Genomic DNA, 144,179 nt, shown 5'->3' on the forward strand with positions numbered 1-144,179 from the left:
TGAGGTGCTAGCTGCTATATGTTAGCATTGGCATTGGCAAATCTTTCTTGCACAATTTGCACACAACAAGCTTTTGTCCAATTATTATTATTTTTTAACTGACATTAAGGTGCACGAAGCACAATGACTCCTCCTCAGGTTTTACCGTTGTTGCCAGTGCATCAGTATTATGGTATACCGGGAACTCGTGCAATGAGAAATGTTCTACAGTATGTTGTATCATGTTTGATTAGCTTAGCACATAGCGACCAGTCCCACATGTTTTGTTTGCTTAACACAAAGCGACTAATCCAACATTTTTGGGTTAGCTTAGTACGTAGCAACGCTAACTGAGCAGCTTCAAAGGGTAAAGGGGCGGGGCTACATTCAAACTATCTTCTTTGCTTGATAAAAAAAATGAAAAGAATGCCATCAATAACTTATCAAACCAATAATAATTATTTTATATTCCTAATCATTAACCAATATACACACCCTATGTGCACACTTATACAGGAGAAACTGACCTTATTTAATGATTTCAACAAGAGAAGAACGCAAAAACCATTTGACATATTTCCTTATTTGGTTAGCAGCTGTGTTTACAGATTGAGACGTCCCTCAGCGCCTCACATTGCTGTGGGTGAGCCCAACGATGGTATGCACACACACACATGCACGCGCACACACACACACACACACACACACACACACACACACACACACACACACACACACACACACACACACACACACACACATAAACACCCACGTTGCCCCATCAGTACAGGTACTGTGTCGGATTGATAACTTGACTGCAATCCTCATGATTTTCAAACCACGCACAGACATAATCAGTCCAAAACACACAAAAATACAAAAAAACATGCAAATACACACTGCCTCATAAGACAGAGCAACTAAAAAAATCACAAAATTACATATAAAATACATAAATTGACTCATAACTCACAAAACAATGACAAAAATACAAAGAATGGCAAAAATATATATAAAATGACCCAAAATAATGTTCAAAATGACTTCAAAAACCACACAAAATTGCAGAAAACTATACAAAACAATGACAAAATACATATAATGACAAAAAGATGTACAAAATGACAACAAAATACACAAATTATGCCAACAATAATTGGTTTGATTAGTGATTTTCCACAAAAAAAATCGTAATTTAAAGAAGCAAAGTTTACCGCTGACATTTAAGTGACATCACAGTCTATCATTTTGACGTTTTGCTGAGGATGAGGTCACACCTTAGTTCTCACACGACTAAATAGTCAGTATGAGGTCATGTGACGTGCAAAGGTCAAAGGTCAGCGCTGTTGGATGCAGTTGATTGGGAGCCGCAGACACCTTAACTGACCCTGAAGGCCTCGTTCAAACGTGTTCATTACACACACTCCCTTTAAATGACTTCATTATATGCAAAACGAAATTACACAAAACAACAGAAATATTCACGGAATGACTCATGAAAACACAAAATACAGAAAAAATACATATAATATAAAAGAAATACACACAAAATGACTCAACGCAACAACAAAATAATACCAAAATGACTCTAAAAACACACAAAACTACATATAAAATACATAAAATGACTTTTAATGCACAAAACAATGAGGAAAATACAATCAATGACAGAAAATACACAAAATGACCAAAACAACTCCAAAAATCACACAACATTGCAGAAAACTATACAAAACAATGACAAAATACACATAATGACAGAGAGATGTAGAAAATGACAGCAAAAATACATAAATGACTAAAAAATACATAAAAAGTAAGAAAAAAATATAAAATTACAACAAAATACACAAATAAAATTAAAAAAAAATAAACAAAACAAAATCTTGGTTGAATTAGTGATTTTCCACAAAAAAAAATGTTAATTTGAAAGAACAAAGTTTACCGCTGATCTTTAAGGTGACATCACAGCCTATTGTTTCGACCTTATAGTCAGATTAAATAGTCAGTATGAGGTCATGTGACGTGCAAAGGTCAAAGGTCAGCGCTGTTGGATGTAGTTGATCGGGAGCTGCAGACACCTTAACTGACCCTGAAGGCCTCGTTCAAACGTGTTCATCACACAAACTCCCTTTAAATTACACTTAGGTTGACTAGAGACACACACACACACACACACACACACACACACACACACAGCCTATTATCCTCTGAGGGTCTCAGTAAACAGTGTTTTCCACTCGACTTGTGAAGAAGTTTACGCTTCTGTCGCATGTTCCTTTAAGCTCCTCACTTTCAATGCTTATTTATCTAAAGACTCTTACACACACACACACACACACACACACGCACACACACACACACACACGCACACACACACTTGAGCAGCCTTGAAGTGACTGAGCACCGCTCCGACACCCTGTAACTCTCCCATTGGGACCTTTTCTCGTTCTCGGGGCTTTTTAAGTAAACTAATCTGTGAGTAAATACCACAGCCTGTTTCTGATGTTTTAACATAATGGAGAGTCTTAATGCGTCTGAATGAGAGCAAACACACTCCACCAGAGCTTCACTGGAAGTTTGGGATCAAAGCTGCGGGGCACAAAGGCAGAGATTTAGCTTGTTCCAGCGATCGTCACTCTTTCACAGCCGACCATTGTCTCCGTGTTTCTCTCCTCCACTTCTCTGGATTCCTGCTCGCTGTAAAACGCTTATTGTTATCCTCCAGGTTTTACCGCCGCGAACCGTGTCGCCGAACATCTTTCGTCTGCCTTTCAGGCTGTCATCTTTTGAAGGGGAGATTAAAAAGGAGAAAAGCCAGGGAGACATCAAACGCTGTCGTGGGTTCATGTGTTGCCGTTGTGTTATTGTGGCACAGTTGACCGATGTACGTGTAGCGATTCCAAACAGCTCGTCTGTGGCCGTGTTTTAAGTGGTCGTTGGTTGTACGTCTCCAGGTGTATTTGTATGACTTTCTGTGGACACTCTCACCCTTACAACGCCTTTGATTTGACGAGTAAAAACCTTGTGGTCCCTCAGTACGTGTTTAGTTTCCCAGGCAGGAACCTGCTCCCACGTTCTCACCGAAACCCATTTCACAGATGTATGACGGACTTTAGAAATGAACATCCTACTGTTACCTTGATTGATCTGAGGTGTGATTTAAAACATGTTTTAGATCTAGAACGTGTTTTAGATCCAAAACATGTTTTAGATCTAGAACATGTTTTAGGTCAATGTTTTTCAACCTTTTTGAGCCAAGGTACATCTTTTCATTGAAAAAAATCCCATTGCACACCACCAACCGACAATATTAGAAAATGAAACTTCTGTGGCCTATTTTAACAATATACAGTCATTCATATCTAAGAGTTCTGAATAACAATCAAACAAACACAAATAAAAAAGTTTTTAAGAGCAGATCGTGTATAGCTAAGTTGTGAAAAAAAACTATGACCGCAGGGGGCGACAGATATAACTCTGTGGGTTGGTAGTAGACAATGAAGCAGAGAAGAAGAGCTCAGTGCACTGACGCGCTCTGGTGGTTAAAGTTGAAGGACCCAAAAATACTTCTATCCTCAGGGTTTGTGTGTCTTCAATAGTCTGCGATTTGCTCTCTAACTTCAGCTACCAGCAGGCATGGACTGGCATACCGGACGATACCCGATGGGCCGTCGACCTGAGGAGGGCCGGTCCAGTGCGCTATGATTTTTTTAACAACTATTTTGACATGACCCATAAGACCAAACCTGTCAAGTATCCCATTTTGGCCGCTAAAACCTACATATTTTATCCCTCTTTCTCACTATCGTCCCGTATTACTACTTTCCTGCTAATATGATTAGTTCATATCTCTCTTCCACTCCGTGAACCAAAGTGTGTTATTGTTGAGCTGTTGCTTCAAAACTACAGTCAAAATAAAGGTGAAAACAGTTCTCATGTGTGGTGTTCTGTGTTACAGCCGACAATAAAAGGTTTGTTGTGTGTTTCTCCCGATAGACGTGATACGTCATGTTCACCCCCTGTCCAATCAGAGCCTTCCCAACCCCCAGACCTAAAGCGTTATTAACTAAAGCCAAATAAACCGGTTTTCCATGTAAACCTCAGTTCGGGAATTACTATTTCCATGTAAACACGAAGCAGAACACTTTATTTCCAAATGATTTAATTCAGAATAACTAATTCCAAATAAAAAATCAAAATGTAACCATGGCCAGTGTCAACTACTAAACCGCAGAGTTGGAACTGTCGCCCCTTGCGGTCATAGATTATTTTTCGGGTCACAACTGTTTTTTTCCCCGACATCTTTAACATTTCCTTATCATTTAGATCAACCAAAAGCAACACAAGTTCACAGTTTGACCAAAAAAACTACTAAATGATCTAAAAATCAGGCTGAATGTTTCATTCCAATAGAAAACAATGGGATGTTTACAGGCAGTGGGGCCGTGTGACATCATCAATCATGTGATTTCAAGATGGAGGAACACAGGCTCTAAAACTGTAAAGTACTCCTATTTTTAAAAGTTAATAAAACAATTATTGTGCAAAATATTAATACATAAATCTACTAATAAGGACATTTCGAAGATTTTAGGCCACATTTGTAAAAACAGTGAAGGATCCTTTAAGAGCAAGCGTGAGATCATTTAAAACCTCACTTCCTTTCCTGTGAAACCAAGGTGCTTGTTTATGTTTGTTTATGTTTTAATTGACTGTAATTGCTGGCGCTTGTTTTCGAACTTTATTTCCTGGGTTGCTTTAAATGGGCTTGTTGCCCTTTGTTTGCACCAGAGTTACATCAGACACACTCGGTCACAGCACGCTCTGTATGTGAGTGTGTGTGTGTACGTGTGTGTGTGCGTGTTTGTGCGTATGTGTATGTAAACAGGTGAGCCAGCGGGTGATTATGCTGTCAACTGCTGCTGAGTCACTCACATCTACACTGACTTAATTAGAGGTGGCAGCGCATACCTGAGCTTTCACACACGCACGGACACGCACGTACGCAGCCATGTACGACAACAACAAAAGAAGAAGAAGAAGAAGAGACGGAGACGGTGTATAAATAAACTTGCGTGCCATTGTGAGGTGTGGCGGCCGCATGCCAGCGTGTCACCGAGTTTGAGGGAAGACCGCGACCTCTCGGAACGCATTTCTGATCAACGCATCGTTAGCAGACCAAGGAGAATGACAACAAGATAGATCTGTTAGACACGTTGTCCAATCAGAAGATCATTCAAACCCTCCGCAGTTGACACTTACCTCGGAAACACTTGGAATTCAATGCATTTTTTTTACTTTTAAAGGAATCCTCCACTTTTTTTACAAATGTGGCCTAAAATCTTTGAAATGTACTTATTAGTAGATCGATGTCTAACCAAATACATTATTCTGCACCATATTTGTTTTTATTAACTTTTAAAAATAGGACTACTTTACAGTTTTAGAGCCTGTGTTCCTCCACCTTGAAATCACATGATTGATGATGTCACACGGCCCCACTGCCTGTAAACATCCCATTGTTTTCTATTGGAGTGAAACATTCAGCCTGATTTTTAGATTATTTAGTAGCTTTTTTTGTCAAAATGACAACTTGTGCTGCTTTTGGTCGTTCTAAATTAAGGGTGTCAAACTCATTTTAGTTCAAGGGCCAAATACAGAGCAGTTTGATCTCAATTGGGTTACAGATTATAGGTTGGGGACGGGGGAAAGAAGACTTTTTACATCATTGCCCTTGTTTTCAATATCAGTTCAATTCACTTAAAAAAAATGTTGATTTTGTCACCAATTTTTGTGTAATTTAGAGTAATTTTGTGCCACTGTTTGTGAGAAACGACAAGATTTATGGAAGAAAATTGAGTTCTTTCCACAATTTGAAATAAAAATGACTGCATTCATGTGGTATAAACAAATCAAACATTCAAGCCCGAAAATGTTTTTACAAATGTGGCCTAAAATCTTCAAAATGTCCTTATTAGTAGATCTATGTCTAATAAAACACATTATTATGCACCATATTTGTTTTATTAACTTTTAGAAATGGGACTATTTTACAGTTATAGAGCCTGTGTTCCTCCATCTTGAAATCATGTGATTGATGATGTCACACGGCCCCACTGCCGGTAAACATCCCATTGTTTTCTATTGGAGTGAAACATTCATTATAGATCATTTAGTAGCGTTTTAGATCATGGGTGAGGCTTCACCATCACTGACATGAAAAGAAACATCTCTATTAACAGAGAACATCTGATTCTCTTTGTCCTTGTTCCTCTGACAGTGATTGGATGACAGGGTTTCTAGTTTCCACAGGAGATCAGGCTCCACTTTAGAACGTCAAACTGTTGCGTAATCATCTCTGTGAGAAGAAGCAACAGCCCCTGGACTTTCAGTCACAGACACCCAGTCACACCCACCACAATGGACATGGAGTGAAATAACCTCAGTTTGCTCAGGGTGATCACTTTCTAAAAATAAATAAAGACGTGCACGCAGCAATTATGCAAGGTAAGAAGAAGGAATAAACAGAGAAATAAAAGCAGGTGAAAGGTTTGTATGTTTGGGATCATGATACCTGATGTAAACTCATGAAAAAGACTGAGAGGGTTGTGTTTATTTAACATAGATAGATCTGATTCAAGGGTCACATGATCAACGTTAATGTCAGCATTTAGAATCATAACTCATCTGAGCATTAATGTTGTCGCTTTGTTTGTTGTGTATTTATGTTGTCGTTTTGTGTTTTTTTGGACTAATGATATTTATGTATGTTTGTATGTACGTATGTACGTATGTATGTATGTATGTATGTATGTATGTATGTGTCTTCTTGGAGTCATTTTTGAATTTTTTGCTGTTTTGTGAGTTATTTGGAGTCATTTTGAAGAATTTTTGATGTCGTTTTGAGCGTTTTTTTTTGTATTTTGCTGTTATTTTATACCTATTTTATGTATTTTTGTTGTTGTTGAGTTTATTTTGTGTTTTTATTATGTTTGGTGTGTTTTTGGAATCATTGTTTTGTATTTTGTTGTAATTTTGGAGTAATTTTATGTATTTCTGTTCTTGTTTTGCATGCTTTTAAAATTATTTTGTGTACCGGGATTTACGTTGTTGTTTTGTGTGTTTTTGGACACATTTTCTGTATCTATGTATGGTTTGTGTTTTCTTAGGGTCATTTTTTTAAATGATTTGTGACTTATTTTATATAATTATTTATACATCATTTGTGTTCTTAGAGTCATTTTAATGTATTTTTGATGACGTTTTGAGTGTTTTCTGGGTAGTTTTTTGTATATTGCTGGCATTTTTGATTGATTTTATGTATTTCTGATGTCGTTGATGAAAACTTGGTGCTTCTTCTCACTAGTCCGCTCACAAAATGTTTTTTCTCACTTGTTGACCTTTGCTCAGTGGGTGTGGAAGGAGAGATGGAGAATGTAAACAGCAGTCTCTCATTTCAAGGCCTTAATTTTAATGTAAACCAAAGCCAGCGTTTCCCCTGGTCCTGTTCAAACCACCAGACTTGATGGTTTCTTGGTGTTCTTCGCCTCGGGTGGAACAGACAGCGCTGAGAGTCCACAGAGGAGAGAGAACATATGAAGAAGAACAGAGTAGCTGCTCATGGTGCTTTTATTTTGAAAAGCACAAACCGAATATCAATAAAATCCTCAGAAAATTTGTGGGAAGGCAGATTTTACTGATTAGTTGTGGTTCAAATCCATCCTGTATTCTTTATTACAGACGTATAGATAATAGATCTGTTCTTGTCATTTGTCACACATATCTCTACCTAAATGTACAAACATGAACAAAATCTTCCATGAAGACATATTAACGTGCAGCGGTTTATCTGGAAAAATGGAAGGATTTTCATGTAATGTGTGTTATTTGTTATTTGTTTTTTTTGTGTTTTAAGGTTTTGTGACTATCTTGTGTTATTTCATTTTTGCTTCTGCAGTTATTTGTCAATTTTTGTTGTTGTTTTGTGTCTTATGGAGTTTAATGTTGTTGTTTTGTCTCCTTTTGGATTCTTTTCTTGTTTGTGTTTGATGTCTTTTGGGTGCTTTTAGTCTGTTTTGTGTATATTTTGTTGTTAATTTTGAGTCATGCTTTGTATTTTTGGGGGTTTCACATCTATGGCATCTTTTCAGCTGGGATTTTTTTATTTATTTATTTGTTATTTTGCTTTTTTTTTTTGAGAATTTTTTTAGTCGTTTATGATTTTTGGCATGGGGGGGTATTTTGTGCATTTCTATTTTTGTGTGTGTGTTGTGTGTCATGTTTGTGGAGCATAATTTTGTGTATTTTTTGGAGTGTAATGTTGATGACAGTTTATGTGTTTTCGTAGTTGTATTTGAATATTTATTGTCCAAGCTTACATTTATGAAAAGCTCATCTCAAGTGGTGTATTTTATGTAATTATACCAAAGCTGTACGACCTACCAGTAAAACAATCGGTAGAGGTCAAAGTTCATGACGTCACAAAAATAATAATAATAAAAATGTTTTCCCTATAACTTGGCCACACATTGAGATCCAGTGCTCAGACTGGTACCATTGAACAACATTTCCTTTCAATGTGTGACCTTGACCTTTGCTCAAGGTCATATTTAAGGTCAAGGTCAGTCTTCTGTTTTTCCTGCATGATATAACTTGTCAACAAATCCAGATACAGGTTGCATTTTTGTCAAATATGTATTTGCGTCGTGAGTACAGGTTTTGCCTAGTTTTATTTGTGTTGTTTTGTTGTCTATTTGTGTTTTCCTTTGTTGTTTCATCTCCTTTTGGATTCATTTAGGGTTTTTTCTTTTGTTGTTTTGTGTCTTGTTGGTATTTGATGATTTTTTGGGTGCTTTTAGTCATTTTTGTGTAATTTTGTTGTTGCTTTGTGTATTTTCTGAGCCAAGCTTTTGATTTTTTGGGGTTTCAAATTCATGGCATCTTTTCAGATTTTTTTATTTAATTTTTTGTTAATTTGCTTGGTGTTTTTTTTTTTCTTTCTATATTGCATCTGTAGTTATTTTTGGCTTCTTAGTGTCTTTTATTTTGTTGTTTTGTGTGTTTCTCTTCTTTTTTCTGTGCTGCTGTGTCATGTTTGTTTAATTTTTATTGTCATTTTGTGTATTTTTATGCTGTCATGGTTAGTAAGTCGTCTTTCATTTCTACTTTTAAACAGAAACCGGGCGTAATAAATGGTGCAATCTAATCTCAGTGTGTTTAATCTCAATTTTCTCGACCTATCTGTAAGGTAAAGGCCAGGATATAAAGGATTACATAAACGTTCCCATTGAAAGGCTCAAACATGCTGATCTCAGGGCAAACTTAATGTGAGAATTTATCAGTTGTGCAGCCTTAGCCTGTATTTGCACAACGATCAATAGTGAAGGAGAATACATACTGTAATATAATATAATATAATATATGTGCACATTAGATAAACACTGCAGTGACTTTAAGGCTTGTTTAAACACTGAATCATAAAGTAAATCAGCCTCAGATAACACAGCCTGTGTTTATCAGCTATTGAGCAATGCTCGTGCGTGTGTTGCCACTGTGCAAGACACACACACACACACACACACACACACACACACACACACACACACACACACACACACACACACACACACAGCTGGTGTGTGGGAGGGTTTTGATGTGAATAAAGTGTCAATTTGCACTAAAATCTCTTCCAGTCGTTCTCATTTTAAATCAAAATACAACAATATGTAGATCAGACATAAGCTACTGGCGGCCCGGGGGCCACATTCGGCCCTCGATCAAATTCTGTGTGGCCCCCAAGGCAAATACACCAAAAGTTCAAGAAAATTGTAATATGAGCCACATTATGACACACAAAAAAACTCAGAAAACACCCAAAACGACGGGAAAATTTACAGAATGTCAACAACAAAGACTCGTTAAACACACAAAAAAACATCAGACACACAAAATAACCACCTAAACATACACAAAACTACTACACATATACTAAATGACTCCATAGACCAGGGGTGTCAAACTCATTTTAGTTCAGGGGCCAAATATGGACCAGTTTGATCACTTTGGGCCACAGGTTTTAGGTGTGAAAAAGAATAATTTAAAATTCAATCGTCCATAATTTTTAATATCAGTCCCAGCCCGATCTTCACTTAAAAAGATGTTGATTTTGTAACTAATATTTTGTGTAATTAATACGATTTTTTTTTTTTTGAGAAATTGCAAGATTTGTGGAAAAATTGTGGTCTTTCCACAATTTGCAATGAAAAATGACTGCTTTCAAACTGCAAACCCATAAAAATATTGTAGAGATTGGAGATATCTACAACTGATTAGGTAATACAGGCTAAGATAAGACGTGCTAAGCTAAGCTCAACTAAACTAAACTAAGACACACTACTTTTGCTTTGGTAATATAATAATTTAACCTCTTAAATATGCACAAATTTTACTCAAACCTGTATCGTTATTAATACATTTTAGTTAGTTATAAAAGGTACAGTACACATTCATGAATCATTCATTAACTCATTTACGAGATTTTCAAAATTTCGATTCGTCTTTTCAACTTTAATCTCGACATTTGGACTTTTTTTTTGATTTGCCAAAAAGTATTTTCTCCAATCAAAATTGGCCCTAATTCTCTTCCGTACATACTGTAGACTGTAGTTTATGTAATTTTAATCTCTAGTCCAATTGCAGATTAATGTAAATATTACTACAGAGTCCTATAAATACTTATACATGTATAGATCTTATAGAATAAAAAAAAATAGCTATCACACAGTGTTTAATTCATGTTAGTGCTGATAATGCTCATTATTACACGTGACCAATGTTGCACACTGTCCTAAATTATATTTATGATAATAGTTACAATTTGACCCTTTCAGCAACTATTTCCTCAGATCATTAGTGAAAGTGAATGATGATAGTGTTTCTAGATCCCCCATGTTTGACTTACTCTACAAGACAGGCGTTCTCAACCTTTGGGTCAGGACCCCATTTGGGGTCGTGAGACACTGGGAAGGGGTCACCAGATGCCTTTAACAAACTAAGAATATGTTTCGTACAATTTGAGCCCATTTTGCTTATTTTTGATCCTTTTTCTGCAACTCCAACAAACTTATATTTTAACCACATTTCCATCATTTTCCATATTTTTGCTCCTTTTAATGCATTTTTGTTACATTACTCCCGATTCTGACACTTTTCCATCAAATTTCAATGTCTTTCCTGTATAATTTTCATCATTTTTAAACTCATTCCACCACTTTTTCCACCTAATGTCACATATGTTGACCCATTATTTTAACCTCTTTCCACCATATTTCATACTTAATTTTGCCAATTTAACCACAATCACCATTTATCATGTTCATTATTTGCCAGTTTAAACTAATTGTTCCAACCACCTGCCATTTTTTAACCAATATTAACACTTTAAGTCCTTTTTTTTTACCACTTTTTCTGGCTCTAATTTGCAACTTTTAACCAGTTTCTGTGGTTTTAAAATCCCATTTCAACACCATTTTTGGTCACTTTGAACCCATTTTATTTCTGAATAAAACCAGGATTTCCATCTTTAAGATGACAATAATAATAATAAACATTCCTGGATAACAGTGGATATTATTCCGATGAATAAATAAATTTCAATTCATAGAACAATGGACCATCATTTTACTGACTATATGGATGGACCCCAAAAATCTCACCCCTTTATTCCCCCTTATAGATGGTCCTGTTTCTACAACATGAAGGGAATGACAGTTGCCCAAATACAGTCTCCAGAATAAGTTTATTTTCCTTATTTATTTTCCTTCTTGTTTTATCGTCTTTTTATTGTTTTTTTCTAAATTGGTGTACATTATATTTAAAAGTCATGTTGGTTTGTGAAAATTGTCTTTGTCCCATAAAACCATTTTTTTTTTAAATCAATCCTAACAATAGTTAATTCCTATCTAAAAATGTGACTTGTGGGTGAAGACGATCAGTGGATTCTAAACGTATTAAATGTTTGTAGTAAAATCTGTGTTGCGGTTGTGACAGGTGACAGCGTTATCAATTGGAAGTGATTAATGGCTTTAATGGCTCTCTGTTAATAGATTAGTATTGGGTCACACATGACAAAGGTCAACAACTTTATCAAAATACATAACGAGCCTTTATGGCTGCAGAACTGCACGCCTCACAGAGCAAACATACTGTTAGCCTCAAAAGTTAGCGCTGCATTGTGCGCTGTTTTATTCATTATTACATCAAGGAAATGTGACGGTTTGATTTGATCTGGACACAGATCTGCTTTAATTACATTAACAAGCCTTTATGTAATTTATCAGTAATTCCAGGTCGTGTAATCCTAACACAGAGGTGGAAGTAACTGATTACAAATACTCACGTTACTGTAATTGAGTTGCTTTTATGGGTGCTTGCAGTTTTTTCCAATGAATTTCTAAATCAGTCATTTTACTTGTACTTAAGTACATTTTAAAAGAAGTGATGTACAGTATTTCTTTACATTTCTACACACAACCGTTACTGAGTTTAAATATATTTAATATTTGTTACTGTATATTTTGTTTTAAAATGATCAACGGACATTGTGAAACTACAGAAAATGAAATGATCAGACAACAATCAAATGCATAGCCGACCAATCAGATTATAGGTTATACAGAAAAATAAAATAGAATAAAATAGAATAAATGCATAAAAATAAATAAGCATAATGCACAGCGCCAAAACAGACACAAAACTATTTGAGTTCACAGACTTTTCTGATATATATATATATATGTCCTAAACGGTTTGCCATATTAATATATATACTGTATATAACGCTCATCACTCTAGCCTGTCCACATCTGGCTGTTTGGCTTGTGGAAAGTGTTGTTGAGTCACATGTTATTAACGGCTCTATCTGTGCAGGAATGTGGTGACCTTAGTTGCGTCACTATGACGACGTCATCTCCTCAAGCTCCAGGATCTGAAGTGATCCTCCGAAAAACCACAAAAATGTCAACAATCAGCATGAGCCACGTTACAAAAGTGTTTATTCATAGCACGCGCTGCGTTGCCTCATATTAGCAACAACAGAGACAAACAATGTGAAATAGGATTAGCAGCTGTTTATTCTGATGTGGCGAAAGAATCCAAATCTAATGATAGCGTTCAGTCCGTCTTTAACCGTCACATTATTATGGTGGAGGGCTCTGAGTGACCCTGATCTAGGGTGACCAGATTTTTATAACTCAAAACCATATATGCTTTTATTTATAATGAAAAATAATGTCACATAAATTACATTTCTTTTTTCTTCCTTTTAGATGAAATTAATTATTGCAACGGCTGAACCAAATATAAAGTGGCCATCAGTCAAAAAAAAAGCAACATTTTAAATTAACATAAAATTATTTTGAATAATTAAAAAATACTTTGGAGAAATGAGAACGCATGAGAGGAAGTGAATGAGTAATATTGTCAATGCTATCGACCAATCAGCATCGAGTTGCAAACGTATGGAAGACGTTTTTAATTGGTTCATATTGCAAGTGCTACTATGGCAATGGTTGTGGTTGACAGCTCACAGTCCACAGAGATCACGTTTTTCAGCAAAATGCACTTCAGGGTCTTTTCTGTCAGACGTCCATTTCTTTATAATCAGGGCTGAACTTGTGAAAAACCAGGACAAATCAATGGTTTGGGGAAAATCGACCGGGACACAGAACATAACTCTGAAAACCGGGACTGTCACAGGTAAATCGGGACGTCTGGTCACCTTGTCCTAATCCCAAAAGCTTTTCCTCCCCTCGTAGGGTCAACCATGACAAACTGGTCCTAGGTTTAAGGCCAGACCAAAAAATGGAGATTAGGTGGATATGAAACCTTCTAGCAAGGGTGCACACGCAAGTTTCCTGATGCTAAATGTTTGAACTCTTAAACAGTGCCATGCCAAATGTGTCATATGGATAACAACATAATAGGTAGAAACACCAACCTGAACCAAAGACAGTGATGTTGATTTGAAATGGCACGTCTGAGAATATATGGATTATGTTTTATGTGAGACCATGAAATGGAAATAATCACAAAAACTAATCATTTACTCAGTCACGGTTGGGTGTAGAAATGTAATGAACTATTTTACTTCTTTTAAAACTTTCACCTCTGGTCCAAGGTATGTGGCCAGACCAAAAAAATGGAGATTAGCTGGATAACCTTCCAGCAAAAATGCACATGCATGACTCTTGATGCTACACAGGGCTACTTCCAAGAATCGGACACACCAACTCTGAATTGCCAGGGTTTAAAAAAAACCCTCAGGGTGCGTTCACACCAACGGATCCTAGAGCAGTTAAAATAGTCTAGGATTTGTTTGCTTTGATAGTCTTCCTTGTTTGGTCGGTGTGAATGCAACCAACGTCTAGAGCAGACTAAACAGGAGAATTCTAGAGCAATTGTTTTTGTCGGCCTCAGAGCGTTTCCAATCAAAGTCTAGAGCGATTAGGAACGATGTGAACACAACTGCTCTCAGAGTGGATCAAATACAGGAAGTATCGGCGATGTGGTTAGAGCGCACGGTATTGTGGGTGATCAGGAGAACCGGTGATGTCTCAAACCAGGGCTTTAAAACCACCAAAAACACAAGAACTTGTTGTTGCTTCATTGTTGAATGTTGGTGAAGAACAAACGGAGAAGGAAGAAGTTTGTGAGAACTCTACAGAGCTGGCTTTGACCCATAGATGAGAGACTCTTCTTCAGGTTTCTGTTCCTCTGCCTAGAGACGTCTCTACTGTAGTAACTGGTTACAGTAACTCGTTACAGTAACTGGTTAGGATGAGAAGTTGTTCTCAGAACGCAAACTGAGCCAAACCAAGGAGATTAAATTATCACCTGTCCTCCATTCTGAGCGAGTTCGGGACTGAACCGGTGTGAAAGCACCCTGAGGTGTAGGTGAACAAGGGCCACCCAATGGCAAATGGGCAACTGCAACAATTTCTATGTGAATATGTGCATCGTTTTGTTCCGATGCCCTTTTTTTGGTCCTGATGCCAATACCGATACCCAGTTGCATACTATCAGTCGATACCGATATACGCTGAGACCGCTGCCGGAGGGAGGCCCTTGACTCCTCGGTGAGGAGGAGAGGATTCTTCTTCGTTGGTGTTTGGTGGACTATCGATAGTAGTTTGAAGAAGAGTTTGATGCTGTAAATGGTATCGGCGTGTTGATAGTATTTTCTGATATCGATGCCAGCCTTTTAATGCCGTATCGGGACTCCTACCGATACTAGAATCGGTATCGGCTCAACATTAGAATAAAGGCAGAAAGTTGAACTGTGAGACAGGATGACAAACAGAAACCAGACCTGAGGGATTTTTGTTTTCTTCAAAATACAACGTCATGTCGTGTGTCACGACCCGAGGCCGTTGAGGCTGATGACTTTTATTTTGAAGCCTGAGGTTGTTTCATTTGACGACGTTTGGTTTGCTGAATGAGTCTATTTGGTCTGATATTTGACAGAGGTTTTCCTGATACCTGATCACTCACTCTGACCTGATGATGTCCTAAACTGTACACAGTACGTGTCGTCTGTCTTTGAACCCATGATGATAAAGAAGCAGTGCATGGATTTATGCAGGTGGAAGAAACAGTTTATATGCACATAACTTGTGCATCCGTGCAGGAAAGAATGTTTTGGTTTCTTCAAAGGATATTGATTTAGATAAAAGTGACGAGCGCTGAGACATGAGGTCAGGTATCAACAAACAGTTGCTCTCGTTGTTCTCCATCATTGTAAAGGAGGATCAAATTTAAATGGAGTGAGTTTTAAATATGAAAAGATGTTTTCCCAGTTTATGAAGGTGTCGTAACCGACAAAAGAGCAAAGTTTGTGTTCATTGTCATTGTAATTTATGTCGTACACATTCCTCCTTTCCTTCACCCGTCTAACCTCTCACAAAGCACAGTGTCGTTCTCTATGTTAATGTCTCTGCCTTTGTGAGCCACAGCTCCCAGTTTTAATCCACACCACGGAACGTTCCATGTGAGGAGGGATTATCCAGGAGGGTCGCTGTAATCTGCACTACTTCTCTTCTTCACAAAAAAAGGTGCTCGACATCAGCGCTGTGCACGCGTACGGCGTTATCACCTCTCACAACGAGACGAGACAACGGCTTTTCACAGGCACCCTATGATGGTGAAGCCCCGCCCCCTCAGTGACACGCAGAGCAGAGGCAGACTGCAGCACAACTCCTGCCTTTGAGTATTGACTAGTTGGACAAAAGTTATTCACAGAGTAACGTGTTATCTCTCATTTTCATCAATCTTAGAGTTGGTGTCATTTCGTCTTGTCTAATCTTGTTTTTGCAATTTGTTTTCTCTAATCTCGTCTCATCTCATCTAATCCAATCTAGTACCATCTAATCTAATCTAATCTAATCTCATCTAATCTAATCTACATTGTGTTTTTAATTGTCTAGGCAAGTTATCAAACTAGAATGCTGTTTTTCTTACTTGTCTCTCCTAATCTCATTTAATCTCATCCCTACATAGTCACGTTACCTTGGGTCTAATTTATCTCAGTTTGTCTCAACTGCCTCATTAGGTCTAATTTTTATTTTTCTTAATCAGAAATCAAACAATAAAGACGTTCCTCTCATTTGGTCTCATGTCTTACATTTTATATCATTCAGTCTTCTTAAATTGTATCTGATCTAATCTTAACGTCACACTGACATAACGCAACAAAAAAATGACCACAAAAACACATAAGAACATAAGAAAATACACATAAAACCCCTTGTAAGACACAAAACAACAGAAATGCACAAAATGACTTCAAAAAACATAAAAATTTAAAGAAAATTATACAAAATAACCTTAAAAACACACAGGACAACTACAAAGTTACACATGAACTTCAAAATGACATACATACACATAAAACGACACATAAAACGACTCATAGCACACAAAAACACACAAAATGACTGTAAAAAACGTAAAACAACAAACAGAATGCACAAAATAACTCCATAATGTCTCAATATTTAAAGAAAGATTTACAAAATGGCCCCAAAAACATGACGGGACAACTACAGAGTTACACCACAACTTCAAAATGCCAAGAAACACACAAAAATGACTACAAAAACACAGAATAATTTCACACAAAATGACTCATAATGTACAAAACAACAAAAATACACAAAATGACTCTAAAAACAACCTCAAAATTCAGAGAGAGATATACAAAATGACCCTAAAAACACACAAGACATTTACAAAATTGCACAAAAACTTCAAAATGACAAAAACACACAAAAACTACTACTAAAACACAGAATAACAAATGAAAATACACAACTCGTAAGATACAAAAATACACAAAATGACTCCAAAAAACATGAAACAACAAACAAACAACAACTCCACAAAGCATCAAAATGTAAAGAAATATATACAAAATGACCCCAAAAAGAAAACATCTCAAACACACACTAATTAATGTAACTGAGAGTGAGGACTGGTGAGAAACCTGTTATATGTTTAGGTTCTTTTCTCTAATTCCATAAAGAGAAATAAACCCTAAAAGTCTCTGAAACAGAGAGTTATTACATTGTGCGTAGAGATATAAAAGCAGCAGGAAGTGGCAGGAATTGCTCATTTAGGATGTGATTAAGGAGTTAATGGGAATCTAATGACTGTTCTCGGCCTCTTCCTCTGAACACAGACAATAAATGAACAGAGAAAGTCAGAGAAAGAGTTTGTTGTGTTTAGAAATGATTAGACAGGTGCACCTGGAAGATTAAAATACATTTTTTATAGTTTGTGTAACACAAAGACGTGATTCCTGCACAAAGACACACCCGTTCACACACACACACACACACACACACACATCCACGTCTATTTTAGTTTTTATAAAAACAACAGACACGAATATATGAAAGGCCTCAGGTATGTGACAGTTACACAATACACGGACACACAAAGACAGTTACACAATCCCAGCAGCGAGTGACGACTATGAGGTGTCCCTTACACCTGCTATTATACACATGGTTATATAAATTATGTACATTATGAAACTAAACACATGATCGCTAACTTACATAAATGAGTGAATGCAGGAGCGTCTCCAGGGAGCCCGTGAGGTGTGATATCATTAAAAACATCCTCAGGTTTCACTTTTGTTCACTAGAGTGAAAGATCACGCCTAAATATCTGAGGTCGGGATTATAAATAAATATACCTAAATCTACAATTAATTACTTAATATGATCCCTATTTTTGTATTTCATCTAATTCTATATAATGTAAAGGTTAATGTGGCCAAAATAGCAATAAATAACTACACAACATCAGATAATAGTCTTAATTCCGCTTTACGGAGGAAATAAGTGAGAAAAATAATAAAACATGAAACTTACTGTTGTGTGTCATAATTAAGGTGAAACTTGGTGAAATCAGGTAATTATTAAAAGGGTTTATGAAACCCAGTTTTTGGGGTATTTTAATTGACCACAAACTTCGCTGGAAACCATACATCTGTGTTTAAAAAATGTAAGAATTATTAATAAAACTAAAAACAAACCAATAAAAAGCTTTACATACGCTTTAGTGCTCATTGGTCCTGTCAGACCAAATCATCTCCAAAAATTGTTCAAAATAAGAGACAATGGTGACAATTTAAGGGGAGAAAGTCCACCTCATGCACTTCTGTTTGTGCTCTACAATTATGGAACAAACTTGATTATAATTTAAAGTCTGGTAAAAACTCTGATATTTAAAAAAAAAAAAAACTCAAAACAAACACATCCTAATTGTTTCATATGAGGGAGTAAAGAGATCATTATCCTATTATTCTGTGTGTATGTTACAATAATGTTCACTGTATGTGTTAAAATGCACTTTGTTTTTCTTTGTATAGTGATTAGAATCTTCTGTTTTTATTGTTTTGATGTTGATTCTGTTTGAAAGAATAAATAAATAAAGGATGAAATCCTTGCGTTTCACGTATTGCAGATGGTTAACGTGCAGTTAGCCTCCCGCATGTTTTGGTTAGCCTAGCATGTAGCGGCGCTGGCTAACCAGGGTTAAAGGTTAAAGGGGTGGGGCCTTGTCCCTATGTTGTTTATTTGTGTTTTTGTTGTTTTGTGTTCTTTTGGTGTCACGTTGGAACGTATTGGTGACGATAAATGTGTCGACTCCATACCATAGACCAACCCCGTTTGGTTAGCTTAGCACATAGCGACCAGTCCCACATGTTTGGAGTTGTTAGCTTAGCACGTAGCCATTTGTTTTGCTGATTAAACATTAGGAGAAAAGCGAGTGTGTTCCATTGCTTGTGTAGAAGCTGTGCTAATAAAGTTTGACCTTAAAATCCCAACACGAACCCAGACGAACATTGTGTTGTTGTTTTTTTTGTTCCAGAGGCTCAAAATATCGTCTCTGCGAAGGCTTCGACCATCGATAATTACCACTGTCTCCTTCTGGCTTTGGTCCTTCAGCTTCACAAAAGCTAGTCATACATTCCTGGAGATGCGCGTGTCACGCCAGCGCTGACAGCGTGACATCGCCAATCACCAAGTCAGCTAAAGCTGTAGCTTCTGTTTTCTATACAATGACATACAATATTTGATTTAATTCAAGGGTATTTCATTTACACCCTAAGAAATTAACTGAACGAACATATACAACTGTAATGGTCAATATCTATATTAAAATAGAAATATCAGAGCTCAGTCTCAATTATGCAATGCAATACATTTGATCATTTATTTGTTGCAACCAAAAAAAAAAAAACCTGCATAGTTGTTGCAAGAAGATTGCAAAAAATTATTAAATTAAATTTAAAATTTGTAGGTCAATCATATTGTTTAATGGTATCAAACACAGAAGGAGGAAGATTACTACTATATCAACATTTTGTCCCGTACTTAATAAATATGCAATACATGATCATATACCAGTCATTATGATGGTATTTGATCATTATGATCAATAACTTATCTTTATTTTCATTATAGCTCAGAGTTGGTGAAACTTTTGTATCATCCAATCCTTTATTATCAACATTCATGACAGCATTTAGAATAATTAATAATATGAGCATTAATGCTCACAATGTCTGTATTTCTGTTCTTTTTGTTTATTTTTGTAGTAGTTTTGTAGTTGTTTTGTGTATTTTTATTTTTTATCTTTTATGTATTTATTTTGGCCGTCTTTTTGTATATGCTTGTAGCTGTTTTGTGTATTTTGTTATCATTTTGTAAATTTTGACCTAATTTTGTATGGTTTAAACTGTTTTTTGTGTATTTTAGTGATCAATTTGTGAGTTTATTTTTATTTATTTATTTATTTTTTTGTAGCCGTTTGGGTTTTTTTTACTGTTAAGTTTGGGGCCACACAACACTAGACCAAGGGTTACATGTGGCCCCCGGGCCGCCAGTTGCACACGCCAGTTATAACTGTAAACTTTAAATGATCAACAAAACACACTTCAGATGCTGTGTTTATTCTAATGAGCTGTCCTTTTATCTGTCACTAGATAACATGTTTACCAGTCACATTATAACACCATGAACACCAGTGTACAGTATTTACCATGTCCTTAAGCAGATATAGGCAACAGGCGGTCCAGGGGCCACATGGGGCCCTCGATCTAATTTTGTGCGGCCCCCAAAGTTACACAACCATAAAAGTACACAAAATGATTAAAAAACACACAATATGGAAACATAAACAGATGGAATGTCAAAAAAATACACAAAATGACACAAAAATTACACTAAATGACAAAAAACATTTAAAGTTATTCCTAAAACCAACAAATTGCAACAAAAACACAAAAACTATAATCAAAATGACTCCTAACATATATATATGTTACAGAAAAAACAAAAACAAGATAGAAAAACAAAAAGAAAATGATAACCAAAATACACATAACAGATACAAAAATATACGAAAAGAAAGCAAAAATAATTACGATTTAAGGAAAAAAAAATAACAAAAGAAAAAACACAAAAACACAATTAAAATAAACAAAAACAACAAAAAAATCTACAAAATTACTTTAGAAACACATAAAACATTAAATACAGACAGACCCTTTGTTCTTTACTATATTAATGCTGTGAATGTTGATAATGTGGCCCTCAGATGACACAATCACATTTTTGAGGCCCCCCACATATAAAAGTTGCCCATCTCTGTCCTAAAATGACAGGATGAACAGTGTGTGTGTGTGTGTGTGTGTGTGTGTGTGTGTGTGTGTGTGTGTGTGTGTGTGTGTGTGTGTGTGTGTGTGCGTGTGTGTGGTGTGTGTGTGTGTGTGTGTGTGTGTGTGTGTGTGTGTGTGTGTGTGTGTGTGTGTGTGTGTGTGTGTGTGTGTGTGTGTGTGTGTGTGTGTGTGTGTGTGTGTGTGTGTGTGTGTGTGTGTGTGTGTGTGTGTGTGTGTGCTTGTATGAGCCACTGTGGAGGAATGCTGGCGGAGCTGGAGCAGCTCTCAGCTTTAACTTATGTAAACAAACTAATGGCAGCAGAGTGGGAGACCACACAACCTCACACACACACACACACACACACACACACACACACTGCATTGAGACACTTGCTGATCTAAAACACTCTTCTTTCACTAACCAATGGCTCATAAATCAAAACCAAACTGCATTTAAAGGGATTTTAGGAATATTTAAATGTTCATCAACACGTTTCTTCATTTCTCGCCTCATTAATGAAGTTTTCAGGCTTTAAAATAAAATAAATAGTCACTGCTGGAGTCCATTGATTTTTAGACTGTAGATTGTTTTCATTGGATGAAAGTGCGTCTGAAACGTTAGATATGAAGGAAAGAAGAAAATAAAGATTTACAAAAACTCTACGTTGGTATGTGTAAACTGACCTAACTACGAGTGAATATATGTGAGTCATCTTCTTATATACAAGTAAAAAGGTTTTGTAAATTAAAAATGTTAAATTGGTTAGTAGAAGAAGAAGAATATAAAGAATTTGAAGAAGAAGAAGTCATTATACGACTAACGCTATCCCTACTGTTAAATTTCTAATGTTTTTTTTTTGGGTTTTTTTAATCGTTTTATTTATTTTTGCTGTTTTTTTGTATTTTTTTGTAGCTCCTTTGTATATTTTGTTATCATTTTGTGTATGTTTATGTAATTTGTATGGTTTAAATAAGTTTTTGTGTATTTTAGTGATCAATTTGTGTATTTTTCTGTTTTGTTTATTTTTTTGTCATGTTGGATGTTGTGTTTTGGGAGTAATTTTACTGGATTTGTGATTATTTGGTTTGTTTTTGTTCTTTTTTTGCAGATTGTTTGCAGAGTTCTCCCGTTCCTGTCCCTCCATGTTATATGTGATTATCTTTTCATGTTATTTGGTTGAAATGTAGCTGAAACTGAATTTAGTAAAGAATAATCAATCAATAATAGAGTATATTTTATAATCTTTTAGCTTTCATTTGTTTTGATACAATCTGACTTTCTTTTTCTATTTTTAAATGTTTTTCTGTTATCTTTCTTATCTCTGGTCTATATTTCTGACTGATCACATTACTCTATAATATATAATCCTATTTGTGATCTCTTTTTCATATTTTTCACGCCTTCTTTTATCTTTGATGATGTCTGGTTTATCTTTGAAGTCCATCTGAAGCTTTGTTTTCCACCTTTCTCAGCTTCCTCTCATTATTTCAACTTCCCTGATTGCTCTTGATCTTTAGCATCTTTTTTCTCCCTGTGATGAATTCCCTGGAACTGTCTGATCTCTCGTCTCTTTCCACCTTTTCCACATTTACAAACTGCGACACTGTGACATGAACAAACAAATGCGGAGGCTGCAGGCGTCCACGGCTAAGCTCGTGCACTGTCAAACACAGGAAAGTGCTGCTCCATTAAATCCCCTTTGTTCTCTGCTGTGTATTGTATGTGAACTGGGCTCTCCATCCTGTGGTTCCTGCAGCGCGTGGTGGTCCTGGTGTTGTTCTTACAGGCTCAACATGGACTTTGATCTATCTCAGAAGGAAAACTCTACTTACATAATTACTCTTTACCCTTTATTTTCCTCTTTATATGTAATGATGTTCAATGGACTAAAGTTTGCTTTGATAGTTCATTAAGTCCTGATCATGGAGGGCTGCAGTCAGGGTTGGGGTCAATTACAATTTTTCAATTACATTTACATCTTCAATTATCCATGTTCAATTACAATTACATTGACCAGCATTTTTTTCCAATTACAATTCAAATTCAAATGATTATTTTTCCCACAACTAGAATATTAGCATTTCCCGAAGAAAATGCAAGTCACACTGCATTAGCTTAGCATAGCGCTAGCATTAACATAGGATGAGCATTAGCCTAGTAGTAGCATTAAATTAAGATTAGCCTAGCAGCCTAGCATTAGCGTTAATCTGCACTAACCTACAATTAACATTAGCCTAACAATGGCATAACCTATAGCGTTAACATTAACCTAGTATTAGCATTAGCCTAGTGTTAGCATTTGCCTAGCAATAGCATAAACCAAGCATTAACATGAACCTATCATTAGCTAAGTAGCTGAACAATAGCAATAGGGTTGAAATGGTTTTAAAAATGTTGGAAAAAGTTAAAAAAAAAGTTTGAAAAAATGGAGATTGGTTCTAATTATAAAAGTACACACATAAATCGTGAGAAATTTCTGAGTTTTTTTGATAGCTTATTTGTCAAAATCGGATAAACGGTGTAGAAGGAGTTAACGACGACGGAAGAAAAAGCGTATAACAATAGTGAGGACGCCTTCTGCATCCTCACTATTGACTTTCTCAATTACTAAAGTTCAATTACTCACAATTACACTTATAAACCCTTTCCACCACTTTTCCCGTGCACCTAATGTTGCATATGTTGACCCATTATTTTAATCTCTTTTCATCATATTTCATACTTATTTTTCATTATTATTTGCCAGTTTAAACTGATTGTTCCAATATTGACACTTTGAACCATTTTTTGCCCACTCTAATTTAGCAAACGTTCCTGGATAACAGTGGATATTATTCAGATGAATAAATAAATGTGGTTATCACAGATTCATAGAACATTGGACCATCATTTTACTGATTTTATGGATGGACCCCAAAAATATCTCCCCTTTATTCCCCCTTATAGATGGTCCTGTCTCCACATGACTGTTCTTCAATGTTCATGTCTGTGTTCAACCACCTTCAGCTACAGTGGGGGTCCCTGCTCTCTGGGGCCTTTATTTTAGGGGCTGACAACTTTGAGAACCACAAACTACCTGTGACACATTCCATGTGTAACTGGGAGGATCAAAGATCCCAGTTAGGAGAATAGAAGTAATGGGAATGAACGGGATGGACAAAAGGCCGGGAGTGAGAGAGAGGTGAAAATAACTGATTGTTTTCACTTGGTACCACACACACACACACACACACACACACACACACACACACACACACAGTCTTAAAGCTCCTGCCCTCCATCACTGGAGGCAGGATGTCTTTCATGAAGCTCAGCTGAAGGATCAAAGCATGACAGAGGCGTTTAGAAGAAGCTGACCTCACTGTGCTACACACACACACACACACACACACACACACACACACACACACACACTGGCTCCACTTAACCTCTCACCACCTCCATTAATAGCACAATTTACTGCTTCACACGCTGACACAACTGAAGGGTTTACCTCATGATCAAACCTGATGATCAGACATACACACACACACACACACACACACACATGCACACATGCACACACACAACAAATGGGTCCTGATTTCAAAGGGTAAAGAAAGTTTTGATTAAAAAAAGTAAAAAAAAAAAAAAAAACTACCTATACTAAAATAATATGCTTTTATTTTGAAAGTTAAATTCCAATGTAAAATATTGTGTAGAGAAAAAAATATACTTGTTTGTTTATTATTTGTATTTGTACATAAATGTATCCATTTGTAGCCTGCATGGCTATTTTTGTATGTATTCACATAAATACTGTAGATAAACATAAATTAATACACTGCTCGTAAGGGAGTGGTATGAAGTAGCACTTACACAATATAAAATGTGTTTTAAATTTAACATTTTTTAATAAGGTCGTGTGTTAAAGAGTTTTTTTGTTTTTTGTTTTACTTTTGTCATGAAAAATAGGTTTGGGATGGCAAAATATGGTTAAAAAAAAGATGATGTGCTTTTGTTTGAAAGATATTTTTTCATACATTTGATAGAAAGAAAAGGAGGCACTAATTATTTTACTGACAATGTCAATTTTTCCTCTTTGAGGTAAAGGTTTTGATTTATTAACTTCAAATTTTTCAACTCTCTTATTTTGAAAGAAACCAACAGGATGTTATTCTGCAGCTCCTTATATAATGTTATATTATATTTAAATCCTTCCTTTGGTTAACATTGTTGTTTGTGTCCTGGAATAAACAGCAGGTTAGTTACAGATGGACGAGTGAAGGGATTTGAGCCAATGACCACATGTTTTATTATTTAACTGTGGGAAAATGTAATATTTACAATATTTACACCATGTGTTAATAAAACCAGTCAGTCAGTCAGTACAGGCCTAGCATATAAATGATATGCCATGTCGCCCCCTGCTGGGCAGCTCACACTTTCTTTTTTGAGAATAAAAAAATATCAACTCTCCAGTATTTTCAAAGTACTATGAGATGCCAAATGTAAAAAAAACTCTGTCACTGTTTCATAGTCGACATATTTTGAACATTTAGCTCATTTTTCTTTTATTTGAGAAAGAAATTCATGAAAAATAACGTAAATCTAAATGTTAAATCTAAATCCATCCATCCATTTTCTGACCCGCTTGTTCTTTTTTTCAGGGTCGTGGGGTCTAAATCTAAATGGTAAATGTAAATGTTAAATGTAAATTTAAATGTTAAATGTGAATCTAAATGTTAATGTTAAATGGAAATGTAAATTTGAAATATAAATGTAAAATGTAAAATGTAAAATGTGAAATGTGAATGTGAATGTGAATGTAAATGTTAAATCTAAATGTTAAATCTAAATGTTAAATTGGTCTCTAAGTGTAGAGCTAGATGTTTAGAAATTATGCAAAGTGGGCAGGTCAGTGCCTGTCGATCACAGATTTAGATTTACATTTACATTTCATTTGTAGACATTTTTTAACAATAATATAGAACATACTGTTTTACATTCATTTCTATTTCAAATTAAAGAAAAGTGAGCTAAATGTTCAAAAATATGTTGGCTATGAAACAGTGACCCCATAAAGTACCGTATGTGTTTATGACTCACAGTAAGTCCTGATATTGATGCCAAATCAGATCATATATATATATATATATATATATATATATATATATATATATATATATATATATATATATGTCGTTTTTATTTTATTGTGAAGCTTTTGGTTGAGGTTATATTTTCTTTGGCTTTTTTTCAATAGTATTAACATTACTGGTGCAGTGCACACGTGACATGGATGTGGGTTTCCTTTTCTTTTTTTTTTATTGTATTTGTAGTAAAACAATACATATTTTAAATCAAATTACAGAGCTCAGTGAAGGTCAGACCCTATCATCCTTTTATATGAAAAAAATATCATTTTATTTACATTACATGTGGTACTTTATTTCATTCATGTCATTCAATTTGGATTTTTAATCTTTTGAAATCGTTCCCTGATGTTTTCTCTCTCATTTCTGTATTTCACAGTCATATCAGTGTTTTTTAATGAGAAAACATAAGATGTTTTATTTTTAATATATATAATGAAATGAGAGGAAAATACACGTTGTGGGAAACAATGGTTTGAATACTGTACTGGTTCATTATGTTCAGGGTTTATTGTGTCTATCGCAAAACACACACGCACACACACACACACACACACACACACACGCACACACACACACACACACACACACACACACACACACACACACACACACACACACACACACACACACACTCCTATAATTAATTTGAAACTGAAAACGGGCCGTTTAGTAAAAACACGCTCATGTTCAGGAGAAACTTCACAGAATCAAACCAACAACCTTTGAGGCAAGGCAAGGAAAACTCATTTGTAAAGAACATTTAATTCCTACACGAGGAAACTGAACATACTCAGAGTTTCATTAACCTTAACCTCAGTTTAATTGACTTGTTTTAACTTGACTTGGTATTTTTTTCTCCTGAAACTTAAATGTTGAGCTCCAGTTTCTGCCCCAACAGAGATTAATAAAGTGTTATCTTAACTTAACTTAACTCGAATCAACTTAGCTTAACCCTATTCACTTTATCTCATCTTAAGTTACTGTAACTCAGTTTAACTAAAGCCTTTTTAACTTTAACTAAACCTAGTCTGCTCTGATGTTATGTTATGTTATGTTATGTTATGCTATGCTATGCTATGCTATGTTATGTTATGTTATGTTATGTTATGTTATATTATGCTATGCTATGCTATGCTATGCTATGCTATGCTATGCTATGCTATGCTATGCTATGCTATGCTATCATAACTTAACCAAACTGAGTTTAACTTTCCTAATCTTAATTTAACTTAACTTAATTTATTTTAACTCAACCTACCTAAACCTCACGTCAGTTGATTTGACTTAACTTGTCTCAACTTCATTTAGCCCAACTTAACTCGTCTTTTTACTGTAACTTCACTTTCGTTGATTTAACCAAACTTTGTGATGATTTTCTCTTGTATTAACTTAACTTGAAATTATTTATTCTCAACTCATCCCATCTCAATTTAACTTAACTTAATTCAATTAAACTTATATAAGACAGCAGAGATATATAGTGTTAACTTTAACCTGCAAGTTAACTTAACTCAAATCAACTGAGCTTAACTTTATTCACTTTATCTCATCTTAAGTTAACTCAGTTTATCCTAGCCTTTTTTATTACTTTAATTAACTTTGTCTTTTCTAATGTTACCCCATCTTATCTTATCTTAACAGAATTTTACTTAACTTAACCTTACTAAGTTTAGCTTTCCTCATCTTATTTTAACTTAACTTAATTTAGCTTAACTCATCTTTATTTTATTTATCTTAACTCAACTTAACCTAACAAAACCTCACATCATTTCATTTGACTAAAGTTAACTTAACTCATTTTAACTTTATTCACTTCATCTCATCGTAAGTTAACTCAGCTAGCAACACCTAGCTTTTTTTAAAAAAGTTGAACTAACCTTATCTCATCTCATCTCATCTCATCTCATCTCATCTCATCTCATCTCATCTCATCTCATCTTATCTTATCTTATCTTATCTCATCTCACCTTAACATATTCTAATTTATCACACCTTAACTTACCCTAAAGAAAGTTTAACTTTTCTAAACTTAATTTAACTTACCTTAATTTAGCTGAACTCATCTTCATTTTATTTATCTTAACTCAGTTTAACTTAACTAAACCTCACATCATTTGATTTGACTTAACTTGTCTCAACTTAATTTAGCCCAACTTAACTAGTCCTAATCTTCTTCAAATTCATCTACTTCACTTCACTTGATTTAACCTAACTTTTTTAATTTCTCATTTTAACTAAACTTAAATTATTTAATTTAACCTCATCTCATCCCATCTCAATTTAACTTAATTTAATTTCACTTATATAAGCTTAACTTAATTTAGCATAAAAAAATTCTTAAATTAGCTTTATTCAGTTTAACTATCTTTTCTTGAACTGATCTCATTTTTATCTAACTTACTGTAACTCATCTTATCTTACTTAAGCTAAACCTAAATGAACTAATCTCTATTTATCTTGATTCAACTAACTAATCTTATCTTATCTCACTGAAACCTAAATTATTGTATCCATTCTCATCTCAACTTAACTCGTCTTAAATTATTTTATCTTGATTTATAGCTTAACTTATCTCATTAAAGCTTAACCTACATTATCTTAACTCGTCTCCAATTATCTTGATTAAACGAACTCATTCTGATCTTATCTCATTGGAACTTAACTTGTCTTAACTTATCTCCAAAGCCAGGAATCAAACCCACGTCATGTTAGCTAAGAGTTGATTTAATTCTAAATATTTAAATCTGAATTTGATGTTACACTTTAAAGAAAACATTAAAAGATCAGTAAAAATAACTCAACTCTGCACATGGAGAGTAAGCTAATTCTCCTGATAACTTAATCTGCCATCTTTAACACAGAGACATGATTGAACACACCCTTTCACACGTGATTCAATCTAAAGGACACGGTGATCCGTGTTTGCACAGTTTAACCACAACTTTCATGGAACTCCAGCACTTTTCCCACAGAGCTGATGGGCTCTCCGGAGACACAGAGGGCCGTTGTCTGGCCCGGGGGGTCCAGCCCAGCCTTGTTATGAGAAGCACAGGAACATGTTATGGTAACCTGGGTGGTAAAAGACGGGACGTTTTGGGGGAAAATGCCCTTTTATTCTGCTGTGTTTCCTGTGGAAAGGCTGGTGCTCAGCAGAAGAAGAAGAAGAAGAAGAAGAAGAAGAAGAAGAAGAAGAAGAAGAAGAAGAAGAAGAAGAAGAAGAAGAAGAAGAAGAAGAAGAAGAAGAAGAAGAAGAAGAAGAAGAAGAAGAAGAAGAAGAAGAAGAAGAAGAAGAAGAAGAAGAAGAAGAAGAAGAAGAACCCATCCATGGGTTTAAATGTGAATAACTCTGAGCTCATCACACACATTTTATAGCAGATTCAGCTCAAAGCATTGATTTAGAAACAGGGTTGAATACAAAAGAAATAATGTGAAACAGGTTCAGTTTGTAAAAGTTAGCACAGATTCCCAGAGGATGGAAAACGTCTTTGTTTCCTCATCCACGTCTTGAGATCAAAAAGATGGAAACGACCGCTATGGAAGAGAATTAGGGCCTGTTTTGATGGACAAAATAATTTTGGGCAAATCAAGAACAAAATTGAAATTTTGAGAATAAAGTTGAACTATAATGTTGAGATTAAATTCAAAATTTAGAATGTAAACAATATGGTGAACATTCCATGAGTGTATTCATAAGATCCCTTGGTATTGTTAAAGTGTCTGATTGATTGAAATGATTTCCCATTTGTTAGTTTTGGATAAATCTCAGATTTTTGGAGAAAGAAATTAACATTTTTTTTTTTAACATTTTTGTGTTGTTTTATTGGGTGTATTTTATAAATTTTAAGTTTCATTTTCTATAATCAGCTTTTTTTGTGTTTTTTAGATTTTATTTATTTTTTATTGTGTACTATATTTTAGTTAATTTTGAACATTTTTGTGTGTGTTCTATTCCAGAAGAGTTGAGGATTAGGGGCAGGTTTGATGGAGAAAATTGTTTTGGGCAAATCATAAATAAAGTTGAAATGTCGAGAATAAAGTTGAAATAGAATGTCGAATTAAAGGTTCCAGAGAGCGGGGACCCCCACTGTAGCTGAAGGTGGTTGAACACAGACATGAACATGGAAGAACAGTCATGTGGAGACAGGGGAAATAAAGGGGTGAGATTTTTGGGGTCCATCCATAATATCAGCAAAATGATGATCCATTGTTCTATGAATCTGTGATAACCACAATTATTTATTCATCTGAAAATTGGCTTAAAAGTTGCAGAAATATGCTACAAAGTAGGAACAATTAGTTTAAACTGGCAAATAACGGGCATGAAAAACCGTGAATGTAGTTGAATTTGCCAAAAAATAAGCATGAAATTTGCTGAAAAGAGGTTAAAAGTTACAATAATGGGTCAACATATGTGACATTAGATGGAAAAGTGATGGAAAGGGTTTATAAGTGCTGAAAATGTCTTGAAAGTGGAAAAAAAAAATGTGCAGAAGAGGAATTTCAATTGGAGAAGTGTCAAAAATAAGAGTAATGTAGCAAAAATATGGCAAGAAAAAGTGATGAAAATAGGTAAATAAAATATGGCAAGTTTGGTGTAGCTGCAAAAAAAAGGATAAAAATAAGCAAAAATTGGCTCAAATTGTTGAAAAAATATTACTGGTTTCTTGAAGGCATCTAGCGACCCCCTCACATTAAACTATATGCTTCAAATTTTAAAGCGATTCTTTCTCTTTTACTCATAAACACAGCGTCGTAAACTCTTTGAGGACTTTGAGGAAAACATGAATTTCAAAAACATCTTTAAGCTTCATCATCATCACCTGAAAAGGTGCTGAATCAATGACCGAGTTTAAAAGGAACATCAAAGGCAATGACTTTGACTTTGACTTGTTTTGTGATTGATCCAAACACATAAAGAGTGTACAATTCACAGCCTTTCCACATCCACTCTGAGCTCATGATCTCACCAACGTGATCTTTGACACCAGGGATTCGCTTTCTCTTTTTTTGATGTCCAGTTCAGGAAGGAAACGCTCACCCACTGCTCGCCCGTTCCATCTTCAGGATCCCTGAGGGAGGGAGCGAGGACTGGAGCACCGTATTTACAGTGACCTCTTCCTCCCGCTGGCCCCCGGCCCATGGGAACCAACCGCAGACGACAAACAATGAACAATAGGGTTCAGGGATGAGCCACGGTGCCCCGAGCAGGACGAGGGGGTTCACAGTGAGGTCCGAGGACCCCACCTGGGACACCTGCTGAGGTTATCTCACACTCTGTCTTTGGTCCAACTGAGAAGAACAACCTGACTCTTCTTCCTGAGGAAGCTCAGGTCCTTCAGAGTGTGTTTGTTCAGTCTGTGATAAAAACTTAATACAAAATCACTTTCATCAGCCAATGAAATGTCTTAATTCTTCAGGAATATGAAACAGCAACAGCACAGACACAGTCATTTACGCTGAATCTAAATTGAGTTCTCATACTTACAATGAAACTGCTGCATTCCAGATTAATTAACTATTGTATTAATTCGTGAACATAGTCCCACCCCTTTTATCTTTTGACCATAGGCGGAGTTTAGGAATCTTGCCGGAAGGGGGGCAGAATAAAAAAATTAAATATATAAACCTTTGATAATGTTGAATACAAAAGTTTGCGTTGACGCATATTTTAATGTTTTGAAGTCATGATAAAATCAGGTCGGGGGCGATGTTCTGCTTCATTTTGCTGCAGTACCATAACATGAACTGCTGGGTGCAGTGTCGCTTCACCATTTACACTGTGAAGAAGAACTACGTAACAGAAGAAGAACCAACCTAAAGTCTCAAAAGTTTCAGAGGATTTCACTGAAAACTTATACTACACACCTGAGGTAGAACGAACATCTGTGACATAAAAGTAACAGTAATATGTTGGAATCAAAGCAGCAGAAAACTATTTAATTTTTATTTTTAAATCTTAATAACAGCCTTGAAAGGAAGACGATAATCACATGACTCGCACACCAAAAAATAACTTGTATTTTCAAAAGAACAACAAATGTATTCATTTATATTTTGTACATTCACTGTGTCTAAGATATTTGTATATTATGTACATTATATTAGAAATATATATATATATATATATATTTTTTTTTAAAGAATGAATTTGGGAAAAACATTTATTTTTTACATTTTATTATTACTAGACATTTCAGGTGACCCCATTTTAATGTTATTTCCAGGCGAACTTACATGGGGTCACAAGCCCTAGGTTGAAAACCCCTGTGTTAAGGACACTGCTGCAAGCAATTAAAAAACAAATCAAATTAAAAATAAATAGATAAAAATATATTTTTTAATGAATTTTTATTAATGTTATTATTAGGGTTGAACAGGTTTTTTTTAACATAAATAAATAATTAACAATATTGCTTAGTTTTGACTATAGTGAATGTTTTTTGTGTTAAAAGGAGCTAATGCTGTTAAAGTGGTTGTTATGTTTTATTCTCCATTAATTAATGAAAAGCTTCTGGGACCTTTCTCTTCTTCTATAATGATGTTTTACTGCTCTGTGTAATTGTTGGTGTTGACAAACATCACAGATCTGATCCCTCAGTGATCGGAGGCTCTGATTGGTCCACGTCCTGTCCCTGAAGACGGGGCCTGGCCTTATCGCACCAACTCTATCTGCTCTGCACAATTTGTTGGGATAAATGTAACGATATCTGCGTCTAAGTGCTAGTCTGGGTGGTCTGCGTTAGCTTTGTAACGATGCTGCGACTTTCCCAGAACAAGTGGAAATGCCTCAGTGATGCAGCGAAGAAGAAGAAGAAGAAGAAGAAGAAGAAGAAGAAGAAGAAGAAGAAGAAGAAGAAGAAGAAGAAGAAGAAGAAGAAGAAGAAGAAGAAGAAGAAGAAGAAGAAGAAGAAGAAGAAGAAGAAGAAGAAGAAGAAGAAGAAGAAGAAGAAGAAGAAGAAGGTCCCCTCGTCAGGGTTTGAAACTCTCACAACAATAGAACAACACCATGAGAAGATCAACAAGATGGCACTCTACTCTACTCTACTCTACTCTATTCTATTCTACTCTACTGAACTCTAATTTACTTTACTCTATTCTTTTCTAATCTAATCTACTCTATTCTACACTATTCTACACTACTTTATGTAACTATATTCTATTCTACTCTACATTACTCTACTGAACTCTAATCTACTCTATTGTTTTCTATTCTTCTCTACACATCTACTTTACTCCACTCTACTCTATTCTACACTATTCTACTCTATTCTACGCCACTCTACTCTACTCCGCTTTGCTCTACTCTACTTTATTTTACTCCACTGAACTCTAATTTACTTTACTTTATGCTTTTCTAATCTTATCTACTCTATTCTACACTATATTCTATTCTACTCTATTCTACTTTTTTCAACTCTACCTTTCATTTTGTTTTACTCTTTTTTACTGCATTCTATCTCTACTCTACTCTATTCTACTCCGCTCTATTCCATTTTATTTTATACTGTTCTGTTATTTTTCACTCTACTGCATGTTTTATTCCTGTCTACTCCCTACTCTAGTCCATTTCTATTGTATTCAATTCTACTTTTTTTATTTGCTTGCTCTTCATCTATTCTATTCTATTTCATTCTACTCTAATCTATTCCACTCCTCTCTACTTTACTCTTTTCTACTCTATTTTACTCTACTCTATCTGATCTATTTTTGAATAACCATCGGTTGTGCTGAAATAATACAATATTTATCTTCATAGCATATTTTCTTCAGTGTTTACCTCATGAAACACTTTTATGTATTTAAATTAGACTTTTTTTGAGTTTCCAGATAAAAGTAAGCTTTAAGAAACACTCCTTTATTTACAGTCATTTACAGCTAAACCTACATCTGTACGTACGCTGAGTATGCATTCTCCCAGAGATGTTAGACTTTGTTAAAAAAAAACTTTATAAGCACAAATAACCATAATTATATTAATGTGTTATTATTTTATTAAACCATTTTCATTGCATGTATAAATACATAAAAAACCGTAAAATGTATGAATCATATTTTAAAATATTTATTGAAATCATACAAAACAAATAGTTTAAATAAATGCATTTATTATTTAAAACAGGTTCCTTTTTTTTTATCTCTATTTTAAAGATTTCATGAAAATGCAAACAAACACAACTTGCAGTGAACACAATAAACCAAGGTGTATTTATCATATTTTAAAGCTGTAATTTTACCATTAAGATTCACATCTTTTATTTTGAATGATCTTATTTTGAAAGCGGAGATTGATGAGAGGAAGTCCGCTGCAGTCACGTGATGAAGAAAGCAGCCGACGCCGCAGTGTAAACAGTGAGTGTTCGTGTGTTTTTTGGTCTCTTAATGTGACTCACAGCGGTTGTAGCTTTAATAACATGTTCATTAGCACTTTGTAAGAGTGTCGATGATGAAAATATTTCATCAGCTTCTTTGTTCAGACACGATATGAGTGGAAAAGGGACGAATTGTTGACGCTAACGTTAGCTGTCACAGCTCAGCCTGTGTAGAGCTCAGAACGATATACAATATATAGGATAATATATCTGTGTTTCTGGTACTGTTACAATCCTAAATAGGACTGCATGTGTCTTGCTTTACGTTAAAAAAAATACATAAAAGTAATTCAGAAACTGTTATTTAGATCTTCTTCTTCTTCTTCTTCTTCTTCTTCTTCTTCTTCTTCTTCTTCTTCTTCTTCTTCTTCTTCTTCTTCTTCTTCTTCTTCTTCTTCTTCTTCTTCTACAGCTGACTGTTTACATGAACTAAAATCACACTTCTGCACTACACTGTTCATCTGCTTTTGGTGGAATGTGCACGTTTAACTTTGTATCTTTATTTTAATCTTTCAATATCTTTATTTGTTTTTGTTTATACATTATTACTTTACTTCTGCCTGAGGATGTTCCAATCCGATATTAATATTACAGATCGGTCTGATATCTACGACAGCGTATTAGGGCAACATTAAAATAAAAATAACAAATCTGGCCTCTTCGAGATTAAATTCTGGGGGAAAAGATGAATGTTTAACTTTATTTTTTACGTTATATTGTAATATGCATTGTTGGAATGTCACTGCTAAATCAATATTTTCATTATTTTTTATTTTTTAAAGTTTTTTTTAAAAGCCTTAATTATATTTCATACAAATGCGTTGTTTTAATTTCATTGAGTTTAGTACACATTCAGGGTAGAGCTGGGCAGTATATCAAGATCCAAGGTGTGTGTGTATATTTATATATTATATATATTATTTTATAGCTTATTTTTGGATTAAAATACTCATTTTAGGAGTTGCTGATTTAATCACTTCTTAGAACTGCATGAAAAGAACAGTTAGATGATCACTGAGTGCCTTCTAACCCAGACCTTCACCTATACAAGCCGCTCTACAGAACTCACTCACACGTGCTGCCCCTTAGAGAAGAAAAAATTGTAGCGAGGTGTTTGGGCTCACCCTGCAGTAAGAATGGAGCAAATCACCCTCTAACGATTGATGGAATCAATGAAAAAAACACTTTGGACATGTGTATGAAGCCCTAATAGTACTTTATGATGTTTAAAGCACAGAAAAGTAGATTTAGCTTAACATTGGTCCTTTAAATTAAAAATACACAACAAGAATAAAATAAAGCAGGTTGTAAATAATGAGTTACATTATTTATGGCTAGTTCTTATGGTGTTGGTTTGATCCTAAAGATATGGACTTAAGTTAAATATTTTTTCATTTTAATTAACTGTAATGTTCCATCCTTTTGTGTTTATGATTTATGATATTCTTCACATTGACATTCTTCAGCATTCATGCTATCAGTTCTTTGGGATTTAAAGAAACGCATGTGAGAATGGCAGGGTTCCCACGGTCAGAAATTTTTGGAAAAGTTAAGGAATTTGAAAAAACGATTTTCTAGTCTTGGAAAGTCACTGAATAATTTAACTGTTTAGGAAACACAGCCTTTTTTAGTTTAATGTTTAAAATATACTAAACCCCAAAGATGTTAAAGGTATTGTGAACGATGTTATTTTGGCTTCAACTTTTGGGTGGATCATCTTAATTATTGGTCCTCCTACATGTCAATCATTCTGATGATATGTTTACTTAAGGCTGCTGTACGTGCTCTTGAAATGGATTTTCACTTACCGGTAGCGAGTCTGACATAGTGGGAAAAGTGCAAATCTTCTTTTGGAAGGTAAGCCTGTATGATCGATGCAGATTCCAACTTGTAAATAGAGCCGTGCACGAGGAAAAGTGGGCTCGTGCACGCTCTCTGCTTGCAGCAGGCGTCCTCACATTGTTATCTGTTTTTTTCTTCCGTCGTCGCTAACTCCTCCTACACTGTTTGTCCGATTTTGACAAATTAGCTATCAGAAAATTTATAAAGTTCCTGAGATTTTTTTGCTTATACTTTTATAATTTGTAACTTTTAAACTTTTTGACTTGTCACATTTTTTTCTTTCCCATTCATTTCTATTAGAAATTAGCTTTTTCAACCCATTTCAACTTTTTCAACCTTAATGCTAATGTTCAGCTAATGCTAGGTCAGTGCCATTGTTAGGTTAATGCTAATGCTAGATTAGTGCTAATGTTATGTTAATGCTAACAGTGATGCTAAGGGAATGCTAATGCTAGCCAATGCTAAGCTAATGTAGTGCGACGTGGGCATCACTAGCATTTTCTTCAGGAAATGCAAATATTCTAGTTGAAATTGTAATCTTATCTTATAATTAAACATGATAGCACTGAGTTAATTGTTGTTTAATGTTACATTCAATAGCTGATGCATTGTTATTTAAAAAATATTGCAAAATGGGTGTCAGAGGCAATTGTGCCATTGTATGATGCTATCTGATAGATAAGTGATGGACACAACTTGTATTCCCTGTGCCACATTTTTGCTACGAACTGTGACACAGTCACAGACCTCTGTTACACTAGTACACTGGAAAGGCCCGCTCATTTTTGGTAGAATAAATCTTAGCGGTTCAGAACTAAGTCATGGGAATTTGGTAAAATATTTTGTAAAAGTTTAGAAAAATAATTGTGAAAAAAGTGTGGGAACCCTGGAATAGATGCAGGAAGTGATCCCGCTGCATTTTCTCACTCTTTCATTTGGTCGCTGAGGGTCTCCAGGCTCCTAATCCTCCAAAAACATTTCCCCACATCAGCCGGCCCAGCTTTCCCTCTTCTTCTGTTTGTTGGTGAAGGACTGTGATGTGGGAACGTTGCGGACTTGGCTTCATTAGGCATAGCTCAGTCTGTGCAGCACATGAGACCAACAAACAAACAGAGAGCACCAAGGAAAACAAAGCCTGTGGGCAGACGTAATGACGCTAAGACGCTATAGGTCAGGTTCACTCTCTCCGTCACAAAGGGGCTCCATCAGGGCTGGGGCTGAAAAACCATCAAGACCAACATCTCTACGGACTTCACATTTTACATTTCAAAATTTCACAAAGTCAGGATTTAAACATTCCTGCATCACTTTTCTGTTTCCATTTCATCATCGTTCCCTGTTTAAATGACTTAACTGGTCATTAAACTTCCTGAAATCATACCAAACATGTTAATATAGCTAATAGAGTCAACTACTGTTATTTAATTTATATTTTATATGCTTCAGAGAGGTTAAATAATGGGATGGTTTCACTGAAATTACATCGCAAGAGTGATAATTTAACCAGTTTGACAGGAAAATCCCATTACATTATTCAGGAAAGTTTTAATTTTTGGCAACTGGAGATTCACCCTAAATGTTTTGCACAAAACCTCCCACAGTAGGGGTGTGCAATGCCATGAATCTGATGATATGATACGATTCAAAATTTGTATATCACGATACGATATATCCTGATAAATTGAGAAACTAAACAATACAATATATACATAGCAATATCAATAATTACAAATTTCACCTTGACAAGTACAAAATGGTTAGACATACAATTTATTTCATTTTTTTTAACCTTCGAGAGCAAGTAAATGGTAACTAACTGTAATTCAAGCACCAATATCAAAAACAAGTGGTATGTTTATTAAACTGTCAAATTACATTTTTCGAAAAAGTTTAACCTTTGCCTTTACAACAGATTTTGATTCTGTTAAATTCTTAAATTAAAGTCAGTAACCACATACATCTATAAAAGTGTCCAGTACGTTTTACTAAAATAAAGTGCAATCAACTTCCAGCTAAAATGCATTGAGGAGTGAAGTAAATGGTAAAATGGTAAATGGACTTGATTTATATAGCGCTTTATCACCACACTGAAGCAATCTCAAAGCGCTTTACATATCAGCTCATTCACCTAATCACTCTCACATTCACACACCACTGCCATGCAAGGCGCTAGTCGACCACTAGGAGCAACTTAGGGTTCAGTGTCTTGCCCAAGGACACTTCAACACATAGTCAGGTACTGGGATCGAACCCCCAACCTCTCGATCAGAAGACGACCCACTACCACCTGAGCCACGGTCGCCCAGGTAGTTTAACAAGGTCTGATGGTGCGTTCACTGACACCTAGCGACTGGGAGTTTACATTCACTGGATACGTTAGTGCAATTAAACTCTTTTTTTGTTACAAAACATGATTTAAAAAAAATCGATTTGGACATTTTGTGGAACGATACGATTATCGCCCGGTGAAATATTGCGATATATCACAGAATAATTTTTTTTTACGCCCTTAATCCCAAACATTAGTTGTGAAATCTTTAATTACTGCCATCCGGAGAATCGCCCTCATGTTTGGCACCAAACCCCACACAGCCGTGTGATTGGAGATGCTTCTGCTGTGACGTGTCACCAGGTAAACTGATCACCAGGTCAGCTAATACACCATCAAATAACCTTTTACACATTTGAATGCAGTCTTAATAACCTGAACCAACACATTAAAACACACTTCAGATGAAGCTCTGCATTTATTATCAGTCACAGTATAGCATGATCATTAGTCGGCCCATAACACGCAGTGCAAGATTTTTTAAGGGTTTATGGGCAGAATTGGACACATTTTTCCGTTTGTCAAACTTTCTACACATTCAGTCCCTCTTTTTTCGGTGAAAAATGGCGCATAAACGTGTGATATTTTCCCAAAACATGCATGCAAGGCATTTCTGTGTCATATTGAGACAGCATGGATTCCTTTTCCAGTTTCAGAACTGGTTTCACTCCAATAGAAAACAATGGGATGTTTACAGGCAGTGGGGCCGTGTGACATCATCAATCACGTGATTTCAAGAAGGAGGAACACAGGCTCTAAAACTGTAAAGTAGTCCCATTTTTAAAAGTTAAAAAATGAATATGATGCAAAATATTGTCTTTTGTTAAATCTAGATCTACTAATAAGGACATTTCAAAGGTTTTAGGACATATTTGGAACAAGTTCTGATGAACTACAACCGGGACCGTACCATGTTCTCGAGAATTCAGTCAAATAACTTGGGTCCACCGAGTAAAAAAAGGGTCTCTGAGAGGCTTTTGACATCCGCTCATAGAATATCGATGTCAAATTACAGCTTGATTCAATGGGTATTAACGGAAAAGTAGTCATTTAATAAATGGGGCCCCCGTGGCACATACGGAGTACTGGGTCCCATTTATATATTGGTATGTGTCAATGATTTGGTACCACCAACTGTAGCAATATTTGACTCACAAATAAATGAGAAAACGACTTTAAAGGAAATTGCCAAAAAAAGGGGCCCTAATCGAACTGTGCGAGGCATAATCGGAACCTATGTTGAATTGCCTTTGAAACAATATATCACACGACTATGTTCCCATAAATTTGGAAATTTCAAAAATAGGGGTCCGACCGTCTCATCATATTCATTCATAGAGTATTCATAATAAACTGCATTCCGATATAACGAGAACCAACGGAGGAGTAGTCATTTAAAAAATGCTGGTGCCCCCGTGACATGTATGGAGTAATGGGCCCCATTTACAGTTTATATCGGTATTTGCCAATGATTCGGTACAACCCACCGTTGTAAAATTTGACTCGCAAATAAATGAGAAAATCAATTTTTGTTTTTTGTTTTTTTCTTTTGGGGCCCCAAATCAAAAATACCACATTTCAGCTCGATCCGTTCTCGAATAACAGAGGAGTAGCGATTTTAACTAGTGTACAGAAGAAGAAGAACAAAGTGAGGGCATTTTGAGGATCTCTTTAAAATGATCATTTTTGCTGCTCAGTCAAGCTGAGGTTGGACTGTCATGGCCTGAAAGCAGCTTTTAACCCAACCTGCTCCTTCCATTAGCACTGATGCACTTATTAGTAATTCGACACATGTTTGGGTCACTTTCTGGGCTCACCGCAGAGGTGTTGGCCAACACTGAGGTGGATTGTTGGAAGCCGTGTGATCAGCTCGGCCTCCGTCTGAAGCTGCTGATGTTTGGCCGTCTCTGTGCATTCAGACCAGTAGGACCAGGGGATCTTTGATGGAATCTGGTGTTTGTGTAATGCAGGAGCAGCAGAGTTAGTGCTGTTAGCGCGCCGCCAGGGAGAGAGATGCTCTGATTGATGAGGGAGGGGGTGTGAGGGAGATGAGCTGTCTAAATGCTCCCTTTGTGCCCCACAAGTCCATCACACACACACACGCACACGCACACACGCCAATCACTGCCATATGTGAGTCACCTTTGAGCAGCGAAGGATCGAAGGCATGAACGCCTTTTACAGAGATCATTAGGCTGCGTGTGTGCGTGTGTGTGCGCATACTCATTATACACACTTTCATTTTCACATCTCAACTCTTCATGAGAGTTCCTCCTGTTAATAACTTTATTTTCCAATGCCTCAGAAGTGTGATGTGTAGAAAAGAATTACACACCATGTGTAGCGAGATTTTTTTTCAGCGTGTGATTCCAGCACTGCTACGTGCTAAGCTAACCAAAGGTCCTTCTCAGTTTCAGAGTAACCAACATGTATAGAACAGGGTTCTCACCAGGAATCTTTCCCAGTGTCGGCCAGGGGATCACTTTGATCGCAGCCACATGGCATTTCAATTTCAGACATTTATTTAATAATTTTTTGAAACACTATTTCTTGCACTTGGACGGCCACATTTTATGAAGTAAAGTGAAAGTTTTTTTTTGTGGTCTTTGTTCCAGCCTTACTTTAAAGCCAAAAGTGATTAGTTGAATTGGTGAAGGTGATGATGATGATGATGAATGTAGTTAGAGAGTGACTCATGCTTGGTATAGGTCCTCCACTAATAAATAGTCACACACACTGTAGAGACGAGAAATAGAGCAGCAGATTAGTAAAAAAATAAAAACCTGACGGTATTTGGCACAGATACTCTCTAAGGGCCACTTTTTTGGAAAAAGGCATTGGCCACTCAAAGATTCAATATTGCTATTCAGTGATTATTATATAACCAAAAATTGCCAAACGAGGTGTCAGCGCAAAGGTCTGGTCCGCCCAAGTCCGAATATGTGCATCCCCCCCCCGGGTAGAGTCAGGACCTTTCCACTGACACCTCGTTTGACCAGATCCAAGCATTTTTGGATTTTTCCCAAGTTTTTTAAGGCGATTGAGTGTTTTGCCTCTACGTTCAACAGCGCTGGCGAGAAAACATGAGCTATATTTTTCAATTCCTCAGAAATGCAGAGCGGACCTGCTCACCAAGTTGAATTTAATTTGTAGCGTGAGATTCAGTTTATTTTCTACTTTTCCATTCTGTGCGAATTGGAAAAATATCTCATCTGAACACAACAGCAGAAATGTGACTTTGGAACACTGGCATCGGCAACTAATGGATGAGAAAGACTTTTGGCACAAATTACAGTTTAAAAAATGTGGTTTAGAAGCTTTAACAATTTGTAGAATATTTTGAGCCATCACTTGTGGATCATATTTAACTCATTGTAGAGATGTGAACATTTTAAAGCCACTTTAAGCTTTTATTGCAGAGCTTTAATGTTGTTTCTATGGAGAACTTAAGGAGCTGCTGCTGCCCTCGGCTCAGGCCACGGAGGATATTTTCCTTCGTTGTAAGAGAAATGGTTTCATGTAACGGCAAAGATTTGTTTGGAGACTTTAATGAAAAGTCTTTCAACACAGAGCCAGCGCACGGCGGTCAAAGAAAATCCCAAACCACTTCCAGGCAGACCCAAGTCGACCCCGCTGTTTGTTAGTGGCCTTCCAAGGAAAGCAAAGCTGGATCCTCAGGCCACAGGGATTCTGTTCAGTGTTGACACACTTTAAATTTAGCCCAGGATGCAAAGGGAGTCCTCTAACGCCCCCTAAAGGGGGAATGGTTTAACTTTTACAGCAGAGATGGACAACTTTAACCCCACGGGGGCCACAAAAGTGTGATTGTATCTGATCAGAGCATTAATACATGAGAGCAAAGGGTTTTGTCTGATGTTCTTGTTTTATTGTAATTTTTTTTGTCATTTTGTGTCATTTTTTTATTAACTTTTTATTCTTTATTTTGAAGTTCTTTTAAGTGTTTTTGTTGTTGTTTTGTGGGTTTTTGTATTAATTTTGTGTGTTCTTATTTATTTTGTGTTTTTGTTGTTTTATAATATTTTTGTCATTTTGTGTATTTTTGTCATTTTGTATTTTTTTATTAGTTTTTATCATCTTTTGTGTTTTTGAAGTTCTTTTGTGTGTTTTTGTTGTTGTTTAATGCATTTTTGTATTCGTTTTGTGTGTTTTTCTAATCTTGTGTGTTTTGTAGTAGTTTTGTGTTAATTTTTTGTTGTCAACTGTGTATTTATTTTTTCTGTTTTTTGTGTTTTTGGAGTCACTTCATGCATTTACTTTGGGGGCCGTTTTCAATTAAGCTGAGGGCCGCATGTGGCCCCCGGGCCACCAGTTGCCTATGTGTATAATTTTTTTTAAAACTCTTTTTCAGTTTAAACCTTAGTATCTGAGATGGTGCGTGACATGAGAGTTGTGCAACTTGTGCACGTGTGTGTGTGTGTGTGTGTGTGTGTGTGTGTGTGTGCATTTCTGTGTGCGCGTGCTATAGAAGGGGTCTGGGCAGTGTTCCCGTGTCCATGCTCGGCCCCCGGAGTAAAGTAAACACAGCGGCTCTTTTCTCATCCCAGCCGTCAGCAGGCTCTCCCCAGGCCCGCGCCAGAGACCACACACCCAGACCACACACACGCACACACACACAGGTATACGCACGCACACACACGCACACACTGCCCTTTCTGCACAACCTTCCATCCACTCACACACACACACAGACCACACAACACCAGCTCGAGCTGCTCGCACGCAACCGAACTGAGCTGTCATTCTGCGTGCACACAGTGTGTGCATGTGTGTGTGTGTGTGTGTGTGTGTGTGCTTGTGTGCACGTGTGTGTGTGAGCAGGGATTGGACAGAAAACACTGCTGCCTCCGTGCACAACAGGCCGACTCCAAACATGTGGGATTGATGAAGGCTGTGCACAGCTCTCGTGTTAGGCCTGTTAACCTCTTATCTCCTGCATGTCAAACACAGCCTCCACATTTCCTGTGACGAGCAGCGCACGGTTAGCTACACCGCTAACCCAAACCCACCATGAGTTAGCCCAGGATAGAGGGGTGCAAGAAAGGTCCCCCACAGGGTCAATAAATGCTGTCAGGATGGGACTTTAATACTCATTTTTTTATATATATATATATTTATTATCAGGGTTCTCACCAGGAATTTTTCACAGCGTAGGGGGGAGCGCGTGGCAGAAGTGTTGGTGGGGGGGGGGGGGGGGGGGGCTGTCAAAGGTCAACACTACAAGAAGTGCAATCTTTTAAAGACAGCAATGCCATTTTGAAACATATAACTCTGAGGGCTAATCTTAATCATTGTTACTGCTTTACTTTAGCCAAAAGCGATTAGTTGTAATGTATCTAGAGAGTTAGTCATGCTTGGTATAGGTCCTCCACTAATAAATACACGCACACACACACTTTATAGACAAGAAATAACATTTGATTCAAAAGACTGATTCCAAGACGAGCTTTTCAAATTCTAAGATGACAACAAAAGCACACTACTACATGACATGAAAAATACACAAAATGAGAATGAAAATACACAAGATGATAACAAAATACACAAGATGACAAAAAAAGCACACAAAATGACATGAAAAATACACAAAATGACTCCAAAATACCCAAACAATAAAATAAAAAAACACTCAAAAATGACCACATGAACACACACAAATACACAATACAAACTGAGAAAAACGACAGGAAAACACACAAACCCATTCTGGGACTTTTCTGATGTATTCATGCTGTAACACACGGTTGTGTCACTTTGTGTGTGTGAACTTCCTTCACATGCGTCTTGTTTTAGCTGTGAAACAATGGGGACCTTCTGCACTCGTTCTCTTTAACCGTCCTCCGTTTCTCCTCGTCCTCCTCTCTCTCTCTCTCTCTAATCTGCTGCTGCCGCGTGGGCTCACAGGGAATGATTGGGGTGGAAAAGGTTTATTTATCCTGCACTGTGATGTTTACATTCCTCACCTCCCCCCCTACCCCCCAGATCTCTGTCTGCTCAATATTTTTCTATTATCTGAGAGATAACTGCAACAGTGCATACATTATTGAGGGACCTACCGGATGGAAAGCCTGATTACTTTTTTTTTCCTAAGTAAAATAATAAATAACAATTGAATATGAAATGAAAATTAATATATTATTTAAATTTGAAAATAATACATTATTTATATTTCTAAAATGTAATTCATTATGAATTAATATGTCATGCCTGTGTTTTTGGTAAATGCTGAGAAACGCAAAGGTTAACTGACCTTAACCCTCAGGACCCTGTGAGCTTACGTACTACAACGATATCCTTCATAATACTGTCATAAAAATGTTGTATATAATTCTCCCCTATGCCCTCCGTCATAAAAAACACCATATTTTATTTTCAATGAGAAAAACACAAAATATGCATTTTTTTTAATAAGGTGCAAAGTGAAAGATTTGATATATTTTATTTATTTATTCAGTTCATTTCCGACACGGTTGCATTCACAGAAATTCATTTGACATTCAGAGCTGTGAGTGAAGAATAGATTGTTTTAAGTGATTTGGTATGTAGGATTTGTTGAAGCTTCCATAGGATGTAACTGCTTTTAGCAACTTTGTTTTTAACTATTTGTATATGTTTTTTCCAGGTCAGCTTGTCGTCCATCCACACTCCTAGTGCCCTATATTCTTTTACTTGTTCTATTATTTCCTTGTTTAGTTTCAGTCTTATATCTCCTGTTTTTTTTCTCTTTCCAAAGTTAATGAATTTTGTTTTACTGACGTTTAGGGCTAATTTGTTTACATCTAACCAAGTTTGAATTTTTAATAGTTCCTCATTTGTTGACTCTATTAGAGTGTTAATGTCTTTGCCTGTGCATAGAATGGTTGTGTCATCTGCAAACAATGTTAGTTTTAGGCAATTTGTGACTTTGAAAATGTCGTTTATGTATAGAATGAACAGTTTTGGCCCCAAAATTGAACCCTGTGGAACACCACATTGTATGGTTTGGCATTTTGATGTGTGTTCTTCAAAGTCAACATATTGTCTCCTATTTGTCATATAGCTTTTAATCCATTTTAAGGCGTTGCGCTTTATTCCGTAATTTTGAAGTTTTTCTTCTAGAATATCATGATTAATTGTGTCAAAGGCTTCTCTTATATTCTCCGTGATGTCAATTATAGCCATTGCTGTTGAACGTCCTTTTCTAAATCCATATTGTCCTTCATGTAGTATATTATTGTCTTCTATAAATTTGTCGAGTCTGGTCATGAACAGTTTTTCCAGAATTTTTGATAGTTGTGGTAATATTGATATTGTAATATAAAGTTATTACAGACTTGAGTTGGTCAATAATTGATAAGAACATTGATTTTGAGGCAATTTTATTTTAACAAAAACTACACTCTTTCAGCTTAGGTACCAAAACCTTCATAAAAGTGTCTTAAAAATGACATAAATATGTTTGTCCACATCATATTTTTTCAACAACTTCAGACCAATCAAATATAAAGTTTTTCATTATATTTTTATCCATTTTTTTTATGCCCCTTTTGTTATGAACTCCTATATTTTTTCAACTTGAAAAACACTAAATATGCTATACTCGCAAAAATAAGGTGCAATATTTGGTATTATTTTACAAGTACTGCGGCGACGTTGGCGGCGGCGGCCGGTTGTGGGGAGCCGACTTTGGCGGCGGCGGCCGGTTGCGGGGAGCCGGCACTGGCGGCGGCGGCTGGTTGCGGGGAGCCGGCACTGGCGGCCGGTTGCGGGGAGCCGGCACTGGCGGCGGCGGCCGGTTGCGGAAAGCCGGCACTGGCGGCGGCGGCCGGGTGCGGGGAGCCGGCACTGGCGGCAGGGCAGGCGGCGGCCGGGTGCGTGGAGACTCTGGAACGCTAGCCTGGGAGCTAGGAGACTCTGGAACGCTAGCCTGGGAGCTAGGAGACACAGGAATGCTAGCCTGGGAGCTAGGAGACACAGGAACGCTAGCCTGGGAGCTAGGAGACACAGGAACGCTAGCCTGGGAGCTAGGAGACTGGCGGGGCTGACCCTTCCTTTTAGACCGACCTCTACCTTGTTATAGGCTCCGGGGTCCTCCAAAAGCCAGTCGAGTTCCCAAGTACCTCTCTCTGACAGGATCCTCCTCCAAAGAAATCGAGCCCGCCTCGGCCTCCCGTAAGAGGCTTTGAAAATAAAAAATCCGCTCTGCAAAGATCCTCTCCGCTGGGTCCACGGGGGGCTGGTTCGTTCTGTCACGGTCCGGTGTGGGTGTGGACCCAAATGCAAGGAGAGATGGAGGCATGATAGAGGCATAACGTTCTTGGAACCAGTCCATGTTTATTCCTCAAAAGCAAATTCCAAAATCCAAACTCAAATCCAAAACAGGGGAGCAAGACCAGACACAACTGCACACGAAAAGGGAGACAACAAACCTGACAACATCAACGAACCAACAACCACACTATGACCAAGCACTCAGTTAAATAGTGGAGGAGGCCTGAATAGGAATGGGCCACACCTGGGTGAAAACATGAGGGAGCTAATCAATCACCAACCAAGCACACAGACATCACTGGGGGGTGGAGCCACAAGCAGGAACACCTGAAACATCGACAAGAGTTAAACACATGACTAGACTCAAAATAAACAAAGACACAGAATAACTAAACTAACCAACAGAACATGACATAATATACATTTTTTTCCCACTTTTTTCCACATCAGAACTTCAGACCTAACCATAAATATAAAGTTTTTCATGAATTTTTTTCTTTATTTCATGTAAAGTTGAATGAAGTTCAATGCTAGGTTATGAAAGCATTAGTGATAATGATTTTAAATTCTCTGTTTGTAAGGTTTTCATGTGTTTTTTTTTCCTCCTCTGTTGTCTTCCAGGTGATCCGCTCCACCCGCGCTCCAACATGTCCCACTCTCGCCCACCCCCCCTGGTCACTGGGATCTCCCCTAAAGAGGGCCCAGCCTGGACCAAAGTCACCATCCGAGGGGAGAACCTGGGCACGGGTCCGGCCGACCTCATAGGTAGCAGCACACGGCCAGCACTAATCTGATTACTGCCTCAAATCTCTCTATAAACGCAAAGAATCTCTGTGTGTCTGTTTGTCTGTGTGTCTGTGGCTGAAATATCTCTGGTGTTCAGGGACAGACAGAGCTCATACTTGCTACATAGCAGCAGCTTGGTTCAAAGCTGTGCAACATTGGAGTTGTTTGGACTGTAATAGTACATTTAATGAATATTTCATAAAATTGTCCACCACGAGCGAAGCAGAGCGACTAGAGTCACGTGTGGGGCCAGAGCCACACATGTGACTCTAGACTACGAGCTTAGTAAATGAAGCACTTTATCACACACCTGCTGCCATTACAGGCTGTTAAACATCACCAAATCATGCAACACATTGTTATTAATCGCAGATTTCTCTCCAGTAGAATGCCCTGAAATCACGCCAGATTTGATACGTCCGTCTGTTTTTGCCCCCACTTGATAGACATTAAACCACTTGTTTTACGGAGAAAAATAATGAATAAATGTGAAATTTCCCTAAAACATGTGGGTAAGGGTTTTATCTGTGTCATATGAACATTTCCATTTCAGGAGGTGAAGTCTGTCACAACAGGTCAGATATTTTTTAGCAAGACTTTGATCCAGATTCAACATTTCCCCGACCAACTGTTTATAAATGATTCAGCAAATGTGAGGATATATTCTGTCATATTGCAATTTCTGCTTGATTTAGTTTAAAGTAATAATAGTTCAGTAAATGTTTTAGGAGGTAAACTCTTTAATTTCCATCAGTATTCCGTGATCATGGGAAATTTCAGGCCCTAAACATGTAGAGCCCTAGAAAATCCATTAGATTTTTTTCCCCCAATTTGTGTTTTCCCCAATTTTTTTTAAAATTAAGGTTTTTTGAAAAAAAATATTGATCTATTTTTTTCCCAGAAAATATGATTTTTTAACTCCTGTGAGAAAACAAAATAAATAATAATAATAAAAAGAATACCATAATTAAACAAAAATGTGTGTCAAAAATAAAAATGTGTAAGCTCCAATTCAAAGGTTGATATAAGTTGTAGTGACTTGGATTGTTCTGACTGCTCCTTTTCATTTATTTACATATAAAGATGTATGAGAGCAGCATTAATGTCACTCAAATTCTTCTCATGGATCATTATTCAGCAATTCAGTTAACGTGGAAATGTTATGGTCCTATACATGCGTCATAATATCTGCATTACTACAGCTTCCGATTTTACGTTTCAAAATTTCCCCAACCCTTTTTCTGGGTTTCTGAATTTCTACGTCATTTTGAACTTTTCCAGTTCATTTCATCCTTTTACCTTATTTAGATGACTTTACTGACTATTAAACATCCAGAAATCATACCAATTTTACATTTTATATGCTGATGATTTATGAAATCGAGAAAGTTTCACTGAAATTACATGAGATTACAGGAAAAATCCCATGGAAATATGTGATAAATCCAAAAATCGTATTTATGAAACCTTTCATAACTGTTAACCAGTGAATCACCCTCATGTTTTGTCCAAAACGCCGCCCAGTCGCATCATTGGAGATGCTTCTGCTGTGACGTGTCACCAGGTAAACTGATCACCAGTTCAGCTAATACACCATCAATTAACTTTTTACACATTTGAAGTCAGTCATAATAATATGAACCAACACATTAAAAACACACTTCAGCTGAAGCTCTGCATTCATTATCAGTCACAGGATAACATGACCACCAGTCCATCCGTAACACTTACCGCATCATTTTAAACGGGATTATTAGTGGAATTGGAAGTTGTCTTCATCTCATCATCCGTTTTATGGTGAAAAATATATTTGATATTATCTCAAAACATGCATGTTAGGTATTTTAATCTCCTATCAGGACCCAATTTTAACCTTCTTATTATCCTCAAATATTAATAACACATTTTACCCCAGGGATAGTTACCTCTAGAAAATGATTTTCAGAAAATTGTTGACCAAGTTTTTGTGTCAGACACTTTGTTTATTTGTTGAATCCATAAATATACCCGTAATAATGAAACTGGACGTGTTCTCTAGCGCCACCGTCAGGACAAACTATTAAATTAGAATTAATTTGTCTCGAATAGTTTTCATCCAAATCTTCTTAAATTTACTGACAACATTAATAACCGCTACAGTATGAACCCTATTGGTTGTGCTGCTGATATGACCTTTGACCTTTCCTGCAGCGCCACCATCAGGTCAAACTTTCAGTTTTAGATTTGGTGTAGCTTGTACATTTTTTATTCAGATCTTTTCTATTTTGGGGTGCAAAAAAAAGGTAAACTATTATTTTTTGAATGATAATATAACATTGATAATAGGAAGGGTTAAATGAAGAGAGACATTTAAAAAAAAAACAGGTCAGTTAGTTTTTTGCGGGTGTGAACGTGAATTGTGTTATGGAAGCTCAACATGACTTGTATTATTCTTAATTGTACTCTTGTTTTTCTATCACCCCCACTCTGGGTTTGAGGGGGCGGGACTCCCACAGATGTGTGTGAGAACAGAACAGAGCAGGTCTGAGCTTCTTTTTCACGCTTTTTGTGGCTGATTTGCTGATCAAACAAACTTGATTCGACTCCTCAGAGTTGTTTACTGAGCCCACTGTTAGCAAAGAGCCACTTAGCGCTGAAGTGATGCGTTAGCTCCAAGTGTCTCAGCCAAGGAAGGAAGATCAAGGCCACCCACACGCACAAATACCCCGACTTAAACTTTCACCCTCATGACAGCTTGACTAAACGCTGGTAGATCGCACCCGTCTGTCTGTATGTGTGTGTTAGGCCTGGGCAATATATCAAGATTTAAGATATATCAAGTTTCCTGTTTTGGTGATTTTTAGAATTACAATATCTCGTATATTGATATAATTTTATTCTGTAGCTTATTTTGTATTAAAATACCCTTTTTTTGGAGTCACTGCTTTCACTACTTCTCAGAACAACATGATACGAACTGTTAGATGGATTTCTGAGTGCGTTTTAACCCAGACCTTCGTCTAAACAAGCCACACTCGCACATGCTGTCCATTAGAGGAGAAAAAAGGCAAAAGTTGCAAATATTGTGCAGCTGTTTGTTAATAGCTGTTTTCCCTCTTTTTGTGTATTTTGTTGTCCTATGTGTTTTTGTTGTTTTTTTGTGTATTTTTTGGTAATTTTGTTTGTCTTTCTGAGTCGTTTTGTGTATTTTTTTTTGGTATCTATGTTTTTGGATTTTTGTTTTCCCATTGTGCATTTTGTCTCCTTTTGTGTATTTTATTTTCCTATTAAGTATTTGTGTTCTTTTGTGTATTTATCTGTTTATTTATATCTTTGTAGTAGTTTTCTGTATTTTTTTGCTGTCATTTTGTGCGTTTACTTTTATTGATGCTGGTTGTCCATGTTTGTTATACACACACAGGTTGTTTTTTTTACCAATCTTAAAGCACAGCGATAATATTTTAGCCTGTGTGGCATTTTGCATCAGCATATTTAATGCTGACTTGTCTTTCTGGTCAGACTTTAATTAATTTGAAATGATCAAGATTTATATCGTACATTGCCCCGTTTTGGTCTATATCGCCCAGCCCTAATCTGTGTGTGTTCCCCCCCTCAGGTCTGTCCATATGCGGACACAACTGCCTGCTGACGGCTGAGTGGATGTCTGCCAGTAAGATTGTGTGTCGCGTTGGTCCGGCCAAAGACGATAAAGGAGAGATCATCGTCACCACCAAGTCAGGCAGCCTGGGAACGTCCACCGTGTCCTTCAAACTGCTCCGACCAGAGAGGATTGGTAAAAAAAACCTCAATTAAAGACACTTTCAGTGTTAACCTCTGAGGAAAAAACTGTTTAATTCATTTATTGATTTATTACAATATTTATATAAAAAATTATATAATTTTTTTAATGTTTTTATTAAGGAGCCCCATTAGCTGGTATCTTAGCAACCAGCTAGTCTTCCTGGGGTCTACGGTGACAACAATAAAGTACAAACACAGAACAGACAATCATATCAACTCCAATATTTTAAATTACAAATACAATTCATAATATAAATGTAAAATATTAAGACATATATTTAATAATCCTCATGAATACAACATAAAACAAACAGAACCACTCAACCTAAAATCAGATTTATCTTTCTTTTTAAATTCCTGTTTACCTTCAATATGATGCAAAAATAAATAAAACAGATGCCAAAAAAATTAATAGAATATAGATAAATACTAGTTTTAAATGTTTAATTCACTTCACATATGTAGATATAATGTACAAATAAGTTTTTGCCTGTATAAAGAAAAAAACAAACTGTATTTCATAAATGAACAAAATGTTTATTTTATCCATTAAAAAAAAAAAAAAACCCAATAAAAATGTATATTGAAAATGTTCTTTTAAGTTGATCGTTTGAACTCTTTATGATTTAAAAGAATGTAATGTGAGTGCATTGGATACAAAATAAAATAAATGTGAAAAAAACTATAAATAAATAATAGTGCTTGACAAATAGATGATTGAGTGAATAAGTAAATAAACTAAGCAAACTGTAAATAAGGCAAAAATGCAAACAAGAATGCTGTGTGTAAATTATCTCACAAAGAAAAAAAATCATAAACAAAAATTACCAGATGTTAAATAGTAGATGCTAAATATCTAATGAAATGTTTTAGACTTAAAAATAATAATAATCCCAATACTTTTATTCAGGGTTTTAGTTGTCGATGCTCATTTCATGCAAGTCTCTGAAGTCCAAAGCTTTGAGTGTCTGTCTTCAGTTAGAACTCTTGTGTGGGTGGTGGTGTTGTTTGTGGCACACTGACCGCGTCTGCTCCGTCCCACAGGTATCCTGGATCAGTCGGCCGTGTGGGTGGACGAGATGAACTACTACGACATGAGGACGGACCGCAACAAAGGGCTCTCCCCCCTCTCCCTGCGTCCCAGCAACCCGCTGGGCATCGACCTCGACAAGTAGGGACCCACACACCAACATGGCGTAAACAGCCGAGTCATCGTCTGCTTCCCTAAACAGACACAAACGCTCTCCATATGGGTGCGTTTGAAACGCTACACCGCGGCTAGCGTGTGAGTGCAGCACAGTTAGTGTGTTTAAAGTACAATAGAGGGAGGTTTGAACACCCAAACAAACAAAAATGCACAAAATGACAATATAAACACATTCGAATGACAACAAAAATGTAGATATACACTACAAAAAGACTACAAAATCATTCTAAAGCACATAAAATGATAGAAAAATGCAGAAAACGACTACAAAAACTCTGAAAATAACAACGAAAATACACAAAATGACTACACAAAACACCAAATTACACTATATAACTACAGGAAAAGCAGACTGAGGGACAGCTTCATCCCCCAGGCTGTAAGAAATCTCAACTCCCTCCGTACACTGCCCCCTCTCCCCCCTCTGCACCCCCTGCACACAATAACTCTGGAATAACCCTCTCCAATTGAACTCACGTTTACATCAAGACACGACGTGAACCTACAGGCCGAGCAGAATCCACTGATATACAGGTCGGGTATGTTGTGTTTTAAACACCGCCACAAAATCAGAAAATGCACCATGTAAAAAGTCAGCAATGATGACAAATTGTCTTACCTTGTTGTTTCTTATCAAAAGTTGCCCCAATGTGCATAAAATTCCATTTTTTGATAAATCCAAATTGTGTTATTGCCATTACAGCCGATCCCTCCTTTATCCAGCTCTGATTGGCCAGGGCTAAAGTCACTCCCATAGTGTTTGATAACAACAATTTCTATGGGTTCTGAGCTTTACAACGCTGTGTCAAGCCTTCTGATTGGTTAAGGCATTGCTGAACGAAACCCGTGCGTAACGGCATCAAAGCGTGGAACGGAAAATCGCATTACGCATGGCACAGCAGAAATTTTGATAAAAATTGATATGTGTTTATTTCACTCCAAAATGCAGCTTCTGGTGGTCAAACATAAGACTAATAATTGTTGGAATCATTTTGACTGACATATTAGTTACACACTTGTTTCTAAACTTGTGGAAAAATTTGGCACAGTTGTTGCAAAGTGGGCTTCTGCCTGAACTTTTTTGTACAAATACATCTGTATTTTTGACCTAATGTTTATTAATATCACCAAACTTGCTGCAGTTGATGTCCATACATTAGTTCAATTATTTCTGCCTTTGTAGCCTTCCCTAATGAGAATTAGCTTTTTTATTTGATATAAATCTCTAGGTTTTTTTTAGGCGTATTACAGATTTCTGTATTTAAAACATAATTTATCATCGCTATTTCCAAAATTTCACAAACTGTAACCACGAAGGGTCCTACTTCAATCTAAAAAAAAGAACTAGCCATATACTGTAGGTCATGCAGAAGATTTGAAAAACGAGCATCCCTGATCTTAATATAATAAATAAGAAATGTATCATGTCGAGTAGTAAAAGAGGAAAAGAAACAAGTCTCTGTGTATGAGAAAGACCCACAGGGCCGTAGAGTTGTGGTGTTGTGTGATGATGAGTTTGTGTTGTTCCGTTCTGCCATCCCCCGACCCAGTGTTTGTTAGCTTTGGAGGGGCCGAGGGCAAGTGAGCGCTCGTGGCCAGAGACGAAGAGTCGTGACCCCCCATAAACAGGCCCAAACATTCACTGTGTGACGCTGAATTATCAACAAAAGTCAGTGCAGGAATCCTCTGTGGCACGGCCTCTGCTCACTGCTTTATTTTGTATTTGTTTTTGGTCACATTGAAACCAGAAACATCATTAAGGTTCATTTAAAATCATTTAAGTTCATTTGAAGTATAATTTCATTTAATTTATATTTATTTTCTTTATTTTTTTGTCCAAAAGTCAAAGAGTGTTCAGAAGCTGAGACATGGACCTATAATTATTTACCAATAACATTTTGATTATATATCTAAAGAAACAACAACTGAATACAATTTTCCCTGGCAAAACAAACATAAATAAAAAGTAAATAGATTAGGTGATGCACAAAAATATTTAAAGCAATTTTTGGGATAACATTTATAGAATTAAAACAAATTATATAGAAGAAAATATATAAAAATTAATTTAATTTAATTCAAAACGGACGTTTGCATCATTACTGAGCTGTAGTTTGTGCTTCTGTCAGAGTGTGTTTCAGTGCAGCCCTTTATGCTTCACAGACTGTGTGTGTGTGTGTGTGTGTGTGTGTGTGTGTGTGTGTGTGTGTGTGTCGGGGTGGGGGGGCCTAGCATAGACCACAGGTCATTAGCAGAGATCAAGCCCCCCTCCCCCTAATGAGTCCTGAGTCTCCAGGGCCGTACACAGGCGTCACTGACTGCACTTCCCACGCTAGGGTCCACGGGTGGGTCTGCCTCTGCCTCTGCACGGCCCAGCTGCTCACTGCCCCCTACTGGAGGAAGTCTGAACTACATGATCAATTATTATAAAAACTGATTTAATTACATGGAAGACGTGGAACAGAATTCTCGAAAGCAGAGATGGACGCCTCTCATCACAGTGTTGGACAAAAATGTGATTGTATCTGATCTGACGGTCACATGACCAATAGTCATGTCAGCATTTAGAATAATGACCCATCTGAACATTTACACAGGAAACAACAAAGGGTTTGTCTGTTTTTTGAGTTTTTTTTTTGTTTGTTTTGTTTTGTTTTTTTTTGTATTTGTTTGTTGTTTTTTGTGGGGTTTTTTTAAATTGATTTGTGTATTTTGTGTTCATTTTGGCATTTCTTGTGTGTTTGGAGTTTTTGGTGTTTTTGAATCAATTTGGGTATTAACTTTGTCATTTTATGTTTGTTTTGGAGTCATTTTGTGTATCTGTGTTTATTTTGTTGTATTTTTAGGCATTTTGTGTTTTGTAGTGTATTTTTGTTGTAATGTTGGTTTATTATTGTTGTTTTTGTGTTTATTATTGTCGTTTTTTCATATTTGTCATTTTGTGTTATCTTGTTGATTTTTAGATTTAGGCTACATAATTTGTCAAATTTGTACCAAAATGTTTAATAGGGATGTGTGAGTTAACCATTGTTATTAATTTCATATTTTTATGCGTCATTATGTGTATTTTTTTTAATATAATTTTGTGTTTATTTTGTTGTATTTGGTCTTTTTAGTCATTTTTTGTAGTTTTGTTGTAATTTTTGTGTTTATTGTCATTTTTGTGTTTTTGAGGTCATTTTGCGTATTTTTTGGTAAAACTTGGTCCAAAAATGTGTTTTGCAAGACATTTTTTTCGATTTTTATTTTGGTGTGTCATTATAGTCATTTTGCGTTATTTTGACTTTCAGATTTAGGCTATATAATTTCCCAAAATCATACCAAACATGTTTAATAGGTATAAGTGAGTTAACCATTGTTATTAATTTCATATTTTTATGCGTCAGTTGTTCGGAAGGGAATGTCATGTTGAAATCAAGTGAGATTACGTGGTATCGTTTAATTTGCTCCATTTGTTAGTCATTCGGCCACACGTTTTACGGGCGATAATCTCATGAAAATGAGTGATTTTTTTTCAAAAGCAGGTGATTGTTTAGTCCCACGTCATTTAGCTATTTCCATTTTAAGAGGCAAAGTATGTGAAATATCGTAAGATTTGACATTTCTGTGTCGTTGCTATGCATTGAAAGATGCAGAATTCCTAATCTTAGGTGTGTGTGTTCCAGAGGAAAAGTGTCTCAGAGCGATGTGGAGCTGATCTTTCCAGGAATGAGTGGAGACTTCACCAGTGAGAACTTCTCTGCTACCTGGTACCTGATTGAGAACCACTCTGAGTCCAGGTACGTCACTGGATCACCATTACCTCACCTCCTACAGCTGATAAACCATTAAAAGACCTTTTTCACAGGAATGTTGACTTTTAAAACCAATCCAAGCAATGTTTTTACTAAACTTTGTTTAGTAACAAATGAGAAAGTGAATCTTTATTATTCATTAATATTATTAAGTGTCCCGTTGTCATGTACTGAGTTCGCATTGTACTGGGTTGTGTATGTATATGCGCATCAGCACTACTGGAAAATAAATTTTTGCTAAAAAAAAATTACAATTAATTTTTGTATATTTTTGTTTTCAAAGTGAACAGACGCGTGTTTTATTTGTTTATTGGATTAGGTTAGGTTTATAATCTCAGTACGGAGGTAAACTCAGTACGTGACACCATGTTTACCTAACATGAATATTTGTAAATTCTGACAGACCTTAAATGCAACACTGTGTAGTGACAACATGCACACATGAAGCTGGACCCCCGAAAACACACAAAAAGACAATTAAAAAAATGAGTCTTAAAACACACAAAATGACTGCTAACACAGCAAATGACAACAGAAATTGACAAATATACTACAAAAATACACAAAATCACTCCAAGACACACACAATGACAGAAAATACACAGAGGGCCTATACTACAAAGTGAGCGAGTGCTAAAGTCCCGTCTCCTGACCAATCAGTTTTCTTAGAAATTGACCAATAAAAGGAGGATCATTGTGACGCTGACAGGAGAGAGAATATTTAGACATTGATACAATCCTTTCTTTTACTATAGTAAATATAGAGATTTATATCTGATGGACTGATAAAGTAAAATCAGTCAAATAAGTCAGCTGATAAAGCCTGTTGTAATCTAGATTCATAGGACAGTGTCTGTCTCACAGACAATGTTTGGTTAGGTGAAGCCCACAACTCAGATAAATCCAGGATATAATTATCTAGCTTTGTAGTATGGGCTTAAAATGATGACAAAAGTACACAAAATGACACTATTTGACGACAGAAGCACAAAACACACAAAATGACGAGAAAAACTAATAAAAGGACAACAAAAATAGATAAAAAAACTACTAAAACTCACAAATTTAGTCTCAAAACAACTACCAAAAACACAAAATGACACTACAGGACTACAGAAGCACAAAAAGCAACAATACAAATTGACAAAATGACTACAAAAAACAATAATGACTCCAAAAACACACAAACTCTTTTTTCTTTCCTGTGTTAATGCTCAGATCTTCTAAACCCTGACATGAGTGTTGATAATGTGGCCCTCAATCACATGTTTGTGTTTAATGCTGCCAATTTCTTTTTGAAGTCCAAAGGTGTGTTTAATAACACAATGTAAGCATGTGATGAAGGAAAAAGAGCTGATTCTCCAATAATGAATAGAAAATAGCTCCTTTAAATTAATAACGATCAAATAATCGCCAGCATGTGCTCGAGTTGTGAGTTATTGGTTCTCTGCTGCATAAATACATCAAATCCAAAATAAAAATACTTTGTTGTACCTGGCGCTGTGTGAAAATCACATTTTCCCTTCAGAAAGTTCAGACGAGGCTGGTTTCCAGCACACACCTGTGCAACATTCTAACAGAGAAGCTCAGGATGAAGATTATAAACCTCATTTTAATCCCTTTGACAAGTTAATTGAAGCCCCGCCCCTTTACCCTTTCACCTTGCTCAACCGGCGTCGCTACATGCTAAGCTAACCCACACATTGAACACAGAAACACACCAAAAAAATCCACAGAATTGCACTGAAAACATCATGAGGATGCAAAAACCAAGAGCAATCATACACAAATGACTAAAAGGACAAAAGGAACCACAAAACAATGCCAAAAAAGACTAACAGAAAACCAAATGATCATAAAAATACAAAAACAACTAAAAAAAAACATGCACAAAATGACAAGAAAATAGCACACAGTGACTCAGGAAATGCATAAAATAAAGTCAAACAAACACAAATTACGGTGGCCGGGAAGTGACAGGTGAATGCATTTACAGAAAACGAACACAAATGCAAAATGGCCACAACGGAAGTGTTTCCGACGGACCGGTATTACAGACGGACACGTTTCTTACGGATGTTTTTAACCCACCAGAACAGAGAAGAACAAGAAGAAGACATCAAAACACGTATGAAAGTAAGTGAAAGTTGATTAGGATACTCTTATATTTTTCACATCAGGCTATCATATCATAATACCCGTCCGTCGAAAACACTTCTGTTGCGGAAACACTTCCGTTGTGACCGGTTTGCATTCGTGTTCGTTTCTGTAAATGCATTCACCTGACACTTCCCAGCCACCGTAACAAATGACAAAAACAGTTTTAAAACCCCACAAAAATCCAAAAAAAGAACTTTTTCACACAAATGATGATATTTAAAACCAATCCAAGCAATGTTTTTACATAACTTTAAGAACAAATGAGAAAGTAAATCTTTGTTATTTATTAACATTATTTAGTGTCCCATGTTTACATAACATGAACATTCAGAAATTCTGACAGACCTTAAATGCAACACCATGTAGTGACAACATGCACACAAGGCTACACCACCGAAAACACAAACATGACAACAAAAAATGCACAAAATTAGTCTGAAAACACCAAAATGACAATAGAAACAGCATCAAATGACAACATTTTACAAATATACAACGCAAAGACTACAAAATACATAAAATAATTCCAAAATACACAAAATCACACTATATGACTATAGAAGCAAAAAAAATAACAAAAAAACATGCACAAAATGACTAGAAAGAGAAAAAACTAGGCAGAAAACAACTTTAAAAAGACAAAACAACAACAAGATGACTATAAAAATGCACAAACTAACACAACGAGAGGACACAGCCACAAAAATACACAAAATGACTCCAAAAATATAAAAACAAGTCCAAAAAGAACAACAGAAAGATCTAAATTAACAACAAAATTGCAACAAAACACGTTTTCCTTCTGCACTATGGGGAACGTAAAGGAAAGATATTTTCCTTTGTTGTTTTCCTGGAATGAAAACATCTGAAACAATGTAGTTTGAAGGAGATCGAGAAAGAAAGTTGTGGTTCTTTCATTTGGGTTTCAGTGCATCATTAATCATCTTCATATGACTTCAAAACCTTTTTTAAGCCATGATAAGATATCACCTATATTAACTTCTTCATATGTATGATGAATATATATATATATATATTTGTTAAAGAATGTGCTTTAATATGTGGTAGAATGAAATGTGTTTATTTTCTCCTGTTCACAGCTTTGAGCAGCTGAAGGTGGGCGTGTCCAACCTGAAGAAACAGGCGACCAAGAAGAATGAGGGAAGCCTGGCGTACGTGAAAGGAGGACTCAGCACCTTCTTTGAGGCTCAGGACGCTCTGTCGGGTCAGAGGACACACACACACACACACACACACATGCAGAAAAATAGTCTGCGCTTTTATTTTGAAGGGGATCATTTATTCTGCAGACAAAGCACACACGACATACTAAACCAATGGTTCCCAACCTTTTTTGGATTGGATCTTGACCCCATTTTAGTATCATATTAATATTTATATTTACCCCAGAGAATTAGTGTTTGATCAAGTTTGTTACAAAGTATTATAAATATAGAGTAGCCAGTATTAGTAACATGTTGTGCCAGCTCAGATATTATTATTATTATTATTATTTTTATTAATAATAATAATAACTAGATTTATATTTGACAATGTGAAAGTATAGAATATACTTGTTTAAGATTGTGTGTTCTTTTAATTTGTAAAATAATAATATTTAAAAGTAAAATTGAAAATGTTTTCAATCAGTAAACATTTTTATTTTTTATCAATTACTACTTCAGGCGACCCCACCTGGGTTTCTGACCTCAATGGTTGAGAAATACTGTACTAAACCTTTTTTTTACCATGTTGCTTTTAAAGTGAGACTCATTTTATTGTCTGTACTTTTTATAATCAATGTTTATAATGGTAGGAGTTTTTATTATTATTTTTCTTCCAGAACTCCTTTGTCCTATTTTATTAATGTAGCATTAATGACACGTATGTCATCTCATAGGGACAATGTCAAGGATGTGCAGTCGACCTTTTTTGGAGCCAAAATGTCAAGGTCGCATCAATTGTAAAAAAATGTAAATTTTTCATATCTCTACAAATATTTATCGTACAAGTTTGATGCTTACTTGTATAAAAATGTCACCTAAAGTGGAGTATTTTATTTAATTAGACCAAAGCTGTACGACCTACCAGTAAAAAGATTGGTAGCGATCAAAGTTCATGACGTCACAATATATATATACTTTTTTCCTATAACTTGGGCACAAATTGAGATACAGTTCTCAGACTGGTACCATTGAACAACATTTCCATTCAATGTCTTCTGTTTTTCCTGCATTATTACTTTCAATTTGATTAGTAAAAAGAACAAACTTGTCAACAAATTCAGATACAGGTTGTCATTTTTGCCAATTTTTCCAAATTGTCAAATACGTATTTGCCTTGTAAATACAGGTTTTTCTTTAGTTTTCATTTAATTCTATTAAAGTTGTGGATAAAAATGTTTCAGTTTGAGTGAACTGTTTCAGAGTAGAAGGGAATAATTCCCTCTCAAGCATCATTACCTGTTAGACATTTAGCTTTTGTGATAAACGTGTTTTATTGAAGTTTTATATTGATTCGAATAGAAAAACTAAAAATATGATATTTCCATAACAAACCCAGTGGTTTAAAGGTAACAGACGGACTTGGAATCATTTGTTCCCGACACTCATTCATGCTTTTGTCTGTTTACCCTGCGCTGCACTCACTCACTTCCCTTTTACTATTTATACCTGCACGTCACTGTTATTATTATGATTATAGCTTTCCTTGTGTTTGGAGAGGCCGTGTTTTCATTGTTAGTGTCTGAACGTAGATAAACGGATGCTAAGGACTGATAGTGCTGTTAGCACGGCCGATATTACCCACCAATGCTAAGTGGTTGTCATGTTCAGAAAGAGTGTGCCCACTGCGTACCCACTGCATGCCAACTGCCTGCCCACTCTGTGCTCACTGCGTGCCCGCTTTGTGTGTGCCCACTGTGTACCCACTGCGTGCCCGCTCATTGCCCACTGCGTGCCCACTTTGTGTGTGCCCCCTGCGTACCCACTGTGTGCCCACTCTGTGCTCACTGCGTGCCCACTTTGTGTGTGCCCCCTGCGTACCCACTGTGTGCCCACTCTGTGCTCACTGCGTGCCCACTTTGTGTGTGCCCCCTGCGTACCCACTACATGCCCACTCTGTGCCAGCTGTGTGCCCACTCTGTGCTCACTGCGTGCCCACTTTGTGTGTGCCCACTGTGTACCCACTGCGTGCCAGCTACGTGCCCCCTGCGTCTCCACTGCAAGCCTGCTGTGTGCCCACTGTGTGCCCGCCGCCCCAATGGGAAGCTTCTCATTTGTGCCACGTTGGTATAAGTGAGTGACCTGAGGCCCAGAGGGGAGCATGTGTGCATGTCATGTGACCTGCTGAGGTCACAACCTTTTGCATTTAGAATAGATCATGTGACTTATATGTCAGTCTTTGGGCCAGCAGCACCATCCAGTGTGTTTATTTTCTGTTATTTTGAGCATTTTTTCATTTTCATTTTGAGTTTGTTTTCTGAGTTATTTTTTGTTGGGTTTTTTTTGTCATTTTGTGTATTTGTATATCATTTTGGTTGTTTTGTATGTTTTTCTCTTTCACTGTGTATTTTTTTCATACTTTTGTGTTTTCTGAGTTATATTGTGTGTTTTTTTAATGTCAATTTGTATCAGTTTCTATTTTCCTGGTTGTTTTGTATCTTTTTCATTAATTTTGAGTATTATAATTTTACAGTGTTTTTCTTTGTGTTGTCAATTTGTGTATGTTTTGTTGTGTTTTTAGTGTCGTTTTCTTTATTTTTCTATCATTTTGTCTTTTTCTACAAGTTTCATCTTTGCGTGTGTTCTCTTGAGTTATTTTGTGTGTTTTTTATGTCAGTTTGTATATTTCTTTTGTTGTGGATTTTTCTGGTTGTTTAGTTTTGTTTTTTTCAAAATGTTTGTAATGTATTTCCTTGTTTAATGTGTCATTTTAACTAGGTTTCTTGTTTTGTGGGGATCTTAATACAACAAAAACGAGGACAAATATTTATCTTTCAATACTTTTCCTTTTGTAATTATAGTGTCTGTTGTAATGAGCCAAACGTGGCCCTGAAAGTAATGATTTTGATGAAGCAGTGACTGAAAGACATCAAATTTGCTCATTTATTAAATTAATATTAATTATTTATTCATTGTAATACAAACTACGATATACTGTGTCAGCCTCTTTTTTGCACTTATTTTAGTCTTGATTATATTTAGTTTAATTAAATCTGAGCTGCACTTTTGCTAGTTTAATCAATCAAAATGTTTATAAATATTGGCACAAATGGTACAAGAAAAGGTCTGTACATTAGTTAATAATTAGTTGATGTGAAATATCATGAACTAATAACCATTAAGTGTTGTTTGTGTTAGACAGCTCCCTGAGAATCCGTCCCATAGGAAAAGCTGCTGTAAATATTAGCCGTGCTCTGGTCTCTGACTGACAGTCGCTTGCCGTCGCCATCGTTTTTGTTGCGGCTGAAATGTCGTTTTTCATTGTTGTGCGAAGAGGAAGTGTCCCTGTGACGCAGGAAGCCGCGCAGCCGCCGTCTTCCACCAAAAGTGAGATTCCCAGGATCTTTGGGGAGTCAAAACATGTCCCGCTGTCGTCTTTTTCCTCTGCAGGAGGAGAGCCAGGCTCCAGGAAGACGAGCTGCTGCTCTTCCTCAGGTCCTGACCTGGTGTTTAGGTTCAGCGTGACGTCATCACACACACACACACACACACACACGGGCTGCAGACATGAAGCAGGCCTGTCCTGTGTGTGTGTGTGTGTCTGTGTGTCTCTGAAGACGCACATATTTATTTTTACAATCAGACTTTGAGTCGACCTCCCACTCTGCTCACAGCCTGCAGGAGGACGAGGGCGGCTGGAGAACAGGAGCAAATTAAAAATAGCAGATATGCATAGTTTCTATCATTATTTATATTTACATATATTATAGTAGATTTGATTTGCATTTTAAAGGAATTTTTACCTAATTAAATATTTTTTTTAATTGAAATGAATGTTGGTGAAAACTAAAAGTGATTATATTTGCCCAATATATTGACAAAAACTTAAAATATGTTGGAAAACTTCACTTTGTTGATTGGTACACTTCTATTTGCTTAATTTCATCATATTTAAAAAAAATTAAGTTAGCGAATTAAGTTAGCTTAATATCATATGTTTATATGATTCTGTACATTATTTATTTATGTTTTTCTTTATTCACCTATCTACATATTTGTTGATTTATTAATTTATCCACTTACCAATTTTTTTTAATTTTTGTTTTATTTACTACCCAATTAGCAACTTGTTTATTTATCCACTCCTCCACATCTTTATTTATTACCTTCATTTTTAAAAACATTTTATTATCCAATTAGCAGCTTGTTTATTTATCCTTTTTAGTTTGTTATATGTTATTATCTAATCATTAACTTGTTTATCCTTTTTTTTAATAATAATACATTTACCGGTATTTAAAAGTGCTTTTCAAGAAACTCAGACACTTTACAAGTTAAAACAACAAGAGAAAAAACAGTGATTAAAACAGAAACATAAATCAGAAAAAAGAAAGAACACGTAAAAATATATTTATCCCTTTTTAATTTTGTATTTATTTATTATTCAATTATCAGCTTGTTTATTTATCCTTTTTTAGTTTTTAATGTATTTATTATTCAATTATCCATTGTTTATTTATGTACCGTAACCACTTATTCCTTTCTTTTATTTCTTCAAAAAAAAAAGATTTATATATCAATTATCATCAACCTATTTTATTTATTTATGAAGTAAAGAACTTATTTTAGATTTTAGTTTTTTAAAATTTTATTTCCTAATTTTCTAAATCCCACCTGCATCGGTCACCTAAACACACACACACACACACACACACACACACACTGGCTGAATCCAAACCCTCTGAGGATTCAAACGTACCCTGGTTATGTGCAGGTCAGAGGGCTGCCAGTGTCCCAGGACCACCACCCTGTGTGGGTAAGGGTTTGGCCCATGTACTGGGTGCTGGGGGACGTTGTGTGGGAACAGACTGGGGAGCTTATCTCCCATCATCTATGGCCTGTTTATTGTTTCCCCCTGACTTCCTGAATTTGAAAATGTTTTGAGCAGAACTCTGACTCTGAACGTTCCTCCTGTTCCTACAGCGATCCACCAGAGGCTGGAGTCAGACGGCACTGAGAAAGTGGAGGGATCCATGACCCAACGTCTAGAGAACATCCTCAACAGTAAGCCCCACCCCCCTTCCTCATCTGTCTAATCACAGCAGGAATAAACCACTGTATCATATTTACTGACGAGATACAAAAGTCATGGACAAAGTTGTAGAATTTAAAGCAATTATCCTAAAATAGTCAGAATTATGAGATTTAAGCTAATGAATATGAATTAAGACATAATTATGAGGTAAAAAATTCATACTTGTGAAATATAATGTAATGAATATGAGATAAAAAGTAATGTTTTTTAGATCAAAAGTCAGATTAAGGGAGTCAAACCCTCACCTTTGTGGAAATCCTAACTAATAAATAACACTGTGTGACCCTTTAAATAATATTCTCCCTATGCTATTATTATGTTAAAGTATCTTTTTTAATATCATATTACTTTAATTTATTACATTTTGTTATTTAATATTAAATTATTTTACATTATGTTTTATTCAGTATGAAATTATTTAATATTGTATTGTTGAATATGAAATTAGTTTATATTATACTTTATTATTTATTTATTTAATATTACATTTTATTATTTGGTATTAATTTATTTGATATTACATTATATTTATTATATTATATTTCTCCACGCGACCCTGAAAACAGGAACAAGCGGGTCAGAAAATGGACAGATGGATATATTGTATTACGTAATTATTTATTATTATTATATTATATTGTTTATTATATTATACTGTCTAATCTTAAATTATTTCATATATTGTTTTGCATTTTATTGTATTGTATCTATACTATTACATTACATGATATTATTACATTATATTATCGCATTATATTTAATTATATTATATTATTTTATTATAGTGTTGTATATTATATTATCTAACAGGACCTTCACAAATGTTCTGAGGTTGGACCATGAATTCTGCTCCACAAGCACTAAATAAGAGAAGATTTGAATTTTAATGTTGATGAAAAATTATCATAAAGTTGTCATAGAAAGAAATCAGTTTTGAATCTCTAGAATCTTTATCGATATGAAATGAAATAAATCTCCACCTTTTAGTGAAAAAAAAACCTTCCTAATATTCTTATATAGTGTCAAACACAGGGTAGTTATTCTGCATCAGACACAAAATAATAATTAATTTAATTTTCTAATTTCCAGTCGATTAATTGTGAGTGTTTTCCTGTCGTTTGTTCACGCTGCTGTTCCGTAATGAGGCCGCACTAATGGAAGGTCAACAAGCCGCTACTTTTCCCGGAGTCTCGAGTAAATAAACCTCTGAGTCGGACGTAGCTTTCATCCCCTCCAAAAAACCCAGACAGGACCTAAAAACCCACAAAGTCGCACACATCAAACACTCGTCAGCCAATCACAGAGCGGAGCCGCTGAAAAGTCAGCTCCTCAATCCCATCGAGCGCAGAGTGAGAAATGTGAAGAAGTCTCCCTCTGTTCAGGCTCCACTCTCCTCAGGGATTTGGGGTTTGGGGGGGTGGGGTCTTGTTTTGATTAGGCACATCTAAGGCCACCCACGAAGCCAGCTGCGTGTGCTGAAGGACCCAGAGAGAGCAGACTTTCTGTCGTAATATTATATTGTATTTACTGATAAGATAAGATTTATAAACAAAGTTAAAGTAATTATCCGAAAATCATAATTATGAGATACAAAGGTCTTAATTGAGTTTAAAATCTATCGGAAATCATTATGCAAGTCATATTTGTGAAATAAAATGTAATGAATACTGTATGAGATAAAAAGTCATGACTATGACTATATTTTTTAGATCAAAAATCCGATTGATCAGATACAAATGTTACAATTATGAGATAAAATCATAATTATGAGATCAAAAGTCACAAAGTCATAGTCATTAGATACAATCACAAATATTAAATCATTTATTTATTTAATATTAGATTTTGATATATTTTGCATTTTTCCCTGTTCTTGTTTGTTTTAAATGAATGAGATAAAAAGTAATATTTTTTAGATGAAAGGCAGATTAGATACATAAGATTACATAAGTATGAGATAAAGTCATCATCATGTGATAAAAACTAAGAATATGAAATAAGATGTAATTATGAGATAAAAAAAAAGTCATACTTGTGAAATAAAATGAGTATGAGAAAAAAAATTATATTTTTAGATCAAAAGTCAGATTAATCAGATACATAAGTTACAATTATGAGATAAAATCATTATTATTAGATCAAAAGTCATAAATATGAGGTAAAAAGTCATATATGAGAGATAAATTAATAAATAAAATCACAAATATTCATTTATTTATTTAATTAATATTAGATATAGTGAGATAGATATACTGTATGTATTTTTCTTGTTATTGTTTGTTTTTAATGAATGAGCTAAAAAGTTATATTTTTTTTGGTCAAAAGTCAGATTAATCAGATACAAAAGTTACAAATAAATAAATAAGTCAAAAGTTTGAGATAGAAAGTCATCATTATGTGATAAAAACTAAGAATATGAAATAAGACACAATTATGAGATAAAAAAAGTCATGCTTGTAAAATGTAATGTAAATAATATGAGATAAAAAGTCATGACTATAAGATAAAAGTTGTGTTTCTTAGATCAAAAGTCACTTTTTCCCCCGCTAGAGCGACCATAGACGCTCTATCTTTATCTCTCTCTCTCCCACTCCCAGGGGCGAGCAACACGGCGGACACCCTGTTCCAGGAGGTTTTGGGTCGGAAGGACAAAGCTGACTCCACACGTAACGCTCTCAACGTCCTGCAGAGATTCAAGTTTCTCTTCAACCTGCCGCTCAACATTGAGCGCAATATCCAGAAGGTACTGGAAAAAAACCACCTGGTAGAAACCAGAGTCACACCAACGTTTACACCAGTGCTTCTCAAGCTTTTCAGCCCGTGACCCCCAAAATAAAGGTGCCAGAGACCGGAAACTCCTTCTTTCCATCCATATAATCAGCAAAATGATGGTCCATTGTTTTATCAATCTGTGATAACCACATTTATTTATTCATCTGAATAATATCCACTGTTATCCAGGAACGTTTACGATTATTTGTGTCATAGTATATCGTCATCTTAAAGATGTAAATCCTTGTTTTAATCAAAAATAAAATGGGTTAAAAGTGACCAGAAATGGTAGTAAAGGTGGTGAAATAGGATTTTTTTTTAAAAAATATAAATTGGCTCAAATTAGGCAGAAAAAGTGGTAAAAACGGTTCAAAGTGCCAATATTGGCTTAAAAGTGGCAGAAATGGGGTACAAAGTAGAAACAATTAGTTTAAACTAGCAAATAATGGGCATGACATATTGTGAATGTGGTTTAAATGGCAAAAATAAACTTGAAATTTGGTGAAAAAAGGTTAAAATTGACTATAATGGGTCAACATATGTGACATTAGGTGGAAAAGTGGTGGAAAGGGTTTATAAGAAAATGTCTAGAAAGTGGAAAAATGTGCAGAAAAGGCATTGAAATTGGACTAATGTAGCAAAAATGCGTTAAAAGCAGCAAAAATATGGCACGAAAAAGTGATGAAAATAGGTTAAAATATGGTGAGTTTGGTTTAGTTGCAGAAAAAAGGTTAAAAAGAAAAATGGGCTCAAATTGTTCAAAAAATATTCTTAGTTTCTTCAAGGCATCTGACGACCCCTTCCAGGTGTCTCTTGACCCAAAGGTTGAGAACCCCTGGTTTACACCACTGGAACAATCAAACCGTCCCCCATGGCAAGTCGTTATTACAAGAAACAGAAGTCATAAACATGGAATCATACCGTTCACACCTCATAGCTAAAATACATATTGTATCCTATTTACTGATGGGATATCAAACTCATTGATTTTATAGAATTTAAAATAATTATAACATTGTCAGAATTATGAGATACACAAGTCTTAATTATGAGTTTAAAATTAATCATAAATAAGTAATTTTTTTTAGATCAAAAGTCACGAATAAATAAATAAGACTATGCGATAAAAAGTAATCATTACGCAATAAAAACTAATGAATATGAAATAAGACGTAATTATGAGATAAAAAAGTCATACTTTGAGATAAAAAAGTCATACTTTGAGATAAAGTCATAACTATGAGATGAAAAGTAAGAATTTTGAGGTCAAATGTCATATTAATCAGATAGAAAAGTTAAAATTATGAGAGAAAATCGAATTTATGAGATTAAAAGTTATAAATATGAGTGAAAAAGTCATATTCATTAGAAAAAATCATTAATATTCATTTATTTCTTTAATATTGGATATAGATAGATATATTTTTATTTTAAAATGAATGTAATACTGTTGACCCCTAATTTTCTATTATTAGATAAATTCATATAATCAGCAGCTGATGATCAACCAACAAACGCAACAATTCCAAAAGAAGGGAAACTGTTCTAATCAGATGTAAATAGTGGAGAAGGATGAACTTTGTCGCCTCCTACTGGTACACATGTGAACAAACAAACAAATCCCCTTCAAAATAAGATCCAAAGATCTTGTAAAGCTGCCAACCTTTGTGATTTTATTTTGAAATGTGTGTTTTCACAGGGAGACTATGACGTGGTGATCAACGACTACGAGAAAGCCAAATCTCTCTTTGGGAATACTGAGGTCCCTGTTTTTAAGAAAGGTGATGAACCACCTTCTCTCGTTTCCATGGTGATTATTTCTGCTGGTTATGAATTATAACGTAAGTGTGTGTGCCTGTGTGTGTGCGCGTGTGTGCCTCAGTATACGGGGAGGTGGAGACCAGGATCACGGCTCTGAGGAGTTTGTTGTTGGACAAACTGCTGCAGACGCCGTCTACGCTGCATGACCAGAAACGATACATCAGGTCTGCTACACAACACAACGCACGATGTGACACACAGCACACCACATGATACACAATATGATACACAACATGACACACAAAGAACCTGTACTACGAAGCTGGATTTCCTCTTATTGCGCTATCTTCCAGGATTTATTAGGTGCGTGCTGTACTATGACACTGGCTAACGTCTTACCGTGCTAAATCATCGTGGTAACCTATTTATATCCTGTTTCATAGTACAGCTGCGCTCTGACGGAGAATGTTTGGTTAGGTGAAGCTAATGGAGAGATATCAGGACATTCTGATCCAGCTTCGTAGTACAGGCCCAAAAGGTAGAACAAAATATCAGACAAAATAAAATAAAGAAACATCCTGTCTATGTTTTTTGAGTCATTATGTGTGTTTTTGTCACTCGTATTTTTTGCACATTTGTATGTTTTTGAAGTTGTTTGTTTTTATTGTTATTTTGTGTTTTTAAGTGTTTGTTTTGTTTGTCTGTTGTCATTCTGTGCACTTTTGGAATCTATTTGTTCTTACTTTGTCTACTTTCGGTGACAATGTGTGCATTTTACTGTCGCTTTCCTGTCATTTTCTGAATTTCTGTTGTTGATTTGTGTGTTTTATGAGTCATAAATGAGTCATATGTGTATATTTTAAATCTTTCTGTTTATTGTTATTGTTACTTTGTGTACCTTTGGTGATATTTTGTGCATTTTGCTGTTGTTTTGTGTGATTTTGGAATTATTGTGTGTATTATGTCAGGCATCATATACCTAACAACATTGTGAATTAGAGTTTTTGTTTGCTTTGTTTGGTTAGTTTACCATGTCTGCCATATTAGGCGTCCTTTCTTTTCAAACCTGATCAGATATTAGGTATATTTAGTTGTTACCTGTTGGTTCGTCCTCGTTTGTTTTAGAACATTAACTTGTAGAAACTCCCGTCTATGTTTTCCCTCTTTCATCCTTTTTTTTTTATCCGTCACACAAACAACAGCAGCAGCTTTTATCGCCCACTTCTGTTTACGTGGATGCTGGGAAAAGTTTGTTTACGCCACTAAAAAACCTCAAACTGTTCAGATGTGGCTGACTAATGAGCACCAAAACAAAGAAGAAACCTGACGCCGTGTTTTTATCCCGTGTGTGCGTGTGCGTGCAGGTACTTGTCGGACCTGCACGCTCCAGGCGACCCGGCCTGGCAGTGCATCGTGGCCCAGCACAAGTGGATCCTACAGCTGATGCAGAGCTGCAGAGACCAGTTCATCAGTGGCCACAGAGGTGAGTCAGGACACACACACACACACGCGCACACGCTCGCTCCTCCTGTAGCCAACATTCCCAGCTCTGTGTGTGTGTTTATTATTCCAAATGTGTGTGAGATGAAAGTGCGGCCTGCCTCGGGTTGCAGAGCCTGACGTGTAAGCGTTCTCACAGATGGATTGGAGCAATTAACCCCAATTAGGAGGAGAAACCGTCCACTCAGGATGACGCAGAGCTCCCTGAGACGTGCGCACACACACACGCAGACACAAGCACACACACACACACACGGTAAAATGCTGCGAGTGGGCGGCTGGAACGTAAACACGTCTGATGTTAAGGCTAACACTGCTTTCCGGGGCTGGAGCTGATGGATTTGAGGGTGGATTTTTGCTCCTCGTCTCTTCCACACACACACGAACATTTCATCCTCATCATTCCTGGGAAGGAACCTCCCTTTTTCTTTTCTACACCATTACTTTGGTGCCATCACAGGCAAACGCTAATGTTTATGAGAGAAATGGCTGCTGACTTTTGTAGCTTTTCTGCTGAGTCAGCATTTCTGGAGTGAAAGAATGGGAATGAATGGAAACATAATTTCTTGTATTAGGACCACATTAAACAAAAATTAAATCTGAGCACTACGAGATTAAAGTCGAAATATTTTGAGCATAAAGTCATAATTTTATTACATCAAGGTGTCAGTACAGTTGTGTGAAACCTAGAGAATTATAATCTCACTAAATGTTCCACATTCTCCATAATGCACCACAACATAGACAAGATCCTGTTTGTAATTCATTTTCATTCTCATAAAATTGCGACTTTATTTCCAAAATATTACGACTTTAATCTTGAAATATTTCAACTTTAATCTTGAAATGTTATGACTTTAATCTCTAAAATTTTCGGCTTTAATCTTGAAATATTATGATTTTATCGCATATTACCATTTTATTCTCATAAGATTATAATTTTATTAAAATACAATTTTTTTCTCAGAAATTTACTGTTTTATTCTCGAAAAATTGCAACATTAATTTCAAAATATTCTGACTTTAAGGTCATAAAGTTACGATTTTTTTAAGATACAACTTTAATGTCATAAAATTACATTTTTATACTGAAAATATTATGACGTTAATCTCATAAAATTGCGCTTTTATTAAGATACAACATTTTTCTCAGAAAATTGTGATTTAAATCTCAAAATATTACAACTTTAATCTTGTAGTGCCCAGATTTTTTATTTTTTATTTTAATTTGACCCTAATACGCAGTCGTAGAATCATGATTATCCTCAGAATAGTTCCAAAAAGTAATGCATTCTGCAATTGTTGTTGTTCTTCTTCTTTCTGTCCATTTTTTCTTGACTTCATCTGCTGTTCTTCTTGTTTTCCCCTCAGCAGTGACCTTCCCACAGATGGGACATCCATGTGGTGTTCTTCTTGCTAGTTTTCCACATTTGTTTGTTATTCTCCTTTTCCCCTAAAACCAAGAGCATTTCATTTTGTTTAATGTGCTGTAAGAAAATATATCACTTTCCTGCATTAATTATTCCCTTTCAAAGTAAAAGCACGGGATCTTTTCTTCACCTTTTGCCAACTCAAACATCTGCGACGAGTGGAAACACACACTCTTCTGTGTGTGTCTGTCTGTGTGCGCGTGCGTGTGTGTGTGTGTGTGCGTGCGTGCAAGATCAACTGTATCTCCTCTAGCACTCTTCTCTCTCCGTGTTCTTTTGTTTCCATGTGGGTGAATGTGGGTGAAAGGAGGCCAGAGGGCGTTTTGGTGAAGCTTATGATCCATTAATTAGCTCAACATCTGCCTGGACCAGGCAGTAGATCCATTTGTCTGAGCACAGTCCTGAAGGCGGGCTGTTCCGCGGACCAAGTTGCTTCCTTCTGTCCAAACATCGTCTCCCGACCCGACGCTGCCCATTACATGACTTTAACATGACATTACAATCACAGCCTGCAGCGGCTCCTCCTGCCAACAACAATACACTTAGTGTGTGTGTGTGTGTGTGTGATGATGGATGAACGCCGTGTGTTCTCCTGTTGGATGAAGGAAGCCAGTGATTATCACCTTTCAAACATCCAGCCTATCACACGCGAGGAGCCTGATTAACGCACACGCAGCGGAAATGTGTGAGTGTGATTAACACGACAGGGAAAACACAGCCATCATCGTACACGTGCACTCGATTCAGCTCAGCTCGCTACATCACATGGAGATATTAGCGCACAGAGTGGTGGCCTAGTGGTTAAGGACGCTGGCCTTGTAATCAGAGGGTTCATTAGCTAGCACACATACACACACATTTAGATACACAGATACACACACACTTATACACATATGGATACACACACATATAGATACACACACACACTGATATACATATGGATACACACACACATTCTGACACACATATAAATACACACACACTGATACATATATGGATACACACGTATAGATACACACACACACATTCTGACACACATATAGTACACACACACACACACACTGTTACACATATGGATACACAGACAAACACACACTCTGATACACACACAGATACACAAAATGATATACACAATGATACGCACGCACAGATAAACACACGTTAGCACTCGGCTAGCGCGCACACAGATACACACACACCGATACACATAGACAAACACACACTCTGACACACATATAAATACACACACACATTCAACTTTATTTATATAGTGCAAATTACAACAAAGTCATCTCAATGCGCTTATCACGGCGTCATTTAGAAACAATGGGAAGAAACAACTCCCTTTTAACAGGAAGAAACCTCCGTTAGAACCAGGTTCAGAGGTGGCAGCCATCTGCGTGGTCTGGTCAGGGTTAGTGGACAGAAGGACCAACAGAACAGGATAGAGAGATAGAACATCAGAGTGTTCCAGACTAGTTGGTACTCGGCTTGCACACAGTTTGTTTGTGTGTGTGTGTCAGTGTGTTTGTGTGCACTGCCTTTTTGTGATTTTATTATTCTTGTGTGTGTCAGTTATTATTTGTCAGTTGTATATTTGTTGTGTATTCATAGATGTGTGTGTGTGATGATGTGGTGCTGTGCGTGCGTGTGTGTGTGCTGCCCCCTAGTGTCTGCTCTGTCAGCTGTAACATGGTGGTCCAAAGCTCTGCAAACAACGGGACGTTCACTGGGTCCAGACGAAGCCCAACACAAATAAAGAGAGAGCGAGCGTCGTGTTTTGTGTGAAAGCTCACGGAGGAATGTGGAATTATGAAAATGGCTTCTTTGATTATTTGAAATCCCAAGTATGTGTTTCTTTATCCTCTCAGTCGGGGTCGGAGCTGCCCTGGACGTGGAGGGGGATTCACGTCCATCTGCCATCGGCCGCCTCGGCCACACCGCATCGCTGAAGAGAGGAGGCAGCCTGAGGACCCCACGACCCAGCAGTGAGCGCACGCACGCACACACACACACACACACACACACACACACACACACACACACACACACACACACAGGATCTCACTAAGGCACATGTGTGAAACTCAAGGCCTGGGGACCAAATCCGGCCTTTTAGACGAGAGCAGTGTTTCTTAAACTTTTTAGGTTCTAGTCCCCCTTTCTCTTATTTTTGAATCCTTGTCCCCCTTTTGTCCGACTCCAACATTTTGCTCAGAATAATATGAAAAAACAACAACAATAGATCATATTGATGGAATGAATGAGTGATAACACATTTTAAAGACTCTTATTTTGTAAATCAGTGTATGGAATGAAACATTATTTACTGCTTTCTGAATGGATTCATTTCTAAAGTTTTTCATTTCCGGTCATCTCAAGCCTGCTGTGACCAAGACTGACTCTTGTATTTTCAGTTCATGTTCTAATCAATATCATTTCCATCACAGATGTCTGTAATGACGTCTCCTCACACTAAGTGTCTTTAGAAACATCTGGTTACAGCTGTGTCACCACTCAGCCCTGATATGTGTCAAATGTCTGTGTGTGTGTGTGTGCGTGCGCGTTGCAGCTTGGCGATCTGAAACTCCGCTGCAGGTGCAGTTTGTGGATAAACTCTCGGACGTTGTGATTGGACAGCTGCCCAACTTCTGGAAGCTTTGGATCTCCTACGTTAACGGCAGCCTTTTCAGTGAGGTCAGTCACTTCTCACCGTGTTATGGATACTTTAGTAGCATTAGCCACCCATTAGCATCTGAAATCACTTCCTCATCTTTAAAGGGATCCTTCACTGTTTATACAGATGTGTCCTAAAACTATTGAAATTTTCTTATTAGTAGATCTATGTCTAACAAAACACATTATTCTGCACCATATTTGTTTTATTCACTTTTAAAAATGGGACGACTTTACAGTTTTAGAGCCTGTGTTCCTCCATCTTGAAATCATGTGATTGATGATGTCACACAGCCCCACTGCCTGTAAACATCCCATAGTTTTTTATTGGAGTGAAACATTTAGGATTATTTATAGACCGTTTAGCAGATTTTTAGATCATTTAGCAGCTTTTTCAGTCAAGATGACAAATTGTGCTGCTTTCGGTTGCTTCAAATAATCAGGAAATGTTAAAGGTGTCACTGTAAACCTTTTTTGTTTACCGAAAGATGATAAAAACAGTTCATTTCAGCCACCAGAGTGTGTCAGTGCACTGTTTAAAAGAGAGTAAAGGTTCCCGAGGAGAGCTCTTCTTCTCTGCTTCATTGTCTACTACTAAACCGCAGAGTTGGAACTGTCGCTCCCTGCGGTCATAGACAATTTTTCGGGTCACAACTATTTTTATCCTCTTTTGGTAAACAGAAGATGTTTATATTGACATATTTAACTTTTCCTGGTTTTACAGAGCAACCAAAAGTAGCACACGTTGTCATTTTCACTGAAAAAGCTGCTAAATGACCTAAAAAGTCCCATTTTTAAAGGTTATTAAAACAAATATGGTGCAAATTAATTGGGTTTCTTAGACATAGATCTACTAATAAGGACATGGCAAAATGTGTAAAAACTCTTTTTTTTAGCAGAACATGTAAGTTGTTTATCTGAGCTGTACTCCTGGTCTTTGCTTCCATCTATTGGCTATTTGATGTTACTACAGATCCATGCTACTGAGAGCTATGATTTACATGTGATTTCTCTGCATAAAGGTTTTTGGTTTTTTTTGTCTCAGACTGGAGAGAAGTCTGGACAGGTGGAGAAATCCAAAAAGAACGCCCGACAGAGGCAGAACGACTTCAAAGTACGCAGCGTTCCTCCGCTGCACCTTGTCTGAACTCTCACAAAGTCTTATCAGGTGCGTATCATTGTTGTTGATCTCCTTCTTCTGGTAGAAAATGATAGAGGAGCTGACCAGCCAGCTGGTGAAGCTGGTTCGTGGAGCCCTGCTGCCTGCCACCCTGTCCCAGGCTGGGCTGAGTCTATACGGAGGCTGGGAGAAGCAGACGGAGCTGAGTGGAGCCTGGATCACACAGATCATACACACTGTCAGGTGAGGACCACACACCTGAGGTTTAACTCTAATACCACGCTGTGAGGCTAATGAGGGGAATGCTCTCATTTAGGCCCCCAAACCATGAGTTAAAAATCTCTGCTTAGAGCAACAGCAGCTCAAAGTTTCAGACACTGCTTCTTTTTCTACTTTACTCCTTCTTCTACTTCTTTACTTCTACTTCTACTTTTTCTTTTTTACTTCTTCCTCTACTTTTTCTTCTACTTCTTCTATGTCTTCTGCTACTTCTACATCTTCTTCTACTTTGTCTTCTTATTCTACTTCTACTTCTTTACTTCTATTTCTATATCTACTTCTTCTACCTCTTTACTTTTATTTTTTCTTCTTATTCTACATTTTTTTATTTCTTCTACTGCTTTTTTTTACTTCTTTTTCTTCTACTTCTTCTCTTTCTACATCTTCTCCTTTTTCTACTTTCCCTACTAATTCTACCTCTACTACTTCTTTTACATCTACTTCTATTTTTCTACTTCTTTTTCTTCTGTCTTCTTCTACTTTTTGTACTTATTCTACTTCTACCTCTACTTTTTCTTTACTTCCGATTCTTTTTTCTTCTTCTTCATCTTCATCTTCATCTTCTTCTTCTTCTTCTACATCTTCATCTTCTTCTTCTTCTTCTTCTTCTTCTACATCTTCATCTTCTTCTTCTTCTTCTATATCTTTTTCTACATCTTTTTCTACGTCTTCTACATCTTTTTCTACATCTTTTTCTTTACTTCTACTACATCTTCTTTACTTCTACTACTTGTTCTTCTCTTCACCGATTTTGCATTTATAATTTACAAATACTTTTAACTTTTAACTGTATTTCTACTTATTCTACTTCTACCTCTACTTTTTCTTTACTTCCGGTTCTTCTTTTTTTCTTCTTTTTCTTCTTCTACATCTTCTACTTGTTCTTCTTCTTTACTTCTACTACTTATTCTTCTCTTCACCGATTTTGCATTTATAATTTACAAATACTTCTTTTAACTTGTACATAGGAAAATTATTTATGTATTTTCACATGTAGTAGTGCTTTTGTTTACACATACAAACGGAACAACAAAGAAGTTAAAAGAAGTTACTATAATTTTGCTTAGAAATTGAGGGCTCACAAAGCACACCTCTGGATGGTGCTTTTATTTTGAAAACCGAGACGTGTGTGGTATATGAGAGTTGCTGTGTGTGATTGTTCTGTTGGTTTATTTGTGTCTCAGGAGCTGCTACGAGGCACTTTCTGCTCTGGAGATCCCCAACGATCTGCTGCAGGGGATCCAGGACCTTCTGCTGGACCTGAGAGTTAACTGCCTCGTGGTGACCCTGCTGCACAGCGCTGAAGGTCAGTCACTACAGTCAGACTAGAGTGTGTGGATCCATTTTTTATTTCTTTTCTAATGTTTTATACATTATTGTATTTGGCAATTGAAAATAAATAATGTGAGGTGGACACTTGGGTTCTTTCTGTGTGGAGTTTGCATGTTCTCCCCGTGCTGCATGGGTTTCCTCCGGGTACGGTAAGGGCTTCCTCCCACAATCCAAAAACATGACTGTTGGGGTGAGCGGAGTCTCTCTATTGCTTGTAGGGGTGACTGTGTGTGTGAGTGCTTGTCTGTCTGTGTGTAGCCCTGTGATGGACTGGCGTCCTATCCAGGGTGTACCCCCTGTCTAACACGCAATGAGAGCTGGAGATAGGCACCATCAGACCCCCACGATCTCGAAAACAGGAACAACCAGTTCAGAAATGTGTGAATGTACTTTTATTTTGAAGGGGGATGTATTTATGCAGCTGAGTACGGCCTCTTCACTCTTCTAACAGTAGATGGCGCTTTTGTTTTTCAATATTTTACCTACTTATGAGTTCTACTCTTTAAAAGGCAGAATTTGTGAAAAAATAAAAATGAATTCAAAGTCTTGTAATGATGAAGCGGTCGCTATGGAGTCTTATTTCTTGATCTTGCCCGATGCTCCTCTAAGCTTTATATCGCTCTACACTGTTTGACACTGTTTTATCTCAGGTTCAAACTGCTCCATATTTCATATTTTGGAACATTTTTGGAAGTTGTAAATAGTTTTTGATCTGTGTCAGATTGTTGCTGGGTTTGTTGGTGGATGCAGACATGACAAAATCACACACACACACACCCACACACACACACACACACAAACACACAGTAAAGTCTTTAAACCCTGTGACTGAGGAAGCTTCACACTAACGTTTTTTTCTATTTTCAGACATCAAGAGGCTCGCTGAGAAAGAAAACTGGATGGTGGACAATGAGGGAATCACTGCTCTGGTCAGCATGTGACATTAATCACATTGTACTGTGATAAAATCAACATGTGATAGATTCATGCTAAGAGTTGTGACGTGTGTGTGTGTGTGTGTGTGTGTGTGTGTGTGTGTGTGTGTGTGTGTGTGTGTGTGTGTGTGTGTGTGTGTGTGTGTGTGTGTGTGTGTGTGTGTGTGTGTGTGTGTGTGTGTTGCAGCCGTCACAGTTTGAACAGTGCGTGGTTCAGATGCTGCAGTCCCTCAAAGAGCCTCTGGAGGTGAAAGTGGGAGAAATTAATGTAAGAACAACGTTAAAACTACATCATTTGCCAGACGTTAGCGTTTAAAGCGCTGTGAGGATGAGGAGGTGTGATGTCATAATCTCTTTGCTGGTTCTCACAGGTTCTACAGCTGGAGCAGGTCCAGGATCAGGCTGCAGAGCTCAGTGTCAGCATCATGAAGGTCAGAACAGGAAGTGACATCATGAGATGGAGGGAGGGATGGATTTAGGGTTGAGGGATGAATGGATTCAAGGTATTGGATGGATGGATGTAAACAAAGTCTATAGATGAAGAAATGGATATATTGTATAAATCCAAACTCATTCATTTCCAGCCATTTTCAGACTGTTAAAGACCCACAGAATATTTTGTACTATGACAATCTGAAATCTGACACCAGATTGTGGTGCCAAATCTGGTGATTAAAGTCTCTATTTTCATCAAAAAAAAATAGTTTGCAGCTTGTTTCGTTTTGGAGTTGAATAGAGTAAGTTTTACACAAATCACCAGTTTCAGAGCAAAAAACTGAGAAAACAGCCTTTTTCTAAAAAAAAGTCGACTTTGAAAACTCTAACATCTGAACATTGGTTTCCGTCTTAAAAAAAAAAAGAAAACAACACTGAGACAAGGCTTTTGATGGCAAAATTATTATTATTTAGCTATCTGGCTCACAGTTGAATGTTTTGCTTCCTGTATCTCCTCCCCCCGTCAATCACACAAACGTAACTTCCTCTTCCTCCCGACACTCAGAGATGACCCGTTAGTTGATGGTTTTATCTCACGATCGCGACATTATCAATAATCCACTTAGGTCCACACATGTTCTGTGTTAGTATGTGGAGCTGTGAGCTGCTGGATACGTCACAATATCACTTCATAGCGCCATAATCTCCCTCGTTCCTGCTTCTTCCTCCTTAGCTAATGGTAGCGTCAGTGGCTAATCTATCATCTACAGCTTAGATATTGATGAGGGACCTCCGCCAGGGTGTTTTCTAGTAATCTCTGTAAAAAAAAAAAAAACGTAATTGACGTAATATTACGTCAATGGCACTGAATGAATGAATTTTTATTAATTTATTTTGAAATACTTTATTAATCCCAGCAGGAAATTTGGGTTTTTACACTCAGTGTGACTTGGTTGCCGGAATCGCGCGAATTGTGTTGCTTGACGTTGCATCATTTACATTGACTTTGAATGCATTCTAGTCACTTCAGCCGTGTTCAGTGTGAACACACCTTAAGATATCTAGTAGTAGATATATAGATATTGATAGATGTATAATGATTAAATGATGTTGGTTTTTTTACTCCTTCACTAAATAAAACATCTCCAATGATTATTAACTCTTAATAAACTCTCAATAAAACAAGCAGTGCAGAGTGATTTACAGACGACAGAATTAATTAAATAAATGATAATAACTAGTTTGATTATCCTCTAACTCTAATGTCTGACTGATGCCACATGTAGAGGATCTAAAGCTGCTAACCTGTTTCTATCTTGTCTCAGGTGTTCATAAACTGTTTGGATCAGCTCAGCATGAAGTCAGAAGGAGACGGCAGCTCCTCACAGTGAGCATTCATTCATTCACTCACTCACTCACTCATTCACTCACTCACTCACTCACTCACTCATTCATTCATTCATTCATTCATTCATTCATTCATTCATTCATTCATTCACTCTTTCATTCATTCACTCTTATTCATTCACTCTTTTATTCATTCATGCACTCATTCATTCAATAATTCATTCACTCATTCATGCACTCATTCATTCACTCACTCACTCACTCAAGCACGCACGCACTCATTCATTCATTCATTCATTCACTCTTTCATTCATTCACTCTAATTCATTCACTCTTTTATGCACTCACTCACTCATTAATTAATTAATTCACTCATTCATGCACTCACTCACTCATTCATTCATGCACTCATTCATTCATTCATTCACTCACTCTTCTTTTCTTCTCCCTGTCAATCATCATCATTGATCCTGTGTGTTCAGCAACATGTCAGGAGATCTCTCCTCTCCGGATCACTTCGCTGACCTCACAGAGGGATTCACTCCCACCTCAGTAAGACTCACACTCAACAAAATACACACCTTTATCTACATTTTTATTTGGCTCATGATTGGGCTTTAATTTTGAGATTAAAGATATGTTGAGTTTTCTATTTTGACTATGTACAAAATCACATTATCACTTTATTTATAATACTCGTTTTAGGAGTCGCTGCTTCATCTTAACCTGCCTCACTAAAGAACTAAAAGTGGCTCATGTTGTGTTGCAGTTTAACTCATTGGCTGCCAACCATTTTCACAACATATAAATTAAATCCACCGTCTTATGCTGCGTTCACACCGGATGCGTCACGAAATGTCCCTACGTCCAGATGACATACAAAGTCAATGGATCGATGCGTCCCAAATGCGAAATCTTTCCAGTGTGGCAGTGCGGTGCGATCCGCACGTCAAGTGCGTTGGCTGTACGAGCGCGTTCCCAATTTTACGCATATCCACACACCCGCAGGAGTTGAAAATATTGAACTCCTGCGGCTGTTTTGCATAACGAAAGCCAATCAGAATCTTTGTTGACGATGACTTCAGGCCGTCAACAAGGACACCGGTCTGTTCACCCATTCAACCATGGAGTAGAAGCTGTGTGTGACCACCTGGAGCTGTAGGACTCGGACTTTATAACCAGGACTGGACTAGGAAGGATTAGGTGTGGAGGAGAATCAGCGAGGAGGTGGTAGTAGCAGGTAAAAGTTCTCTCTGTAGCACTGAGCTAGGATAGCAATAGCCACTAATCACATCGGCTTTTTTCACTGGTGGTTTATGTTTATGAGAGGAGAAAAAGGAGCGCAGCTAGTCGCTTCAGCAGGCAGTGAAACTCACTGAGTTGGATGTGTCGCTGGTGGGCGGGGCTTCGCTTCAGACGCACGTATGATGCGAATGGGAAAATTTTTTAATCCTGCGGACCCTGCCGTGCATTTCGTATTGCAGATGCGTCCGCTGCCTCAGAAGACGTATTCAGTGTAAACGCAGAATTAGACTCGTTTTTCCATTTTTTTCTCTCATAAACTCTTCACCTCCTTCTGTATATAATGGGAGACCTCCCCCACAGTGTTTCCTAGCAACCCCCGTGAAAAAACACAATTGACTTACATATTCGTCAATGGCAGTGAGTGAGTTAATAAATGTGCCTGTGTGGCATACATCAGCAAATTGTATTTCTGGTCAGACTTCATTTTAATAAAAAATATTGATATTTAAATCGTATATCGTCATTTTGAGAAGAAATATCGAGATATGAATTTTGGTCTATATCGCCCAGCGCTAGTCATGATTTTTGAAGAGAGAAACTGTTGTGGGTGTTGATGTGACCTCCTCTGACTAATGTGTGAAAGTCTGACACCTGAACGCACCACAAGCACAGATGTGTGTTGGTTTCCTGTAAGTGTTTGTGATGATGAAGATTAAACTCAGACGAGGACGAGGAAGAAGAGGGCTGCTGGTAAAGGAAACACACGGGGTTTCCCCCACGCACGCGGTGTGAGAAAAGTCAGCGCGCGTGCTAGTGTTTGTGTTTCCAACGCAGAGAAAAGTGAGCCATAGGAAAGACTTCAGTCTCTGTGAAGCAGTTTGCATGTTCTCACCTGAAGCTCATTGAGTCTCAGACGAATCAGTCAGTGAAGAAATACATTTAAATGATTTAGTTACGACTGGAGGTTCTTGGGCCACATGGATATTTATCAATAATTTAAACGATAGTAATATTGTACTAATAACAGTACGGTAATAACTAAAGAGTAGTTAAAGGTGTTAAAATTGTTTTAAATAGAAACATACAAAAATCTTTTATTTTATTTTATGAATAAACACAAAAAACACATTGATCTAAAATATTTCTAAATGTAGAAAATTAAACAAGACATTTCCGAACACTCCAGTAGAAATGTGAACAATTTACCAAATGTATTTTTTGAGATACGATCATTTTTATAAACAGTGCAGAGGCATTTTTCAAAACAATCTTTACTGCAGCTAACAACCTTTACTACAATTCACAGGTTTTGAAACATTCTTGTTTAATTTGCAGTTATTTTTCTTCACTTTGTAAATGGGCATTTTGTTGTTGTTGTGATTCTATGAATTGATTGTGTTTTTATGTTGTTTTGCAATTTTATGAATTGTTTGTTTATTAAAGATGTTGTTATATATTGATGATGCTTTGATGAATTCATTGTGTGTTGTACAGGAGCAGCGTCTGCTGATCGTCCTCAGTAACTGCTGTTATTTGGAGAAACACACGTTCCTGAACCTCATGGATCACTTTGAGAAACACGGACTGACAGGGACGGAGAAGATCGCACGGGTGTGACATGTGCCCACACACACACACACACACACACACACACACACACACATATACACACACTTGTTCTTCTGAGCAGAGATGTGTGTGTTAAAAGAAGTGAAGGCTGGTAAAGGTTGTCACCTCTGACTTTCAGACATATTGGCTCAGTGAGTCACTGATGAATCACAGCTTTTCCTGTAAACTCACATTGACATTTATTGTAAAGTTTGAACTCACACTCATTAAAATGTGTTTGTTCTTCTAAATCCAGTCCTGGAGCTTTTTACAAAAATGTTCAGAAATGCTTTTAAACGTGTAACATGTTTACACTCCAAATATTACATTTGTTAATATATTTTATTGTTTTTCTTCGTTTTATTTATTTTTTATTTAATTAGATTGAAGTCTTTATTTAAACGAGCAAGCATTTAAGATCATGTTTCTGGTTTTCTTAATCTCGATTATTATTAGGGTCCGATGTCCCAGAATGGGACAGAGGAACCTATTGTTTTCGCTTTTATTTCCTATTATTATTATTATTATACCCCGCCCGCCTTTGATCGCTAATTCGACCCCCTAAAAATGCCCGAAAACTCACCGAAATTTGCATGCACCTCAGGCCTGGCGAAAAATTTGATAATTTGGTGGCGTGAAAAAAAACGGAACCGGCAAAACAAACGATGGAACCACACGACCGCCAGGTCTGACCGATTTGCACGAAAATCGCCACATGTAGTCTTCGCCCCAGAATGAGCAAAAAGTTACATTGTGACCCCGCCCAAAACCAAACAGGAAGTCAGCCATCTTGGGTCAAAGGTCAAAAATGGCGTTTCTCCCTCGAAACGCTTCTGCGCTATCTAGTCTGAGGGGATTCATCCGATTCGCTTAAAACTTGGCAACACCACATAGGACCCATTGAAGATGAAAAGTTATCGAAAGAATTTTCGTATCTGTCACGGTTTGGTCGTGGCGCCGCCACAAAAATGCAATGCTAATTTTCGTTAGCACGCAAAAAATTCCAAATCTCCATAACTCTGACACACAAACTTTGATCAGCTTCAAATTTCACACAAAGGACATGTGCCCAAGCTTGGTCATGACTGCTTTGAAACATTTCCCATCATGCCTTGTGTTTTCGACCGGTGTCATTTAAGGTCATGTACACGGTTAGCATTTACAGGACGCCGTTCTAGGAAAAAGCTTATAACTCTAGAATGCAAAGTTCAAACTGCTTCATATTTGATACACATGATGACCGTACAGCCATAAACAAAACTCGAGAACCAATTTACCCATAATGCCTTGCGTTCTCAGAGGGCGCCGCTTCTGTGGTCGTCCAACACGAGCAGCTGTAGCGGACAGACGATATGTCGTGTTGACTTCAAAACACTGTAGGATGAACCTACACAGAGGGTAGCAAATTGCTATGGAAGAAAAAAACAGGCTGTGATCAGTGGGAGGGGCCTATAATGACACGGGAGAATCCTTCGCCATCAGCACGCTATAATAGGAAAATGCTTATAACGCTTCAATGCAAAGTTCAAACTGCTTCATATTTGATACACACGATGATTGTCCATCCATAAACAACGCTCGATGACCAAATTACCCATCATGGCCAGTGGGAGGGGCCTATAATGACACACGAAAATCCCTCGCCATAACTACGCCGTTATACGAAAACGCTTATAACTCTAGAGTGCAAAGTTCAAACTGCTTCATATTTGATACACACGATCACTGTCCAGAGCTAAACAACAAACGATAACCAATTTACCCACAATGCCTTGCGTTCTCAAAGGGCGCCGCTTCTGTGGTCGTCCTACACGAGCAGCTGTAGCGGACAGACGATATGTCGTGTTGACTTCAAAACACTATAGGATGAACCTACACAGAGGGGAGCACATTCCTATTGAAGAAACAACAGACTGTGGTCAGTGGGAGGGGCCTAAAATGTCACTGGAAAATTCTTCGCCATCAACACGCTGTAATAGGAAAATGCTTATAACGCTTCAATGCAAAGTTCAAACTGCTTCATATTTGATACACACGATGATTGTCCATCCATAAACAACGCTCGATGACCAAATTACCCATCATGGCCAGTGGGAGGGGCCTATAATCACACAGGAAAATCCTTCGCCATAATTACGCCGTTATACGAAAACGCTTGCAACTCCAGAATGCAAAGTTCAAAGTGCTTCATATTTGATACACATGATGACCGTACAGCCCCAAACAACAAACGATAACCAAAAACACCCACAATGCCTTGCGCTCTCAGAGGGCGCCGCTTCTTGGGCCGTCCTACGCCAGCAGCTCTAGCGGCAAGACGACATGTCGTGTTGACTTCAAAACACTGTAGGATGAATCTTATTAGATGGAAGCACATTGCTATGGCAAATAGAGCAGGCTGTGAAAAGTGGGAGGGGCCTATCATGACACAGGAAAATCCTTCGCCATAACTACGCCGTTATATGAAAACGCTTACAACTCCAGGCCAATTCCCAAATCCCCAACAGTGGTATACGTGACCGTGGGTTACCGCCCCCGGCCGCTTCATCGGACCCTATGACGCCGCTCGCGGCTTTAATTATTATTATTATTATTATTTATTTGTTTTTGTTTTTATTGTTTTTTCACGTTCCCAATTTTCTTCCTACCAGGCGAGCGTGGACGCTGTCCGTGAGCTGGACAGGAAACTATTTGATGCTTATATCGAGAGACGTGCTGATCCAATCGCAGGCTCTCTAGAACCTGGAATGTACGCTGGTTATTTTGATTGGAGGGACTGTCAAACCCCTACAGGTAACAACCTTTACTACAGCTAACAACCTTTACTACAGCTAACAACCTTTACTACAGCTAACAACCTTTACTACAGCTAACAACCTTTATTACAGCTAACAACCTTTACTACAGCTAACAACCTTTACTACAGCTAACAACCTTTACTACAGCTAACAACCTTTATTACAGCTAACAACCTTTACTACAGCTAACAACCTTTACTACAGCTAACAACCTTTATTACAGCTAACAACCTTTACTACAGCTAACAACCTTTACTACAGCTAACAACCTTTATTACAGCTAACAACCTTTACTACAGCTAACAACCTTTACTACAGCTAACAACCTTTACTACAGCTAACAACCTTTATTACAGCTAACAACCTTTACTACAGCTAACAACCTTTACTACAGCTAACAACCTTTACTACAGCTAACAACCTTTACTACAGCTAACAACCTTTACTACAGCTAACAACCTTTATTACAGCTAACAACCTTTATTACAGCTAACAACCTTTATTACAGCTAACAACCTTTATTACAGCTAACAACCTTTATTACAGCTAACAACCTTTACTACAGCTAACAACCTTTATTACAGCTAACAACCTTTACTACAGCTAACAACCTTTATTACAGCTAACAACCTTTATTACAGCTAACAACCTTTACTACAGCTAACAACCTTTACTACAGTTGACAACCTTTACTACAGCTAACAACCTTTACTACAGCTAACAACCTTTACCATGATAGTCTTCTGACGGGTACAGGAGGAGAACTCTGGCCTGTTTGTGGTTTTGTGGTAAAAACTCACTGTGACTGACTGTTCAGTCACAGTGAGTGACAGCTCAGAATATTGTCGACCTCTTTTTTACCCTGAGGCAGAAATTTAAATTTGAGTTTGTGGTTTAGCATTTGCAAGTGTGTGTGTGTGTGTGTGTGTGTGTGTGTGTGTGTGTGTGTGTGTGTGTGTGTGCGTGTGCGTGTGCGTGTGCGCGTGTGTGTGTGTGTGTGTGCGCGTATGAGAGGGACGCAATGCTTACACTTGTTTTGAATTCTTGGACTGGGCTTCCCTGCTAAGGATGCTTCCCCAAACTGAAGCTAAAGAGTGAAACTGTGTCTTAAAGCCTTTGTTTGTTTATTTTCTAACATCTGTGTACAAAGAAATCTGACTCCACTTTTAATCAATCTTTTTTCTCACCTTTTAACCTTTAGGCATTTTTGCTGTTTTTTCATTGTGTTTGGTTTGACCTTTATATTTCATATAAGGAAATCCATAAACCTTGCATGTTTGGTATAATTTTTTTCAGGACAACCTCCCAAATATGACTGTGAAGTATTTTCTTTAATATGGCATACTGTATTAACACAGTGGATCTAAAACCACTATAAAAACTAAAATTCGAGTAGAAAAAGTTAGGTTTTTTTTACTATAAAAGTCCCAAACATTTTTAACGAATCATTTTTATTGCTTGTATAGCAAATCTAAACTATATATTTCAAAAACTTATATACAGATGAATCAAAAAACTCTATATGTATATATAGCTATTTACAGTGAAATGCAAGCAATGTTTCAGGCGATTTTGTACAAATATTTACAAAAAAGTATGATTCTAAATACAGGGAAAGGCAAATTATTTGTGCCTCATTGTGTTGATATAAAACAAACTAATATATTAGACACTACACTACACTCTAATCTCACTCACTACACACTAACTACACAGTCAAATCACAGTAATAATCACTATTATCTCAACTCACCCTCTCTTTCTCCGTCTCTGTTTACCTGTCACTTGAAAACAAAATTCTATATGTGGACATTATGATTGGACAATGGCCTTCTTCTTCTCCACCAATAGGAAACAGCTATAATGAGATGTTTCAGTGTTGTCAACACTTTCGCTTTAATTTTAAACGCGCTCTGCAGCGTCTTCCTGCACGGAGCACTGACAGCTCAAGAAAATGTCACAAAAAAAAACACGCGCACATTTTCCCTCATAACTCCACTTCTATTTGGCCTATCAACATGATTTAAAAACTGGTGTGTAGTTAGAAACGAGTTGAAATGGAGATCCAAGAGCGCTGCGCTTTTCTGCTATTGGCTCTTTAAAACGATCATGTGATCAGGACGCACCGGTGTGTCCGTTGGCCCCAGAGTGTTAAATAAGAATGATTTGTCATTATTATTACTCTATGAATAAATACTTCTATCTTCCACTTAAATCCATCAACTACTTTTATTTCTTACGTTGAGCTTCTCTCCTCAGGTGTGAGGAGCTACCTGAAGGAGGCTCTGGTCAACATCATCGCCGTCCACGCCGAGGTACAGACATCCTCCTCTAACTGTGTTCTCAGGTGTGCTCTCCTGTTCACGTATGTGTGTGTGTGCGTGTGCGTGTGTAGGTTTTCACCGTCAGCAAAGAGCTCGTCCCTCGAGTTCTGACCAAGATCGTGGAGTCGGTCGCAGACGAGATGTGTCGACTCATGCAGTGTGTGTCGTCCTTCAGCAGGAACGGAGCTCTGCAGGTGCCACACACACACACACACACACACACACACGCTATTTCTCATTAAGCTATTTGTCGACTACGCTGTTTATCATATGTTGATTTGAGAAAATGGCAGAACAAATTAACTGTTTCTAATAAAATATTAATTAATTTATAAAATACAAACAATTATGTTTACCAAAAAAGTAAATGAAATTCCATATAAAAAACATTTATTTCAACTTTAAAGACTTTATTAAGTGCAACAAAAAGGCTGAAGGCTTGAAATCAGCATCTTTTTATTTAATTCTATATTTCTCTGCCACATCAGCTCAGGATTAAATAAATAGTGTAAAAGCAGAAGTCAGAATTTTTCAAAATAAAACACTTTGAAATAAATGACAATAAATTGTTATTGTTTCTTTGCGGTCGTGTTGATTGGAGAACCATGAGATCTGTGACCGTGCTTTAATGTGTTCTTCTTCTTGTTTGTGTGAATGTTGCTCAGGCTCGTCTGGAACTCTGCGCTCTGAAAGACGCCATCGCTGCTTATCTCAACACTGACAGCAGGTCAGTCAACCTCCGACAAACTCATCAAAATGTCCGGATTTCCCAGGGACCCTGAACGCATCTAGGGGAACACGTTGATTTAAATGATCATAACTCTGCTAATATTTGCTCTATCTGAGAAATTCCACCAGTTTCTGAAAGCTAATGAGTTGTTTTTCACAGCCCATGTCATGTCATTACTGTAATTTTACTCACACGTAACATAATCATTAATGATGCCGCTTTGTTTTGACGAAATTGTTGCACATGAGGAAAAGAGAATAGAGACTAAAGTCCAAGATGGATTGAAAGAAACCAAACACTGGTGGATTTAACTCAAAAATATCATCAGGAAGATCTTCCTAGATGATAAAACCTCCATGGAGGTTCAGAGAGGGGTTTGAAAACAAAGAAGCCACTGGGAAAAACTTAGAATGTAGGAAGTTAACGTAAAATAAAGTTTCCATCATCTGGGGCCTCATTTATAAACGCTGCGTACGTACAAAAGAAAGCGTACGTGACATATAAGCAAAGTTTGGGATTTATAAAAACAAACCTGGTGAGATAATGTGCGCACGTCCACGCCAGCTCTGACCCTGCTGTACGCACAAAATCATGAGAAACTGGAAACTCCGCCTCCAACAGGAGAAGGGTGAAATTGATAGAATTTGTGTGAAATAATCGAACATATTGAACATTTTACAACACGTTTTGCAAAAAACGGAGAAGGAAAATTTTTTACTGACGTTCCAGGAAGTGAGTGACGTGCGTGTGCCTAGAAATACAGTTTTATATTAATAATAATAATTGGAATCAAAATCACATGATCATTGCACAAAACTGCCGCTCAATTGGCTGCAACACCTGTAGCTGTTCTAAAAAGGAACACACTCTAACGACGCACAGTGATTTATCAGGCACTGCTGGAGGACGAGATGCACAGGAAACATGGAGGGATATGATCTTCATAGACCAGAGATCTGTAGACACATTGTTCACCGGTCACAGTGGACAATAACAACTTATTTATCTATTATGTTGTATTTTGCCGTTACAAGGTAGATTCAAGAAAACATTAGATTGAGTGTGACGAGGTCGGCCCAAGTGTCTTCTTTTTATTGGATATTAAAATACGGTCACCATATGCAACGTGCCGTCTTCTTCCCACATGTTTTGGTTAGCTTAGCACGTAGCAGCGCTGGCTAAGCAGGACAGGAAGTGACGGTAACGTGTGTGTTTCAGCTCCAGCTTCAAACAGGCTCTGGATTCCCTCCCACACCTGCACAGCGGCTCCGACAAAAAGTGAGTTTACCTCTCGTATCGCTGGTTGGCGTGGTGGGTTTAGTTTCTCACGTTGTGTGTGTGTGTGTGTGTGTGTGTGTGTGTGTTTCAGGCTGCTGGAGGAGCTGCTGAATAAGTTCACGTGCAGTATGCAGCTGCAGCTCGCCTGCTTCAGATCATCGTCTGTCCAGCCTGTGAAGAGATGAGTGTGCGCTATAACCACACATCGTTTCATCAAAGTCAGCGAAAAATTCAGGCCTGAAAGTCATTTCACAATAAGAGTTTTCTGAGTGTGTATCAATAAACAATCACTAACTAATTGTGTGTGGCTTTTACAGTATTTTGGTGAATGTTTGTGTGCACAGCTTCCTGTTTCACGGTTGCTTCTTTGATAAGGAAGTCTATGAGTAAATTCAGGACAGTGTACACTGTCTATCAACAGCTCTTATTGTGAAAGGCTAATACACCTCTATTTCTTTCACTTGGAAAATTGGATGTGAAAATAAAAACGTTTGAAATTCAACTTGTTGTAGAGATAATTAATAATTTTTTTCATGAAGTCCTCGTGCATTTCTTCATGAAACCTTTTTAATGACGTATGAAGAAAAAAAAAGAAAAACGGCATTTTATTTGTTGTTAAACACAATTGAACTGATGTGAAAATTCAGCTTTTATGGAAACCATCCTGTCCAGTTTACGTTAATATTTCACCGTCTTTGACACTAATGTGTTGTAGAGTAGTTTTTATTGTCGTTTTGTATGTCTGGACTCATTTTGTCGGTTTTCCTGTTTTGTTTCTTTTTTCTTGTGTGTATTTGGAGTTATTTTGTTTATGTTTATATTTCCATTTTTATTGTGTATATTTCGAGTCATTTTGTGCACTGCGCGCACATCCCATAAAGCGGAAGTGCATTTTAGTCATTGGGAGCTTTAGTGCTCTGCCCTTAGTGTCCCTGAAGCCCCTCCCTCTCTGTATATACACAGCTTTCTCAATATTAATCTCTAACCAATAATTGGACATTTATGCCGTGCGGTAAACAGAGGCGATGGATACTCACATAACCTTATATAGACATTATTACTGATGGTTTAAACACATGGAGACACATTAAACATGTAACAATGATTCTATCATCATTTGTATCGATTTAAAATCATATTTAAACGTTTACCATGATATTCTGTTTCATTTCCTTTTATGGTGTTAAAGTGGTTTTTAAACAAGTCTTTTCGATCCTTTTTTCTTTTGTACATTTTTGCTGAGTGTTTTAAAGCATCAGAGCGAGTGAGTCAGCGGTTTTTTTGTTGTTGTTGTGTACACTAGTTAAAATCACAACTCCTCTGTTATGCGTGGATGGATCAGGCTAAAATTTGGTCGCTATAATTTATGGATGTGTACAAATTGATGCCAGAAGCTCGATTTTTGATTTGAAAGTTGATTTCTCATTTATTTGCAAATCAAATATTGCTACAGTTGGTGGTACCGAATCATTGACACATACCAATACATAAATGGGGCCCATTACTCCGTATGTGTCACAGGGGAGCCAGGGGGCCCCATTTTCAAATAATTACTTCTCTGTTGATTCTCTTTGAATCGGGCTGTAATTTGACATGGATTTTTTATGAGCGGATGTCAAGAGCCTCTCGGAGACCTTTGTGAGGGGGGGGAGGACGGGGGCCCACCCCTTTTTTCGGTCATTTCTAAATTTATCAGAACATAGTTGTGTGATATATCGTTTCAAAGGCAATTCAACATAGATTACCATATTATGTCACACAATTTCATTTGTTTTACTCTGGAACCGAGAATTCTCAGAAACCTGGTACGTGCTATTCGGCGTGGGGACGTTCCGCGGGCCCGGCTGTAGTTCATCAGAACTTCTTCTGTTTTGTTTCTTGTGTATTTGGAGTTATTTTTGTTTTGTCTATATTTTCATTCTTGTGTCATTTTGTGTGTTTACTTTGGTGTTCATGTTTGACTCAGTGTGTGTCGTTCAACATTGATAATAATAGTGACAGGAATTATTTTTGAACTGTTATTCATTCATCGAACACTTTATTGTCTCTACATGTATTTACACATTTAGAATAAAACACACACACAGTCACTGGTGCAGTCTGTGTGGATCCAGGATGGTCCTCTGGTATTCCTCCTCACACACGTTCATGTGATCTGTGAGTCCCTGGAACTCGTAGATGGGATAAAAAGTCGTCTGTGGGGCGTAAAACTGGAGCTGCCTGGAAAACAGCGGCTCCACCTGCAACAGGTGAAGGTGACGAGTGTGAAACTCAAAGATTCTTGTCCTCAGGGGTGAGGGAAATGTGTGACATTTAAAAGAGCAGCAGCACAAACGGTGACATTCCTCGTCCAAACGCCAACCAATAAAGAAGGTTTACGTGATGTTGGAGTTTTAGATGATCAATGGAACAAATTGGAGGTTTGTGTCACTTTACCTGGACGATCAGACTCCGTCTCTGGTCCAAACATTCTTCCTCGAAGCTCAGAAACAGACGGAAACTCGGCGGCGTTCCACTGAGGAATCCGAAGCTCTGGATCTCTGATGATGGGAATAACAGAGAAGGAGACGGAGCGTCACTGAGGAGGGAATAACGTTAGATAGTTACGCCACCTAAGGATGCTACGCAGGTGATTGGATGTCTGAGCCAGTGGGCGGGGCTTTGTAGTAACAGAATCATGATGTCATCAGGAAGATAATATTTACAACAAAGTGAATCCCTTTGGTTTGTGATGCTGAATGTAAAAACTCACGTTTTAAACATTTGGATCATTTTTGTTTCATTAAGAGACAAATTCATGTTAAACAGCATTTTCTATATTATTGTTAAAAATGTGTACAGTACACATGAAGAATATATCTAAATGTTAAATCTAAATGTATATCCATCCATTTCCAGACCCACTTTGTTCTATTACACCATAAACAGTATATATACTGTATATATATATATACATACAGTGGGGCAAAAAAGTATTTAGTCAGCCCCTAATTCTGCAAGTTCTCCCACTTAAAAAGATGAGCGAGGCCTGTAATTTTCATCATAGGTAAACCTCAACTATGAGAGCAAAAAATCCAGAAAATCACATTGGAGGATTTTTAATGAATTTATTTGCAAATTATGGTGGAAAATAAGTATTTGGTCAATAACAAAAGTTCATCTCAATATTTTGTAATGTACCCTTTGTTGGCAATGACAGAAGTCAAACGTCTTCTGTAAGTCACTGTTGCTGGTATGTTGGTCCATTCCTCCATGCAGATCTCCTCTAGAGCACTGATGTTTTGGGGCTGTCGCTGGGCAACACAGACTTTCAACTCCCTCCATAGATTTTCTATGGGGTTGAGATCTGGAGACTGGCTATGCCACTCCAGGACCTTGAAATGCTTCTTACGAAGCCACTCCTTAGTTGCCCGGGCGATGTGTATGGGATCATTGTCGTGCTGAAAGACCCAGCCATGTTTCATCTTCAAAGCACTTGCTGATGGAAGGAGGTTTTCAATGAAAATCTCACGATACATGGTCCCATTCATTCTTTCCTTTACACAGATCAGTCGTCCTGGTCCCTTTACAGAGAAACAGCCCCACAGCATGATGTTACCACCCCCATGCTTTACAGTAGGTATGTTCTTTCTCCTCCAAACACGACGAATCGAATTTTTACCAAGAAGTTCTATTTTGGTTTAATCTGACCATATGGCATTCACCCAATCCTCTTCTGGATCATCCAAATGCTCTGTAGCAAACTTCAGACGGGCCTGGACATGTAGTGGCTTAAGCAGGGGGACACGTCTGGTACTGTAGATTTGAGTCCCTGGTGGCGTAGTGTGTTACTGATGGTAGCCTTTGTTACTTTGGTCCCAGCTCTCTGCAGGTCATTCACTAGGTCCCCCCGTGTGGTTCTGGCCTCTCTCGTCTTTTTAAGTGGGAAAACTTTCACAATTGGTGGCTGACTAAATACTTTTTTGCCCCACTGCATATATGTATATTTAGTTATATCTACCAAAAAAAAATAGAATATAAAAAAAATACCAACCGCCACTTAATTGTAGCAAAACTATGTCACAAACACTATGCTGAGTACCCAGTATCTTGTCTTTTACAGTATTTTTCTGCAATGTTGTAATTATTGTCTGTCATTTTGTACATTTACATTGGGGGCCGCATTAAATTAGATAAGTAAGATTTACATTTAGATTTACATTTAACATTTAGATTTACGTTTAAACTTAACATTTAGATTTATATTTACATCTAGATTTACCATTTTTATTGAACTCATATCTTTATTGATCTTTTACATTTAGATTTATTTTTCATGTTTACACATTTTTAACAATGATATAGAACATGCTGTTTTACATATATTTCTGTCTCAAATTGAAAAAAAAATGAGCTAAATGTTCAAAATATGTCGGCTATGAAACAATGATCAAGTTTTTTCATTCAGCACCCCATACTTTGAAAATCAGATTATCATTGAAAATAAGACGTTTGTTTGTCTCTGGCCTTCTGTTAGGGTGTGTTAGAGTCATTACGATGTCTCACCTGACAGGTAGTCCTGAAGGGGGAGGAGCTTACAGGTGACATCTCTCTGCAGCTCCCTCACCCTCTCCGTGCCCCCCCCACAGAACACGCGGCCCTCACACAGCCTCCGGCCATATAGCCCGTCGACGCCCATCCACAACAGCACGCCTCCATCCAGGCTCTGCCCCATTGCTCCGCCCTCTGTGGGCAGGGGAATCACCTCGGGGCCCCCGGCTGACCCGGTGTGCCCCGGCTTGATGTGGCAGCCTTCAGGGGCCGAGGTGGTGACCTCCCTCAGCAGGACGCCATGAAGATACACGGACACGTGGAGGCGACAGTCTGAGAATGTGATGAGTCATCAATGTGAGCATTTCATCCTTTCTCATGACAGCTTTGTATTTAAATGATCTGTTGGTAGCTTCACATAAATAGACAATTGAGTCATCAGCGTATATAGAAGAAAACACCTGCGGTTACCCAAAGCTAATACACATCATGAGTCCAGAAACAGACAAAACAACAACGGAACATTTAAAATGACAGAAAAACACACAATTATACACAAAAAACTACATTATGAATCCACAAAATGACAACAAAAAAACACTGAATGACTCTGAAAACACATATCTAATAAACAAGTCTTGACTCGTTTCTTAACCTGATTTTAAAAGACTTTTCTAGACAGGATTTGGTAAAGTCGTCTGTTTAAGTCTCTGTTGGATTATTTACAGTTTACAGTTGCTCCCTACTTCTGATTGGCTCTGAGGAGACTTTAATTAACCAACTTGGAAAGCTTTAATGAGTCGTGTGTGATTCAATCCATCAGATTTACCTGGAGGAGGAGGAGGAGGCGGAGCCTCTGCTGACCTGAAACTGTTTTCCACTGAGAAGTTCTGAGGATCAGAGGGAGGGTAGGAGTAGAAGGAGGCTCTGACCTCATATCCTGTTCACACAGATGCACACAGCCAATCAGCACACAGCCAATCAGCACGCGGCCAATCAGCACGCAGCCAATCAGCACACAGCCAATCAGCACGCAGCCAATCAGCACACAGCCAATCAGCATGCAGGAAGGACTATCACCTGTTTCTGTGTTGGCTCTCTGCCAGGACGGAGCAGGAGGAGGAGAGTGTGTGAAGACCTGATCCTGATCCTGATCCTGATCCTGATCCTGATCCACACTGAAGTCCCTCCAGCTGCAGTCGGAGCTCTGCTGGAACAACAAACGACTCTTTAACCCGTTGATCATGACTGAACCCACAGCTCTATACAGCAGAGTGAATAAAACGAGCTCAACCCACAGGTTGAGAACCTTTGAGCCAATCACTGCTGTACCGTGGATTTGGTTTGAGCTCAGATCAGTTTCTCACCTGAGGAGATGCTGCAGAGGAGGAGGAGTGACTCTGCTCCAGTCTGGGTCCTGCAGCAAATAAACCAGATATTATTAGTTTATTTACAAGGAATACAAAGAAATAAACAGCACAAAACAAAAAGAAATGACAGAAAAATACACAAAATGACCCGACATAGAAAAACGACAACAAAACTACACAGAATTCCAGAAAAACACATAAAATTGGAGAAAAATACACAAAATGACTCCAAAAACACAAGAAATACACAAAATGACAGAAACCCCATGTGTTAAGAAAACCAGTGCCCCATTTATGTTCACGTCAGTACCCCCACATGATAAGGCTTTGTGTGTGTGTGTGTGTGTGTGTGTGTGTGTGTGTGTGTGTGTGTGTGTGTGTGTGTGTGTGTGTGTGTGTGTGTGTGTGTGTGTGTGTGTGTGTGACTGACGTTTCCTGGCTCCTCCCCCTGGCAGGAGGCGGTAGACTTTGAAGGGCTCTGATATGTCCAGCTGATTTTTCTCCTGCAGCTCCTGAAAGTCGTTGCTTTTGTTGAGTGCGCAGCGGAGACGCGTCTTCCATGTGGGGGGGTCTGGTTTGTCGATACCGTCCCGATGTTTTCCTTTAAACAGTGCCCAGGCCTGCACGGGCGCACAAATAAAACTGTCAGATATGATATATGATATGATATGATATGATATGATATGATACTCCCCAAAGACATGAATGACAATATATATATATATATATATATATATATATATATATATATATATATATATATATATATATATATATACACATACACAAAAGGACACTGAAAATACACACAAAAAAACTAAACATTACGCAAAACTACTCCAAAAACACACAAAACTGCAAAAAAGAAAACAAGGTGGCAACAATGACTTTAAAAACACGACTCAAAAACACACAAAATGTCTAAAAAATATATACAAAATTACCAAAGGAAATCACACAAAACTGTGATTGTCTCCCCACATGTTTACACCAGTGTCTCCAGTGACAAATAGACAAGAAAAAACAAAATAACCCTTAAAAAAACAGAGAAAGACCTGAAACGACTGTAAAAACACACAAAACTTAACAAAGTGACAGAAAACAACAATAAATGATTCCCAAAGTTGGTCAAAAATATACAAAACACATAAAACTGCATCAAAGTGACAAACAGGACCAAAAAATATACATAAAAAAAACCTTCAAAAACTCTAAAAAGAAATGAATATGTTTGTGTTTTCACCTTTTATTCTCGTCAGTGTCACCCGGGGTTTCCATGGATACGTCCGGTAATTCACACCGGTTGCGTTTGGAGTCCGCCGCGGTGCGCTCCGGTTGAACGACCGTGACGTCACGAGAGAGAGATCTCACGATGGTTATATAATCGCGCGAGAACACGGATAAATGTATGTGTTATAAACAGATAAACAGGTCAGTGTTCCTAACGAAGGAGAACTAGAATGTTAGACTCTGGATTTGTCATAGAAACATTTTTCATCAACAGCAACAGAGAAGAGATACAACTGTAAAACCAGTTAAACATGAACTAAATCAAAGTTGCTGCAGTTTACAGTGAGTTACAGTATGAGAGGAATCAATATAGCGGATGTGAATTTGTTTTCACACATTATGACGTTTTGTATTTACTTGAAATATAATCTGAAGTGTTTTATTTTGAAAAGTAACCTGATATTTTATTGCGGAGTACGTGCTCAATTTCCTGTTTAGCTTCATTTGGTCTGTGCTGATTGATGCGTCGTTCTCCGGTTTCCGCCATAAATAGAAGCCCTGCGTAAATCTGACGGAGGGAATCGGACTACCGCATCTGGGACGGAGCAGACACGCACCACAGCGGACCTGGTGAAAATTAACACATAGACTAAAGTGGAAACTTATCAGCTCTGGTGACGCGGCGGTGACGTAACGCAGCGGAGCCGCATCCAGTGGAAATTGGGGGCTTTTGTCTGCAGTCTGAGCGCAGCCCCATCTAGTGGTCAAACCAGGTAATGCAGCACAGAAAAGGCCCAATAAATCAAATTGAATTTCAACCCTTGTGACTGTCGTGATATCTATCTATCTATATCTATATATATATATAAACACCTTTAGTCGTTTCATTTTATTTGAGACTTTAACTGAACATAAAAAGTTATTTGTTTTTACAGTTGATAAATGACAAAAGGCAAACTGTGTTTTAGGAATACAATGTAAAAATAATCATTCAGAAATAAAGTTGCTTAAATGTCAAACAGTAAAACAAGGATTTTTTTTAAATTAAAATTAAAATTAAAATTAATTCCTCACCTTGAAGAGCGCTGCGTCCTCATCCTGGTTGTAATCCTGTTTTCCCGCGTGTTTCCATGGTATCCTGAACTCTGTCTTACTTTCGTTATCCCAGACCAGCCCGGGATATTTCCCACAATCCACCTGTTCAATCAGCCACCGCCTCAGCTTCCCGTTACCAAGGTTACCAGAGTTATCTGGACCTCCGTGATGCATGTGAGCCTCCATCTCTGACAGACCCTAAAGGAGGACTGACTGAGGAACTGAAGTTTTTATCTCCTGCTATGGTGGGTGGAGGATGCTGAGTGGGGAACCCCCGGCCCATAGTCTGTCTCACACACACACACACACACACACACACACACACACACACACACACACACACACACACACACACACACACGCAAAAAACTGCAGCAACGCGTTGTTTAATGTTGTAAAGTCATGATAAAATCAGGCCACCGGTCGCTTTCTGCTTCATTTTTGCACCTTCACTAAGAATTGCGCAACAGAAGAAGAACCAACTGATAGTCTCAAAAGTTTCGGACCATTTCATCTGTGACATGAAACTAACTGAAATATGTTAGTATCAAAGCAGTAGAAAACCTTTTCTAAAAAAAACCTTTTTTTCCAATGAATTTGGGAAAACTGTAATGAAAACGTTTGACCACTAGGGGGAGGTAATGCTAAAAGTAAATCTTACATTTAAATATAAATGTTAAATCTAAATCCAAATGTTAAATGTATATGTTAAATCTAAATGTTAAATCTGAATGCCACGGGTGAAACTAAATATTTAGCGAATATACAAATTCACAGTGAGTACCAAAATAAAAGCTCATTGACGTGAACAAGCGCTAAATCTGATCAAAAGTAACGTAAAAAAGTGTACATGCATTTTTTAAGCGTGGGTTTTTGCTAAATGTTGCTGTTTATTTAAGCATGCGCAACTTTACAATCAGCAACTCATACTAAGAAAGTTCGAAAATTCGAAAAAAATATATATAGAAAAATTCAACATGTTTGAAAATAAATGTTTTTATTTTTAAATGTTTGTGCATAATGAAATAATTTGATGTTTAATTTTAGAGACACATGGATGACAAACGAAATAAATAAACAACATGTTATATTCACCAAAGTGTTTAAAAAACCCTTTATTTTAAGGTTCTTTGATTGTAAAAGGTTGAATTCAACTCCTATAAGTTGTATTTCATTTTTAATCTAAATTCGTTTTTGTTGGAAATATGATGTTGTGGACATTTTTAGTCACTTTAACAACGAACAGCATCAATAGTGTGCGCAGTGGTGCGTTCATGGTCTCTTAGAATTTCTGGACATTTTGAAGCAGTAGTAAAATATTATTTGACTGTGATCTGCAGTGCTTTAAACTATATCTGTTTATTGCTCCTCCCTATTAATAAAATGTTATTCCTACCATTGAGTCCCATTAAAAAAACTCTCATCGTTTGCAGCAGTTTATTCAAAGTCATTGACAAAATGTAAACATCACCATTAAATTGAATAATTATGGAAAGTTTGCTTTAACAATAAAATGACGTGTTGCTCGGTAAATCCCAGCGCGTCCGTCTTTCACATGATGTGAGACGTGACGTCATCAGCAGCTGCCGTTCGACGTCCGGCTCAGAAGATTCTGGATTTCTTCGTTGTCGTTGAACGATTTGTTCCCATATCGCTCCGTCCACCACGATCGGTACTGAAGGAGAAGATTGTAGAGACGTCGGAACTTTTTTCAGCAAAATCAACAATTAAGTGGGAGTTAATAAAATTATTAGTGAAAGTTAATTATTATTACTATTATGTAAGTATATATAAGTCAAGCAAGAGATAATAAAGAGTTATACGTAAAGTAATCTGTTGTTAGTCATAGATTAACGTTCCCACTCACTTGTGTCAATTGCAGGTTCTCAAATTCCTCCAGTTGCCTGAGGAAGCCCAGGTTGGGTCCCGCACATGGTCGGACGCAGCGTACGGCCGCCAAAGACTCCACCCACCCTCGGCCAGTCACCGTCATCACGTAAGCCACCACCAGGGTGACGCTGCGGGACACGCCCGCCACGCTGACAGAACCACACAAGCATAGTTAGAACCTTTTTCATATAATTAAAGCTAAATGTAGGGTTTTATAGGGATCCTCCTCTGTTTTTACAAACGTGTCCTAAAACCTTTAAAATGTCCTTATTAGTCGATCTATGTCTAACAAAACACATTATTATACACCAGATTTGTTTTATTACCTTTTAAAAATGTGACTACTTTACCGTTTTAGAGCCTGTGTTCCTCCATCTTGAAATCACATGATTGATGATGTCACAAAGCCCCACTGCCTGTAAACATCTCATTGTTTTCTATTAGAGTGAAACATTCAGCCTGATTTTTAGATCATTTAGTAGCTTTTTACATAATTTAGTTGCTTTTTAGATAATTTTGTAGCTTTTTAAATAATTTTGTAGCTTTTTCGGTCAAAATGACAAGTTGTGCTGCTTCCGGGTTCCTCTAAATAATCAGGAATCACAAACAGTGTGCTGACACGCTTTGGTGGCTGAAATTAGTGAGTAATCACAGACTGTTGAAGACACACAAATCCTGAAAATAGAAGTCCTTTTGGGTGGGAGTCCTTCAGCAGTACGTGATTTACTCGCTAACTTAAGCCACCAGAGCGTGTCAGCGTACTGTTTAAGGGAGAGTAAAGGTCCCTTAGGAGAGCTCTTCTTCTCTGCTTCATTGTCTACTACCAAACCTCAGAGTTGGAACTGTCGTCCCCTGTGGTCACACATTTTTTTATTCTCTTTCACTAAACAAAAGAGGTTTACATCGACATCTTTAACTTTTCCTGATTATTTAGAGCAACTAAAAGCAGCACAAAGTGTCATTTTGTCTGAAAAAATCTGCTAAATCATCCAAAAATCAGGCTGAATGTTTACAGGCAGTGGGGCCTTGTGACATCATCAATCACATGATTTCAAGATGGAGGAACACAGGCTCTAAAACTGTAAAGTTTAAAAGTTAATAAAAACAAATATGTTGGAAAATAATGTGTTTAGTTTGACATAAATCTACTAATAAGAACATTCAGAAGGTTTTAGGACACATTTAAAAACAGGAGGATCCATTTAACAAGAACTAATGTTAGAATGTGAGCAGAGAATAGATCGTAGTGAAACATAGCTAAGTCTCGCTAATGGTGAGACGGGCAGTAATTTAGCCTCATGTAGGGGGCGCTACTTCTTGTTCTCTTCTTCTACTGTACAGCCTCAGAGTAAGTGACAGAAAGCTCCTCCCCTTTGGTCACAACCAGAGTTTACTGTAATACTATGGCCGTGTTGTAAACGTTATCCTAACGTACGACTTATACTAAGTGTGATGTCATAATGAGTATGTAGTGCGTTCACATTAGATAGTATGAACAGTTTGAGTACGTGAGAAATACCAGGATGTTTACTGGGGGCATTTTTTAAGTATGCACGGTGGGCACACTAGTCATACTCAACCGTCCCATAATGCATTGTGAGCGGAACGTAAAATCATCCTGGGACAGGTGTCATGTACTGAGATTGTATATGCACGTATATGTGCATGCGCGCACATGCGCACATCCCCTTTTCAAAATAAAAGCATCCCTTCTTGTCTTCCAATAGTTTTTTTTACGCTTTTGAAGTTAACAGGAAGTTCAGTCACTAGCACAATGTAGGGTCTCTGAAAATGTGAGTTTTATGGATGAAATGAGCACATGTTGATATTTTACTTGGTCACTTTCAAAGTAAAAGTGGAGAATCAACAGAGATATTTAGCCTCAGTGTGATTCAGGTTTTTAACGCTATAGGTTCCAAATGCATCTTGGGAAATTTGGAAGTGTACTTCAGTGGGAATGCTCACCATCCTAATCATACTATAGTATATACTAGACAGTATATACTCATTGAGTTTGGAGTGGATTGTACGTTAGTGTGATTAGGCCTCAGGCCGTAAAACAGAACATGGTGTTTTATTTTGAAAGAACTGGAAGTACACATACAGAAGTAATTTGAAAAGCTGTTCTTTCCTTTTATTTTTTTAAAGTTAAGATATATCAACGTATTGTTTAATGAATAAATACATAGTTAGATAAATCTTAACCTTTGAAAATAAATAGAAAATAACACCTTTCAACTTTACTCTCGTATCAGAAGCAGCACATATTGATGATGTCATGTTTATTTCCAGTTTATTCATAATACAATGTCATGTTGTTTCCTGAGGCTGTTCAGTCTGGTGAGTTTTATTTTGAAGCCTGAGGCCGTTTCATTTGACGGAGGTTTTGCTGAGTCATGAGTCTCTTTGGTCACTGTGATCAACTCTAAACAGTCATAGAGTGTCAGACCTGTTTCTGTTACTGTGAAATAACCTGGAACTAAACATAACAACCCTGGAACAACCTGTCACTGTGAATGTTCATGGACATAATATTTTCATTTAAATGTTCACCTGCACTACTCATCAATGCACTACTGCACTATTATCTTATTATTATTATTGTATTTTTTATTTTATTTCGTTATTATTATTATTATTATTATTATTATTATTATTATTATTATTATTATTATTATTATTATTATCTTGTTATTTTATTTAGTTTGCACATATTAGTCTAACTACTCTTATACTTATATATTTATATTTATGTTTATACTTCTTTTTTTATTTATTTTTTATTTATTCTAGTTGATTATTATTTAATGTTACACTATCTGAGAGAGCACAGGTCACCAAGACAAATTCCTCGTGTGTATTCATACACTCTTGATCAATAAAGTTGATTCTGATTCTGATTCTGATAAATGAGTTCTCCTGATACCTGATACCTCACTCTGAGATGTATGTTAGTATGACTAGTACGTTAGTATGAATAGTACGTTAGTATGAATAGTACGTTAGTATGACTAGTACGTTAGTATGAATAGTATGTTCGTATGAATAGTACGTTAGTATGAATAGTACGTTAGTATGACTAGTACATTAGTATGACTAGTATGTTAGTATGACTAGTACGTTCGTATGACTAGTACGTTAGTATGACTAGTACGTTAGTATGACTAGTACGTTAGTATGAATAGTACGTTAGTATGAATAGTACGTTAGTATGACTAGTATGTTAGTATGACTAGTACGTTAGTATGAATAGTACGTTAGTATGACTAGTACGTTAGTATGACTAGTACGTTCGTATGACTAGTACGTTAGTATGAATAGTACGTTAGTATGACTAGTACGTTAGTATGAATAGTACGTTAGTATGACTAGTACGTTAGTATGACTAGTACGTTGGTATGACTAGTACGTTCGTATGACTAGTACGTTAGTATGAATAGTACGTTAGTATGACTAGTACGTTAGTATGACTAGTACGTTAGTATGAATAGTACGTTAGTATGAATAGTACGTTAGTATGACTAGTACGTTAGTATGACTAGTACGTTAGTATGACTAGTACGTTGGTATGACTAGTATGTTCGTATGACTAGTACGTTAGTATGAATAGTACGTTAGTATGACTAGTACGTTAGTATGACTAGTACGTTAGTATGAATAGTACGTTAGTATGAATAGTACGTTAGTATGACTAGTACGTTAGTATGTGATTTACAACACAGCCTGTAACTGAGTTCAGACTGTTTATCTTTTATTGATGTGAGTGATTATTATTGGTTGGTTGAACCGACCAGTGGACGAGGCATCCTTCTCCTCTCAGACGACACTCGTGGATGAAGACGATGCTTTCTCTGAAGTATTGAGTCCTAATCACACAGTGACCATTAGTTCAAAGTCTTTTACTCTGAAAGCATCATTAATGATATACTCACAGGTTGTGTTTGGAGTGGTCAGCAGCACGAATACACAGGTACGTCTTGTCCTGGCCACAGTCATTATTCACACTTGTTATTCACAGTGAAGGTCAGTGAAGGTCAGTTGAAGGTGTTCTCACCTCCAGGACGGGAGCAGCCGTGTCATGTATGGACAGGATGTGGGTGATGTTGTGTTTTTCCAGCAGTTCACGGTCTCCTGCATCTGAGGATAAAACAATGACTCCCACATATCAATGTAAGTTACACAACGCTGCTAACATTTTATTGACACTGTAAAGTTTGCATCAGAAAATCTGCATTATTTTAATGTAATTTGCATGAATTTTTGGAAATATTTGCGAGAAATTACATGGTTTTAGAAAAAAAATAGTGTGATTTTACTGTCCATACAAAACAATAATTTGATCAATTTCTTGAGAGAATATAATATATTTAAAAATAAATAAAACTGATAAATAAAAAGAAAAAAAAACAGATAACTATTCAAATAAATGAAACATGTCTGAAACAATAAATACAATTATAATAATGATCATAATAACAACATGATTTTAACACATTTTCCACACTTGTACTCACCTGCAGGTTATAACCTAATAAATAGAAAATATACTAAATAATTAAATAATAATAATAATAATAATAATAATGGACTTAAAGATTTATAACTTTCAGAATAAAACACGCTATAACCAATGAACTAGTTTTTTTTTTTTTTTTTTTAATAAATAGTTTGAGATGAAGTGAGCATTTGGAGGCAGATGTTCCTCCAGAGGTTGGTTTCATGTCTCCTCTGAGCAGAAATAACTACAGTGGGCCTCTCTCCAAACACTCCGTCTATGAAACTCTATCTAAGTCCTTCTAATCCGCTGGCCTCAAGGTCACAGAAGGTCGGCACAGCTCCAGCCCGACATCCATCCAGTAAGTGTTTTTATAGCCCCGCAGGGAGCTGACGTCACATCGATTAGAAACAAAACACACTGAGGTCTGAACACAGACTTCACAATAAAACTACAGCAAACAACACATTTTAACGTCTGAAATACATGGTTAGAGTTGTGTTTTTTAGTGTTGTTTTGTGTATTTTTCACATCATTTTGTGTGTTTTTAGTGTTGTTTTGTGTATTTTTCACATCATTTTGTGTGTTTTTAGTGTTGTTTTGTGTATTTTGTTAGGATTTTTTGTCCGTCTGATGGTTTTGTTGTACTTTTGTTGTCATTGTGTTTGTTTTGGGTAATAGTGTTTACATTTTTGTTGTGTTTAAAATCTTCTTGAAATAATTTTGTGTAGTTTTTGGAGTTTTTAAGGATTATTGTTTTGTGTGTCCTGCATGTTTCGGTTAGCTTAGCATGTCGCGACTACTTCTACATGTTTATTTAGCTTAGCGTGTAGCATTCAGTCCTACATGTTAGGGTTTGCTGAGCACGTAATGACCAGTTCTACATGGTTTGCTGAGCACTTAGCAATCAATTCTACATGTTTTGGTTATCTTAGTATGTAGCGACCAATCCTACATGTGTTGGTTAGCTTAGCACGTAGCAATCACTTCTACGTGTGCTAAGCTAACCTAAAATTGTCGGATTAGTCGCTACGTGCTAAGCTAACCAACACATGTAGGATTGGTCGCTACATGCTAGGCGAACCCAAATATGTAGGATTGGTTGCTACATACTAAGCTAACCAAAACATGTAGGATTGATCACTACGTGCTAAGCTAACCAAAACATGTAGAAGTGATTGCTATGTGCTAAGCTAACCAAAATATGTAGGATTGGTTGCTACATGCTAAACTAACCCAAAGATGTCATGTTTGGGTTAGCTTAGCATGTTGCCACCAGTCCTACATGTTTTGTTAGCTTAGCACGTAATGACCACTCTTAAATGTTTTGGTTAGCTTAGCATGTAGTGAACAGTCTTACATGTTATTGTTAGCTTAGCACATAGCAACCACTCCTACATGTTTGGGTTAGCTTACTAGGCTACATAGTAGTAGCACTGGCTGAGCAGGGTCAAAGGCTAAATGGGTGGGGCTACATTTTCAGGTTGACTGATTTGTTCACAAAACAAATGAGTAAGAATACCTAAATTGCATAAAAACTCAAGTTTTTCTTGTTTTTGAGCGACTGTTCTGGTGGTTTTGTTTTTTTTATGAATGAGACGGAGTCAAGCTTTAGGGTTGCTGGTCAGATGCAGACACAGGGTTTATTTGTCAAAAGGTTTGGGGAAGTAATGACCTTTCTTTGTCATGTTTCTATAAATAGCTTCTTATCCTGACTTTTCCATGCACACGTGGGAAAGTTGGCGGTAAAATGACTGATTGCATCAATCGTGACTTGGACAAGAAAACATGTGACAGAGGCGGAGCTCAGTGCAGATTAAATGTGAGAATAAGTGAGGGAGCGTACCTTTGATATTCCCCAGGTAAAGATCAGGAAGGACCTGAAACAGGAAGCCAAGACATGAGCAGAGGAGGTGACGGTGTGTGTGTGTGTGTGTGTGTGTCACTATACCTTATTGATCCCATTCCCCATGTCTCCAGCAGGTTCTGAAGTCAGTTGAACAGAGTTATCCTAAGAGGTGTCATCGCTCTCTCCCTGAGGTCATTGTCTGAGCTCCAGGCGTGACCCATGGATACCTCACAGCCCTCCACGCTTCCACGCTGCTGCTCCTCCACCATGACGTAATGCCACAGTCGTAGCAGAGAGGTTATATTTAGAGCAGGAGAAGGTCATGAGACCACGGACACACACATACCGAGCAGACAAAGATGAGTGAGAGAGCCAGAGGGCAGAGGAATGAAGATCCCACGTCTCAGTATCAATAACCAGGGCTGTCGAACACATTTTAGCTCAGGAGCAGTTTCACCTCACATGGGCCGCAGATTTTAGGCGGGAAAACAAGGAATTTCAACATTACTGTGCAGTAGTTTACACTTCCATGTCTAAATAAATAAAGTATGTAAAGCACCCACAATATCCAGGTTATAAGTGATAAAGCTTCACTTTAAATTTCCCTCATTTTCTGATCAATTTTTATTAAATTTGGAGATGGTTTTGTAAAATAATTGAATGATCGAGCAGGTTTTTGTAACAATTGAAAGTTCTTTCAACAATTTGAGATTAAAAATGACTGTAATAAATGTTTGTTTTTTTCTCACAAGATGGTCCTGAACAACCACATGAGAGGAACCTTTTCAATGTGATGTTCGTCGTAAATGTTTTCATCTGAATAAACACATTGACTCCACACAGGAGAGAAACCCTATGATTGTGTTGTTTGTTGAATGAACAGGTGTATGAAGGTCCACATAAGATAAAACCCTAAAGTGATGTCATGTGATATACAGTAAGCATGTGAAACATTTTGGAGTTTTATTGGATTTGTGTATTTGCAGGAGCTTAGATATCTACAACTGCATTAGTTGTTAATTTAAACAGTGATATAGGATTTAATTTCTCATATTTACTTTCTTGAATTGGAGAATTGAATGTTTTAAAAAGCCAGATCTGTCCCTGACCTTAAGTGAGACACATGTCCAACACCTATGAGAGCATTCCAAGAAATGACAAGAATAACTTCACAAACACACTGAACTACCAAAAGAAACACACAAAATGTAAAATACAAAAATGAAACAAAACTGTATACAAAATTATTTTCAAACACAGAATTAAAAACAACAAAAATCCACCAAAGAATAGAAAATACACAATAGCTTCGAAAACACATAAACAGACAAAATGACCTAAAACACACAAAATTAATGCTCTGATTAATTAATATTATAAATGCTGACATAAATGTGGATCATGTGACCCTCAGGTCAGATACAAACATGTACATGTGAGTGTATAAATCCATGACAACACACCACTAGGGAGCGTGCACGCACTGGAAAAACTTCATTTACAAACTTATAACTTTCTGTGTGTTAACTTTATTTTAATGTTATTGTTTTCTGCGAGTTTAAAACAAACAATAATAGAGAAAAGAGGAAGAAAACAACATAAACAACACATCTTATTTATAAACACAGACCAGGAAGTGACGTCACGCACACCTGATGGACTTCAGTCACATCCGGTTCAGGACAATGATTAACCTGCAGGACAGGATCAGGATCAGGATCAGGATCAGGATCTGGATCTGAGGAATGGCGCGTTTCCTGCAAACCAGGTGTTTGTGCACAACGATCATGAGGAACACACACTCCTACAGGTTTGTGTGTGTGCGTGTGTGTGCTTTCAGCGTGTTTTAATAGTTTTTCACCTGAGCTCGTGTGATTCTGTCCACCAGGTGGAGCCACGTGCTTGTTTCTAGTTACACATTTACAGTCAGCACAACAAGCCAAAACAAATCCCAACTTTTGCATCATTCTGTTCTTATTGTTGTTTCACTGTCATTTTGTTAGTTTTCTAAATTATTTTCATTGTTTTGTGGTTAATGTGTGTGTTTTTCTGTTGTTGTTTTGTGTGTTTTTCTGTCATTTTGTTTCTTTTGAAATTATTATTATTATTATTATTATATTTTTAAGCGACTTTTGTCGTTGTTCTTTGTGTGTATTTTTATGTTGATTTCTGTTCTTGTTTTCAGTATTATGTTTTTTTTTGTATCTTTTGGATTGATTTTGTGATAGTCATCCTTTTGTCTTGTGTATTTTTCTGTCATTTTGAGTCGTGTATTTTTGTACAAACCGTAAAAAAGCTCTAGATGTCTCTGTGTGTGTGTGTGTGTGTGTGTGTGTGTGTGTGTGTGTGTGTGTGTGTGTGTGTGTGTGTGTGTGTGTGTGTGTGTGTGTGCAGCTCAGGCAGGCGGCCTGTGAACGGCGTAGAGCTGTACTATGAGCAGACAGGCAGAGGGAAACACGCTGTGCTGCTGTTTCCTGGAGCTCTGGGTAAGAACCGACACACACTGCTGTTAAAGTGGAATAACGCCTCAGTGTCTGTGCATTGGCTAAAGTAAGAAGTTCACGTTTAAAGCCCGTAACGTCTCCTCACAGGAAGCACAAAGACGGACTTTGGTCCTCAGCTGAAGTCTCTGAACCAGGAGCGTCTCACCGTGGTGGGCTTCGACCCTCGAGGTTACGGACAGTCCCGCCCCCCCAACAGAGACTTTCCTCCAGACTTTTATGAGAGAGACGCAGAGGACGCCGTGGGTTTGATGAAGGTTTGTCAACAACAACATATGTTTGATTCAAAACCTCATTTGAGACGCAAACTACCGCAGTCGATCAGGTTCTGTTTTCTTAGTTTTAATTACTTACAGTAACTATTTGTATGTTTACTCCTTTATAAACCTTTAACACATTAAACCAGGGGTTTCAAACTCAATTTAGTTCAGGGACCAAATACGGAGCAGTTTGATCTTAAGAGGGCCACAGCTTTTATATGGGAAAAAGAATAATTTCAACATTATTGTGCCTTAGTTTGCACTTCTACGTATACATAAAATACAAAATATGTAAGAAACCGACCAAATCCAAGCAACAGGGTCTTCACTTTAAATTTCCTAGATTTTTTGACCAATTTCTGTTAAATTAATTCAATTCAATTTTCAATTAAACTTTATTTATATAGCGCAAATGACAACAAAGTCATCTCAAAGTGCTTGACAAAAAAATAGAGTCCGTAGTAAGAAAGAAAGAACCCAATATGATCCACATGAACAAGCATTTAGCGACAGTGGGAAGAAAAAACTCCCTCTTTTTATAGGAAGAAATCTCCAGCGGAACCAGGTTCAGAGGTGGCAGCCATCTGCGTCGACTGGCTGGGTTAGTGAACAGAAGGACAAACATAACAGGATAGAAGAATAGAACCATCCAAGTGTCCCAGACTAGTTGAGACGTGAACCAATGATCAGGAATATCAAGACACCTGAAACAGAAAAGAGAGCTCTCTGAGGTCGAGGAGAAGGCACAGACTGCAGAAAAAACATGATTCACTATGACACACTCATTCCTAGTGGTTGGGTACATTAAACGTCTTGCGTATAAATATTTCAAAATTTGAGGAAAACTGAAGGATTTTATAACAATTTAGATTTTTTTTCAACAGTTTAAGATTATAAATGACTTGTGATATAAGCACTGGGAAAACTGAGCACCTGCAAATATTGTTGAGTTTCATTTTACACAATAATTTATCTTTTTCTCTGTCATTTTTGCTTTCTCCCACGGGCTGAATTGGATGCTCAAAAGAGCCGGATTTGGCCCCCGGGCCATGAGTTTGACACGTACTCTAAATGATAACGTCAAATGAACAAGATCACTTAAAGGTAGTGTAGGCAATTTTCAAAAGCAAGCATAATTTTGAATGTAGCCTCCCTGACGACTCTGCCTCTTCCCCCTCGCCCCTCCCCTCTGTGCGCCGTCTCACTCACATGCATGCTCACAGCTGCTGCAGAAGAAGAGCTCATTGTGTAGAAACTGCATTGTCTCATTCAGTAGTGAGTAAACGCTAAACTTTATGATTATATATGTTAAAAAACGTGACCAAAAACTCTGTTTTAACTCTGTCAGAGGTAACGCGCTTTCTGTGTGAGCTCGTGCATGTGAGGGATCGAGAACGAGCAGAGAGACGCGATTGGCTAAAAAAAATTGTTTGTTTTTTTCCATTGGTTGAAATTATTACAGATTTACAGCTGCTACAGATGATGGATTTTCTTTGTTCCTTTTTCATAAGATCTTAATTTCTGTCAGGACATAAAGACAATTTCACCCAAAAACTTAAAAAGGACTATTTGGAGAACATTGCCTACCCTAGCTTTAATATGTTCAAAAACAATATGAAATGTATAATGTTGAAGAAATATGAGACACAAGTGTGGTGTAATGGTTTGTTTGGTTATGTTGCTAAAAATTAAGTTATTTTAGGAATCATTCCCTGTTCTTTGTTCCTTCCTCAGTCTCTGGGCTTCACTAAGTTTTCTCTCCTTGGTTGGAGCGACGGGGGAATAGCGGCGCTGTTCCTCGCCGCCAAACACCCCGACCTCGTTAATAAGATGGTGGTGTGGGGCTCTAACTCCTTCGTTTCCCAGCAGGACCTTCAGATCTACAACAGTAGGTCACACACCACTGTCTTTATGCCAGCGTGGATTTATCAGGAACACAAAACACACCTTTGAACTGTTGTTGCATGTGTCCTGTAAAGTTCTGCCTTTATGTATTTATATTGACTTTGATCTTCTTCTTCTTCTTTGGTGGATTATGAACTGTTTCTCTGCAGTGGTCAGGGACGTCTCCAGATGGAGTCCCAGGATGAGGAAGCCCATGGAGGAGCTTTATGGAGGTCAGATCTTTGTTGAAATGTGGCAGGCCTGGGTGGACGCCATCGGACAGTTTGCACAGAGACCAAACGGTGACGCACGACCACAACATAACAACATACACAGTTTACACACATACAGCACAGATTTCCATTCTACGATACTCCAGACTCTAGAGTATCGTAGATGTTACAGATGAAACAGTGAATGTAGCGTGTTTTATTTTTACGTTCTACGACCAAATATCAACCGTTATTTCCTAGTTATAAGTTGTGACTAGGGATGTAGCGATTCACTCAACTCCCGATACGATTCGATTCACGATACGATTCTCTCACGATTTATTTTACAGAATCGGACTGTAGACAAATGATGATTGAAAAATGAAAGGAAAATAGTACAGTATTTTCTTTCATTTTTCATTGTCAAAAGAATCCCTTGATAAACTATTCAAAACAATGCAATTTAACTAGTTCTTTTTCTTTTTAAAAGTGCAACTGAAAATGTATTTTGTGTCTTAACAATTGGACTTAAAAAAAACAAAAAACCGGCTGCCCTGTATTTATGTCAGGTATTTATTTGGACCAACAGAGGGCGCTGGTAACCCAGTGGTCGGTTGGGATGCAGCTATTTTGTGCAGTGAAGAAGAGATGCTATGCTAACAGACAGAGCTAATAGAAAAACGTGACTTTTACAGATATTCACATAATATTACAGATATTCTTGCGGTGCTAAAGGGGTAAGGAATCATTTATTAACATGTTTAAGAGTAGAGGGCGGCCAGAAAGAAAGTAGTAGCAGATTCCGCCCACCGCCTACACTTTTGGACAAGAGGATAAATATATAGCTGTTTAAAAAAAAGTACTGCGATTAAATTTTCAGAAATCAACCGTGATATCTATGAATTGATTTTTAACTGCCTTACAATTAATCGTTACATTCCTAGTTGTGACTGTTTTCCTTTTAGAACTGAGGGAGCGACTTACACAACAATGCACTCTATGGTTACATTTTAGGCCAGCAGCGCCCTTTAGTGGCTGTAATGTGAACTGACTGATCCAAACAGTCTGTGTGCTGTCTTTAAATGATGGAGTTGAGAGAGCTGTTTATGGCCCTGTTTGTTCCCCAGTGGGCCGGAACAGGAAAACACAGATTATTTCTAAGGAATGAAAGAACATTTTTATCCTGACAATGTATTATTTATGAGTTTAAAAGTGTAAAGTTGAATATTGTGAGTTCAGGGAGCATCTGCGTGGAGCTGCTGTCTTTCATCCACTGTCCAACGCTCATCATCCACGGAGAAAAAGACCCGATGGTTCCCATCTTCCACCCACAGTTTCTCCTCCAACACATCCCTGGATCACAGTGAGGAACACACACACACACACACACACACACACACACACACACACACACACACACACACACACACACACACACACACACACACTTTTTTGCTCTATTTTTTTTTCTTTCTGTTTAATTTTTAATTACATTTTGGTTTATTAGGGTTTTTTTTTCTTTTTTGTAGTTTTTGGGGGGTTTTTTCCTCATTTTTCCTTGTTTATTTCTTGTCATTTCCTGTTTTTTTTCTCTATTATTTTGTGTTTTTCTCATTTTTTCCCTTTTTTCTTTCCCTCACACACACACACACACACACACACACACACACACACACACACACACACACACACACACACACACACACACACACACACACACACACACACACACACACACACACACACACACAGGTTACATCTGATGCCTGAGGGGAAACACAACCTCCATCTTCGCTTTTCCGACGAATTCAACAAACTGGTGGAGGACTTTCTGGAGCAGTGACAACAAGCTTGTTTCAATAGTTTTACTCTTTAAAAATTATTTAAATCATATGTTTTTCCAATATAAAGAATAATGCTGACTTCTTAGTTATTTGATCATAAATATGTGATAATAAAAATTATAAAACCAACAAAGATCTAGCCTGGTTTGACTGTTACCATTAAATATTCTAATATCAAAGATATTTAATGTGTATGATTTTAAAATGCATTTACAAGCTTTGTCCATTATTAGTAAAATTATGTAAGAGAATAACAAGACTACATCTTATTACTTATTTCGTGCATTTTACTTCATGTTTTTTGTTTCAATGCAGGATTATTAAAATAAAATAATCAAATGTACTCTTCTGTCAATGTAATATTGGTCAAATATTATTCAAAATATATCATAAAATATTCTGGACTAATTAATCATTAAAAGATAATGTATAAAGGAGTTTAGTTCTAGTTTATTTTTGTCTTGTCGTTGATTTTGCACATTTTTATTGTTCTGCCATAAATGTTTTGGGTTTTTTTTCGTATTATTTTAGTATTTCATAACGCCCAAACTTCCCCCAGACAACTTGTAAAGTCGCTGTTAAATGTGTTACTTTCAAAATAAAACAAAAATTGGAAAATTATACAAAATTTGGATTTCATAATTTATTGTCATGATATCACTTTGTTTTGTCTTGTCTGTGTGAACATGAATTTGAAAGAGAAACTATTCTCATAACGCATGCGCAGTCGTCTCTGTGTAGGGCGTCATCAAAGCGCGCGCTGCTGTGGTGTTCTGCCTAAATTGGTGACCGATTCACCTGGTTATTTTTTGGCAGCAAGCATTTAAATATGTATTATATTATTGGGAAATGTTATGTCTGCCTACACTGTAGTTTATATTAAGTATCATCAACTAATAATAAGCGAACACTGTTTTCGTAAGGTGTTGCAGTAAATCTTAGGCACCCCGTGGAGTTAGTCACCAGTTATAACGGAAACCACTCGGACGATAACACCGGATGTTGTTTTCCTCAAACAGGAAGCGTTTTAAATCTACCGGTTCTGCATCGTTTCAACACGTCTCACAGGATGAATGAAGAGCTCGTTGTTAATGGAGGATTCACGAACATCTCGGTGCATAATTTCTCGGAGAAGCTTCTGGAACAGCTCGTCCACTTCCACGTCATGAAGCTGGACGGAGGGTTCTTCCTGTGGGTCGGTTCTGCTCCGGTTCTGTCCAACATGGCGGTGTCGATGAGCAGCAGGCACGTGAGTAACGGATTTATCTTCACTTTTAGTTTGGTTTGTTCTCTAAAACAATATAAAAAACAGTATAAGAATGTTCATAAGACGGGCATTAAACTTTTGTTCTCTTACCGAAAAGATACTAGTCATAATTATGACTTATTATGGAATACTGTCTAAGCGACAGTAAGAAAATTATAAGTTTCTCATAATTATGACTTAAGATGTATTTATTATTTAGGGGTGTCCCGATCCAATATTGATATTGGATATCGGTCCGATATGAGCCAGAAAACAATATCGGAATTTATCGGACTGCATCTAAAATCTCCGATATATATTATATTAATTCAGTTGTAGAATACTGTAGATATTATGTTGAAGGTTAAAATGTATGTAACCAATAGGTTAATAATAAATGGGACAGTTTTTCTCATCCCTACTGTTGCTGACTATTGTTCTCTGTTTGAGTAACATCACACGATCAATACTTTTCTAACATTATACACTACATAATAAGTCAAAAGTATGTATGCTATGTGCTGATATCATATCGGATCGATATCGGCAAATGGCCTAGGCTGCAATATCGGTATTGTGTTGGAATTAAAACAACTGTATCGGGAAATCCCTGCTATTATTATTATTAGTATTAGTATTATTTAATTTTTTCTCTTTTATTGGTGGGAATGGGCTTCAATCGATATTATATAGATATTTTTTTTAAATGTTACATAATATTTACATAGTAGTTCCATTAAATGTTAAATATTGATTTTAGTAACTGTTCGTATTCTAATATTCATTGTGAGACGTTGAACATGTTTTATTGTTATTATTTTGGATCAGTATTTTTGTTTTCCATACAGGATAAGATAAAATAAGATATTCTGTATAATTTGATTCATTCAAAAGTGTAGTTTATATTTGAAAAGTTAAGCCACATTTTCTAAATTACAATATTAATAATAAATGAATTTTAAACCGAGAAAGAGAGCGCAGACCTCCGCCAAGCAGCTCAAGCTCAGCTAACATGGTCACGGTAACATGGTAAACTCAGGATTGCCATGAATACCTGTCAACATTGAGCTGTGTTACCACGACGACCTGTCAACATTGAGCTGTTGACAGGTCGTGGACGGGAAAATGAATGGGATAAATATATATATATTTCTTGTTAAAAACAAACATTTCTTGTTAAAAACAAACAAACAAAATATGCTCTCAAACAACCTTATTAACTTTAACTTAATATACTGTAGGTCAGGGTTGTTCAACATGTGGTCCGTGGGCCAAAATAACCCAGTGGTGGCTGAAGGTCTTCAAAGGGAAAAACTTAAATAACATTAAGAAATAATTTATAAATTAAAAACTGTTTTGTGATGGCATTCCTAAGCCCCTTCAAATTAAAAGCACCATATGTTAAATAGTTTTTGCAGCAGCCGTGAAACTGAGATCTTTTGTGTCTCCAGGATTCAACGCCTCTGTCCACGTTGATGATGGGCGACCCGTCGGATACCACAGCATCCAGCCTGGCTCAGAGATTAGGTGACACTCTTTAAAGGAATTCCTTTCATTGTGTGTGTGCGTGTGTGTGCTGAAAGCGTGATCTGATTAGTTCAACCTAATCTCCTTATTCTGCTGTATATATACAGTATGATAAGTGACTGAGCAGCAGATGCAGCAGTTGGTGTTAGGGTTCAACTGGTGATCATGTCATCTGGTGACTGGTTTTTGACAGATGTTGTAAAAACTCAGAATGAATGCACAGCTGTGTGGCTTTATTTTATGGGACTGAAGAACAAGTGCTTCAGACAAATGGGAACGCAGTTTTTTTTTTTTTTTTTGTGCCAACAAACTAAAAAAAAAAGAGCAAATACAACAAACTGCCAATCTGGCAACCCTAATAGCTTATGTCTGTTTTCTGTCAACAGAAATTAACAGGAGAATTAGTTTTTTACACTTGATGTCAGCTGTCTTGTAAAAGGAAGCATCGCAGTAAAAATGAGTAAATGTCCTGTTTGACTTTGTAACAGTGTTGCCAGATTCAAAATCAAGTTTTTTTTTGGCCAAAACATTTTACTAAGTTACATATTGACTAAAAAGCAGCAAAAACTGCCTTTATAAATGATTATAGTTAGTTTTTAATTTAATTAAATGTGTTTTTTGCCTGAAAAATAAAGTTCTAAAATGGGAATACGAGACAGCACCAACCTGGCAACCCCGATGTGTTTCTTTTCCTAAAAATATAAGTTTTGCTTCAGTTTTACTGTTTGACATTTTTTTAAAAAGATGAAAAACAATGAAGGAGGGATGTAACGATTAATCGTGAGGCAGTTAAAAATCGATTCATAGGTATCACAGTTTATATCGATACTCTGAAAACTGAATCGCAGTACTTTTTTTAAACAACAGCAGCTATTTATCCTTCTCTTGTCCAGAAGCATATGCGGCGGGCGGAATCGCCTCCTACTCTTAAACATGTTCATAAATGATTCCTTACCCCTTTAGCACCGAAAGAATATCTGTAATACTACGTGAATATCTGTAAAAGTCACGTTTTTTTAAGCTCTGTCTGCTAGCATAGCATCTCTTCTTCACTGCTAGAATAGCTGCATGCCAACCGACCACTGGGTTACCAGCGCCCTCTGCTGGTCCAAACAAATATCTGATTTAAATGCAGTGCAATGTTTTTTTTAAAGTCCAAAAGTTAAGGCACAAAATAAATTTTCAGTTGCACTTTTAAAAAGAAAAAGAACTAATATGCAGTTTAGCATTGTTTACTATAGAACCAGAATTTAAATTAATAGGCTTCTTCATTTTTTATTATTTCTTTATTTATTTCATTCAAGATTTATTTTTAGTTAAATTGCATTGTTTTGAATAGTTTATCAAGGGATTCTTTTGACAATGAAAAATTAAAGGAAAATAGTACCGTATTTTCAAGTTCTTTTCCCCAAAAAAAATAAAGGAATATTTTTCAGTCATTTGTCTACATTCCGATTTTGGAAAATAAATCGTGAGAGAATTGTATCGTGAATCGTAATCGCTACAATGAAGTTATTCTCTCACTTGTCATTTATGTTTCTGTCACATCGACGCACGCTTCCAATAAATCCTGACTTTTGCTTTAGTGTCAGCGCACGTTACACAGAGATCCTCTGCACTTCATCACCACTGATTTCATTTGACTCTTTCAGCAGCCCAGTCAGTTATAAGTACATTATGTATACGTGAATGGGTCAAGTTAAACATCTTTACTGTTTTAGTTTGTATTACATTGTGTAATGTGCATTGTTGGAATGTCACTGATCAATAAACATTTTTTTTAATTGATTTCTTTTTTTGAAGCATTAATATTAATTTATGCAATGGTAATGTTTTAATTTTAGTGAGGTTAGTCAAATAAATTCAGAGCCAGTTAAATAAACTAAATAAATAAATGTTGCTGGAAATTCAACATATACACAAACATGCTGTTTGCAGTGCCGGTGGGCAGTTAAGTTACCTAATTTATTTATTAAACCTTTATTTTAAGTAAAAAATAATAATAATTTAAGTATATTTCATTGTATTTATTTTAATTCAAAGTTATTTCTAACTCCGCATATACACCACAACCATAAATAAACTCTGGTCCTGCGGGAAACACTAAAAGATCTTTATTTTTTTAATTTTAAGTAAAAACAGAAATATGCTGAGTGATGTTTATATTCCCCACAGGTTTAATTTCTAATTATTCAAATATAACACATTGAGTTTTAACTTCCTCTATGAAATCCTTGAGAAAACCAATGAAAACTCCTATAAAAGTGATTTTTCTCGTCTTTTTCTGTGTGTTTTTGTAGCAAAAAGGACCAAAAAGCAGGTGTTTGTGAGCTACAGTCTCCCAGCTACAGACTCTACCCTGGGTCTGCTGGTGGAGCAGAGGATTGGGAAGGAGCTTCAGCTCCACCCTGAGGTCTTCTAGGACCAGGACACGGACAGAGGTGGACACACCCACTCTTGGTTTTTAATAAATTAAGTGGTTTATTATCAAAAACAGGTCGACCTATGGCTTTTTGTACAAATGCATCATATTATAAAACACAAAACAGCATTAGTGGTTGAATTCAAACAGAAACCGTGTGACACACAGAGAGTAAAAGTGTATAAATGACACCCAACGTGACTACTGTGATCTAATCTATCTGCCACTAATTAATAAAAACAGTCAGGCTTTGTGCTTTGAGTTAAAAAAGAGCAGAAATAACATCATCACAGAACGGAGGACGTCGAGGATCAGCCACGACTCATGTTTACACACGTCAGGATATAATCAAGGAAAATCACCTTCATTTTCAGCCTCCTGGGACTTGTTTTTGCTGTGGTTCCAACTTTGGCAGGATTGGGCTCAATTAGAATTGCAATTACGTAATTGGTAATTGAATTGAAAATGCCATTTACAATTTAATTTAAAAAAAAAAAAAAACGTTCTATGGCTTACACATACGTGGTACAAAATAATAATCTAGGGGTATACTGACAGAAAAAAGGCACCAAAAATATTAATACCAATATTTGATTGATTAGGAACTTTAATAAGGTAACCAAAAGATGAGAAACTAATTAGATAATAGATGTTTGAGTGTATTTTACAGCTGATTTAAGACCCGTTTTCATAAGAGATGCTAACACCAGTTTTATGGGTTATTTATTTATTTCTGGCTCAGTTACTCAGGGTTCCCACGGATCCTTAAGAAGTCTTAAAAATGAATCTAAAAATAAGGCCTTAATTGTCATTAAAATGTCTTAAATCAATTTTTCAAAAGTCTTACATTTTAACACAAGTATGATTTTATGATTGTAATTAGTCTCACATTTCTTTCTTTTAAAAAAAAAAAAAGTATAAACAACTTGGGAAAATGTAAATGTCACAAAAATTGCCTGTCCAACAAAGATTTTTATTTTTTGTGTTTTTGTTGTTTTTTTAGATTTCTGTCTATTTTTGGAATGTTTTTGATTATTTTAGTCTGTTTTTTTTTGTGTGTTTTACTGTCATTTTGTGCATTTTTGTGTGTTTAATTTGGGGGCCGTCAGTTGCACGTCTGCTCTAGACACTGAATAAAATGTACCCTAACCCTATGTTATTGATGTGCTCTTAAATTTAATTTCTAATGTCAATAAAAAGTCTTGAATTTAATTTGGCTAAAGCTGCAGGAACCATGTAATTGTGATTAATTAAACTTTAATCATTGAGAACCTAATTGTAATTGACTTTCAGGGGAAAGATAATAATTGTAATTTTTTTTGTAATTTCAAAAAAATGTTGGTCACCATAATCGTAATAAAACATGGGTAGTTGAAAATGTAATTGTAATTGAGCCCAACCCTGGTCTTTGGTCACATCCAGGATCTTTAATTCATGATTTATTGCAGAATCTGTGACTAATCTGATGTAAAGACTCAAACTCCTTTAATAATGCCGAACTCCACATGTTGAATATTTGGCACAAAATCAGGAAAACCATCATTCCCAAAAACTGCAATTATTAAGAAAAAAACTGCACAAATATTGCAGCGTCGTAATGACTTTCCTTCATTTTTGCGTCTTTTTCCCGTCACGGGTTTCTTCACTCTTTCACTTTTCCCGTTTTCTTTCTGCTGGTTTTTTAAAAACAAAAGAACTTTATGAGTCCAGTTTGACTTTTTTTAACGAGGCTGTAATCATTACTGTAACATTTCATGTGGCCAGAACCAGCTAGCGCTTCATTTACAGGCCTCTGATTGGTCAGACCTCGTCGTAGTTTGCTTTTTTTTGGGTGATTTCTTGTTTAAAAGGGGAGAAAATTTGCAACAAAAAAAAAAAGTAATTAACTGCCATTTTTTAAATATTCTTACAGTTTAAAAAACTTATTTTAATTACTTTAATCATGTTTTTGTTCTAAAATTACAAGAAACTGAAATAAAAATACATGTTTACAGCAGCGTTGCCAGATACAGCGGGTGATTTCTTGTTTAAAAAGCAAGAAAACAATCTGCAAAAACGTAGCAAACTACCATTTTATATTTTTACAGTCAAAAAAAAACTCATTTTAATTACTTTGATCATGTTTTTGTGTAAAAAAAAAAAGTTTTTTTCTAAAATTACAAGAAACTGCCAATCTGGCAACCCTGATTGTTTATGTACATTAACATTAGTGTTTTAAGCACACAAACAAGATTTAACTAGTGTTTACATTAATGCCTTAAAACATTTAGTTTCAAAATGAGAATACAACAAGAGAGTACCAATCTGGCAACCTATTTATCTGCAATTTCACGTTCAGATAATCTTTTTGTGGCAGTTTGACGGACACAGGCATTTCTTTTTAAATTTGATTTTCTTTTAATAAAAATATCTCAGATAACTTTTTTTACTCTGAAAGCAAAGCAAGATTTTACTGGCATTGAATGCGGGTTTTTTTTTTTTTGCCTCCACACATTTAAAAAATTAGCAAATACGATAAACCGCCAATCTGGCAACCCTAAAATGTATGTCTGTTTTCTGTCAACAGAAATTAACAGGAAAAGACGTTTTTTACACTTGATGTAAAGTGGCCTGTCAAAGGAAGCACAGCAGTAAAAATGTCTTGATAACAGCGTTGCCAGATTCTAACTCTGGTATTCTTGACTAAAACTTCTTACCAAGTTACATATTGACCAAAAAGCAACAAAAGCTGCCTTTTAAAATTATTATAGTTAGCTTTTAATTTCACTAATGTTGTTTTTTGCCTAAAAAATGGAAGTTCTGAAATGAGAATACGAGAAAGCACCAATGTGGCAACCCCGATGTTTTTTTTCCTAAAAATATCAGTTTTGCTCCGGTTTCACTTTCAGATTCTTTCCATTTGACGTTTTCTGCCAATAAAAAGATCCAGAGCTGGCTTATAAACCGAAGCAATCTGATGCTATTGCTCTGCAATTAAAGAATACGTTGCCAGATACAAATGATGATGTTCCGTGTTATTACAATATAAATAAATCTGTTTGTTCTCGCGTTTATTACGTTTTTGTTCATAGAAAAGTGAGATTCAAGATGAGTAGGTAACGAGAAACTGCCAATCTGGCAACCCTGATTGGTAATTTTTCTAAACTGAGTGGCTGTGGGAGGGGCTAACAAAGTATTTAAAGAAAAAAAAAACTTTGATTTCATTAGAAATTTAGGAAATATAAGAATTAAAAACCAAGCGTATAAATCCTGAGACGCGTCATCAGACCCTCGGGTCCTCTCAGCTCTCAGCTGGACTTTAACGCGCTACACATAACGTCTGCAGAGGTCTCCGGCTGCTCAACGACACGTCACAACCATCACACGCCTTCAACAGTCATTAAATACAAAACTAAAACCAGCCTCACGTCACGTGTGAGGAGAAAGTGCGGCGCTGCACTGGGATCGGAATGGAAGCTGGAAAAATATAAAAACAGTCATAAATAATAGACACTTCTCAGGATTCTACCATCGAGGGGAGGAAAACAAACATTTGTGCCTTTTCATGCAAAAAAGAACGAAGAAGAGTGGTTAGAGTCTGTCCCTGCATCTCCGACCAATGCTTTGATTGTGTCTTTGATGTTTAGAGTCTTTGATGTTTAGTGCAAAAAAGAGCTGCTCAAAGATCCCAAAGATGCAGACGTTCCTTCACATTGTTCCACAGTAGGCGTGGCCTGTCGACCTCTGTCTCCTCCCTCGCTAAGGGAATCACTGACGTTGCACCAGACCTTCAGATTATTGGACCATTAGTTTAAAAACTGAGCCACCTTTGAATCAGGGAAGCACCCATAACTCTGTGTCTGCGTTATTGCATCGGGTGTAGAACCGATTCCCTCCAGTGGACCAACATTTACTAATAAAATTCACTTTTTTGCACTTTTATTTTTTAAGATTTTGACTTTTTGAGCTGCTTTTTTGAACGCTCCAATGGGAAATGCTGCAGGAATATGGATGAACTCACATGAAAATATGATTAAACAGTTGCAAATATGCATTTTTAAAAAGAATTGATACTTTTGAGACAGTTTTTGCACAGATTTTTGCTTGAAGTATCTCCTCCTGAGAACCATTAAATTCTGTCCTCAGCAGTGGACGTTACTTTGTATTTAACGCAGAGTTGGGACACAAACGTGTTTTTGTATCTGATCATTATTAGTGTCAGCATTAGAATAATGACCAATCTGAGCATTAGCACAGGAAACTACAAAGGGTTTGTGTGCATTTTGTTGCTTTTGGAGTCATATTTTTGTGGTTTTGTATACTTTTGTTGTTTTTGGGTCAGTTTGTGTGTTTGTGGAGTACTTATGTATGTTTTTGTTGCTTTTAGAGTCATTTTTGTGTTGTCTTGTTGTCATTTTCTAATACTCTTCTTGTTTTTGGAGTCAACTTGTGTTTTTAGAGTAATTTCTTTGTGTTTTTAGAGTCATTTTTGTGCTGTTTTGTCGTGGTTTAATATACTTAAGTTTTTTTGGAGTAATTTGTGTTTTAGTTTTCATTTTGTAAATTATTTGTTATTGTTATAATTGTTATGATTAGTTTTGTAAATTTCTCTTGTGTTTTGTCAGATGTGTATATTTGTTGTCTTCCTGTTTTATACATTCTGTTATTTTTGTCGTCTTTTTTGTGGTCCACGAGCCGCATGTTGCCCATGTCTGCTTTAACACGTTTGGGCTACCCAAATAAAATAAAATGGTAAATACTGAGTTTTTATCAGTAATTTCTCAGGTTTTATTAATTGCAATGGACAGGAAGATGTTTTGATGAGTCACTTAGCTAAAAGTTATCTAAAAACCAGCTAGCTAGTGCTCTGTTTACATTCAAACTTCTGCATAAGATCACATATTTTGGTAGTTACGATCAAATTAAACGTGTTTCTATACAAAGGAGGAAGTTAATTTATTAGATAAATACCAAATAACAGTTTTATTTTTGTTGCTGCTGAGGCAGGAAATAAAAAACAGGGTTATTTTTGGTCTCGTTTCTCAGGAGGAAATACAATTATTCCTTCAGGTTTGGTCCTAGAGAGACGCTGTCCTGCTTGTCTTTAACGTCTTTAGCATCTGACCACATGTCGGCGCTCTTTAGCTGTTCTCACATTAAATTAAACTAAAGCAAAGCAGAAAGATCCACGACATGAAATATTTTCTTCAATTCAGCTTTTTTTAGCAGAAAAAAAGGAAAATTTTTTATCCTTTTTCATAGTTTTTCATTTTTTTAGTTTTATAAAATGTATTTCATGCCACTGCAATTAAATTTAGTTGCCTGCTTGATTAAATACTGTAAATTTACATCATTATTATGTGAAGGGGATAAAACGTTTTTATTTGCCTGGAAAAAAATATTTAACAGTATGTAGATCTTAATTCATTTCATTAATAATATTTTTTATTCAAAATTAGACTATTTTTATTTATCTTGAGTTTTACCTTCATCCATCAAAAATAAAAGATTACAATAATCCACTTTAGTGGGAAAATTCAGCTCCGTTATCAAAACTGGATAAAAACTTATTTGGCAACTGTTTTGTTTTTTTGTAGCTGGATAAAAAGATTAATTTGTATATTTTTTTGTATTGAAATCTTGAAAACATGAGAAATCTGAATGGATGTTTTTGGCCCCCTGCAGGAATCACAGATCCATAACCACGCCCCCCCTTATATGGGGGCTTTTTAAGTGGTTTAAGTCCAGTTTAACACTGTTTGGTTCACACTCCGTTAGCTATGGGACGGTTTTCGATCACTTCGCCCCCCGTGGCGAAGGCGTACGACGCCGGCACCGCTGCCAGCGCGGTGGCGGCGGCCACGGTGGCGCCCCCCGTGGCCGTGAGGTGCAGCGGCGTGTCGTGGACGCGTGCGTAGTCCCGGTCGTTCTTGGCCAGCAGGAGGTGCTGTTCCCCCGGGCGCAGCAGCGTTTGGCGGGTGAAGGTCTCGCCGTCGGCCAGGCTCTCAGGGAGCGGCTGGTGGCGCGGTTCGGGCAGCAGCAGCAGGCAGATGATGCACAGCAGCGTGCAGCACGCAAAGATCACATGGTGCAGGAAGTAGCCTTTCTGGTTGTGGAGCTCCATGATCGGCGCCGTCAGCATCCCGAAGCCGGCGCTGGCCAGAACCAGACCCAGACCCCCCCCTCTGCACAGAACCAACAGCATGTTTCAGATATGGCAACCCAGACCCCCCCTCTGCACAGAACCAACAGCATGTTTCAGACATGGCAACCCAGACCCCCCCTCAGCACAGAACCAACAGCATGTTTCAGACATGGCAACCCAGACCCCCCCTCTGCACAGAACCAACAGCATGTTTCAGACATGGCAACCCAGACCCAACCTCTGCACAGAACCAACAGCATGTTTCAGACATGGCAACCCAGACCCAACCTCTGCACAGAACCAACAGCATGTTTCAGACATGGCAACCCAGACAGCTGATTCATATTTCTAAAGATTCTGTCACAGTTTTAATCTCAGAATCAAATGATTTCAGGTTTATTAATGCATTTCCCATAATTATCTAATGATTCATTCCACTACCAGGCCCTTCTTCAGCAGCAGCACATGTAGCGTTAGCACGTTAGCATTAGCTCTGCAGAAGCCTCAGGATAACCATGATGTTAAAAGGTTCAACCACTGCTCATTTAACCTGAACATATGTTGGTTACACTTCATTATTTATATTAATATTGTATTATTTTGATGTATAAAAACAATCAGAAGAGTCAAATAAACCTAATATGTATTTTTATTGAAAATGTATTGATTATACAGAAAAGTGAATATCCTGTTCATTTAAATTGAAGTGTTATTTGACGTTAAATGTTGTTTATGTCCATCATTAATTCCCTTACATAAACATGAAATCAATGAATCGTTTCCGATCAAATCGTTCTAAATGAATTAATATTATACACGAGTCGTGATTTGAATGAAATCATTGTTAAAACGAATGTTTACAGCCGTAGTTTTCCATCAACAATGTTTGTTCATTCATTGGTTTGTAGAATGTTGAGGTGGGAATGAGACACTTTTATTGGTTACCTGTGCATGGAACATATCTAGATCTATAGATCTATACTGGCAATATACTGAGTTCACGATACAATACTTGGGTTTATGAAATCAATACGCCATTTTATTTTGAAAAGGGAAAAACATATATATATATATTATTTACTTATTAATTTTTCATATTTATTACATGAAAATATTATTTACTTTTAACTCTGACATTTTCAAGTTACTAACTCAATATAATGAAAATAAATCTTTTTTTAAAAAAGAAATTGCACAAACTTAGTGTCTCTGACTGTTCATTCCAGTCTGAAAGTAGAAACACAGCTAATATATGCATCTGTTCATCATCATTATTATTATTATTATTATTATTATGACTTCCACACACTGTTTATGGTCTACACACACTTCATTTGTTGACCTGTGGGGGGCAGCACTGTGACATTTTAAAATGTAATATATTGTTGTTCCATCCCAGTTTGAAATATATTCTGAACAGATTATTTCATATGAAACAGGCTAATATAGTATATATATATATATATATATATATATATATATATATATAAATAATAAAGATGATAGATACTTTATTCATACGTTGGATGTTCAAAGATAAATTCCAGTGTGTGTGTTGGGTTCCTCGTGCTCACCTGATGACCGTGGGAGTGATTTCTGCGCAGAAGAAAATGCTGAGCGTGCTGACGGCGTGAGACGAGAACATGCCGATGATGGAGAACGCCACGGAGAACTTCCTGTTTAGAGTGTCCCGTAGAACTGAGGAAAACAAGGAATAACAATGAGCACTGGGAGAAGAAGGAGAAAGGAGGGAATCACATTGTACCTGTGTCATGACGAAGGCTGTACTTCCCGATCACTGGAAGAGAGAAAAACAGGAAACGTGACATTATTAGAGGGTGACGTGCTGACTCAGGAGCAGAGCAGAGACCATGTGACCACGTGCAGAGCTGAAGGTCACAGAAGAAGAGGAGGGCGACCTTCACGCTCCGCACGGATCCAAACGGCTCCTCTGCTTCATGATACGCATCAGATAAATATCAGCAAAACAGAACGTTTTCGATCGACTTTGTGGAAAGAAAATGACTCGAGACACACAAAGTGACAACAAAAACTATAAAGATAGCACCAAAAATACACAAAATAGTAACTAAAACACACAAAATGACAAAAAAATAACAAAAATACAACAATCACCTCAAAAATGACAACAAAGTGACACAAAATGAAATAATACACAAAATAACAGGAAAACACACTAAAAAACATACCAGATGACTCCAGAAACACATAAATTGACAAAAAAAGCACAATAATACACAAAAGGACAGGAAAAATACACAAAAAAATACAGTAAATGACAACAAATATACACAAAATGTTAGAAGAATACACAAAAAAAAAGACTATGCACAAAATGACTACAAAATGACAGAATAATACACATAAGGAGAGAATAATGAATAAAATGAACAAAACTCCAAAAAGAAACAAAAATACAAAATATGACAACTAAAATTCTGAAAATGACAGAAAAACACACAAGAAATACAACAATTTAATAAAAAATGACAAATATACACAAAAGAACAGGAAAATTTACAAAATGACTACAAGAATACACAGAAGGTGATACTGGCTGACAAAAAATACACAAAAGAACAAAAAAATACAGTAAATGATGACAAATACACACAAAATTATAAAGAAAATACACATAAGGACAGAAAAATGCTTAAAATGAAAACAAAAACACAAAACAACTCCAGAAATAAACAGAATAACTTAAAAAACATAAAATGACAACAAAAATGCACACAAACTGTTTGTTTCCTGTGTTAATGCTCATGTCGGTCATTATTGTAATGCTGACGTGAATGTTGATTATGTTTATTATTGGTGCTGTGATCACTCACAGTTCAACAGTCCTAGCTGCAGTAGTGAAGCGAGTGCAGTGATGATCATGAAGGTGAGCAGACCCCCACGTCGACCCATCAGACCCACGGCTGGACACAGAGCCAGGCACGTTGCCACGGCGATGCCAGCCATAGTGTAGTAGTCGGCGTGGCACAGCGCGGTGGGCCGGGCCTCAGGGTCCATCATACTACGGGCGAAGCAGTGATGGATGCCATAACCTGTGAGACTACACACACACACACACACACACACACACACACACACACGGTGAGCTCCTACTGTGGGTTCTGTCCACACAGGAGATGATCACATGATGCCACACTCACGAGTTCACACACAACACCACGATGTTCTTCCATAGGTTCCTGGTGCTCATCATCTTGACGATGCAAGTTCTCTGAGGTTTCCTGTGAAGTTCCTGCTCCAGCTCTAGTGAGACGTGAAAACATTTGAGCAATATTTGAGTGTTTTTTTTTCTAAATTCCGGTGTTTTAATGAACTATTTAGATTTCGCACATTTCCATGTGTTATGGAAACCTGCCTGTGTTCTTTTCTTCCTGCTTTTTCTGCAGCAACAATGTTGTTTTTGGTCGGAATTGTTGATTTTAATTCTTCATATTTTGAAAGAATTATTCATCAATTGTGACGTACGTTGCTCTACACAGTTTCTCTGTGATTGTGATTGGTCTGACGCTGCAATCTCCTTCTTTCACATGAGCGCACACTGAAATCCCCTTAAGTGAACGTGTTTATATCTTGCTTCATAGTACAGCTGCTCTCTGACAGAGAATGTTTGGTTTGGTGGAACTAATGGAGAAATATCAGGATGTACTTATCCAGCTTCATAGTACAGGCCTTGTGTGTTAAGTAACGTGTAGGCATCCCATCCTCACCAGTAAAGACTCCACTGGTCTCGGTTGCCATGTCAACCTGGTTTTCCCTGGCGATGCGTAGCATCATGGGTTTGGATCTCCTGTAGTGCTGAGTGGCCAGCAGCCAGCGCAGAGATTCAGGAAAGATCCTGTAGTGAGGAACAGAGAGAGAGAGAATATGACTTTGTAGAATAAATAATTAACTCAAACATTTCAGTTTTCAAGGAAAACGAGGAAAACTAGGTCAATTCTACACAATTATAATGAATACGAATTAAAAAACCAAAGCGATTGGTTGAAAAAAATGCAAATTAGTGTTGAAATCTTAATTTTAACATTACTGGAGGTTGATTTTACAAATTATATTCACTTTGTTTTTATTCTTTTGTGTGTGTGTGTGTGTGTGTGTGTGTGTGTGTGTGTGTGTGTGTGTGTGTGTGTGTGTGTGTGTGTGTGTGTGTGTGTGTGGCAGCTTTAGCATGATTTCAGCGTGTACACTTGGTGCAAATACAGCCGAGAAATACAAATTCATAATAATAGTTGATCTTATTAAGCATGTTTGTCACAATTTATGGACGTTTAAATATCTGTGAGACAAGGAAACAGAAGCAAAACGGAAATGGGTGAACGCTGAAGTGAAATTTGGGAAATGTATTGTAGATTTTATTACTTATTTATTTATTTCTATTTATCTATAAAGGGGAAAACACATATTCATGAAGGTGTAATAAAGTTCTTAAAAAAAGCCTTAAAAAAATATAATTTATGCAGAAAAAATAATGTATTAACTATTTATTACATAATAATAAAAGGGATTTTTTTCTGCCCGCTTTTTATTTCTTAACAATATTGAAAAACGTACAATAGGGAAACTTTATATCAATATATATATATATATATATATCTTTACATATAGAACTAATTGCTACCCTTTGCGTAAATATGACGTATTCGAGGTGTACACAAATACACAAGATAAATATAGAAAATGACTCAAGACACAAAGTGACAACAAAAACAATGAAGTTAAAAAACACACAAAATGACAGAAGAATACACAAAAAAAACAGGAAAATGTACAAAATGATATACCAGATGACTCCACAAAATGACAACAAAAATACTGAACTGTACTCAAAAATGACAATAATAGACAAAATGACAACAAAAATACACAAAATGACTCAAAATTGACACCTAAAATACTCAAAATGACAGAAAAACATGCAAAATGACAACAGAAATACAACAATTTCCTCAAAAAGGACAAGAAATATACACAAAAAGACAGAAGAATACACAAAACAACAGGAAGATGCACAAAATGACTACAAAATAAACAAAATTATGAACCATATGACTCCAGAAACACAAAAAATGAAAAGAAAAGCACAAAAGTACAACAAAAATGTACTAAAAAATGACAATAATACACAAAGGAACACAGAATGAGGGAGGGGAAAACTCACCACACGTAGGGCAGCATGAGAACGAAGGGGCTGATGATGACGATCTGCAGAACCTGCCAATCGTCTCGATCCGGCCAATGGCGGCACAGCGCGGCCACCCCTGGCATCAGGAGCTGCCCGCCCACCATCAGAAAACTGGCCACCATCGTCATGGAAAACCTCCAGGCTGGCAGACAAAGCTCAATCCCTGAGAAGAAGAAGAACTTATTTTTTACCTCCATTTCCACGTTTATTCAAATTATTTAATAAGCACAATCTACAAAACCAGAAGCAAGTCCTCAAAATGACAACAAAATAACAGTGAAATATAGAAAATGACTCAAGACACACAAAATATTATATTTTGTGTATATCATCAAAAATACACAATGTCTAAAAGTCGACAGCTAAAATACTCAAAAATGACAAAGTTAACAAGTGCTTCCATCTAAGTCTGATATTTCATTAATTTTACATTTTTAGGCAAATATTTAAACAAATAGAGCTGACATCAGAAATATTGATAAAATCTATTAGTTTGACATTAAATCCTGCAGTTACATGCTCTATCCATAGGGGGAGCTAGATAACAGCACATTACAACAGAAGAAAAAACATACATTATAATAGAATTAAATGTAATAAAGACATTCAATAGGAAACAAATAAAATATAGTAAAGTTAAAAAGCTAAATTATTAAATTGTGTGACGGTATTTGCGTTTTTAAGCATAATAAATAAATAAATACATAATAGTAGCTTTATTAGTCGTTGTATATACCTCACTGATAAGTAATCCTGCATAAATGAATGAATAAAAGCTGTGAAATGAGATCTAACCTTGAATTATTTCGACTTGTGGATAAAAACTATTATTATTTATAAAATAATATTATTGGTGATATTTTCCCTTCGTTGACGTGGTCAAACATGGTCGTTGAGTTAAAGAAAAATAGTTATTTGAAGTTTATTTAACATATTTTTGGTATCTAAAGCACAGACAGTTGTTGTTATAGACACGTTGGGTGTTTTAAAACAATGTATCTTTATTTCCCCCCTACGGCTCCATCACATGGTACGTTCCAGATGGCCTGGACCATGTGGTCGTGTCCTTTGAAGGTGAGCTTTGTGGGAGGCGGGGGATGATTCTCACTAACCTGCACTGACACTTCTTATTGTGATGAAGAGGAGGAAGGGTTTTGTTCCCCACAGAGAAAATCCCTCCATTCACACGAGGAATGACGATAAAAACACCAGCGAGAAAGTTTCATTCATTTATTTCCTGATAAGGTATTTCTTCGTACAAGTTAGTTTTTGTTGTTTTTTAAGATTCTTCTGTTGGGCTGATGCTTTTGCTTATTTTAAGTCAAATATCCCTGATTTTATACTTTATTAGACATGGGACAGTAGTAAAAATAGCTCCAAAAACACACAAAACGCCAAAAACAAATGTACGAAATTACCCAACAACAATAAAAAAACACAAAATTAGAAAATAAGATACAAAACAACAACAAAAACACACACAATGACAGCATAAAACTACAAGATGACAACCAAAATACACGAAAATGACTCCAAAAACACACAAAACAACAACAAAATATAAAAATTACTCCAAATCTACAACAAAAAACAATAAATTAGAGAAAAAATATACAAAGCTAACACACAAACCCTTTGTAATTATTAAACCAACATCAGCTGTTATTTGAGCATAAGCAAACACACACATTCAGAACACATTATTAAAACAAAATTCATTTCATTTTCAAAAAGCCCACTTTATTACGAAACGTACAAAAATACACAAAATGAATCCAATATCTTACGAAACAACAACAAAAATATAAAAATTAGAGAAAAATAGACAAAACAAATACACAAACTATTTGCTCTTTCCTGTATTATTGATCAGATTGGTCATTATTATAATGTTGACATGAATGTTAATGATAATGACCCTCAGATGAGATAGAATCACATTTTTGTGGCCCCGCTGTGATAAATGTTGTCCATCTATAAACACTTTAGCCCTTATTTATCAACCATTCATACATTCAGATTTGTGCTCTTTCATACTTTTAAAAATGTTACAAATGTATTACACTATTTAATCAATAATGTGATGAATTATAGGTGAAATTGGAGGGACATTCCTTTTTTTTTTCATGAATTTATTTTAATGTGATATTTATTGCCTAAAGCGTGCAGACTGAGGCTGATATAAACATCATAATTGCGTGTGTGTCTCCAGAATCTCTGTAGTGAAGTTGTTCTCAGTGCACACGGGGGGGCAGACGTCACCTGCTCGGTCGCTGATTCTCTTCCAAAGAGCGTTTAAATGAGCTTCTTTAAGTCCAGTTTTCACACGTTGATGAAGATTTCAATCTTGAAAAAGCTTCTTTTCTTGTTTGACCTCAGTGGGCGGGGCCTCCCAAACAGGAGAACGGAACATACAGATGCCAATGTTTGAAAAATCACACATCCTGTCATACGACACAATGTGAACTTGAATTTGTACCCGATTTCACGCAAAGGTTGATAAATGAAGGCTATTGTGTGTGCAGACTAGGGGCCGTCTGTGAGAAAGTTAATGTTGTTGGAAAAATATGAAGAGAAGATCGACGGAGAGCAAAAGATAAAAAAAGAGGAAATATTATTCTTTCAAAAAAAATAACTAACAATACCTGCAGCCATCTGTGAGCAAAGCTGTGACAGTTAACATTTGCCTTTGAAACGCACTAAGACAGCTCTTTCTTCATTAGTTTTTTGAGTTTACAGATAAAAATGTTGTATCATAGTAAAGGCCTTGTTGTTTTCAAGGAAGAGTGACATAATTTACTGTAAAACACTAATTTCTCCAACAAATGATGATGATGATGGTCAAACAAACGAGGACTAATGTGGAAAGTAAATTTGGAGCCTTTTCAGATGTGAAGTGCTTGGTGGAGGATGAGGGTGGGGGGGTTTCTTTGTGTGTGATGGAGGGACATCAGCAGCACAATAAGAGCCATTCTCTGACTCAGCTGGAACAAAAGCTCCTTTCCATCATGTGTGTGTTTGAGTCCATTGACGTCCCACTAGAGTCAGTGGGATCCAACTCCCCCGACACAGATGGAGCTTCTGTTTCCTCGTTCCTCCCTTTGGGCTTCATCCATGTTTGCCAAATGTTGCTTTTTTTCACATTACAGATTGAAATGAGCTTTTAGATAAATCAGTAGTGTTGTAGTACTCAATACTGGTATTTAGGTGGTCTTGGTCTTGTCTCAGGCCCAGTGTACACAATGTTTTGTTTACAAAAAGTTCCGCATTGACACGGCAACGTTTTCAAAATGATCTCTGTTTACATGAGACCACGGGAAGCATAAATAAAAAAAAATGTAGTATACATGCCAGGCCAATAGATGGAGGTGGAGTTTTGCAATAAACCAAAACAAGAAGACATAGTCATGAACATCCCCCGCCAGAGTGGTTGTCATTATGACTCACAACCTTTTCCTAAATGGATTTGAAGGGCAATCACAATGCAAAAAATAATTGCGCGCTTCTCATTTTCGAACTCCATCAAGGTATTGATACCATGAAGCCACATACCAAATTTGTGTATCCTATCTTACACAGTTTCTGAGAAAAGCTTTTCCCTTTGAAGATGCCACGAACAGTTAAAAAAAAAAAAAAAAAAAAAAAACGGAAGAAGGGCAGTAACTCCAGAAAAAAATAATTGCACGCTTCTCATTTTCGAACTCCATGGAGGCATTGATACCCTGAAGCCACACACTGAATTTGGTTAGCCTATCTTAAACAGTTTCTGAGAAAAGCTGTCCCCCTTAACTGGGACAGACGGACCTCAAACCTACCTATGTTTGTGGCGCGGGATAATAATAAGCGAATGCGCAGAGACATTTCTTCTGAACACAAGTAAGAGTAGAGCTTCAGTCTTTGGAATTTAACTGAACATCTCCATCAAAGTGTTGATTTACGTCACCATCACTTGGATCAGAGGAGACGTATTTCATTCCTGCACCAATCACAGAGCTGCTCTCCTACTCAGAGCTTTATATACAGTATTTGCCCAAACCTGGGGTCAGGCTTAATTTCTATCTTTTTAACATAGATTGTGGTTGGACTCGACTCAGATGCTGCACGGTGTGAATGAACAGTCAGGTGATGTGTTTAGATTAAAGTGAGAGAGACTCAGGGGAGGGGAATGGAGGCAGTCCTCTGGTACATGAATACATGATGTTATAAAAATGACTGTGTGTCACATATGTGTGTGTTATAGCAGTGTTACACATGCTTTACAGCAGCAATAAACCGCTACGTAGCATCACATGAAGCTGTTTGTCTTGTTTATAGTTGGATGTTGAACAATCGACTCGTAAATAAAGCTGAGTTATTAAAGAAACTCGTCTCAGGTCATCCTGCATGTGCACGCGATGGGTTCAGGATTAAAGAGAGATCGGCATTATTCAGGTTCAGGGCATTTATGGGGGGAGGGGTGATAAGTTTTCATTACAATTTTACCAACTTTGAATATAATATACACATATTTTTAGTGCTGAAAACAGTGACTAGGAAATTATAAAATTGAAAGATTCACAAAATAAAGCCAAGTAAAAACAGTTTTAAAGGACCAGCAGCTGATGACATTTGACCCTCCTGCTTCCCGTAGCAGCTCACTTCTTTGTTTACAACATGGCGGACACCGTGGGTGCTCTGTAGACTCACTAGTCTGTTGTTTGTAGTGATGCACCAAGAAAAACAAGCGACTGGAACTGAGATCAAGGCCCCTCCTTGACAAAACTGGTGTCCACTGGCCGCCAGGAGTGTGCATACATTCAGCGTTCAGCAGAGTTACGTTTGGTGCCATAATCTACGTTGTTGGACTTTTAAATGCTTTTAATCCATATGTGTCTCTCCTACCTGTGTCTAACTTCGTGATTTACAACTGCAGTAAGTCTATCCCTCCATGTTAAAGTGTATCTGTTGAATGATATATCATATAGAACATCATTAATAATAACACTGCTTAATTGAAGCTACTTTACTCACTCATTCTTTAAGTTACAGGAAGTGCTGAACATTTCAAGATGTATTTTGGATTTCAGCAGTTCATATTATAGTACTAGAGCAAAAAATGAAGCAGAAAGCAATGAATTTACAACATTAAACGATGCGTCAACGCAGTGTTTTGCATTCAACAATATAAATGATGTTATCGTTTTTGCATTATTGTTTATGTTACACACGTGGTTGGCGTGAGTCTCGAGACATTCTACATATTTAATACATATTTAATTATTTTTTTAAATGTTTGCCCCCCCTGGTAAGAATGTCAAACTCCACCTATGGGTCAGGTCTAACTTTACTCTTACTTGTGTGTCTCTGCACATGCAATTATTTTGGTTGATTGCTAAATCACACCTCCATCTATTGACCTGGCATGTAAACAAAGATAGTTTTGAAAACGTTGTCGTGTGAATATGGAATTTTTTGGAAACAGAAGCAAAAAGTTGTCGTGTAAACTTAACTCACTACGTTCTCCAAGTAGCTACACTATAGAGGTGGCACCATTAGCTTAAAAAAGAAGAATGAGCCATGTCTGATTTAAAGTGCATTCATGGGATGAGTTGGTGTCACTTTAAAGGAAACGAAAAGATAAACTGAGCAACAATCTGCGGTAAAAGCTGGAAAATGAGTCTTTGTTCTTTAAATTGAACAAAATAATGAATTGTCTCCCTTAAAACTTCCATGTTTTGGTCCTGCTGTGGTTATTTTTGTGTCTGTTTAAATGATAATCATGAGAAAACCTCGACCTTTTGACGGCACGAGACGAGTTATTCAGACGTTCAGGTCTGGGAAACGACACTTCTGTCCCTGAGGGATGAGACGAGGCATGAGGAGAGGATTGTTGGCTTTTCTTTGTCTTTAACAACGCTACAGAAACATCCAGACCCTCATAAGAAGGAGATAATTAATGAAATAACTGTGGTGCAGCAGCCTGAGGGAGAACAACAAGGTCACAGCATAACAGCAGCATTCCTGCTGAGTCATGATAAGCCAGCGACTGCAGGTCTGCGTCCTGATGGAAGAGCTAACCTTGTGTAGCAACGCAGACACAGTGTTACCATGTGCAGCTGCGACAGATGCATCTCATGTTGACCCAGTTTGGAGCAGAACGCTTTAGTTACAGTAAAACTTTAGATACTTTGAATTATTCAGCACATATTCACAGTTTAAAATGTGAGACTGTAGCTTTTAAGGGAACTCAATCACCTAAAAACTTACTTCCACATATTAATAATAGATACAGTTTTTAAGGCACCAATAATATCAAAGAAATAAGTGACAGATATCAGTCCCTGCAGGATATTTACTTGAGTTTGTGATTTCATTTGATGACATTTTGTGAAAAAAATTGAGAAAAAATACAGGATTTTGGATTTCTGATTAAAAATGATGAATGAATCAATATTATCAATAATGTCAATATTGAATGAATATAACTGTAAAACTAAATGTAAATATAGAAATGTTAAATAATAGATTAATAATAATAATAAGTCATTTAAAAATAAACAAATGAAGCAGACCTGTCATAATTGTATGTAATATTACTCTTTTATTTCTTTATTGCCACATGCAAAACAAAAAACATGTATTTTTATTTTGATAGGACTCTAAACCAGTGCTCTCAAACTGGCAGCACTGGTTGGTTTTTCAAACAAATGGATTATGGATGAGACTTTTTTTGAAACATTTTTTAAATTAAATCCTAAACTGAAGTCTAGTTAAAAATGTAATCTGCAGATAGGATATATTTACATGATGAGCATATATTGAGTTTTAAATCATACTCCATTTTCCAACGTTATTCCCCCTGTTTCTCAATCCCAGTGACGTGGATTTGAAAGTGACGTAAACAACATGATTTGTGTTATTAATCCACGGGCCTGGGGTCCACAGAGGGCATCCGTTTGTTTTAAAGACCACTTAAGTGGAGATTTAGGAGCGATTCCCGCTGAGCCCCACAAAACATGAGCTTGAAGTCTGTCCCACTTTCACAACCAGTCTGTGACTAATCTGACCATCGAGCCACGGAGGACGAGTGTGGAGGCCAGAGCAGGGTGAGCGAGACGAACAACAACACAGCAGCTTTGTCCCAGTGGAAAGAAACAGAGTCAATAAAAGACAAGAATGACCTCCTACTTTTCTTCACACGACCACCAATAAGCAACATTTGTAACGATGTGAAATAAGCTGAACAAGCCGAAAACAGAAACATGGATTAGAAAGGGAAAGGTTAGCGCTCACCAATGCTGACAATAACATGAGCTAATGCTAACGTTGCTAAAAGTTGTGTATGTTTCATGTGGCTAGTTCGCTCTATGGACACATCAGTTTAGGATAGCAGGTGCTAATGCTAATGCTAAAGCAAACCCGAGATGATAAATTGACCTGATGACATAGGCCGCTACTTTTTACCCTTTGACCCTACATAGCCAGTGCCGCTACATGCTAAGCTAACCTCAGTCTCAATAGGAAGACATCACATTTAGTGACCCCGAAGTCCAACACTAAGCTAGCTCAGTGTGTCAAACAGGACATTGCAAAGAACAAAACTGTAAAGACGCCTTTAAAATATATACATACATACAGTATATATATTTACTATATATATATACACAGTATATATATATACAGTATATATATATTAGGGTAACCATATTTTCATTTTCAAAAAAGAGGAAACTTGGGCCGAGCTCTTCATACTCAAAGTACTCTACGTTTCCTCAAATCTACCTTGTAACGGCAAAATAGTAGATAAATAAGTTGTTATTGTCCATAAAGTTTAACAATGAATTTATCTCTTTACAACAAAGAATTAAAAACAATCTGGAATCAGTGGTGACTGAAGTTAATCACATTTATTATGCATTATAATGATCTGTCCTTAAAAAAGATCATATAAACCTTCTTAAAATCTCTCTATTGTTAACAATAATAATAATAATGATAATTCATTTTATTTAAAAGCGCCTTTCAAGGTTCCAGACTTTGGGAGCAGAGCGACTGAAAGCTCTGCTCCCCATTAGGGGTGGGAACCTCTGGGTACCTCACGATACGATACGCGATACAAAGCTCACGATAACGATTATCTCACGATATGACAATACTGCGATTATTGATATATTGGTCAGAAATCAATCTATGATAATCTATGACATAAGAAAAAAAAACGATTAAGTGAAAAAATACTATTTCTATTTGATATTTCTGAAAAACAATAAATTGAAAAAGTGTCCTATGAACAGTGACACTATTTTAGTGCAACATTTCTGTAAATAAGTGTCAACATACCAATGTAAACTAATAAGTATCTCTAATAATGCTTTATGTAAACAATAAATAGGGTCTTTATTACCAGTGACACCAGTATAGTGAAATATTACAGTAAACAATATATTACTTCCTTCAACAAACAATGACAACATTTATGTGAAGACGTACCTGCACATTTTAGTGAAAAAAAAATCAATACTTAGCGCGATCGTGCGAAAAATATTGCGATATATCGCCGTATCGAGATACCGTCACACTCGTACTCCCCTTGGTACTGAGGTGGACAGTGGGTACAGTGAGATGGATGAAGACCTGAGGGTCTTTTTTTACAGAATAGGGTGATGACTGCAGATTTAAAGAGAGAGGGGACGATTCCAGTGGACAGGGAGGAGTGAATAATTACTGATATGAATTTAGCATTAGAGATGGAGTAACGTAATGAGATAAATGAGCTGTACATAGTCTTTGTGAACAGTGAGACCAGATTTCCTGTAAAGACTCGAGCTGACGACCTTTAGATTTCAGGGTGCGTAGTTCGGGGGTAAACCAAGTGGAGGAACGGGTAAAGAAAACAGAACGTGGCTTGACAGTGACTAGTGAGTTCAGAATGCAGGTGAGACCAGTTCATCAGGGGAGGAAGAGGAAACAATACATTAAATAATCATTAAATATACACCTCAATAAATAACTGTGACCATAACTTCCTATAGAATAAGTTTCTCTGAACCTTCATGGAGGTTTTACCTCTATTTTATAATTAAATCCACTGGTATTTTGTCTCTTTTAATCTTTGTCTTCTCTCTGCGACGTCTTTCATGAATCCATCACGTGTGAGTAAAATGATCATAATGAACCATATTAGCTGTAAAGAGCAACTCATTAACTTTCAGAAACTGCTGGAATTTCTCTGATAGAGTAAATATTAGATAAGTTATGGTCTTTTAAATTAACTGGTTCTCCGAGATGCGTTCAGGGTCCCTGGGAAACCTGGACATTTTCATCTGCTTATAAAATCCAGCCGGACGGACATGTTGGGGTAAATCCAGATGTGGTCACCCTACTTTAAGCAGTTTGATGTTGATCGTATCATTATGTATTGTTGTGATTATATTGGTATTTTTTGTGTGAATACTTTTGTTTATGGTTTGGAAAGCCTTCATATGGGAGCATGTTGTCAACATGGGTTTGTGGCACTTACTGAGGACGTAGAGGGACAGAGCCAGGCCCGCCAAGCAGAACCCCTCAAAGAAGCGCAGCGTGCTGAACATGGTGGCGTTAACAGAGAAAGCCACGCTGAGTCCAAACACCAGCATAAAGAGAACGGACAGGATCAGAACTGGGTGTCGACCAAACCTGGGGGAGACACACCCACACAGGGAGAGAGAGGCTGGGGGTGAGGAGGGGAGAGCGTTGGGGTGAAAGTAACCCTGAATGACACGGCTAGGGCTCTGAGGGTCAGTGGGTCACGTCGTGGTTACATGGTTACCACGGTTACTGATCCCAAACACAATGCAGGGACTGTTTTTTCCCACGATGGCCCTCAGATGAACCCAGTGAACCCAGTGGAAAGCCTTTTATTTAGCAGAGAAATACTTAGTTACTTTTCTACTGCTTCATTTAAACTCTACTCACTACGTTTCCCAGAAGCACCTGAAGTACTCGTTACTTTTTATCTACCAATGACAACAAAGAATCAGTTTGATAACTGTAGTTAAGACAAGACGAGACAAAATAAAAAGAGACTAGACACAAGTTAGAGATAAAAAAAGACAAGACACAAATAGATAAGACAAGAAAAAGGGATTAACATGGGAGCAAATAGACAAGTAAAGACAAGACCATTTAAGAAATGATACAAGATAAGACAAGACAAAGCAGGACAAGTTAAGAAGAGACAAGATGAAACAAGAGGAGAGAAAATAAGACAAGACGTGAATAAATGAGACAAGAAAAGGGGACGAGACAGGACAAGATAAGACAAACTAAGAAGAAAGAAAATAGAGAAGAAGAGAAAAGACGAGACAAATTAAGACGAGACAAGACTGGACAAGTTAGAGACAAAAAGAGGACAAAACATGAATAAACAGGTTGAAAAAAAAGGGACTGAATATGACAAGATAGGACAAAACAAGATTAACCAATTAGGGAGAAAATAGAAAACACAAGACAAATTTAGAAAAAGCTAGACAGGACAAGATGAGACAAAACAAGAAAAGATAGGACAAAACGAGACAAATCAGTAAGGGAACAAATAGAAAATTAGAGACAAATTAAGAAAAGGTTCGACAGGACAAAATAAGACAAAAAGAGGAAAAGACAAGAATGAACAGGACAAAGAAAATGCAGTCATTCAGTACAGTTATCAGAATGATGTACTTTTTACTTGTACTTCTACTTTTGATATGTATATAAATTATGAAAGCCTTTTATGTTTAATACAAAACAACAGAAACTTTGACTTAAGTTCAAATTCCCAAAGTGAAAGTGATAAAATCATGGGTTGGAGTAAAATCCACAATGTGACCTTGTCTTAGTTTGTGGGAAAAGTCTGTGAATATCGGTATTGGTTGATATCAGAATCAGAAATTAATTATTGTGTAGTATTAACAAAAACATAAACATTTATCTTCCTAGATCAACTCTAAGCTTAAAGTCCATCTGTTGGGTATTATAATATATATATAATATGAGTGGATATTATTCCTACAGTATGAGCAGAGATAGTAACGTACCAGTCGGCCATGACACCCATCACCAGATACCCAAATATGGATCCGACCAGCAGAGAGAACTTAGCGATGTGGACCTTCCAGGCCGAGTCACACACCAGGTTCCACTGAAACAGAAAGAGAAGAGAGTCAGTATGAGTTAATGAGTTAATGAGTTAGTGAGTTAATGAGTTAATAGTAGTGAGTTAGTGAGTTAATGAGTTAATGAGCTTAGTGAGTTAGTGAGCTTCATGAGTTAGTGAGTTAGTGAGTTAGTGAGTTAGTGAGTTAGTGAGTTAATGAGTTAGTGAGTTAATGAGTTAATGAGTTAGTGAGTTAATGAGTTAATGAGTTAGTGAGTTAGTGAGTTAATGAGTTAGTGAGTTAATGAGTTAATGAGTTAATGAGTTAGTGAGTTAGTGAGTTAATGAGTTAATGAGTTAATGAGTTAATGAGTTAGTGAGTTAATGAGTTAATGAGTTAATGAGTTAGTGAGTTAGTGAGTTAATGAGTTAATGAGTTAATGAGTTAGTGAGTTAGTGAGTTAATGAGTTAATGAGTTAATGAGTTAGTGAGTTAGTGAGTTAATGAGTTAATGAGTTAGTGAGTTAATGAGTTAATGAGTTAATGAGTTAGTGAGTTAGTGAGTTAGTGAGTTAGTGAGTTAATGAGTTAGTGAGTTAATGAGTTAGTGAGTTAGTGAGTTAATGAGTTAATGAGTTAATGAGTTAATGAGTTAATGAGTTAATGAGTTAGTGAGTTAGTGAGTTAATGAGTTAATGAGTTAGTGAGTTAATGAGTTAATGAGTTAATGAGTTAGTGAGTTAGTGAGTTAGTGAGTTAATGAGTTAGTGAGTTAGTGAGTTAGTGAGTTAATGAGTTAATGAGTTAATGAGTTAGTGAGTTAATGAGTTAATGAGTTAATGAGTTAGTGAGTTAATGAGTTAGTGAGTTAGTGAGTTAGTGAGTTAATGAGTTAGTGAGTTAATGAGTCTCAGTCCATTATTAGTCTGTAAAAGAAAAACACCACAAGTTTAGGACAAAGTTACTGTTTATGAGAAAACAAACGACACAAAAACTCTAATAATCAGGAACCAAACAATGGCTTCAACGACTGATGTAAGAAACATACGAAAACTCTTCAAATGTATCAGGTTTGAGCTTAATGTACAAACAGAAAGTCTGAGTTTTCACACAGGTGGAAAAACTCTGTTTGACGGACACGTTACAGTAACTTTGTGCAGTCGTCACATGACTCAGCTTCAGAGAACATCATGTGACTTTTTCTGAGATATTAGATATAACGTCTTTACATAATGGTTTAGATCCAGAGAAAAATCTGAAACATTTGGTTTCATCATCATTAACTAAGGTTTAGTGAAAACATGTGTGTGTGTGTGTGTGTGCGTGTGCGTGTGCGTGTGTGTGTGTTTGTGTGTGCACCGCAGCGTGCGAGGGAATGCGTGTTTGTCCAATATAAGAAGAGAAATCGATAGTTTTCCACTTTCCGCTGAGCTCACGGGTCAGTGAACACATCACTGAATCTGAGCCAAGGACACACGTGTCTCTACACACACGTAAACATTGTGTGAAAAAAATGACAAATACACATCAACGTACACACTATGATTTTTAGTGTGTTTTTCATATATTTTTTTGTCTCAAAACCAAAACTGAGATAATTACAGTTTGTCAAAAACAAGTTGCATTTTTAATGACTTATCAATAGATTTAAGTTTGTCCTTTAATCAACGATGTCATTTGAAATGATACCAACTCATCACAGGAATGTACTTTAGATTAATACATATATTACTGATTTTAGCCTTGGCTTCACATTGTATCATATAGGATCTATTGCTGTGTGTGTTAGTGTGTGTGTGTGTCTACTGGTCTTTACTGGTCTTTACTGGTCTTTAAGACCTAAACGATGACCATAAGAAGCTGCTGTGCTGACCTGGTTGAACTAAAGCGCTGACTCAGGGTCTCTGTTCTACGGTGGCCCTGGAGTGCAAAGAATGGAAAAGAGAGAACACACACACACACACACACACACACACACACACACACACACAAAAGAAAAAACGCAAAGACAAAAAAGAAACCAGAAGAGGCGGGTACGTGGGGAGGGTCATGAGACGTCACTGATTGGACGAGGCCACTGTCTTTTCCAGTACAGGAAATATTTGCGATTTTGCTTCTTTTACCAAAAACTGACCGAGTGGTGAAGCAAACACGTATTGATCCGACTGTGGAAAGTAGTTACAGTAACAGAGCAGCAAACTCCAAACTATTTCTTCCCTTTCAAAAGCTAAATGACAGCTGCCTCGTCCAATCAGCAATGTCTGGTTTTGATCCCCCCCCACCCACCACCCCTTTGTGTTTTGTCTTTTGTTTGCATTTTATTTTTTGTGTTCGTGCTTTGCACTTCAGGGTCACCGCACTGTTCATCCCTATTACCAGCCTTCATTATTGTTGAGTGTAGATCAGGTGGAAACCTTTCACACTGCTGTAACGCTAACGCCTCGGACACAACAAGGTGCTTCGGACCTGCAGTGTTTCAGAGGAGGGGGGAGGGGGGGGTGGGGGGTGTTTGCACTCAGCTGTGGTTTCTGGGGCAGCTGCTAAATCCTGCAGCGTGTGTTGCTGCTGCTGCTGCTGTTGTGTAACAGTCCGAGTGTGCCTTGGTTTACTCATCACTTTTCAACATCGCTGTGCATGAAAATGGATCGTTTTCATTAAAAAGCACACAACAAG

General features: G+C 36.9%; 5 protein-coding genes across 11 annotated transcripts in view; 2 read left to right on the forward strand and 3 right to left on the reverse strand.

Moving 5' to 3' along the window:
• Positions 1-34,642: 34,642 nt before the first annotated feature.
• exoc2 (exocyst complex component 2) lies at positions 34,643-91,012 on the forward strand. Its single transcript, XM_028444707.1, has 28 exons — positions 34,643-34,699; positions 47,780-47,923; positions 51,540-51,716; positions 52,769-52,895; positions 56,597-56,710; positions 59,986-60,110; positions 65,032-65,112; positions 67,741-67,886; positions 69,615-69,696; positions 69,798-69,900; positions 71,041-71,159; positions 74,478-74,594; positions 75,179-75,303; positions 76,328-76,396; positions 76,488-76,645; positions 77,866-77,987; positions 78,881-78,942; positions 79,136-79,216; positions 79,320-79,379; positions 80,709-80,770; positions 81,213-81,282; positions 83,470-83,586; positions 86,235-86,376; positions 88,641-88,696; positions 88,777-88,899; positions 89,371-89,432; positions 90,654-90,713; positions 90,805-91,012. The coding sequence occupies exons 2-28, from the start codon at positions 47,806-47,808 to the stop codon at positions 90,896-90,898; spliced, it is 2,772 nt and encodes a 923-aa protein (XP_028300508.1). The 5' UTR covers positions 34,643-34,699; positions 47,780-47,805; the 3' UTR covers positions 90,899-91,012.
• A 1,788-nt stretch (positions 91,013-92,800) lies between these two features.
• Positions 92,801-99,125, reverse strand: LOC114461635 (interferon regulatory factor 4-like). Its single transcript, XM_028443871.1, has 8 exons — positions 98,918-99,125; positions 97,044-97,233; positions 96,611-96,660; positions 96,324-96,450; positions 96,073-96,183; positions 95,259-95,576; positions 93,150-93,253; positions 92,801-92,953 (listed from the first exon to the last, which is right to left on the reverse strand). The coding sequence occupies exons 1-8, from the start codon at positions 99,122-99,124 to the stop codon at positions 92,801-92,803; spliced, it is 1,260 nt and encodes a 419-aa protein (XP_028299672.1). The 5' UTR covers position 99,125.
• A 1,236-nt stretch (positions 99,126-100,361) lies between these two features.
• On the reverse strand, positions 100,362-107,444 carry LOC114462154 (dual specificity protein phosphatase 22-B-like). Of its 2 annotated transcripts, none has more exons than XM_028444830.1 (7): positions 107,275-107,444; positions 107,170-107,203; positions 104,883-104,965; positions 104,761-104,810; positions 104,620-104,694; positions 100,806-100,977; positions 100,362-100,613 (listed from the first exon to the last, which is right to left on the reverse strand). In XM_028444830.1, exons 1-7 carry the CDS (start codon positions 107,293-107,295, stop codon positions 100,515-100,517), a joined length of 534 nt encoding a protein of 177 aa, XP_028300631.1. In that variant the 5' UTR covers positions 107,296-107,444; the 3' UTR covers positions 100,362-100,514. The 2 variants fall into 2 exon arrangements, with proteins under 2 accessions (XP_028300631.1, XP_028300630.1); XM_028444829.1 differs by having other exon boundaries at positions 104,761-104,832.
• A 1,398-nt stretch (positions 107,445-108,842) lies between these two features.
• On the forward strand, positions 108,843-119,142 carry LOC114461953 (valacyclovir hydrolase-like). 6 transcript variants are annotated; one of them, XM_028444468.1, is made up of 7 exons: positions 108,843-108,982; positions 109,567-109,658; positions 109,764-109,930; positions 111,668-111,821; positions 111,988-112,119; positions 113,269-113,392; positions 114,893-115,101. In XM_028444468.1, the coding sequence occupies exons 1-7, from the start codon at positions 108,918-108,920 to the stop codon at positions 114,948-114,950; spliced, it is 792 nt and encodes a 263-aa protein (XP_028300269.1). In that variant the 5' UTR covers positions 108,843-108,917; the 3' UTR covers positions 114,951-115,101. The 6 variants fall into 6 exon arrangements, with proteins under 6 accessions (XP_028300269.1, XP_028300270.1, XP_028300268.1 ...); XM_028444469.1 differs by lacking the exon at positions 114,893-115,101 and adding an exon at positions 113,782-114,412 and having other exon boundaries at positions 111,988-112,050; XM_028444467.1 differs by lacking the exon at positions 114,893-115,101 and adding an exon at positions 113,782-114,405.
• A 4,402-nt stretch (positions 119,143-123,544) lies between these two features.
• slc22a23 (solute carrier family 22 member 23) overlaps positions 123,545-144,179 on the reverse strand; it is a 24,036-nt gene continuing 3,401 nt past the window's right edge. The window contains exons 2-10 of the mRNA XM_028444515.1: positions 141,447-141,550; positions 139,913-140,067; positions 130,390-130,576; positions 128,942-129,069; positions 128,375-128,477; positions 128,048-128,274; positions 126,958-126,990; positions 126,767-126,890; positions 123,545-125,232 (exon numbers count right to left, since the gene is read on the reverse strand). Of these exons, the coding sequence (XP_028300316.1) occupies positions 124,812-125,232; positions 126,767-126,890; positions 126,958-126,990; positions 128,048-128,274; positions 128,375-128,477; positions 128,942-129,069; positions 130,390-130,576; positions 139,913-140,067; positions 141,447-141,550 (1,482 nt within the window). The 3' untranslated portion in view covers positions 123,545-124,811. The remainder of the gene's footprint in view (positions 125,233-126,766; positions 126,891-126,957; positions 126,991-128,047; positions 128,275-128,374; positions 128,478-128,941; positions 129,070-130,389; positions 130,577-139,912; positions 140,068-141,446; positions 141,551-144,179) is intronic.

Source organism: Gouania willdenowi, chromosome 4 (genome assembly GCF_900634775.1).
Source record: "Gouania willdenowi chromosome 4, fGouWil2.1, whole genome shotgun sequence".
NCBI classification, from domain to species: Eukaryota; Metazoa; Chordata; class Actinopteri; order Blenniiformes; family Gobiesocidae; genus Gouania; species Gouania willdenowi.

Excerpts from the sequence above, each read along its gene's own strand:
- exoc2 (XM_028444707.1), top strand. The coding sequence starts at position 47,806 with ATGTCCCACTCTCGCCCACCCCCCCTGGTCACTGGGATCTCCCCTAAA. Across the intron at positions 75,304-76,327 it reads ACGGCAGCCTTTTCAGTGAG|ACTGGAGAGAAGTCTGGACA; the intron begins GTCAGTCACTTC and ends TTTTTGTCTCAG. Across the intron at positions 79,380-80,708 it reads TCAGTGTCAGCATCATGAAG|GTGTTCATAAACTGTTTGGA; the intron begins GTCAGAACAGGA and ends ATCTTGTCTCAG.
- LOC114461635 (XM_028443871.1), bottom strand. The coding sequence starts at position 99,124 with ATGGAGGCTCACATGCATCACGGAGGTCCAGATAACTCTGGTAACCTT. Across the intron at positions 96,661-97,043 it reads AGGGGGAGGAGCCAGGAAAC|GACCCAGACTGGAGCAGAGT; the intron begins GTCAGTCACACA and ends TATTTGCTGCAG. Across the intron at positions 92,954-93,149 it reads GACGGAGTCTGATCGTCCAG|GTGGAGCCGCTGTTTTCCAG; the intron begins GTAAAGTGACAC and ends CACCTGTTGCAG.
- LOC114462154 (XM_028444829.1), bottom strand. Across the intron at positions 104,833-104,882 it reads CGGCTGCTCCCGTCCTGGAG|TGTGAATAATGACTGTGGCC; the intron begins GTGAGAACACCT and ends GTGAATAACAAG. Across the intron at positions 100,614-100,805 it reads AGAACCTGCAATTGACACAA|TACCGATCGTGGTGGACGGA; the intron begins GTGAGTGGGAAC and ends CTTCTCCTTCAG.
- LOC114461953 (XM_028444467.1), top strand. The coding sequence starts at position 108,918 with ATGGCGCGTTTCCTGCAAACCAGGTGTTTGTGCACAACGATCATGAGG. Across the intron at positions 108,983-109,566 it reads AGGAACACACACTCCTACAG|CTCAGGCAGGCGGCCTGTGA; the intron begins GTTTGTGTGTGT and ends GTGTGTGTGCAG. Across the intron at positions 111,822-111,987 it reads GGACCTTCAGATCTACAACA|TGGTCAGGGACGTCTCCAGA; the intron begins GTAGGTCACACA and ends GTTTCTCTGCAG.